Source organism: Sarcophilus harrisii, chromosome 1, assembly GCF_902635505.1.
Source record: "Sarcophilus harrisii chromosome 1, mSarHar1.11, whole genome shotgun sequence".
In the NCBI taxonomy this organism is placed as follows: Eukaryota; Metazoa; Chordata; class Mammalia; order Dasyuromorphia; family Dasyuridae; genus Sarcophilus; species Sarcophilus harrisii.
Genome location: NC_045426.1, coordinates 491,454,716 through 491,581,333, shown reverse-complemented (window position 1 = coordinate 491,581,333; position 126,618 = coordinate 491,454,716). Strand labels below are relative to the sequence as shown.

At 36.4% G+C, this 126,618-nt stretch overlaps 3 protein-coding genes across 4 annotated transcripts; 2 read left to right on the top strand and 1 right to left on the bottom strand.

Moving 5' to 3' along the window:
- Positions 1–11,318: 11,318 nt before the first annotated feature.
- Positions 11,319–32,948, top strand: RIOK3 (RIO kinase 3). Its single transcript, XM_003760001.3, has 13 exons — positions 11,319–11,582; positions 16,504–16,622; positions 17,194–17,339; positions 17,430–17,537; positions 17,825–17,934; positions 18,569–18,712; positions 19,448–19,575; positions 23,364–23,561; positions 24,390–24,549; positions 26,800–26,880; positions 26,978–27,067; positions 27,518–27,625; positions 31,261–32,948. The coding sequence occupies exons 1-13, from the start codon at positions 11,520–11,522 to the stop codon at positions 31,366–31,368; spliced, it is 1,563 nt and encodes a 520-aa protein (XP_003760049.1). The 5' UTR covers positions 11,319–11,519; the 3' UTR covers positions 31,369–32,948.
- Positions 32,949–40,369: 7,421 nt separating this feature from the next.
- Positions 40,370–68,707, top strand: RMC1 (regulator of MON1-CCZ1). The gene is made up of 20 exons (XM_012541507.3): positions 40,370–40,611; positions 45,960–46,036; positions 49,012–49,096; positions 51,168–51,224; positions 53,448–53,534; positions 54,630–54,770; positions 55,129–55,232; positions 56,385–56,474; positions 56,577–56,682; positions 57,536–57,647; positions 60,747–60,791; positions 61,484–61,537; positions 62,171–62,299; positions 63,304–63,410; positions 66,197–66,316; positions 66,809–66,886; positions 67,068–67,172; positions 67,285–67,353; positions 67,451–67,676; positions 68,404–68,707. The coding sequence occupies exons 1-20, from the start codon at positions 40,504–40,506 to the stop codon at positions 68,481–68,483; spliced, it is 1,980 nt and encodes a 659-aa protein (XP_012396961.1). The 5' UTR covers positions 40,370–40,503; the 3' UTR covers positions 68,484–68,707.
- NPC1 (NPC intracellular cholesterol transporter 1) lies at positions 68,231–116,850 on the bottom strand. 2 transcript variants are annotated; one of them, XM_031946528.1, is made up of 25 exons: positions 115,865–116,850; positions 105,438–105,560; positions 104,623–104,729; positions 95,777–95,952; positions 94,784–94,951; positions 91,074–91,323; positions 90,395–90,468; positions 89,548–89,969; positions 87,498–87,724; positions 86,697–86,797; positions 85,773–85,875; positions 84,581–84,770; positions 83,979–84,161; positions 82,783–82,897; positions 81,769–81,896; positions 81,531–81,671; positions 81,017–81,106; positions 80,095–80,285; positions 79,420–79,535; positions 77,100–77,229; positions 75,644–75,844; positions 73,461–73,692; positions 72,311–72,424; positions 70,164–70,326; positions 68,231–69,164 (listed from the first exon to the last, which is right to left on the bottom strand). In XM_031946528.1, exons 1-25 carry the CDS (start codon positions 115,931–115,933, stop codon positions 69,082–69,084), a joined length of 3,897 nt encoding a protein of 1,298 aa, XP_031802388.1. In that variant the 5' UTR covers positions 115,934–116,850; the 3' UTR covers positions 68,231–69,081. The 2 variants fall into 2 exon arrangements, with proteins under 2 accessions (XP_031802388.1, XP_031802389.1); XM_031946529.1 differs by having other exon boundaries at positions 89,548–89,918; positions 115,865–116,849.
- Between the last annotated feature and the right edge of the window lie 9,768 nt (positions 116,851–126,618).

The following is a 126,618-nucleotide window of genomic DNA, read 5'->3' as shown; positions in this document are numbered from 1 at the left end:
CTACTGGGCTTATACCCCAAGGAGATACTAAAGAAGGGAAAGGGACCAGTATGTGCCAAAATGTTTGTGGCAGCCCTGTTTGTAGTGGCTAGAAGCTGGAAACTGAGTGGCTGCCCATCAATTGGAGAATGGTTGGGTAAATTGTGGTATATGAATGTTATAGAATATCATTGTTCTGTAAGAAATGACCAGCAAGATGAATACAGAGAAGCTTGGAGAGAATTACATGAACTGATGCTAAGTGAAATGAGCAGAACCAAGAGATCACTATATACGTCAACAACGATACTGTATGAAGATGTAATTTGATGGAAGCGGATTTCTTTGACAAAGAGACCTAATTCAGTTTCAATTGATCAACGATGGACAGAAGCAGCTACACCCAAAGGGAAAAAAAAAAAAACACTGGGAAATGAATGTAAACTGTTTGCATTTTTGTTTTTCTTCCCAGGTTATTTCTACCTTCTGAATTCAATTCTCCCTGTGCAACAAGAAAACTGTTTGGATTTGCACACATACATTGTATCTAAGATATACTAGGACATATTCAACATATATAGGACTGCTTGCCATCTAGGAGAGGGGTGGAGGATGGGAGGGAAAAATCGGAACAGAAGTGAGTGCAAGGGATAATGTTGTAAAAAAAATACCCTGGCATGGATTCTGTCAATAAAAAGTTACTATAAAAAAAAAAAAGAGTAGAGGAAAGGAGGGGAAAAATATATCTTGTAAATAAAAGTTATAATAAAAAAAGATTTAAAAAAATAAATAAACTGAGATTATAAGTGACAATTTAAATTTAAAACCTACATAGCACACCATGTGATTTTTTTAAAAACAAAAATTAAAGCTATAGCTTAGAACTTTATAAAGCAATATAACAGAGACATTACGAAAACTTTCCAAAGACCTCCTTAAATCTTTCATCATCCATGTCCTCACCAAAATGTTTGATGTAAACACTGGTGAACTCTTTTACTCTACCTCCAAGTTCTGCTCCTCTTTTTTTAACGGGTCTTAAAGACAAAGCTAACAGAAACATAAAGACCAATATTAGTTTTTGAGGGGATTAGTTCAGAAGAAAGCTAGCTTGATTTTATAATAGTTTTTGACAATCTTTTTTTTTTTTTTTTAACTTTTATTGTAGTCTAGAGAGTGCTAGGAGATGCAATGGATAAAGCCTAGAGAGTTAGGAAGACTCATTTTCCCAAGTTCAAATCTAGCTTCAGGCACTTGCTAGCTGTGTGACCTTGGGCAGGTCACTTAACCTTATATGCCTTAGTTTCCTCATCTGTAAAATAAGATGGAGAAAGAATTGGCAGAATACTCCAGTATCTCTGTCAAGGAAACCCCAAATAGGGTCAAACATGATTGAACAAAAAAATAAAGTTTGAGGCAAACTAGTGCAAAGTGTGTTCCTTGGAAAGAGGAGGGAAAACAAATCAATTTGTTACTCTACCTGGTTAATCCCATCCTGTGGTGTAGCTGAAATAATCTCTTCATTAGAACATAAAATACATCACTGGATTGCATTGGAACTGAGGGAGAATTGGGTATTTGTGGCCTTGTAGGCTGGGTTCTAGTCTTGAGTCTACCACTAATTAGATGGCTGACTGCAGACAAATCACTTAATGTCTTTGGGCCTCTATATACTCATCTGCTAAATGAACATTTTGATCTTTGAGATCTCTTCCAGTTCTAACATGGTATTATCCAATATAACTGTAGTCCAGGAAACACAGTTATCACCTTTCATGATTTAAAAATATGAAGTAAGAATTTACATCCATAAAGTGGTTTGAGATAATTAAATAAAAGAAATAATTTTAAAAAATAAATTCCCATAAAGTATTATTTGCCACAGACTAATTTTTAAGTTTTCTGTCTAGACAGACAAAGGCAATGTATTCTGTCCTAGGTCCTTGTAATGTTCGGGCTAGCTTTTTGGAGGCCCTCTGGAAGGGCCTTGGTCTCAGCAGGAAAGACACCATGAGAATGATCAAGAAGAGAGTCTAGAGTCTTTATTCTGGCCCAGTCTTGAGTGCAGGAGGCATAAGAGCCATCATGAGGCTGATCAAAAATGGAATGTCTATTTTCCAGTCCTTGTTAGCCCTTATATACCTTATTGTAATTACATCATTACAGCATACTGATTATGTGTGAACTTAGAGAACCATTACATCACCATGCTAAGTACTAAGTATATATGTGGACTAGAGAACGATCATCTCATCAATTCAACTGAGTTAACACTGTGTTTCAAGTATACTTCTCCAAAGTTCTGCCCTCTTCAGATCCTGCCCTTCTCTCTTCACCATAAATAATACTCTCTTGGTAACTCATAGGTGGATTTAATTACCATCTCTAAGCAGATGACTCACAGATCTATATATTTGTGGTTTCTTTAAATTTCTTCAAAAAATTTTCTAGTTATCAGATCTGGAGTGTGCAATTCTACAAATTGGTAGATAAAAGCAGGATTTTAGGAATGGAGTCTTATTAATAAAGAAGTCAAAAAATTCAAACCTGTTTAAAAAATACATTCCCTAAGTAGATTCTTTCTTTATTTTCTCTTGGAAGATGATTTAAAGAAACCAAAATCCAACTACCTTGAAATTCCTTGGAACCCGGAACTGAATTGTACCCTTTCCAACATTTAGCACAGTGCCTGGCACACATTAGGCATTTCATAAATGTTTATTGATTGATGAATGATTATAAATGAAGTATCATGTTCCTCTACTTACAACTAAAGTTATGTCTAGATGCAGAGAGCTTTCTAAGCCCTCTTCTCCCTACTCTTTACACCACTTTCTCTAGGTAACCTCATCAGCAGCTATGAATTTCCTTATCCTGTCTATGCAGGTGATTCACAAATCTATATATTTACTTCCTTTAAAGTCTGAGTGTGACTTACCTTGGTGTTAGATAGGTGTTTTACAACCTCAGAAAATTTCTAAAGTATGTCCACAACAGACCATCGATATTCACCTGAGATTTCTTTCAGTCCCTTTGATTAATTGACGAGCAGAAGTCAGACCTAGTAATTTTCTCCAGTCTTTCCTGCTATTTTCTTTGGTAGAATTTACTTAGAAAACCAGCACAACTGGAAAATTGAAATATCTAGTCTAGAAAACAGAAGTCAATTTCAGAGGTAAAGGTGCTGATTCATCCAACCAGAATTCTGTCTTGTCCTGTTTTAACTTCCCAGAGTTTCCTGTTTCACAAAGCGAGTTTAGCACTGAAGTGGGAGCCAAACCAGCAGGTTTATCATTGCAGCATAGCCATTCTTACTCACATTTGGGGTTCTTTTCTTTATCATGTACAAAAAATGAAAACAGAAAAGCAAGCCTCCATTGTAGAATAGCTATTTTCAAGAACAAATCAACAGTTGTTTTAATTCTTTCTTTTTGAATGGTAAAAGAGGAAATTTTGATTGAAGTAACACTTTGGGAATTTTCACTAATGTTTTACTCATGTGTATTTTTTAAGCCCCATATAACAAAGTACCCCATCCTGAAAACAAACCACTAGTATTTGAGTAATCAGGCTGAAATAATTTTAGGTGCTTACAAATTTCATTTTGGAAAAAATATTTAAGAGAATGATTACAACATGAAAAATTATTATTCGTGTTATATAAAGTATTCAGCAGTGTTTCTAACCCAGTTTTCTACCTCCAGCACAATCCATTTTACAAAAGTTAGATTAATTTTAAAGCATAATTAATTGCTAGAAAAATAAGATATTTTAACATCACACTAACTGACCCATACATTGTGAAATTGCTTTTTACTTCATGTTTTTGAAAAGCAAGTATTAGTACTCTATTATCATAGCATAAAGAATCACTAATTTGGGTTAAATGTAAAAGGGAGGAAAAAAGGATATATTGCTAAGTATATTCCAGTTTGATTAAACCAACTTACCCAATTCTTGACATTTATTTTACATTTTTATTTTTTTCTTATTTTTATTTGTCCTGTTTTTCCATTATCAAAGTCTATAGAAACTGAAAAAAATCTAGGACAAAGATACAAGTGATTTCTTTAAGTTATATATAATAGGAAATGGACACTAGGGGGCTATGTGCCTGGAGTATGCTCAGGATACTCTGCAGGCCCTCATGGAAGGCTTGGTGAGCATGCATAATGGAAGGCTGGGACCCCCACTTTGGGGCATGAATACATTTGTGACTATTTCCTGGATTCTTAGTATAGGGCGAAGAAAAATCTTTTAGTTGGCTGCTGAGCAGGAACTGGGCTTGAATAACCTAGGTTCCCATGAAGAAATTCAACCTCTATCTTACACTAGTGATTTTCCAGTGATTTGGTCTCCCAATTATAGAGGAATCTCATCTCCCTGGTCACTATGAAGCTGGAGGGGTTTTTTTTGTCTCTAGTGTCTTATTCTTATACTAAGTAGAGAAAACGTTGCCCATGACTCATGAACTTTAAATAGTCAGAAGAGCAGCCAGAGGTCCAGGAACTGCAAAATTAAGGGCTGGCCTAAGGAGTGAAATGAGCAGAACCAGGAGATTATTATACACTTCAACAACGATACTGTATGAGGATGTATTCTGATGGAAGTGGATTTTTTTGACAAAGAGAAGACTTAACTCAGTTTCAATTGATCAGTGATGGACAGAAGCAGCTACACCCAAAGAAAGAAGACTGGGAAATGAATGTAAACTGTTTGCATTTTTGTTTTTCTTCCCAGGTTATTTTTTACCTTCTGAATCCAATTCTTCCTGTGAAACAAGAGAATTGTTTGGTTTTGCATACATATATTGTATCTAGGATATACTGTGACATATTTAACATGTATAGGACTGCTTGCCATCTGGGGGAGAGGGTGGAAGGAGGGAGGGGAAAAGTCGGAACAGAAGTGAGTGCAAGAGATAATGTTGTAGAAAATTACCCAGGCATGGGTTCTGTCAATAATTATTTTTTAAAAAATCTAAGTTTTGTACTGTTATCTAATATTTATGGATTTATATATTGTTTCTCCAATAACGTTTTTTTTTAAGGTTTTGAATTCCAAATTCTATCTTTCCTTTCCCCTTCCTAAGATGGTAAGCAATCAAATATAGGTTACGAATATATTTCCATATCAGTCAATTTGTACAAAAAGACTAGAATAAAAGAAAAAAATGAAAGAAAATGAAAAAATAGCATTATTTAGTCTATATTCAATCCATATCAGTTCTTTTTCTGGAGATGGATAGTATACGTCATCATTAGTCCTTTGAAATTGTCTTGGATCACTGTATTGCTGAGAATAACTAAGTCATTCAGAGTTCTTAAAAAAATATTGCTGTTACTATGAATGTTCTCCTGGTTCTGTTCCCTTCACTATGCATCAGTTTATGTAAGTATTTCCAGGTTTTTCTGAAATCATCCTGCTTATCATTTCTTATAGCACAGTAATATTTCATTACAATCATATATCACAGCTTGTTTAGCCATTCCCCAATTGATGGGCATCCCTTGGATTTCCAATTTCTAGCCACCACAAAAAGAGCTACTATAAGTATTTTTGTATATATAGATCCTTCCCTCTTTTTGGAGGTCTCTGGATTATAGACCTGGAGTAATATTGCTGGATCAAAGAATATGCAGAGTTTGATTGTCCTTTGGGCATAGTTCCAAATTTCTATCCCAAATGTTGGAACAATTTATACAAATCTCCAAACAGTGCTTTTAGTGTCCCAATTTCTTCATATCCCCTTCAACACCCAATATTTTCCTTTTCTGTCATATTAGCCACTCTGATAGGTATGAGGTGATACCTCAGAGTTGTTTTAATTTGCATCTCTCTAATAATGATTTAAAGCATTTTTATATGACTATAGATAGCTTTGTCTGAAAGCTTCCTGTTCATATCCTTTGACCATTAATCAACTGAGCAATTATTTGTATTTTTATAAATTTGATTTCATTCTTTATATATTGGAGAAATGAGGCCTTTATCAGGGATATTTGTTGCAAAAATTTACTCCCAATTTCTGCTTTATCATTTTGATTGCATTGGTTTTGTTTATGCAAAAACTTAATTGTATATAATCAAAATTATATATTTTACATTTTATTATGTTCTCTACATCTTCTTTGGTCCTAAATTCTTCTCTCATCCATAAGACTGACAGATTAATTATTCCATGCTTTATTAATTTGCTTATGGTATCACCTTTTTTGTATAAAATCATATACTCATTTTGACCTTATTTTGGTATATAGTGTGACATATTGGTTTATACCTAATTTTTTCCATATTGTTTTCTAGTTTTCCCCAGCAGTTTTTGTCAAATAATGAATTTTTGTTCCAAAAACTTTATTTGAGGGTTTATAATATACTAGGTTACTATGGTCATTTACTATAATGTAATTTGTACCTAATCTATTCTACTTATCCATCATTCTATTTCTTATTCAGTACCAGATCATTTTGATAATTACTGCTTTATAATATAATTTGAGATCTGCTACAGCAAGATCATTAAGCGTTTTTCCATTGATTCCCTAATCATCATCTATGAGCTTTTGTTCTTCCAGATGAATTTTGTTATTTTTCTAATACTGCAATTTTTTGATAATTTAATTGGTATGGAACTGAATAATTTATGTAGAATTTTCATTTTTAATGCATATTTTCCCAGGTGTTCAGATCTGATTTTATTTTTGTGAAAAGTGTTAGATAGTTGTGTTCATATAGTTCCTAAATCTGCCTTGGCAGACTATAGACAAATATTTTATATTGTCTATAATTATTTTAAATGGAATTTCTCTATCTCTTGTTGTTGGACTTTGTTGGTAATATATGGAAATGTTATTTATGTAGGAGTATTTTGTATCCTGTAACTTTGCTAAAGTTATAAATAATTTCATATAATTTTTTAGTTGATTCTCTGGGATTTTTAAAATATAATATATCATCTGCAAAGAGTGATAGTTTTGTTTCCTCACTGCCTATTCTAATTTTTCTTCTCTTATTGCTATAACTAACAAGTATAGTACTATATTAAATAATAGAGTTCCTAATGGGCATCCTAGCTTTATCCCTGATTATACTGGAAGGCTACTGGTTTTTCCCCATTGCAAATAATGCTTGCTAATGGTTTTAGATAAATATTACAAGTCATTTTAAGCTAAGCTCCATTTATTTCTATTCTTGATAGTGTTTTTAATAGGACAAGATGCTGTATTTAGTCAAAGGCTTTTTCTGCATCTGTTGAGATAATCTCATGATTTCTGTTGATTTTGTTATTGATAGCTAGTTATGCTGATAGTTTTCCAAATATTAAACTAGCCTTGTATTCCTAATATAGATCCCAATATGACCATAGGGTCATAATATGTGATTTTTATGATATATTGATGTAATCTTTTAGCTATTATTTTATTTACATTTTTTTGCATCAATATTCATTAGAGAAATTGGTCTATAATTTTCTTTCCAAGTTTTGATTCTTTCTGGTTTGGGTATCAGCACTACATAAAAGGAATTTGATAGGACTTCTTCTTTACCTATTTTTCTAAATTAATTTATATACGTTGGGAGTAATTTTTTTTTTACATGTTTGGAAGAATGTGATTGTGAATCCATCTGGTCCTGGGGATTTTTTCTTAAGAAGTCAATTGATGGCTTGTTCAATTTCTTTTTCTAATACTGGGTTATTTAAATACTTTGTTTCTTCTAATGTTAATCTGGATAATTTATATTTTGCATTTAGATTGTAAAGTTTATTGGCATATAATTGGGCAAAATGGCTTGTCTTCATTAGTGATTAATTCACCTCTTCCATTTTTGGTTTTTCCTCCCCTTTCTTTGTAAATAAAATTAATCAATGGTTTATCTATTTTATTATTTTTTTTCATAAAACCAGATTCTAGTTTTATTTGTTCAATGATTTTCTTGCTTTCAATTTTGTTAATCTCTCTTTTGATTTTCAGAATTTTCAATTTGATGTTTAATTGGGGATTCTTAATTTGCTCTTTTTCTAGATGATTTTTTTTTTTAGTTTCATGTCCAATTCAGCGATCTTTTTCTCTAATTGTAGTAGTTCTTTCATGCCTCTATTATGTGGCATAATTTACCCTATTCAATCTTCCCCTACCTTCTTCCAGTGCAGTTTTCTGTCTCACCCCTTTCTTTTCTTTTTTGGAGTATCTGTTTATATTTACTCCTTATAATTGTATTAATAAAGTTGTTGAGTTACACATATTTTCTTGTAGAAATTTAAACAGTTTAACTTTATTAAATTTCTTGTGTTTTCTCTTTTCCTTCCTCTCCCCTCTCCCCCTTTTAAAAAATGTTTTTAAGTTTCTTGTAAGTCTTGTATTTGGAGGTCAGATCTTTTATTCAGCTCTGCTCTTTTAATTAGAAATGCTTGAAAGTCTCTCAGTTAATATCTATTCCCCCAGCCCCTGAAAGATTATGTACAATTTTGCTGAGTAGGTGATTCCTCCTTATAACCCTAATATATTCCAAGCCATCTAGTTCTTTAATGTGGAAGTCGCCAAATTCTGTGTAATTCTGACTGCAGTTCCACAATATCCAAATTGTTTCTCATTGCTTGCTTGCAATATCTTCTCCTTGATCTGTGAGCTCTAGATTTGGCTGTTAAATGCCTGAGAGTTCTTATTTTGGGAGCTTTTTCATGTAGTGATTAGTGGATTCTTTCAAATTCTATTTTGTCCTCTGGTTTTTAATATATCAAGGAAGTTACTTTGATAATTTATTGAAAGATGTTATCCAAGTTTTTGTTTTGTTTTGGGTTTTTTGATCATGGAGTTCAGGTAGTCCAATAATTCTTTTTTCCCCCCCTGAGGTAACTGGGTCAAGTCACTTGCCTAGGATCACACAGCTAGGAAGTATTAAGTGTATGAGATGTGATTTGAACTCGTTGCCCTGATTTCAGGGCTGGTGGTTTATCCACTGTGCCACCTAGATGCCCCCAATAATTCTTCTCTTTCTTGGATCTATTTTTCTTTTTCCAGCCTCCGACAGTTAATTTTATTTTTTATAAAATGGAATGGTTTTTACCAAGTTCTGCTGTTTAGTTCTATCACTTTAGATACTTACTGTGGAGTCATAGGACAAAATTTTCATCTTAAATTACTTTTGTTGTCATCATGGATTATTGGCCATACTGCAATGTCTTTCTGAATTTAATTGCCTGGATTTATTTTCTAGGTCAGTTGTTTTTCCAGTGACAAATTTCATATTTTCTTCTGTTTCTTTAATTTTTTGATTTTGCTTTATTATATCATGAGGACATTAGTTTTCACTTGCTCAATTCTAATTTTTAAGGAATTGTTTTCTTCACTGAATTTCTGTACTTCCTTTTCCATTTGCTAATTCTATTTTTTAGGGAGTTATTTTCCTCTGTAAATTTTTTGAGAGAAGAGTTTGTACATAGTAGCCCAATCAGGAGAATATTTTAATATTCCAGGTAAGAGTTGAGAGTATGGCTTGAATTGGGGATTATGGAAGGACCTGTTCCAAGAGATATTTTAGAGGTAGAACAAAGACTTGGCAACTGATTGGTATTGAGACAAGAGAAATTTCCATGGTTTCACCAACAGTGGGGACTTTAAGGATCATTCAGCAATCCCCTATTTTTTATCATTATTATTATTATTTTGATTTAATAGCCTTTTATTTACAGGATATATGCATGGGTAACTTTACAGCATTAACAATTACCAAACCTCTTGTTCCAATTTTTCACCTCTTACCCCCCAACCCCCTCCCCCAGATGGCAGGATGACCAGTAGATGTTAAATATATTAAAATATAAATTAGATACACAATAAGTATACATGACCAAACTGTTATTTTGCTGTACAAAAAGAATCAGACTCTGAAATATTGTACAATTAGCTTGTGAAGGAAATAAAAAATGCAGGTGGGCGTAAATATAGGGATTGGGAATTCAATGTAATGGTTTTTAGTCATCACCCAGAGTTCTTTCTCTGGGCGTAGCTAGTTCAGTTCATTACTGCTCCATTGGAAATTATTTGGTTGATCTCCTTGCTGAGGATGGCCAAGTCCATCAGAACTGGTCATCATAGAGTATTGTTGTTGAAGTATATAATGATCTCCTGGTCCTGCTCGTTTCACTCAGCATCAGTTCGTGTAAGTTTCTCTGAAATTATCCTGTTGGTCATTTCTTACAGAACAGTAATATTCCATAATATTCATATACCACAATTTATTCAGCCATTCTCCAACTGATGGACATCCATTCAGTTTCCAGTTTCTAGCCACTACAAAAAGGGCTGCCACAAACATTCGTGCACATACAGGTCCCTTTCCCTTCTTTATAATCTCTTTGGGATATAATCCCAGTAGTAACACTGCTGGATCAAAGGGTATGCACAGTTTGATAACTTTTTGAGCATAGTTCCAAACTACTCTCCAGAATGGTTGGATTCGTTCACAACTCCACCAACGATGCATCAATGTCCCAGTTTTCCCGCATCCCCTCCAGCAATCTGCATCATCTTTCCCTGCCATTCTAGCCAGTCTGAGAGGTGTGTAGTGATCCCCTATTTAGTATATGAAGAAATTTTAGTCCGCAGAAGTTGACTGACTCAAAGTCACACTGAGGACAAGTGAAAGAACTTGGCTTTATAATCAAATGATTTGAGCGCAGGGCTTCTGACTCCAACATCACCGTTGTTTTTTACTGGGAAGGACAAGGGATGACTTTTAAGTCCAACACCTGGATACCGTGGGAGTGGTGCTTTTAAGCAATATATCTGGAGGTGGGGGGAGGGGAGGAGGAGGTGGGGGGGGGGGGGGGGGGGGGGGGGGTTGGATTTAGCCAGGAAGTGAAGGAATTCCGTTTAGGCAATGCTAAAAGTCCAATGGTTAGCGCCGTCCCCTCTAGTCCCCCTGAATATTTGTTAAAAGAATCCCACCATCGCCTCCAAAGCTCCCCATTTCTCACAAATCATGGCTGAGCTATTTAATGAGACGCCGGTAAGCCCCAGAGCAAGTTCAGGGGGTGACCTCGCCAGGTCCAGTGGTGTCGCTAACATCCCTTCCCCAGGTACCCGTAGAGAGAACGAATGCAAAAACATCAGGCACAAGGGCCGAGCGTAGACACGTCCTCCCCTCCCCCCCTCCCTCAGTACCCGTTTCCCCTCCTCCTAATCTGTCCCAGAGACTCCAAAACAACCACGAGAAAACGCCCACATGAGCTTCAGGGCGGAGTCTGAGCCGGAAGTAAAGTCACGCTCCTGAGTGGGTGGAGCGGGGGGGGGGGGTGAGCTGACGAAAGCGGAAGCGCTGTAAAGGAGAGCCAATGGGAAGAGATCGTCGCCGGGGTGAGGGCGGAAGAGAAGAGGTTCAGTTCCGGACGCCGCGCCGTCGCCATCTGTCACCTCCGCCTCCGCCTCCCGCTGCCACCGTCTGGACCGGGTCTCACGGCCGTCTCCGCCTCCCCGTCCTAAACCTCGACGGTGCTCCTCTCTTATTCTGCCGCTCGCTTCTCTGTGTCTCCCCTGCAGATGGATCTAGTCGGTGTCACCACTCCTGAGCCCAGGCCAGGGTCGGCGTGGGGGCCCAACAAGGTGAGGAGTGGGGAGAGGGGAGGAGGCCTGGGGGCGGCAGGAACGACCTTTCCAGAAACAGCAATCTCTTCTCCGAGGTTCTGAGAGCCTGACTAGAAAGTATTCCATCGAGTGGAGGAAGGGGAGGGGGTCCTTGATCCTTAAGAAAGGAGTGGCTAACGGAGAAGGGGCTTTTCCTTCGCGGGGCGGGGGGGGGGGGGGGGGGGGGGCGCGAAGATGAGCTCGAGAACACCGCGATTCCTCGGGGTCCTAGTGTGCTGTGGGGGGAGGCTTCTGGTACTTTGCCTACTTTGCCAGTTTTGAAGCTCTCGGTGGTCGGCACGTTGCTTCCTGGTGATGTCTTTTTGAAAAAGAAGTTGGAAACGTTAGTTTGTTGTGGGCCAATTCTGCCGAGGGGTTAGCTGACGGTTTGACTTTTGTAGCAAATGGCCAAATGGTTGCTAGAATTCTTTCTTCTCTTAGCAAATGCTAGGGACCTCTCACAATTCTTTTTGAACGTCAAAGTGGTATGGGTAGAACTAGGCTTTCCCCAGCCGGCGCTGAAGAAGTACTGAAGTTTTCTTCACATAGTTATCAATATTATATATATATATATATATATATATATTATATAATATTAATATTATCAATATTAGTTGAAAAAAGTCTTTTCTTAGAATCTTGACATTACACATTTTCACGATCCGTTGTCGGAAATGTTTATAAGTCAGAATGAGTCATCGTATATGAAAATGAATCCCCCATTTCTTTCAGGCCTCATATTGGTTGTGATAAATGTATTTTTGTTTGCTGGGATTTGCTCTTGTTCCAAGATTTTGTTGCAAACAAGTTGTGGTTCTGAATAGATAAAATAAAAATTCAGGTTTCAGAAGTTGCTTCCCCCTTCATCCCCCCCAGTCATTTAGAGGATCTTATATGGATCTTTACATTACATATCTTCCCCCTTTAAAAAAAATTAGATGAATTTAAAGAAAATGAAGTTATATTCATTAAAATGCTTATTCTTTAAATTCTTTAAAGTAATAAAAATCACCTTAGCTTCATCTGAACTATGTTAAGTGAGATTAAAACATTGAGTTTTAGGTATCTGGACTAATAAGTCAAGGCCTCTAGAAGTAATACTAGATGGCGTTTTTTTAGTGTCTGTCATGACTTGACATTTTTCAGGAAAGTACTTATTAAGGTCATTTAAGAAATGCAAAGAAAAACGCTTAATCCTTTCACATACTGTTTTTTTTTTGTTTGTTTTTTTTTTATTTTATTTTATTTTTTTATTTAATAGCCTTTTATTTACAGGATATATACATGGGTAACTTTGCAGCATTAACAATTGTCAAACCTCTTGTTCCAATTTTTCACCTCTTACCCCCCCCCCACCCCCTCCCCTAGATGGCAGGATGACCAGTAGATGTTAAATATATTAAAATATAACTTAGATACACAATAAGTATACATGACCAAAACATTATTTTGCTGTACAAAAAGAATCAGGCTCTGAATTATTGTACAATTAGCTTGTGAAGGAAATCAAAAATGCATGTGTGCATAAATATAGGGATTGGGAATTTAATGTAATGGTTTTTAGTCATCACCCAGAGTTCTTTTTCTGGGTATAGCTAGTTCAGTTTATTACTGCTCCATTAGAAATGATTTGGTTGATCTCGTTGCTGAGGATGGCCTGATCCATCAGAACTGGTCATCATCTAGCACATACTGTTTTATATAAAGAATTCTTAACTATGTCTGGAAGATAAAGTATTATTCCATTGCATTGTGGATGAGATTAAATGAATGATGGAAAAAGTTAAAAAAAAAAAAAATCTACTTATCAAGCACTCCATTGCTTTATGCTAAGCATTATGTTAAGCAATTGGGATACAAAGTAAAAACAGGATTCCTGCTTTTCAAAGGGAAGCATTATGTTGCTAGATAATTATTGGTTCCCTCATTCTTAAGGGGTAAGGGTGAACAAAACAGCTAGAGAGGTAAGAGTCCAGAAAAAGAGCACTGTGGTCCAAAAGTTACAGGGATGGAGAATTGAGTCATAGAGTGTATGTTGACAAATCCCAATCCAAAAAACTCTGGCATAATTGATTTATAATTCCAGGCCTGTTGAGGTAGAGGAAGGGAAGGAATGTGGTTAGTAAGGTTGTGGAAGAGATAGTCACTAGTAAGAAATTTAAAAAAAAAAACAAAAAACAACAAAGGAACATTTGATCACTGACCCCTGCTTTTTTGAATCAATTTCAGGATAAACATTTGATCTCTGACCCCTGCTTTTTTGAATCAATTTCAGGATAACCCCCATTATAGTTTTTTACTTACTTTTTTTCTTTTCTTTTTTTTTTTTGCTTCTTTATGCTTAAGGGTAGGAATGTTTTTTTTTTAAAAAAAAAAAAAAACACTGAAGCAGTAAATTAGGCTGTTCAGAGGATTTTGGAGAATATTCACTAAATCAGATTTATTTAAATGACTATTATGGACCAGCCACTAGGAACACAGAGGCAAATATGAAATAGCCCTTGGTCTCACGCTTATATCCCTTTTTGGAGGGAGGGGGCAAAGCAATTGGGGTTATGTGAATTGTCTAAGGTCACACAGCTTGTAAATGTTGTGTCGAGCCAGATTTGAATTCTTGTCTTCCTAACTTTAGGGCTGTTGCTGTATTATCTAGATGCCCTTCAAGCTTACATTCTATTGTGAGAAACAACATATACATTTCTATGAGTCTGTGCAAAGTTATTTTGAGGAGGAGATCTGGAAAGGCCTTCTGCAAGTGAGGTTGTGTTTGAGCTGAATTTTGAAGAAAGTGAGGGAATAGCACATTCTGGACATTGATATAATTAGATAAACTTGGGAGAAGAAGGAGGAAATCAGTTTGTGGATAACTTTGAATGCTAGTTTTGAGTTTAAATTTGATCCCAAAGGCCTACTCCTGGCCTATGGTGATATGCCAAGTCCCCTTAAAAATGTTACCTCTTTTATGGTATATAAGCTGGTGTTTTGTTTCACAATGTTATTATTTATCTGAACCAGCTATGCCCAGAAAAAGAACTCTGGGAGATGACTAAAACTCATTACATTGAATTCCCAATCCCTATATTTATGCCCATATGCATTTTTGATTTCCTTCACAAGCTAATTGTACAATATTTCAGAGTCTGATTCTTTTTGTACAGCAAAATAACGTTTTGGTCATGTATACTTATTGTGTATCTAATTTATATTTTTATGTACTTAACATCTACTGGTCATCCTGCCATCTGGGGGGAGGGGGTTGGGGGGTAAGAGGTGAAAAATTGGAACAAGAGGTTTGGCAATTGTTAATGCTGTAAAGTTAACCATGCATATATCCTGTAAATAAAAGGCTATTAAATAAGTAAAAAAAAAAAAAAAAAAAAAAACCAATGTTATTGTTTATTATTGTTATTGTTTGTTGGTGTTATTGTTTCACAATAATATTCCATTACAATCATATACCACAAGAGCTGTTCTCCAATTGAGGGAATAGAATTCTCCTAAAACAAGATGGAAGTTAAGAAAATGCCTATGTCAAGTCACTTTGTTCTGTATTTTGCTCTAATCACACTCTATCTGGAGTGTTCTGTTCAGTTATGACTGTATGCCACATTTTAGGAAAGACTTTGATGAGCTGGAAAGTGGCCAGAGAAAGGTGACTATAAGAGAGTAAAGAGCTCAAAATCATGCTGTAAAGAGGAGACTAGCACTAAACTTAGTCTAGAGAGGACTTAAAAGTAGGGGGACAGGTAATGGTTGATGATGAGAGCTTTTTTAAATGTTTGAAGGAATGAGTATTAGACTTGCTCTATTTGGCCTCAAAAAGTAGATTTAAGAATAATCAGTAGAAATTGCAGAGGTTAGATAAGGGAAAATTTACTGAGTGCCCGGTATGTGCCAAACACTATACTAAGTGCTAGGGGATGTAAATATGGAGGAGGAAAAAGGTAGTTTCTGTCCTCAAGCTTACAGTTTGATAGGGTAGGCAACATGTGAAAGGACCCAAAAATTGAGGTTGAAGAAGAAAGGTACCAGTTTTGAGAGGGGGACGTGGGGAGGCAGGGCAGGGATAGGAAGTCCAGAGCAGCAGACCCTGGTGGGTGGAAGAGAACTCAAGCTCTCTTCTTTAATAAGGAGGTTTGGAGAGGAGCTCTTTACCCAATCAGAAAGGGAGGAGGTATTAAGGGTACTGGTGAGGTGATAAACTCTTGTGGGTATATGAAATTCCTCCTAATAACATACCTGGGAGCATAGTGAAGTCCACAGGAGTGCAAGTAAGTGGGAAATGAGAGCTTTACAATTTATATTGATGGCACAGCCCTCAATAACTACAAATGTCCCATTATTGAAAAGCTCTTTCTATATAGTGTACATTTATTTACCATATTTAGCATTCTTCCTTTCCTAAATATTATAACTGATTTGAAACTGGGTCTTCCTGTTTTACCCAATCTGGAAGTACATCTGGCCACTCAGAGAAGCCAATACCTATTCTTGTTGACTCAGAAACTTTGACCTATTTTATTTCCAATCTGAGCTACTTCAGCCTTGGTTTAGGGAATCAGGTGATCCACCCTGTTCATCATATTGATGATGGACTTGGTGAAAACTCAATTGGCATAATCCATTGAAGCTCAGAACTCTGGGATTAAGAAGCCTCCCCAGCAGCAGGGATTACATTATGTTCTACCATTCCTACCATGTAATTTATTTTCAAGATTTTTTAAGAGATGGTATTTATTTTTTGAACTTGTGTTCAATTTCATCAATTATCTTATTAAATATTAATGTTCTTACAAATCTACATTTGGTGTTGCTTGGTAAAACTTTGCTAGGATATAGAAACAAAAAAACCCTAAATTACAAATTATAAAATATAATTAAATTTTTATTTGTCTTATAGTGTCCTTGGGGTACCCCTCAGAATACAATATCATGTTCCTTGGCTGATGTAATGAGTGAACAATTAGCTAAAGAGCTACAATTAGAAGATGAAGCCGCTGCTTTTCCAGAAGTTGTTGCGTAAGTATAATTTGCTGAGAACACTAATTTCTGGTGGTATAATTGTTAAAGGACCTATCATATTCTTGTTCTATTCTTCTACCTGTGTAAATTTAGAAAAGCAAGAATTTATTATACGCTTTCTAGGCACTGAGCGAAGCCACTTTGATTGGCATAAGAAATTAAATGGGAATTGGGGGATGGGGGGGAGGTTGCCACAGCCACAGGCAACATATGAAGGCTAACAGATGACAAAAAAACTTAAGAAAAAACTCAGAAATGTGTAAAACATGTATAGTGTTGGATAATATCAATCCAAATTTTATGATAAAGAATTGTAAATACCCCATAAAAGAAAAAGAAAAAAATCAGACTTCTCTTGTAGGAAGGGAAGGCCAAAAAACTTTGGCTTTTCTAGATCATAGGGGTTTCATACTTCTAATTCCCATGATGATGAAGATATAACTATATAAATAGTTATATTTACCCCTTCACTGTTGCTAACTATTTCCTGGAAATGATGGTCCTGTGAACAATGAACCATCTCTGTCCCTAAAGGATTTTGAGTTTTACATTTTGTTATTTTGGATAGTGTTGCTGAAGGACCATTTGTTACTGGAGAAAACATTGACACTTCTAGTGATCTCATGCTGGCTCAGATGTTGCAGATGGAGTTTGACAGAGAATATGATGCCCAACTTCGGCGTGAAGAAAAGAAGTTCAATGGAGATAGCAAAGGTACTAAACTATTGTATGAACTTCGTTGGCTGGTAGAAAATGCATACAGTATTTTATTTAAAATATTTTCAAATGTTTTATGTCTTTAAGTTTCCATTTCCTTTGAAAATTATCGAATGGTACATCCTTATGAGGACAGTGATAGCTCTGAAGATGAAGTTGACTGGCAGGACACTCGCCATGATCCATACAGAGCAGGTATCACGTCTATATTCATTTTGCATATACCGAGGGTGATAGACATCTGTGAAGAGTGAGGAAGAAAAGACCTCCTTTCTGCTTCTTTCATTTTTTTTTTCCTCCCTCCCTCCCTCACTACCCCCTCTGCAATTGATTTTTCAATTAATGTTTTGTCATTGAATTCATGAACCAGAAATGAGTAACTGAATATTTACCATTTAGTTTGCCTGTTTTTTTAGCTTTAAAATATTGACTATAACAGGTTATTGCTCATTATTTGTTTCCCTTGCCTTGGTCACCTATAGCTAAACCTGTTCCTACTCCCAAAAAGGGTTTTATTGGAAAAGGAAAAGATATTACCACCAAACATGATGAAGTCGTATGTGGAAGAAAGAACACAGCACGAATGGAAAATGTAAGTTGTGCAATATGTGTCTGCCATCTAGAATAGAGGTCATAAACCTATGGCTTTCAGGCCAATTGTATTTAAAAACACAAAAGCCATTTTTAGCTCTCAAGCCATCAAAAAACAAAAACAGGTGTCATGTTTTTAGAAGTATGTTTGATTGAATAAGAAGAAAAGTTTAAGTTTCACTTTAAAAACACTTCATTGACAGAAGAAACTTTTGTAAAATTTTGAGTGGAAATAAAAATTTCAGGTAACTTGATCAAAATTATACATTTATTGCTTAAAATAAGGAATCCAAAGTATCTTGATAAATGATTCTATACCTTAAGCTTTTTAATTTGAAAACTAGTTTCATCTTGGATTGAAAAATGCCACGCTTGGTCACTTTGGTCTTCTGAAAAGAATTTTTATAGTTGGTAATATGTTGATATTAGTTAATTTATGTGTAACATTTATGGGTTCTAATGTTTTGTAAACCCTAGTATCAAGCAAATATTGGAAAACCTACAATTTTAAAAAGTAAGAAATGTTTGCATTATTTAGGTCTTTTTAAACCCTTAGTAATAGTTAGGGTTGAACCTTTAGTAGTGTTTATGTATTGTAGCATAACCATAATAATGTCTCAAATTTCTATTGGTAGTTTGCGCCTGGATTCCAGGTAGGAGATGGAATTGGGATGGATTTAAAACTACCAAATCAGGTCTTTAATGCTTTAAAACAACATGCCTACTCTGAAGAACGTCGGAGTGCCCGTGTCCATGAGAAAAAGGAACATTCTACAGCAGTAAGTGTTCTTAAATTTTTGTATCTTGAATGATATGACATAGCCTAAATACTTCACTTTGCTATTAATTTTTTTTTTTTTGGGGGGGGGTAGTATCTCTTAACAGGATAGGCAGCATATTTAAGTGGGTAGAGCTGATCTGAGTTAGGAAGACCTGGTTTTGCTTGTGAACCCAGTCACATCACTTCTCAATACCTCAGGCAACTCTTTAGACTCTGGGTTGAAGAGCTGATGCAGATTTGAATTGATAAAGGGAGTTTGCTTGCTAGTGCTTCCTGTAGGAATGAAATCAAAGAACTAGACCAGTTTTTTTTTTTTTTAAACAAAATTGGGCCTTTTAAATCAAAACTGCAAATAATTTTTAAAAATCACATAACTTTCTAGATTATTAGTTGCTAATTTGCTATAATTTTTACATGTTAATTAAAGCAAAATATATAGTCTATATATACTGATGAATATTTCAAGATTTTTCATTCAAAAAAAGATTGATTTTATTTGAGTAACACTTTTTATATTTATAATCAAACATTAGTAGCACATATTAGTTACATTAGAGATACATTTAAGTAGCAAGAAAATTAAATAACCAGATCTGTTGCCAGAATGTGAGAAAGAAAACCGTCTAACCACATTTAAAAGAGTATGAAAATAGTTTCACTTTTTGGACATGTGTATATGTTTGTGTGTGTAGTTGAGTCATCTTTTTGCATGTATAATTTCTTATTTTTACAGGAAAAAGCAGTAGATCCTAAAACACGTTTACTTATGTACAAGATGGTCAATTCTGGAATGCTGGAGACAATCACTGGCTGTATTAGTACAGGAAAGGAATCAGTTGTTTTTCATGCATATGGAGGGAGGTAAGCAAGCAAAATGTTCTAATTCAAAGAAAACAGCATGGGTCAAAGACACCTTTTTCTCCCTTATAGTGTTATTTACATAGCTTTAATCTTTTTTAATACTTCTATTTATTCAATGTGGCAGGGCCTTTGAAGATCCTTGGATCACTTTCATGCTATGATAAGGCATTGAAGAAGCATTTAAAATTAGAGGAATCCTTTTTTAAATGAAATATTTATAAGAAACGATCTTTTTTAATTGAAGGAGAGAAAAATGTTTGAAGCCTCTGTTACATATAAAAATCTTTTAGTTCATAGTACCTTTTGCTAGAAAAATTTTTTTATTTCATTGTGCTTTATGTTCATAAAAATATGCCCCAAAACTTCACATGAACCAAAAATAAAGCTACAGAGAGATGTGCAAATCTGACAAATCTTGGTCAAAATATTTTCGCTCCATTCCAGGAAAATGATGTTGAGGCTCTTAAGAGACAGAAAAAAGTACTAATATTGACCCATTTGATATTTGTGGATCAGTTTTCAGTACCTATAATGTGGTAATCTTCATTTTAAGATGGCATTGACTTAGAGCAGCCTTTTGCCTCACAGTGTGAGAAAGATTGGGTGGCTTTAGAAGAGTAAAGTTGACTGTAAATTATATAGCACCCAGAAGAAGCAATTAAAACTTAGGTGATAGTGATAGACTCAGGAGAGTTAATTAATCTTCACATTATGAAGGGGTAAAGAAAATTATTAAGTCCTTGGCAATATGGCAAGCACTGTGCTAAGTATACAAAAATGAGGTAGCCTCTCACCTCAGTAAGCTTACATCCTATTGAGAAAGAAAACCCAGAGGAGAGTGGTAACTAGGAAAAGAAGTTTTGAAAATAAAGATGGTAGGGTGGGGAAAGGGAGCTGTCCATAAAGTCCCTTTCTTGATGAATTGGTGCATTGATCTGATTACTGTTATTAGAGCAAGAGGGAAAGAGGCTACATGAGGATTCTATTATCCAGCTGCTCTTTTCCTTTTTTCACCGCCAACAGAAATGGGGAACAGAAATAATTTTCATGTTTAAAAGAAGAAAATAATTAAAATACAAGGAGTTATTCCCAGGTTGGCCAATCAATATTTTTTAAAGCAATTACTTCAGTAGGTGCTTTTGAGGATAGAAAAGAGATCAGATATGAGCCTAGCACTTGAAATTTATTTTTTTTATTTTTTTATTTTTTTATTTAATAGCCTTTAATTTACAGGATATATACATGGGTAACTTTACAGCATTAACAATTGCCAAACCTCTTGTTCCAATTTTTCACCTCTTACCCCCCACCCCTCCCTAAATGGCAGGATGACCAGTAGATGTTAAATATATTAAAATATAACTTAGATACACAATAAGTATACATGACCAAAACATTATTTTGCTGTACAAAAAGAATCAGACTCTGAATTATTGTACAATTAGCTTGTGAAGGAAATCAAAGATGCAGGTGTGCATAAATATAGGGACTGGGAATTCAATGTAATGGTTTTTAGTCATCTCCCAGAGTTCTTTTTCTGGGTATAGTTAGTTCAGTTCATTACTGCTCCATTAGAAATGATTTGGTTGATCTTGTTGCTGAGGATGGCCTGATCCATCAGGACTAGTCATCATCTAGTATTGTTGTTGAAGTATATAATGATCTCCTGGTCCTGCTCATTTCACTTAGCATCAGTTCGTGTAAGTCTCTCCAGGCCTTTCTGAAATCATCCTGTTGGTCATTTCTTACAGAACAGTAATATTCCATAATTTTCATATACCACAATTTATTCAGCCATTCTCCAACTGATGGACATCCATTCAGTTTCCAGTTTCTAGCCACTACAAAAAGGGCTGCCACAAACATTCGTAGCACTTGAAATTTAATTATGAAAATACTACTACTGAGGCAACCTTTTAGAAGATTATATATAATAAAGCTTAATTGGGTGATAAATTCAGGTATCTACAATCTAGTGGCAATGAGGAGCTAATAGGCTTGCAAGAAATGTTTTGTAGAGTCTTTTTGTTTTTAACAGTTGGCTGTAATTACCATAACAATTGTTAAGAGAGACTAGTGTAGTGTAATAAAGTGAAGGATAAAAATCAGTGATATCAAACTCAAATAGAGATCTCTATAGGTTTTGCATATTGATTTAGAAAACCACAAGTTAACAATGTGTATTTTATTTTATTAAGCATTTTCCAAATACATTTTAATCTGTTTGAAGGAAAAGGGTTTGAGGCCCAGTATAAACTAAAAACCTTTGAATCCAATGATACAGAGTTTTTAATTATTGTGGGACTTGAGGAAGAAGAGTTGATGGAAGAAGAGAGGGAATTTGACCTCAAAACTAAAAAATGAACAGGAGAAAAACAGAAGTGTTGGGCCTTCCAGGTAAGGGAATAGCAGTAGTGAAGCATGAAGGTGATAATTAGTATTTCTCCCTTCTAGATGCCCCTAGGGTAAGTTTATCCATGTTACACATGCATACACATACACGCAGCAGTTATCATGCTGTGTACTTGTGGCATTACTTCAATCTAAACTTTTCCAATGCCTTGGTTCTCTGGTGACATTCTCATGTAGTACTCAGAGTGCTTCTGGCAAGAGAGTGATGGGTTTCTTCCTTTGAGAGGGAAGGCAAGTTGAAAAAGTTTTTTTGGCAGCTGTGTCACTATGAGCTCATACTGATCTGGTAATTCATTAAGTTCTTTTTAATGGGAACTATTTTCATGATTCCTCAAGCCAGATTATTAACTATCATTATCAATTTTAAGTGCAAGTTTTATTTTAGGCCATTGTTACATGCCGCATTTTGTCTTTATGTAAGTAGTTGATAAGCTTGGGGATTTCTAGCACATCATTGGGAAATCCTTTCTGGTTGACGTTGCTCATCATTCTTTTGATTATAACTGTTCAGTCATTAATGGATTTTTAAAAGCTTTATTATAAGAGTTTTCTGTGTGTCAAGCCAGTATGGTGCTAAGGTCTTGAAATAAAAATTCTACAAGTAAATCTTGATCCTCAACTTCAAGGAGATTATATCCTAATGGGGATAGATAATAAGAGGAGAGATAACTAAGGGGTGTTTTTCATCAGAGGACTCACAGAGAATGAGGGTTTTTTTCACCTGGCAGTTACTCAGTTGAATTTTCCTTTAACCTATCATATGATTGGACTGTTAGCCAACCCACTTGCAAAGATATCATGAGAAACTTTGCTAAAGGCCATTCTCAAATCCAAGATACATATGTTTGCAACATCTTCCACTCTAATGATAATATGAGGGTCTTTGCTGACAGTTCTTGTGTTCTACTCTGCTCTTTCTCAGAGCAACTTACAAATTAGAATAGATCTCAAGTTATTGTAATATGCTTCATGATGACGTCTCATCATGTTATTATGACATTTACTTAACTGTAAAAATTCCATCAATCTAATGATAATATGAAGAAAGATTTTGAGAGGCCCAGATTATTAGCTAAATAATAATAAACTAAAATAAAAAATTAGCTAAATAATAATAAATAAAAACCCTAAATAATAAGTTGCTCATATAATCAGAGACCTGGAAAGTACTTCAAAAGATCATTTTATCTTCCATCATGGTTTTTAATGATTCAAGATTTGTGGAGAAAAAGGATAGTTTCTCAAAATATGAATGTATTTTTGAAGTTCCATTCTGCTCAAAAACCGTGTATTTTAGAATAGTCGTTAGAAAGGGCCTTTCTCAGGGTCTGGAAATGTGCACTGATTTGACTTTTTTTCCCCCCTTTATATATCAGCATGGAAGATGGGAAGGAAGATGCTAAAGTTATACCAGCAGAATGTGCCCTAAAGGTATTTAAAACAACTCTTAATGAATTCAAGAATCGTGACAAATACATTAAGGATGATTTCAGGTTTAAAGATCGCTTCAGTAAATTGAATCCACGAAAGATCATCCGTATGTGGGCAGAAAAAGAAATGCACAATCTAACAAGGTACAAAAATCAGATGGTCAAAAGGAATCTTGAGTGTCTGTCACCATTATTTAGGCATCCTAAATGCCAGGTTAAAGACTACAAGATAGGAAACTTCTTTATCTCTATTCATAACAAGAATTTTTAGATACCACAATGAAATGTTTTCCTCTTTATTAAAAAAAAAATTACTAAAACTAAAATGAAAAATATTTTCTTTCTTTGTCTAGAGAAAATGCAAACAAACTGGGCATTTTCCCTGATATAATTCTTTTATATCACTGAGCTATTTTAAAAGTATTCGCTTGCTTTTCTATAGGCTATATGATGTTTTCAATTACATTGATACCAGATTAGATTATTAAAGATTTTCTTAAACTTTTATATTGTATGTAATGCAGTATGTTTGTAAACTTTTATGACAATATTTTTGTCATAAATACTCTTTATAATTCAGATTCATGTTTCAGTGAACAATTTAGAGGTAGATGAAATCTTGGAGATCATGAATCCAGAACCCCCTTATTTTATAGCTAAGACTCTTAGGGATCCTTTGAGAGGCTCAGTGGCCTGCACCTGGGTCATACAGCAAGTACCAGAGTTGGGATGAGGGTCTTTGTCTGCTGACAGTTCTTTCTGTTCCTCTTTGCTCCTTCTCAGGACAGCTTATAAGTTAGAATTAGATCTCAAGTAATATGCTTCATGATGACTTCTCGTCATGTTTTTGTGACATGTTTACTTAACTGTAAAAGTTCCAAGAAAAAAATTTATAAATACATTTTTGTTGAGACAAAATTGTCTTTTTTAAAAAAATAATACTCTCCTCAATGGTTTTTATCTCATATCCAGAATGCAAAAGGCTGGTATCTCTTGCCCAGAAGTTGTAATGCTTAAGAAACACATTTTGGTCATGTCTTTTATTGGTAATGATCAAATCCCAGCTCCCAAATTGAAGGAAGTAAAACTCAGCAGTGAAGACATGAAAGAGGCCTACTATCAAACCCTCCATGTAAGTTGAAATTTTCTTTTATATTTTTGTGGAAATTTTCTACATTTTCAAGTTTTGAGATGATACATTGATGTCAGTATTGTAGTCTTGAAGTTTTTTGCAGTAGAGAGCAGTGTGTTTTTCCAGATAATTGGATAAAGGAATACTAGGAATGGTTTTATATTTCCTTTCTTTCAGTAAAATATGAAAATTTGATAATTTGGTATTCTGTCTCCCAAACTTAACCAAATAAAATTTTATATTACTATATATGAATAAAAATAGTTAATCATTCTTTTGTTTATACTAATAGTACTGCAACTTATAGATATATAGATTTTTTTTTTTTTTTACTTTGGAGTTTTTTTTTTTTAAGGACACTTTAAATGTTTTTGTAAAACCAAACATTTTTTCCCCCTTAGTATTTATATATAGTTAAAAACGGCTAGCTAGAGAATAAATGAAAAAAAAAAATTAGAATAGTGAGGAGAAGCATTTTTTCTTTTTACATTTTACATTTCCTATGGTGGTGTGGTATGGGCTTAATTCAGGCCAGTCATCTGTTACATCAAGTTCAGTATTGGAACAAAATGAAACACTAAGAGATCATTCAAGAGTTAATACATTTAACCCTAACAGAAGGATATTCAATAGAAAACAGCCTTGAGAATATCCTGAATTGGTTCAGCTGAAATTCCCTTGCCTGAGTTGTCCTTAAGGGATCCACCAGCCAAGTGTCAAGAGAGAGAATTCTTGAAACTCTTTGGTTATTTTGTATTCAGGGAACCAGGAGGAATATCCACAGCTTGAACCATTGGACCACTAAGCCAATCAAGATATGAGGATGGTCTTAATACTGTTAAAAAGAAAAATTAGCCTAACTTTTATGGGGTGGAGGTAGAGGTTAGAATATTATATCTAAAGGATTTCATATTATAATAGGAGGTACTGGGACTGAAGCCAGCAAGACTTATCTTCCTAAGTTCAAATCTGTCCTCAGATACTTACTAGTTGTGTGATCCTGTTTTTGCATCCTGTTTACCTCAGTTTTCTCATCTGTAAAATGAGCGTTAGAAGGAAATGGCAAATATTCTGGGAGCTTTTCCAAGAACACCCTAAATGGGGGCCAACGAGTTGGACATGACTGAAAAACAACTGAACAATAAGATGATAGATTTTTTTCCCCCTTCATTTAGTTAAAGAATTTATTGTACACATTTCCCTATAGCAGAAAGTTGAAAAAAAATATTTTTGATCTAATGGCATAAAACAGAAAAGGGATCTCACAACTATTTGAATTAGATCCCTGCATTTGTATCTTGGCTTGAGATTACATGATATCAAATTGCTCAATCTTCTAAGCCTCATTTTCCTCATCTGTAAATTGGGGGACCAGATAAACTTCAAAGTCCTATTATGAATTTTTAATTCATTATATTATTCTCTTTTATTAGAACTTACAAGAGATGGTTTACTGATGGGAGATAGAGCAAGGAGTATAAATATAAATATATTCAAAAATGAATGGTTCATAAGAAGAAAAACAGTTTAAAAACAAAAAATTATAGAACTCAGAACTAACATTAGTAGTAAAGGCATCAACATGCTTCTGTCTAGCAGCGTGTTTAAGTCCCAGAATAGAATCATTGTAGAATTGCCTGCAGTCTGCAGAAGGTTCATTGTGATCCTACAATCAAAGTATGTTTTTTTCCTATTTTGTGTTGGACTTCTTGAACTTTTTGCTCAGAGCCTGAATTCTCTCAAAATTATCCAGATTTTACAAATCTGAATCATACCTCTTCCTATTCAGCCCCATAGAGATGTATTATGTAAAATACAATGTAAGAGAGGAAAAAAATGAAGCTCTTTTCTTTGTATTTGAAGTTGATAACTGTTAAACCGTTATTATGGTTAGGTTTTTGTTGTTTTTTCCCCCAATAGCAACCTTGTATCTGTGCTTATTTCTGCACCCTCTTGTGGGTCAGTGACCTGCATTTGTGAGATTAGAGATTGGAAATAAAATAAGTTTGAGATAATGAAATAGTGAAATTACCTGGCTCAAGAGGATAGCTGATTCATTCCCTAGACTGATGAGAAAACCACAGTCATCATTTCCTTTCCTTTCTTTTCTCTATCTTTTTTGTAGTTTGCTAACTTCTCAAAAAAAAAAAAAAAGTCAACTTTTTGACTCCAACTTGAATTGTCAGTCCCCGTGCTTAATAATGTGCTGGTTTAGGTATAATTCACTAAGTGCTTGTCTTTTCCCCACAGATGATGCAGCAGTTGTATAAGGAATGCAATCTCGTCCATGCTGATTTGAGTGAGTACAACATGCTATGGCATGCTGGAAAGGTGAGAAGTTCATAGTCCATTAATGTCATTTACACAGTTATCATAGAAACTTCCTATATAGATGAGTAAATCAGTTTGTGTCTTGGCTTTGAACTAGGTCTGGTTGATTGATGTTAGTCAGTCTGTGGAGCCAACCCATCCTCATGGTCTGGACTTCTTGTTTCGAGATTGCAGGAATGTATCACAAGTAAGTGATGGGATAGGGTTAAAGGAGAATGCAATTCATGACTAAAATTGTAAGGCGTTTTAAATGTATTCCTCACAGTCCTAGAAATGAAGTTACTTACTGTAAGGGTTTTTGCCCAGTTCTGATACAAACTCAGTTGGTGAATAAGTCAATTCAATCACAGTCATGCTATTTAAGGGAGCAGTTTTGATTCAAGCAAGGAGTGGGGAAAGCAAAGCTTTCTTACATATTAATCTTCATAGTTTATGGAAAGAGATAATATGTGTTAAGTTAATTATTTTAGAAATGGAGAAATAAAAAAAATTTAAAGAAAATTAAATTTTGGAGGATATTATAACTTGGAATAATACACCGCTATTACAGTCATAGTCTGAAGATATCCCAACTTGTTCATCTTGAAAAAATTATTTTAATATAGCTCAATGATTGATCTTGTACTTTATCTGCCAGTTTTTTCAGAAAGGGGGAGTAAGTGAAGCCCTTGGTGAACGAGACCTCTTCAATGCTGTGTCAGGCTTAAACATAACAGCAGATAATGAAGCTGATTTCCTGGCTGAGGTGAGTGAGACGGGGGAGAACAGATATTTAAAAGCCCTAAATAATTTAAAATCTTCACTTCAACCTTGAATTTCAACTTTGTCTCCATTTGAAATTTAATTTCTTCCTGAGGGTATCTGAGTAGATGTTTTTGAAATCTACAGTTTTGTTTCTAAATCTCCTTTTCCACATGTTCTCTTGAGGAACTAAAATGATTAAAACATAGGTAGCAGTGATATTTGATGCTGGTAAATATTCTTTCCTTGAAACTCTTTTCCCTTAAAGCTTCTAGGATAACATATTTTACCTCCCCCCATACACTCCTACTTCCTTTTGTATTTTTTTATAAATTATATATCTTCCTTAGTTTTCAGCCCCACTATTCTTTGTTCAATAAATATTTGTGTGCCTACAATGGTGCTTAGCATTCTAAAGGTTGAATCAAACTATAATCCATGGTCCTTTACCTTTGCTGCATCTATTACTTTTATGCTGTTGATTCAAATGGACATATCCAATCCTGCCCTGGACCCTAATTTTCAGTATTTCTAGCTGTCTACTAAATCATTTCCTTGGTTCACTGACATTTTAAAGTTTATATGTCTAAGACTTAAGTTTCCTTAGAAACCAGCTACCCATCTAGATTCTCCCAGTAGAAATAATTGTTCTAATTATGTTGTAATCCAATAAACATTTAGTGCATATTATATGCCTGGTGTGATGCTAAGTGCAAGGGATATAGTTAGTAAAAAGAAAGACAGTCCCTGCTTCAAAGAACTTATAGTCTATGTGAAGACAACAGACAAAAGGAGGCAGGAAATCAGAGACTGGAGAACGAAGATTGGAGGTACCCAGCATTGGGGCATCTCATTCCATGGAACTGAAACCTCAGAGCAGCAAATGCAGTAGAATAAGCCAAAGCAAAACAAAAACACAACCTAGTTACTGCCTTCTGTAAAGAAAAACATAGGAACTAATTTCTTATTCCATTAGTTCGACTGACCAGTCACAGTTTCCAAACCTTCAAAAGAATCTTTGGCTCCACCTTCTCTCTTACCACTCATTTTTCCTTCACCATCCATTAATATCTTTAACAAACAGGAAGTTCTAACACAATTTTTCCTTTATAGTACTGGTTTTCAAGTCTGTCTCTTTCTACTGCTGATGGCATCATCTTAGTTTAGGCTTTCTTCAGTTATTCATAGGTTTCATAGGATTCAGAACTAGAAGAAGCTTTAGACATTATTTATAGGAAGGTGCTTCATTTATTTTGGAGGGGACTGGGTAGTCAGATGTTTTTGTTGCTATTTATTTGAAAACAAGATAATAAATTTACATGTGTAAGTATTTTATAGTTTCAAACTTTATAGCCATGTCAAATGATTTCATACTTTTAAATATTAAAACAACAAGCATTTAATCTCACCTACCACGTCAAGCAGTGTGCTGAGTTCTGGAAATAGAGAGAGCAAAAACAATCTCCATCTTTAAGGAGTTCCCAGTCAAATAGGGAAGACAGCATGCAAACAACCATATACAAATGAGATGTACAAAATAAATGGAGATCTTGATGCAACATTAGCTTTACAGTGGATCAGAAAAGAATATTTTTTCCTTAATTGTATTTTATTTTTCTAATTACATGTAAAGATAGTTTTCGGCATCATTTATTCATTTTTGTAAAACTCTTGTTCTAGATTTTTTTCCTTCTCTCCCCAAGACAGCAAGCAATCTGATATAGGTTATTACACATGTACGGTCATTTTAAATGTATTTTGACGAATCATGTTGTAAAAGAAAAATTAGAACAAAAAGGAAAAACTGAGAGAATAACCAAACAAAAAAGATGAAAATAGTCAGTTTTAATCCTCATTCAATCTCTGAAATTTTCTTTCTCTGGATGTGAATGGCATTTTCCATCCCGATTCTATTGGAATTGTCCCGCATCACGACATGTTGAGAAGAGTTAAGTCTACAATAGTCAATCATCACATAATCTTGATGTTACTGTGTACAATGTTTTTCAGGAAAGGCTTCTTGAAGAGATGAGATTCTGAGACTTAGAGAAAGCCAGGGTAGCCAGAAGGCAGAGATGAGAATGGAGAGAATTTTAGGCATGAGAGACAGCCAATGAAAATGTAGGGGGTAGGAAGATGGATTGTCATGTGGGAAGAACCTAGTCCCAAGTTCTCTGCCAAAAAATGATCAGCTTTAAGTTAGGAACTATATCTTAATATTTCTAGTTTTAAGTCCTCAACTACTTGAATGAATACAAACTGTTTAGTCAACTCCTAGATAATCTTAAGGGGAAAACTTAATTAGCCATTTATTTTTGGTGAAATTCCATAAGTCATGATGTAGATATGTTTAAAAAAAAATCACATAGCATTAGCTATTTCTTTATTTGGTAAAATAGCATTAGTTATTTCTTTATTGGAAGACAGATTCTGAGTATTCAAAAAGAGAAATCTGGTGAACTCGAGTGCAGAGTGAAGCATGTTTTTTTACTTTATTTTTCTAGGTGTTTTTATTTGTTTTTTTTTTTATGCAGGGATAGTGTGGAATATGTTTTGCATGATTTCATATGCATAATGGGTAATATTTCTTGCCTTCTCAGTGAGTGGGGAGGAAGAGAATTTGGTACTGAAAATAAAAATAAATATAAATAAATAAATAATAAAAATAAAAAATCAGCTTCTTGTTTTAGTAATAACTTTTTAAAAAGGGTCAGCATAGTTTGGGGGAAAGAATCCTGATGAGTCCAAGGACTTGGTTTCAAATCCCACTCTGAAGCTTAACTGTTTTGATGACTTTGGGCAAGACACTTAACCTCTGCCTAATCTCAGCTTCCACATAACCTCTGAGATCCCCCCTACCAAAAGAATTAAGATCTTTAGAAAGTTGTTTTCTTTGATTGACTATATTGGAGAGATTGATTACAAAGGAATATATATTGATTTGTTTATGCTCAAGTCCACCTAGTTTCTACACTGAACAAATAATACTTTACCCCTTCAATTTCCAATGTCCACAGCTGTGACATAATCTCTAATAATACAATTTTAAAAAAAAATAGCTTATTTTCAAAAATATATACAAAGACAGTTTTCAACATTCACCCCTGCAAAACTTTGTTACAAATTTTTCTTTTCCCACATCCCTTCCCCTAGATAGCAAGTAATCCAATAAATGTTAAAACATGTGCAATTCTTCTATTCTAGTATTATAATAAACCAAGCCATTTCATTCATAAACCAGTTTTAATTAGTCTTTTAAGTCTATAATTAAGCACATCTCTTGTCATGGGGTGGGAGGGGTTTAGTGAGGTATGATGGTCTGGACCTCTGAGTCTTCCTGATTAAGATCAGTAACTTGTGTAGCTATGCAGTTTTAGAGAGGTGCTTAGAGCACAGAGAGGTGGTCTCTTGCTTGAGGTCACAGCCATCACATGTTAGGGGCAGGATTTGTTTGAGGTCTTGTAGACTGTGCGCAGTTATTCACTCTACCCTCACTACCTTTACTATTTTATAATTAGGCATGAGTTGGAATTGGCCCTACATAAAAGCTGGTTTGTCTGGAGTGCTTGTAGTTTTGAATTGTAACACCAAATGTAGTGTCTTAGCAATTCTTTTTTAATTTGAAATTTAATTTTATAGATAGAAGCTTTGGAGAAGATGAATGAAGATCATGTACAGAAGAATGGAAGGAAGGCTGCTTCGTTTTTAAAAGATGACGGAGGTCCACCGATAATATGTGATGAATAACATCAACACTAACTGCCTCTAACTATGTTGGTGCAGTGGTGATTGTCACCTGCCAGTGGCAAGTGGAATTGTGGGTAACTTAAAATACCAAAAAAGGAAACACGAGGAGTGTACCATGGTGCTTCTGTGTTTTTTTTCCTTGTGACCCATGTGCCAGATGTGTGGAATTTTTAGCTTGGCACTGTAAGAATAGAATGTCACTACCTCTTATTATATGATTGGGCTAATTTAATTCTTCAGCTGCACTAGGTTATTGTAGCTGAAGTAGACATGATTTTTGCATGATTCAGGTCAAAGTGTTTTGGTGCATATTTTTTAAAATTTAGGTAAACATTTCTATGTGTGTGAAGAAAGGACAGCTATATTTGGAAAAGAGAATTTTAGTAGAATTTCTTCCCTTACTCTAACATGTTGGATATCTTCCTTTCTAAAACATTTTATGGAAGTCAGTATTTCTCAATTTTTCTTCCCCAAATGAAGTACTTAACCATAGTTCTAAAGAAGAATATGGGTATTCCTTGGCGAAAGTGATGAATGAAAAATTGTTTTGGAAAGACTTGAGTGAAAGGCATTAGCTCTGTGTCCTTTATTGGTGCATTTGAAAATCTGAATTCAGGCCTACAGCTATTCAAGGCAAAGTTTCATAGGTTCCTGAATAGTTCTGATTTAAATTATATCCAAGAGGTTTAATTTGAATGTTTTACAAATTTCTTAATTTCTGGTTTTTCTATTTTTAGGCTTAATTTGTTAAGTAAGGATGATGTACCCCCAGTTTACACTTAGAATTAAAATTTAAATTACTTGGGATGACAGGATTTGAGATTTAACCATGTTTTACATATTTTGATGAAATTTTTATTTTAAAAATAGTACATTTTACACTTTGCTAAATTGTTACTGTGTGAAATTATAAGGCAGCCACTTATTTTAAGTGGCTCTAAGCAAGTTAGCTGGAAGACAATTGGAAGCAATCATATAATGAAACTCAGGGGTACCAGATATACATAAACTAAGACAGACTATTGACTTCAGTTTTAATAGAACATTCAGCACTAACTGACTAATTTCAGATTGTATACCTGAGCTAACCGAAGTTCATCATCTGCATCTTTGCTATTTTCTCAGAAGTTAGGTAAAATTGGAACACTTTCTAAAAACCCATATTGGTTCTGTGTTAAGATAAATTACATTTTTCTAGAAATAAAAAGTAAAAATTTAAATATTGAGACTTGAAAAAACTCCTTTACTACATTTGAAAAATTAATGATTACTTTTTTCTTCTTAGTTAAAAGAAATCTTTTTCATTACTTTTTGCTGAATTCTAGAGAGATGGAATCTTTGATAATTCATTACTTTTGAAACATGTTCTTACTACTCTGACAAGGGTTTTAAGATGCCTGGTTATTTAATGCATTGTTATATTAAGAGAGCAATCTAATTTTGAAAACCTAACATTTAAAAAATTTTGGTTTTATAACATCCCTGTTTTACAAAGAGCAGCAAACCATTGCTGTGTGACATTCTTGCAGTGTGTGTGGAAAGTGCTCTTTTTTAAAAATTAAAAAAAGAAATTCACTCAATGATGGTTCTTTTGTGTGGGTCCTTCTTACAACTTTTAAGTCAATTCTCCATTGGCCAGTTGTTCTCTCTGCAAAAATTGGAGGGAAAGAGGGATTATTGACAATCTCATCTCTTCAGATTTGTATTCCACTACTAACGATGTAATTTAGCTCATATTAAATTGCAAGCAGATTTTTCCCTTCTCTATAGAGAAAAGAAGTATTTTTGCAAAGAAGACAGGTAATAATTCCTAATGGACTCACCCAAACCAAGGAGATGTATAATAACCTGAAACTCAAGTGAACATGCTATAAAAATGCAAACTTTTTACCTCACTTTAATAGAGAACATTATAGAAAAAATCTTCAATGTTCAGCAAGGAATAACTAGTTGCTGAAGTAGTAAGTAGAAACTTTGGGGACAGATCAAGCTGGTGTCTAACAAACCAGTCTTCATTTCGGTAAGAGTAGCTTTCAAAGGGCTCAGAGAATGAGAGAGGTAATCCTACTCCCTAAAAATGGATAGGGGAATCCAGTCCCCAAAAGGATGGGAAGCCCTCAAAAAGTAAAATCTCAAAATATAAAAAGAAGTTGTTCCTAGGAGGCAACTGGAACTGTCTGAAAAGATCAGTATGGATTCACAGGGGGCTTTCTGACTAATCCATTAAGAAGATAAAAAGGCCAGGTAACAAATGCCAAGGAATAGCAAGATTCTATAATAAGATGCAAGAATACAAAGTATGGAAGGCTGATGATGAACGAATCCCCAAAACACCAAAAAAGACTGGGTCACAGAAGAGTGTGGTTTGTATCTGAGAGGTTCAGTGACTTAACCAAGTTCACAAAGTGTAAAGGGGAATAAAGTGCAAGTACTTTGCATATGAAAATACCCATTTTGTTGTTTAACTTCAAAATAAAAGTAAATTAGTTTTTTTCCCTATGTTTTCTGAAAAAACAAATATATATGAAGTTTTCAACATACACCCTTGCAAAATCTTGTGTTCCAAATTTTTTCCCTCCCTCCTTCCTCCTCTAGACAGTAATCCAATTATGTTAAATATGTACATTTCCATATTTGTCATGCTGCACAAGAAAAGAAATGGAAAAAAATGAAAAAGCAAACAAAAAATGTGAGAAAAATGTTATCCACATACAGTCTTGACAGTCCTCTTTCTGGATGTAGATGGTTCTTTCCATCACAAGTCTATGGGAATGGGAATTGGCCCGAGTCATCTGGCTATTGAAATTGATCATTGTATAATCTTGCTGTTCCTGTATATGATATTCTTCTGGTTCTACTCATTTCATTTAGCATCAGTTCATGCAAGTCTCTCCAGGCCTCTCTGAAATCATCTTGCTGATCATTTCTTATAGAACAATAACATTCCATAACACTCATATGCTATAACTTATTTAGCCATTTCCCAAATAATGGGCATCCACTAAATTTCCAATTTATTGGTACTACAAAAAGGGCTGTCACAAACGTTTTTGTACATGTGGGTTCTTTTTCCTTTTGTTATGATCTCTTTGGAATACGGACTCGTAGACATACTGCTGAATCAAAGGGCACGTACAGTGTGATAGCCCTTTCGGTATAGTTCTATATTGCTCTTCAGAGTGGTTGGATCAGTTCACAACTCCAGTGAGCCAGTTTTTCCACATTCCCTCCCAACATTCATCATCTTTTCCTGGCATCTCAGCCAGTCTGAGAGGTGTAGTGGTAGCCTTGATTTATCTTAATTTGCATTTCTCTGATCAATAGTGATTTTAGAACATTTATTTATAACTAGAAAGAATAGTTTTAATTTCTTCATCTGAAATTTGTTCATATCTTTTGACCATTTATCAATTGGAGAATTCTTTTCTTGTCTGTAATTTCTTTTGTAAACATGAATGGTTTGGAAATATGTTTTTCATGACTGCTTATGAATAACCTATAAAGGGAGAAAATTTGAAATTAAACAATTTTATTTTTTCTAGTTCTATAAAATTTCTTGGCAGTCTGATTCACATAGCATTGAATAAGTAATTCCATATTAATCATGTGGTAAAAGAAAAAAACAACAAAGATATCAAAAAGAAGTATTCTTAATTCTGTATTCAGAGTTCTGGAGGTGGAGATATCACTTTAGCAGCTGAAAAAAAATGGCCTGGAGTTTTGACAAGGTAACTAGCAGATCAGGAAAGTGTTGTAAGCATGTATATACATGAGAAAATCTCATTCTGTCATTAGTGATGAGATAACAGATTTTATAATGGTACAAATTAGATGAATTCAGAACTGGCTGAATGACCTGACCCAAAGCATAGTAACTCACTTAGAGTTATCAATATGTTCCATTTCACCTAATGTTTACTGCAGCAATAAGGTTGATGAGGGGCCTGGAAAGAAAGATTTTTATACGAAAAATACTTTTTCTCCCTTTTTTCCTTGATTCAGAAGATAAAAATTAGGGAAAATGAAGTTACAATTTTTTTTTAAACAATTGCTCAGTTTTTTAGTCATGTCAACTCTTTGTGACCCCACATTGGGGTTTTCTTGACAAGGATTCTATGGTTTATCATTTCCTTTCTCAACTCATGTTACAAATGAGGAAACTGAGGCAAATAGGGTTAAATGATTTGTCCAGTCACACAGAAAGTATGTCTTCCTGACTCTAAACCTCGGACTACATAGCAGTGGTTCCCTTTTGGCCTTTAAAATCAAATACAAACTCTTTTATTTGGCTTTTAAAAGTCCATCTCATCCTGGCCCCAACCTACTTTTCCAGCCTTGATGGACATTACTCTTCCTGTAAGTTCTGTTCAATACACACACAAACTACATCACTGGACTTTTGCACTGGCTCCCCATGCCTAGAATACTTGCACAACTCTCCTTTACATGGGAATCTATACCATGTTCTCATCATATGTATATATGTCCCCAACACCAAGCACAGCTCCAGGAACACAATCAAGACTTAATGAATATGCTGATTGAATGATTGGACCTCAGAAGTTAGAGAAAATTGACAGAAAAGGTTGACTAGAAGTACAGGTGAAGGTGACTAGGATAATAGTTCCTTCAATAGAAATGGGGAAGTCAGGAGAGGGAATGGGAGGAATGACAACATTCTGTTTGGGGCACCGAGTTTGAGATGGGGTTGTGGCATGTAGATGGCAATGTCTCATTGTTAGAAGGAGATGGAATGCTTTGTTCAAGAAAGAAATTATGGGTTCACATTTCAGTTTTCAAGTCATCTGAATAGAGGTTAAATTGAACTCAGAATCAGTCACCAGAGTTGAAAACAGAGATTAATAGATATGGTTCAGAACCTCAGAGAATAATCCTTAGCCAATGGGTATAGGAATGATGATCAGCAAAAGAAACAGAAGAATTAGTCAAAGGAGTAGATGATGAGTGTGCAGAGAGCCAAGGGAGAAGAAAGTAAACGGCATGAGATGATATTTGGAAAGCACTTTGCAAACCATGTATGGTGTTATTCACATAACTCAGAAGTGGATGTGGTTAGCATTATTATGCAGCTTTCTCTAGTAGGGTGGGTGTATTGGAGTCGGATGGTGAGGAAAATTAATAGTTGTGGGGTACTAGGGAGTTTGGCAGGAAGGGAAGGGAACAAGTTAAATAGGAGACAGTGAATGACCAGATCTTGGTACGGCCAAGACAGTGAAGAAAGAAAATGAATTGGGAACAGCCTACTCAACTTAAGAAAACAAGGAGGGATGAATGGTTAAAGAAAAAAAAGGAAGAGGGAGACAAATGTATCTGAACTAAAGGGAACTGCCCTAGACTAGTGGCAAGAATCCTGAACTGGAAATCGAGGACTAGGTCTGAGTGCTGCCTCTGCGCTAATTGTCTGAAAGCTTGAGCAAGACTCATGTCCCTCAGCCTGAGTTTCTTCATCTGTTAAAAAGAAACTGAACTTACATAAACTGATACTAAGTGAAGCAAGCAGAACCAAGAAAACATTGTACAGAGTAACAATGAAATTATGTGAGGATCAACTGTGATTGATGTGGGCCTTCTCAACAATGAGATGATTCAGGGCAATTCCAATACCCTGTGATGGGAGAGCCACCTGTATCCAGAGAGAGAATTATAGAAACTAAAGGTGGATCATCGCATAGCAGTTTCACCTTTTTGTTGTTTTGTTTGCTTGTTTATTTTTTGTGTTTTTTTCCCTCGATATGATTTTTTTTTGTATAGCATGACAAATATGGAAATATGTTTAGAAGAATTGCAATGTTTAACCTCTATCTGATTGCTTATTGTTGTGAGGAGGGAGGAGCAGGGAAGGAGAAACATTTGGAACACAAGGCTTTGCAAAGGTAAATGATGAAAACCATCTTTGCATATATTCAAAACAATAAAATATTCTTTTTTAAAAAAGGAAACTTTGAAAGGCTGAAGGATTCAGATCAACTCAATAACTAATCATTATTACAGATTATGATTAAGCATGTTATACCTGCTTCCTCACAGGTGATGGACTGCATGTGCTACATGAGACAGATTTTTGGACCCTGCCAATGTAGAAATTTGTTTTGTTTGACTATGCATATTTTCTACAAGACTTTTTCTTTTCTTTTTCAGTAGTGGGGTGGAGAGAAAATTGACTTTTGTTCATTGAAAAAAAATTTAATTTAAAAATATTTTCTATATAAACCTAAATTCTAAATTGGTGTTGCCTTGGCTATTACAACTAACTCTGTGTCAAAAATATTAGCTACTTTATGGCTAAAGTAGTTTCTAGGCTCTTTGTCCGATCTGACACATTTGATTCAACAACAGAAAAACTTCTTCAGAAAATTCCAAAAGTGCCATTGGCTATTCTTAATCTATTTCTAATTTTCCGGCATTAATAACTTGTTTAACTAGACCAGGTTTAAATTGCCATTATTTTCTCATTTTTCTTTCATTTTAGTATTGATGCTAGTTTTTAACCTAATAATCCAGTGGTCTGAATTTACAAAAATGGCTGTTTCCTAAATGATTCTCACATCAGTAACAAGTCAATCCTTTCCGTTTCTGCTAAAATATACTCAGTTTAACATTGTGTATGTGAAGTTATTTGATATGTCATTTCAGGTACTTTATAGTTCTCTTCTTAAAGGAAGTATTCATAAGAGTCTATATTTGGTCTCTTTTAGTTTCTTAATCCTGAACAATTTTTCCAACATTTTTGTCATCCTCCCCTGTTCCTACATTTTCATTAAAGTCTTTGAGTATTAATGATAATTGAATTTGGAAAATCTTTTACAGCTCATTGCATAATTCCTCTATCTCTTCATCCTCTGCACCAAATGTTGGCATAAAGCTGCTATTTTCATGGTGGTCTTTTGGCAAATGCTTATCATGAGCTTTCTGCAATAAGTAAATGTCCTATGAAATGAGGTTGCATGTTGCCCTTGAACACAATAGAAAAGCAACTCCTTTATTTGCCTTTCCAAATAGCACCAGGGAACCAATCTGTCCATTAAGCATTTTTCAGGATGACTAAACATGCAGTGTATTGAATAGGGAATCAAACAGTCGGATCTTCACTTAAGAAAAAATAACACTGGAACAGATTGGGATAGTGGGAGACCAAAAAAAAGCGAGAAGTCAATTAAGAGACTGTTGTAACATCCTAGACAAGAGGTGATGAGGGGTCTCAACTAAGTAAAGAGGGAGAGTCAGGTGCTGTGGCAGTAGAAAAAGCATGCCTTTGCAACAGATTGAGTATGTGGGGCAAAAGAGGGCAAGGAATCAGGATTAACATCTACTCAAGATTAGAAGAATGGTCCCTTTGACAGAAATAGGGAAGTCTAAAATAGGGGAATGGATTTGGTTTTGGATGTGTTGAGTTATGAAATGTTTATTGGAATGTTCAATAGACAACTTTTGATTCAGGACTGGAATTTGGAGAAGAATAGGTGCTAAAATTTAAGCCTATGAATTAACTTCTATTAATTATTCATTATGTGCCAGACACTATGCTGAGTATTTTACAAATATTATCTTATTTGATCTTCACAACAACCCTTTCAGCTTCAGTTTACTCAGCTATAAAATGGGGATAACATTAGCAAATACCTCCCAGGATTGTTGTGAGGATCAAATGAGATAACATACTATGTAAACTTTACAGTTATATGTAAATGTTAGCTACTATTAAGTGCAGGCCTGACCATATCACCTCCGTTTTATTTAATAAATGTCAATCCAGGATTAAATTTTTTTAAAAAATCATGTTATGGCTTTTAAAGCCTTTTATAATGGATCTCTTCCAACCTTTCCAGTCTTCTTATACCTTGTTTTCTTCTCCCCTCCTTCCTCCCCAATACTTTGTGACCTGTAATACCAAGCTCCCGGTTGTTCCTTGCACAAGAAAACATTACTCTTTTACTCTCTCTCTTTGCCTATTGGGCCAGCGACAATCTTGTCACTGAATTCTGGATAACTTCGGCGGACAGAGTGAGGCTGATAATGGGCAGTTCTGCTTCACTTAAACCCAATTCACTTGCAAGTCAATCATTTTTTGCAAGTTTCATCCATCTTTCGATGCCATTGGTCCTCTTAGAGAATAAAGCAATCGCTTTGCTTGGGCCACTCTCCAGTCTCTGCCTCCTGGCATCCCTCAAATCCCCACCTTCTAAAAAGAAGCCTTTCCCAGTCCTCCTTGATGTTAGGACCTTCGGTTATTTTCCTATCTCATGCATGCGTGAATATATGTGTGTGTAGATATAATATATAGACACAAACACATGTGCATGCTTACCTACCTGCATATATACACCCATATACATCTAAACATTAATACAGATATCATTTGTACCTAGTTTGCAGTGGACTCCCATCCACCATTAGACAGTAAGCCCGTTGAGAACAAGGGCTGTCTTTTGCCACTCTTTGTATCTCCAATGTTTAGCACAATACCTGGCCCATCAGGCACTTAATAAATCTGTTGTCTTTATTGTTAATCAAGGAATGGGTTGTTGCTTGTTCATTGTTGCTGTGCTATTGTTATTGATCATTGCATTATGACTGACATCATTCGCTGTACTATTGCCGCTATTGTTAATTGTTGTAATGGTATTAATCAGATTATTGCCGAAGGTTGTACTATTGCTATTGCTATTAGGTGTGTTATTGATTATATTTATTGTTATTTGTTGTAGTAGCAGTTTCGTTGTTAATTGTTCTTCCTGTTCCTCGGAGATCCCTCCTTTCCGAGGGCTGTATATCCTTCCATCGCACCCTGGCATTCCCGTTCTTGGACGCACCAGGAGGCCGGAGGCCCCGTCGCACGTCATCATGCGACGTCATCGGGGGCGTTCGGTGGGCCCCGCTACCGATCGAGAGCCAGGCCCTCGCCCTTTTAAGAGCGGAGGCGGTCAGGGTCACGTGGCACAAAGGGGTGGGGCCGAGGCACCAGGAAGCGGCCTCCTGCTCCCGGAGCTGTAACCGGGGCCGCCGCTGCCACTGCCTTCCCTGCAGCCCCTTACGTATAGCCCCGTGTGCTCCGCTGCGCTCGAGGATCGGCCCGGCTCCCCCGCGGGGGTCCGAGCGGAGCTGCCGCCCGCCGAGATGAGCGAGGAGGAGGAGGACTATTACCTGGAGCTGTGCGAGCGGCCGGTGCACTTCGAGAAGGCGAATCCCGTCAACTGCGTCTTTTTCGATGAGGCCAACAAGCAGGTCCGGGCGGGCGAGGGGGGAGGGGCGCGGGAGGGGGCGGAGTCAGGGGCGGGGCCGGGGGCGATGCTCGCGCCCTGCGGGGCGGGGGAGGGGAGCAGGGTAAAGGGTGAAAACTCCTCTAGTTATCTTGGATTTTCTTTGCACGCTCTCCACCCGAACCCTGGAAGGCGTTCGGGGGACTTAAGGTGGGGAAACGGAGGTTCAGAGAGGCTAGTCGGTTGGCCCATGCTCCCGCAGCTAAATGAATGGCCCGCGGAGGCAATGGCCCTGGGCCTCGGCCGGAGTCCTCACGTCGGCGTGTCTCCGTGCCGCTTCTGCTTGAAGCCTTTAGGGGACGGGGAGCTCCCCGCCTCCCGAAGACAGATCGCGCTGCTTCGCGATACCTCGGAAGTCTTTCCTCCCTGGAACTTGCGCCTGTTCCTCGTCCCGCATGGGGCTAAGAGGAGCGAGCTAATCAGTTTTCCAAAGGATAGTCCTAAAAAGACTCCAAAACGGGCCGTGAGATCCTAAACTTAAAGCAAAAGCCACTTTTTAATGCAGCAAAAGCTGCGCGTTACGGAGGAGGAAACTGAGGCTGAGAGAGGTTAAGTGGTCAGCCTAGGGTCACACAACCACCAGGCATCCAAGGCGGCATTTGCATTCATTTCTCAATGACCTCACTCACTTCTGTCTATTCATCAACCCACCTGTCTCCCAAAATAAAAGCAGTCTGGCTCCTTCTCCGAGGTAAATGTCTCCTTTCCTCAGCTAGACACAATCCGGCTTATCACTTACTCCTGAAATCGGACTGAACAAAATATTTCCAGAGACTGTCTGACTAGGTGTGAATGAATGGGATAATAGCCCCATATACCAGACTCCTCCTAAGGAAGTTTAAAATTGCCTCATTGTCTTGCTTGTCAACTCAAAATTTGGTTCATTTTGAATTTAAAAGTCCGTATCCTTCTTCCCTCCCCCCCCAAAAAAAAAAAAAAAAAAAAACCTCTCCCATCATGTACTTTGTAAGGTCGAATATTTGAACTGAAATATAAAAATTTACATTTTTATCTTAGTAGATTTGATTCAGCATCCTAGTTGCTTTTGTCTGACTCTTGACTTTTACCCTGTGTGCAGGCCCATCCTTTCTACCTCTCTTTTTTTTTTTAATTTTTATTTAATAGCCTTTTATTTACAGGTTATTTGCATGGGTAACTTTACAGCATTAACAATTGCCAAACCTCTTGTTCCAATTTTTCACCTCTTACCCCCCACCCCCTCCCCTAGATGGCAGGATGACCAGTAGATGTTAAATATATTAAAATATAAATTAGATACACAATAAGTATACATGACCAAAACGTTATTTTGCTGTACAAAAAGAATCAGACTCTGAAATATTGTACAATTAGCTTGTGAAGGAAATCAAAAATGCAGGTGTGCATAAATATAGGGATTGGGAATTCAATGTAATGGTTTTTAGTCATCTCCCAGAGTTCTTTTTCTGGGTATAGCTAGTTCAGTTCATTACTGCTCCATTAGAAATGATTTGGTTGATCTCGTTGCTGAGGATGGCCAGGTCCATCAGAACTGGTCATCATATAGTATTGTTGTTGAAGTATATAATGATCTCCTGGTCCTGCTCATTTCACTCAGCATCAGTTCGTGTAAGTCTCTCCAGGCCTTTCTGAAATCATCCTGTTGGTCATTTCTTACAGAACAGTAATATTCCATAATTTTCATATACCACAATTTATTCAGCCATTCTCCAACTGATGGACATCCATTCAGTTTCCAGTTTCTAGCCACTACAAAAAGGGCTGCCACAAACATTCGTGCACATACAGGTCCCTTTCCCTTCTTTATAATCTCTTTGGGATATAATCCCAGTAGTAACACTGCTGGATCAAAGGGTATGCACAGTTTGATAACTTTTTGAGCATAGTTCCAAACTACTCTCCAAAATGGTTGGATTCGTTCACAACTCCACCAACAATGAATCAATGTCCCAGTTTTCCCACATCCCCTCCAACAATCATCATTATTTTTTCCTGTCATCTTAGCCAATCTGACAGGTGTGTAGTGGTATCTTAGAGTTGTCTTAATTTGCATTTCTCTGATTAATAATGACTTGGAGCATCTTTTCATATGACTAGAAATAGTTTCAATTTCTTCATCTGAGAATTGTCTGTTCATATCCTTTGACCATTTTTCAATTGGAGAATGGCTTGATTTTTTATAAATTAGAGTTAATTCTCTATATATTTTGGAAATGAGGCCTTTATCAGAACCTTTGACTGTAAAAATATTTTCCCAGTTTATTGCTTCCCTTCTAATCTTGTCTGCATTAGTTTTGTTTGTACAAAAACTTTTCAGTTTGGTATAATCGAAAATTTTCTATTTTGTGATCAGTAATGATCTCTAGTTCTGCTTTGGTCATAAAGACCTTCCCCTTCCACAGGTCTGAGAGGTAAACTATCCTATGTTCCTCTAATTTATTAATAATTTCATTCTTTATGCCCTAGGTCATGAACCCATTTTGACCTTATCTTGGTGTACGGCGTTAAGTATGGATCAATGCCTAGTTTCTGCCATATTAGTTTCCAATTTTCCCAGCAATTTTTATCAAACAGTACTTTCTACCTCTCTTATGTCAGCAAAACTGGTAATACGTCATCTCCTATTTTATCCTAGTCACTGATACAGTTATCAAACGTGGAAGGAATAAGCAGAGATTCTTAGGGCACTCAACTAAAGCCAACCTTTCAAGCCTGTCTACTGCTACTACTATTTGGGTTGGGCCATTCATTCAATTCTAAATTCACCTAAATATACTTTAAATCTCTCTCACAACTCTATCTTTTCTACAAGAATAGCATGAGTGACTTTATGAAGAGATTTGTTCACATTTAGGCCAAGTTTAAAGCTTTTCCTTGCCTGGCAGATTAGTGACCCTGACAAAAATGGGAATGAGTCCAAAGACCAATAATGGTTTGACAATCTTATCTGCCAGTTCTTTTGATGCTCCAGCACATAGCTGATCTAGGCCTAATGAACACATCAAGAGTAGTTTCTTGCTTAGATTGAGCATCATTTTATTGGCCACTTTTGTGCATGTCCTTTAGGGTGCTCTAGGCTTAACATTTCCTGCCCACCAGAAGCTCACATTCTTTGTGGAAAAACAACATGTACATAGAAAGTTAAATAATTTTACTGGATTTGATTTTGTGCATTCAGACTTTTTTTTTTTTTTTTTAAATTTAATAGCCTTTTATTTACAGGTTATATGCATGGGTAACTTTACAGCATTAACAATTGCCAAACCTCTTGTTCCAATTTTTCACCTCTTACCCCCCCACCTCCTCCCCTAGATGGCAGGATGACCAGTAGATGTTAAATATATTAAAATATAAATTAGATACACAGTAAGTATACATGACCAAAACGTTATTTTGCTGTACAAAAAGAATCAGACTTTGAAATATTGTACAATTAGCTTGTGAAGGAAATCAAAAATGCAGGTGGGCATAGATATAGGGATTGGGAATTCAATGTAATGGTTTTTCAGACTTTTATTCTTGAGAGGTTCCCATTCCCGTGAACTGAAATATCCCCTATAGAATTTCAGCCAGTGGGATCCAACTGATTTTTTTAACCCTGGGAAATCTGCTTTCCTGAAATTTGTGGTACATATTAGACTATTTTGAGTTTCATCTCTCTTACAAACTATTAAGATGGAATAGTTACCTCCTCTTAAAGATTCCCATCAGTTCCACTCTTGCAGTAAAATTCAGGTTTCTTTACAAGTCTAGAATTGTTTCTACTATATATGATATTCTGAGCTTTGCAGAGTGATTGTGTGGGTTATGAATGTAGAGCTCAGTGGGTTTACTGACCTAAATTTGGAAGGAAGTTGAGGAGTCTGGGAAGTCTGTAAAAGTGGGGAAAGATCACGGATCTGACCTGGGCAAGAATGAAAATAAGTAAAAAGGACAGCATCAGAATAGGTTTGTAGAAGTTCTATAGAGGAAGATTTGGGACTATACTGGAGTACCCATGATAGTTGGGTGCTAGGATCTTAGACAAATACTATGAAAAGAATTGGGGCTACATCCCCCTAAGTCATACCCTTTAAATTTCACCTGCTCTTTTCTTGATAAGGCTGCCCTGGTTTGGGTCTAATTAATAGAATGTGCTGAAAGGGATCTTAAAGATCATGTAATAACCAGTTACTCATTTTACAAATGAAACTGCATTGTCAGTACCATTTCTTATCCTCTTATTCTTCACAAAGCCTTCAAATTCCTCTACTCCCACTGGAGGAGAAAAAATCTGACCATCACAACTGCCAGAAGGAGGTCTGAAGAAGACAGTATGAGAAGAAACCTGTGGTTAAATATACCTAGTTTCCTATATGCTGATCCTGAAGGACACCATACTTTCCATAGTCATTTGTTTCTTCTAGTACGCAACTGGGGAGGGAAATAATTTTCTATTCTAAGAGATTTAATTTCATCATTGTCCAAACTAAGCCAGTACTATAGACGTAACTCAAAACTTTTGTGTGTGTGTGTGTGAAGGCATTGTTTTCATAGACGTTAGAGGACTTCAAGTCATTTTTAGTCATGTTTTGTTAATAATGATTTTTTTTTATTAGTTGAGTCCTACTTTCGTGTTTTTCATGGTTCTAATGTGACTATGGTCTCAGGGCATATACCAGCGGAGAGCAAGCTCTCTGCCAGATCCTATCAAACTTGAAATATTCCAAGTACTGGCCCTGTGATGGCCAAGGACCAATCAAGTTAAGAACAAAAAAGCTTAACACCAAGTTGACCCCAGAATAATGATTTTTTTCAACCACAACTTTTGAAGACCAACAGTTGTGTCATCAAAGTGTTTCAACCAGAACCATGGAGGGAGGATTCATACCCATGATATCATAGGTATCTGAAGTACTAATGGCTTTTGGTTAAAATTTGAATTAAGGAATTTAAAAATTCAAGCTTGTTCTACCATCATTTTTACAAAGAGAAAAACAGTAGAGAAATGTGCTGTGTTCAAATTTGCAGAAGGAACCAGTAATGGATCATCCTTGATTCCTTATCATCTTGTGTGAGATGTTAGCATTATGGTTGTGATATTTTGAGTTGATGTATTCGTTTCTCAGAACACGTTTAAATCTCCCAATCATCTGTAGGTACGGTTTGAATGATTAGAAGCATTTTAGGTTAACTCTATATCAGAAGCCTCAAACTGGGTAAAAATAGACACCTAAGAGTACTACTACAAAATAAAACTTAATTAGCATTTTTAAACTATGAAATATCCTTTGAAAGTTCAGACTACTAAAATTAACTTCAAACCTTTTTCAGGTGTTTGCTGTTCGATCTGGTGGGGCTACTGGAGTGGTTGTTAAAGGACCAGAGGATAGGAGTCCCATCTCATTTAGGTAACAGTATTAACTGTGTTATGGCCTCTTCAAAATATTTTCAACACTTAAGCAAATGTGGTAACTACCAACTATCCTCTGCTCTCAGTAATATAGTTCAGATTTTCTGAACCTATTTGTCTTTTCTTCTTGACTAGAACAATCTATTGTTAGGTTTGCAGCAGTCGTTGAGACAAGTCATTGAGAGTAGGATGGGAAATTTGGGACTAAGGTCCTACCATTTCAGGTGCTTGCTTAGTAATACTGTATATTGTGGGGACACCCATTGGTAGGTTTGCTGACCTCCCAAGACCTCTTTATTTCTGCTTCCTTATCTGGCTTATGTCTTTCCATGTATTTTGTCTGTGAAGAATATTGGATGACTTTTATATAGCAATTTAAATTTCACAAAGTGTTTTACATACATTATCTCCTCTGATTCTCACAGCAGTCCTGTGATGTAGGTATGACAATTGTTACCCCACTTTTACAGGATTAGGAACTGTGAAGGAGTTTCTGTGCCATGTTTCTCATGAAACAGTATTGTAAGAGAAAAGTGTTTCTTCCCTCTGACAAAAAGAGAAACTGATTGTGATTATTGTGGGATTATATGTGTGATTTATTGTGGGATTATTGTGGGAAAAAAGTATTTTAATGCCACCCACTTTGGATCCTCAGTCTATCTCCTTAGGTTAAAGATGGGAGACTTGGATCTAGGAGTGGATTGTATAGATTAAAAACTTGAAGGCTGGGGCAGGTGGGTGGTGGTGCAGTGGGTAGAGCAGCAGCCCTGAAGTCAGGACTTGAGTTCAAATCTGGCCTCAGACATTTAACACTTCCTACCTCGGTGACTCTGGGCAAGTTACTTAACCCCAGTTGCCTCAGCAAAAAACAACAATAAACTTGAAGGCAGTAATCTTGTCTTACTCGTTTATTTGACAATGTTAAGATATAGGACAACTTTGAATGTAGCTTCTATCTCTGAAAGGAATACCTCACCTTTTATTTTAGTAAGATATCCAAGCAACTATTCAAAAACACTCATCAAGCATCTATTGTGTGTCAGACACTGTGCTAACTGCTTAGGGTACAGATAAAAAGTGATCTTGATCACAAGCTTGACTTGGGCTTTTACAAATGAAAAAGTTGTGCCTTAAATCTTATATTGTGTGTTGTTAATAGGAAATAGCTTTTGAATTAGATAGAAAACTTAGTTTTCCCTTTTGTTACTCAGGTTCTGCTAATCCACAAAGATATTGGCAAGAAATGTAGTTATCAAAAAAATATAATCTCAAATATGATTTGGTATAGTTAGTTTTTGAGTTATGTTGATGCCTTTTGTTTTTATACCCTAGTCTTCCTGATAATAGTCCTCTACCTCAAAAGAAGTTTCTCTTGTAACAATAAAAATCACTTTAGCAAAACCAACTGATGTAGCAGCCATGACAGTATATTCAACTTTTCCAAACCCATTAATTCCCAATTTCTCAGTAGAATAGAGTATGTTCCATACTATGCCTTTTTGAACCAAAATTGTTCACTACATTTCATCTATGTGTATTTGCATTTTAGTATTAATTTTACTTGAATTTGTAAATGGTGTATATTGTTTTCATGCCCCTTCTCCCCCTGTATAATGACTCATTTAGCTTTCCAACATTTTCCTGAATTGCTTATGTTTCTCATTTCACACAGTATAATGATGACATTACATTTATTTACTATAATTACATATAATTTACTATAATACTATAATTATAGTATAATTTATCTTAAACTGATTGATACCTACCTTGTTTCCAGGTTTTTTGCAACCACAAAAAGTGTTGCCACATATATTTTAATGTATGTGGTACCCTTCTTTCTGTCTTTGATCTTCTTTGTGTTTATTAACAGTAAGAAGATCTCTGGAAGATAAGGAGTAGACAGTTTGGTATTTTTGTATAATTTTTAATTGTTTTCCAGAACAATTAGGCTAATTAACAGGTCCGCCAATAGTGTGTTGATATGCCAATCTTTGATATTGACTATTACCATCTTTTATTACCTTGTTTAACTTGAGGGGCATACAGTAAAACCTGAAAGTCATTTTTATTTGCATGTATTTTATAGAGATTTGAAGCATTTCTTCTTATAATTATTGATAATTTTTTCATTTTTTAAGAAATTCTGTATCTATATCCTTTGACCACTTTCCTATTGGGGAATTGCTCTTAATCTAATAGGTTTGTGATAATTCCCTATATTTACATGGGATAATAAATTTTTATTGGAGATGCATGTTGCAAAGATTTGTCCCCACTCAGCTGCTTCATTTCTATCTTAGCGCATTAATTTTGTTAACACACAAGTTCTAACTTTATTATGTTTTATTCTTTGTGATTTCTCCTATCTGGTTATGAATTCCACCTATGCTTAGTTCTAAAAAGTATTACCTTAATTTCTTTTCTAATTTTTATAATGATGTGACCTTATATTTAGGCTGCTTATCCATTTGTAGCTTACTGTGGTATTTTGGTTCAACTGTGAAGTTGCTTTTCAGAAGTTCTTGTAGTTTATACACAAATATACAAACTCCTAAGAGTTTATATTTTGGGGCTTATTGAATACGAAGCTAAAGGGACCTTTTGCTTCTATTGGTATTGATATTGGTTTGTCTGATCTCTTCCATTGGTCTACCCTTTCTATTCTTTTAATTATTAATATTTTATTTCATATTAATTTTATTGTTTATATAATTTTCATGTTACATATAATACAGTATTCATGTAAAATAGAATATTTTTCACTTGGTTGCCAATTAAATTGTTTGAAAAATGGTTCTACTGTGAATCCATAAAAAACATAATTTTAATGATTAAGAAGATTAATTAACAAATCAGTTAATTAATTAATTGAATGATTTTCCTGAATATCTCTCATGTGTACTGGAACAATGATAATTTCAAGAATTCTTTGCTTCCACTGAAGTCTTACTGTATTCTTTCCTTTCAAAGGATGGAAGACAAAGGGGAAGTGAAATGTATCAAGTTTTCCTTGGGAAATAAGATATTGGCTGTTCAGAGAACCGCAAAGACTGTGGTAAGAATCCCTCATGAATTCTACATGAAGTAAAATGCATTAGTAACATTTTGGAAAAGGATGAATTGTAAAAATCGAATGTTGAGGGAACTTATACTTTTTTGGTGAAATGCATATGTTTATGTTGCATGTTTTGGGGTCCTATGAATCTTTTGGAGATTAGATTTGGAGATTGCCATAACCAAGGCATTTGGTTAAACAGAAGTCTATGGCTTAAGTAATTTGTCATGTTGTGACTTCTAGGCATTACATTTTAGTGACCTAGACTTAATATATTTTGTATTGCTAGCCTAATAACCAACACAGATGTCACATATGAAATTTTTTCTTTTGGATCAATTTATGTGAGTTACTCTAAACTACTCTTTCTGACTAGAAGCTGACTTTAACCAAGATAGGGGATTCAAGTTAAGGGTACCTAATGACACACCTTGAATGGGGTAAAAATTTTACGATTTGGAATAATAGAAAGAACTTTCCATTGATTTATAAATGTTAATTCATTAACTTTGTTGCCTATGGCAGTATATCACCTCAGCTGGAAGAAACTACTTTTTAAAACTAGGTTGTTCCAGATAGCAATGGGATGATTATATGAACATTATTTTGTGGATTGGATGTTTGGGAATATAATTTTCTATATTATCTTTTCTATATATGAGTCCTCAGAATTGAATGGGGTCCACATAGTAATTAATAAATGTACATGGTAGTTTTTTCAAAGTGAAAATATAAGTTCCTTAAAAATTGAATGGATGCCCATCGATTGGAGAATGGCTGAGTTAATTATGGTATATGAATGTTAGGGAATATTATTGTTCTGTAAGAAATGACCAGCAGGATGAATACAGAGAGACTTGGAGAGACTTACATGAACTGATGCTCAGTGAAATGAGCAGAACCAGGAGATCATTATACACTTCAACAACAATACTATATGAGGATCAATTCTGATGGAAGTTATCTTCGGCAATGAGAGGATCCAATTCAGTTCCAATTGATCAGTGATGAACAGAACCAGCTACACCCAGCAAAAGAACACTGGGAAACGAGTGTGGGCTACTTACATTTTTGTTTTTCTTCCCAGGTTATTTTTATCTTTCTAAATCCAAATTTTCTTGTGTAATAAGAGAACTGTATAAATATATACACATATATTATAGTATTTAAGATATAGTTTAACATTTTTTAACATGTATGAGACTGCCTGCTATCTAGGGGAGGGGGTGGAGGTAAGAAAGGGAAAAGTTGGAACAGAAGTATTTGCAAGGGTCAGTGTTGAAAAATTACCCATACATATGTTCTGTCAATAAAAAGCTATAATAAAAAAAAAAAAGAAAGAAAGAAAATATAAGTTCCTTCCATCTCTAAAAAAAAAAAAAAGATCAATAATTTATTAAACATTTTCCATTAATGTAAATGCTTTAGAATTAAAGAATACATATGATTTTCTCTTAAATTTTATCTGGAAAGAATGGATCTGTACTTTTGTCAAAATCTTATAGCAATTATAAGCCCATAACATTATGACTTAAACAAACATTGAACAACGTGCTAAAGCTACACTGGCCCGTGAGAAGTCATTGACCCTGGTATCAGAGGCCTTGGATTCATATGCTGCCTCTGTTACTTGCTGCTCTTGTGGCCTTAGGAATAGCAATCTGTTTCTGACCTTAGTTTCTACATCTGTGAAATGAGGGGGTGGCCCAGATAAGTTCTACAGGCCTTTTCAAACCTAAATTTGGGATTTTTTAAAATGAACCCACTGTGTAAAAAGCTGTATGATGAGGAAAATTCGAACAGAAAGACACAATTTCTGTCACGGAGCTTTACATACTTACAGAATGGAGAATCTTATCACTCAGATTTTTGCTTTGTTTGCAAAGCATACTATCATACTCATTCAGTTGCTGAGTATTGTCAAAATTTTTAGGTAATCTGAATTTATTATCAATGTTATCATAATGTCTTTTTCTCCAGTAAGGGAGTAAGAATACTTTTGACTTCAGTCTTATAGCTGGTATTCCCAAGAGCTTACTTTGAGCATTAATTGCATTTTGTTTTCTTTCAGGATTTTTTGAACTTTCTCCCTGATTGTCCTCATCTGGAATATACACAAGAATGCAAGGTACATGCATATGTTGTCAATTTGGTAGCCTTGGGCATGGCAGTTTCTTGAATCTGTGTTTTTTTAGAGTGATCTATGATAAAATGTTCTTTATAACATAATCAGGTAGAGATTTTAGAAGTTATTTTTCACCTATGTCTGTACTCCTACCTTCTAGTTAAAGCTCCGGAAATTTAACTTTTATTTTCTTTTTCTTCTTCCTTTAGTTTTTGTTCCTTGATTAGTTTCACTTATTGGTCGTTGATTTTAGTGATAGAAAACTTGTAAGATCCTTAGCCAGCAGTGGTAGTGTGGCATGCTGGAATGCTTTTTGGGGTGGGGGAAGGATGGAAATTCCATCTTCACTCAGTCAGAGTAGGCTTTCCCCACAGGAAGGGAGCATTTTACTTAATGAGTGGATCTCCCCAGCCAAGATCCTCTATAGAGAACCAATGGCTTTTTTTTCCTTTTTTTTTTTTTTTTTTAAAGAATAGAGTCATTTAGCCATATTGCTCCTATGGCCTCTTTCTTAACCTTAGTATGATTCTGACTGACTATTTACTTTAATTTCCTTCCTTTATTTTTTTTAATGAGTTGCTAGGCTAGTAGATTAAAGAAATGTCATTGTGTGAATTTTTATTTTAAGAAAACATTTGATAGAATCTTTCTCTAAATCCTGTTAACAAGAAAAATGTGTTTTAGCTGGTTATAGGTTTAGGAAAAAATCAAAACTAGTCGAGTGGATCCCAAAAGAATATGGATTGTTATTTCTAGTATGCAGTGACAGGGCTTTGCCATCAGTCCTGACCTACTCTTGTTTATTTTTACATAAAGAATTAAATCTTGGCAAAATATTTGATGCCTTTTACTGTTGCCAAATTCTTTGTAACCCCCACATTCAGTTACAGTTTAAGAAGTTTTGGTGTAGAGCAAAGACATTGGTGTTGAAAAAAATCAGGGCATTCTAGGGAGTTTAGGTGAGCCATAGGGCAGGGAGTGTCAGCCTCAAATGCTGCATATTGACTTAGAAAACCACAAATTGACATTATATTGCCTTTTAATTATTTTATTAAACACCTTATAATTACATTTTAATCTCCTTCAGGGAGTATGATGTTTATTCTGCTGTCAGGTGCATGAAGGGACTGTACTTAGGAGGGAAGGATTAAAGCCTCACTGAACCAGGCTCCTTGCCTCACTAAAAGGCATTTGCATATCAAAGAATCACTGTGGAAAGTCTGTCCCGCAAATTTGGATACTGTTATGATTAATTTGGTCGAGGTGTGAAGCATAATTGAAAGAAGGGATGGGCCTAGCCGTGGAAATGAAGGAGGGAAGAGGCAGAGGATTTGAAGGGAGAAAGGAAATATCAAGGATGAAACCTAGGTTTTGGCCTGGGTAACTTGGACAGTAGTGGCACAGTTAACCAAAATAGGGAAGTCAAAAGGAGTAACTTTAAGAGGAGAAATGAGTTGAAATATAAATTTTTTGAAGATAAAACCTTTTTTATCTTTGTATCCCTAGTGGTTAGCATAGCACTTTGTACATAGGAAATACTTAATAAATGCTGAAATATTGAGTTCCAATATGGCCACAAATATGGTAAGAGAACTCTTTCTTGTGCTTTAGCAGGGAACATATGAAGCAGAGGTATCAATCATGGGACCCTCTACACTTCTCAATGTGGTCCGATTTAATGTTTAATATTTAATATTTAATAAATATTTTATAAAATAAATAAAAATACAATAAAATATAATTTTACATTTTATAACTAAGATTATATGTCATGTAGCCTGTGGGGATTTCAATGTGTGGTTCTAGTGGCCTCCTTTTCTATTAGAGTTTGCTCCCATTGCTCTGACGCTTATTAGAGTTAGCCAAGGTGATATTTGTAGTGGAAATCTAGGATGTTGCATTCTGCTTAGTCATACAAAGTGAAGCTTATACCTGTCCATGGTTATTATCATAGACTACAAGATTCTGATTTTGATGAGGTATTTTGGGTGAAAAAAATTTTTATTACAAATAAGTACAGTATTTATATTCAATTCAAGATATTTTCATTACATTATAGTACTACTTTACTAAAGATCTAGTGATAAACTCTACAGTGTTTTAAGCCTTTGATAAATCATAAGTTAATTTCTAGCTTAATCATTTCCTTTTATGGGAAATTTTAAAATAAAATGTATTTAAATTTATTTTTAATTATTTAAATTTTAAATCTATAATTTTATTAAGACGAAGAATGCCAACATATTAGGATTCTGCTGGACCAGTTCCACTGAAATAGTCTTCATAACAGATCAAGGAATTGAATTTTATCAGGTAATAATGACTGTGAAAGAATAATTTTGGCAGCTTTGTTAAACTGAATAATGGATATGTTAAAATTCCAAAGTTACAATATTAGCAATAAATCTGTTGCTTAATCTTTAATTCCAGTTGAATGTCTTAAACCTTCCTGATGCTGTGCATTCTAATCATTTTTTAAAATGAGTTTTTATTGGTGTCTTTTGGTTTTTTACATCAACCATAATTCTCCCCAGCATTTTTCCCTTTCCTTTTTCTAGAAAACCATCCCATATAACAAATCTTATTTTTAGTGACAAAAAAAGAAGAAAATTATCAACATAGTTAATCAGTATATGGAAAGAAATCTGAAAATGTGTGCAGTGTACAGCATTTGTAGACTTTTCACCTTTACAGAGAGTTAAAATAAGATGACCTTCTCACATGTCTTCTTTGGAGACATGTTTGTTATTAATAATTCAGCCAGTGTTTTACTTTTGATTATTTGCAGTTCTTTCTAATGATTTTCAAAGTCCTATCTTTATCAGATGGAGAGGAGGGAATAAGATTTTGTATAATTCCTACTATTGCCAGGCACCATGCTAAATGGCTTTTACAAATATTATTTGATCCTCACAATAACCTTGAGAGGCAGGAGCTGTTATTATCCCCATTTTACAGTTGCAGAAATTGAGACAAACTAAGCTGATAAATGTTTGAGGCTGGTTTAGAACTCTTGTCTTCTGACTCCACTGCACCACCAGCTGCTTCAGAAAGGAAAAAATCAATTTTTTTAAAATTTGTGTGTGTGTTGTGTAGAATTAGGACTCAAAAGCTCCAGATTGAATACTGATTCAGCACTTTTTAGCTATATGGCCCTGAACAAATCATTTAATCTCTGCTTTTCCCTGTGTTGGGGCCAATCAGATTTATGCTATATACTTTATAGGTTGTTGTGGGGATCTAATAAGATAATGTATATGTGGGTATGTGTATGTATGTATAACTACACAGTACTATGGTTAAGTTTTTTATTATGTATGTTTAACTTCCTGGTCTTTTATCAATCTAGTAAATCAATCTTCTAAGAATACTTTAAAGGCAACTTTCATCCTTGAATTTTTGTTTCAGGTCTTACCAGAGAAACGAAGCTTGAAACTCCTGAAAAGTCAGAATATCAATGTAAATTGGTATATGTATTGTCCTGAGAGTTCAGTCATTTTGCTGTCTACCACTGTTCTTGGGAATGTTCTCCAACCTTTTTATTTCCGAGTAAGTATGGCATTGTGTCTTAATTCAAAAGAAAAAAAGTTATGATTTCTCCCCATCCCCAAATCATGTTGTCATAATCAGGAAGCCCTTGGTTTCAGAAGGTGTTTGTAGTCCTATAAGAGCATGACCTTCTGCCTCTAGAGGGCCTTATTCCAGCTGTGATTTCTAGGAAAGCTTTCAATAATAAATATTTACATTCTTTTGTGAACACAGCACGTATCAGGTGCTCTAGGGAGTTGCAAAATAAGTGGAAAACACAATTAGTTATCTATCCTTGAGAATCTTAAAATATGAGTGTTAAGATATAGGAGGTTAAAAAAAAACTTTTCTAAAAATTATTTGTGTTTTTCTAAAATAGGCTGGAACTATGTCGAAGCTATCCAAGTTTGAAATTGAATTGCCAGCAGCACCTAAGTCAACTAAACTCAGCCTTTCTGAAAGAGATATTGCAATGGCTACAATGTATGTCTGTCTGATGAGAATTCCTTTTTATAATTGTTTCTGGTGATTTAAATTATGAAAAAAGTATTCCCCAGATGCAGAGCACTCAAGTCATTTTCAGATTCCAGCCCTGTCACTTAGCTAGTTTCTGAGGATTAGCATGCCCAGGATCTATGACCATAACTGTCACTTAACCTCTTGGAATTTTAGTTTCTATATCTCTAAAATGGATATATTAAACTGTCACTACCTACCTCACAGGGTTGTTGTGAGGATCAGTTGAAAAGATGTTTATAAAGTACTCTTCAGACTTCAGAGTGCTAGGTACAATGTCATCTATGCTCCATCACCATGGCATAGTAGGAGCACCCCAGGACCTGGGAGTAATGAGAATCGAGCTTAGAGTAAATAAATAATGTTTTAAAAAAAGATGTGATCTCCACCAAAGTCTGATTCTACTGCCTTACTGTGTTAAGGAAGTAACCCTGTGTTCTCAAAGGCCATGACAGGTTCTTTCAAACTGGAAAAAATTTAATAAGAGGCAGACTTAGATGTCTTGCCTGAGGACTGAGCTCTAAATGCAAAATCTCCTCACCAAGTTAGCCACAGGTGACCTTTTTTATGGCCCACAGAAATTTTTGAAGATCATCTTTTAAGTTGAAGGGGGGTGCAGATGCTCCCACGCTGGGAAAATTACAGTCTTTAACATTTTGTGATGATTACCTATAATCATCATCTTGATCATCATAAACACTTTGGGTGTTCCTTATTCCTTGTAAATATTACTTGTCTTTTATAAATATGGAAAATTTTATTGTCTTTTTTAAATTTTTTGCTAGTCTCAGAGATTTTTAGAAAAAATGTCCAAGGACATGGGATAATTGTTCTTTTCATGATAAAAAAATAAGTGTTCCTATTATTCTTTTGAGTCTAAATGTCATGCTTAATTTTCATAAATAAGAAAGTGAGCTCAATTCTGTTATGAACAAAATTATACTGTTTTTTAAAAGTTCCTATATTCATTTGGAAAATCACCTATCATTTAGCTGATTTCTGTTTTTTCTTCAATTTCTTACTGTATCAAATACTCAATAATCTCAAGGAAACTTTGTGAAATGGTATATTCCTAAAGTATGAGTTGTGACTGACAATTGTCTGTTCTTCCCTGACCAGATATGGGCAGCTTCATGTGCTCTTCCTGAGGCATCACTCCCGGACCTCAAATAGCGCTGGTGCAGAGGTTGTGCTGTATCACCTGCCACGGTGAGGCACTGACATCTCCTGTCTTTTTCACTGCTTTGGTTTTTAAACTATGAGAAGGAAAAACTGTTCATCTGATTTTTTTGTCTTTTTGTTGTTCCATAGAGAAGGTGTCTGTAAAAAGACCCACATATTGAAGCTGAATAGAACGGGAAAGTTTGCATTGAATGTAGTAGATAACTTGGTGGTGGTCCATCATCAGGATACTGAGGTATGATGTGGATGCCATGGATACTTGAATTTAACTTGGGCTCTCATTAGCTAGTGCTGGATTTTTTGTGCTTGAAAAAGTTCTAAACATCTGTGGTAAGTGGTGCTCATTTAAAAAAAAAAAGGTTCTTTTGCTTACGTGCTCTAAAATTATGTTCAAAATGTTGAATTTACAGGTGCAAATTTGGGATAAGTGTGGTCTGATTTCCCACTGTGGAGCAGAAGGAAATAATGATATCATAAAATGATATATGAACTTTAATATATAAGCTATTGTAATACAGCTCTTCAGTTCAAGTTGTTAATTAGCATAACTGGTCATATGAGGCAAGTGGTGTAGGTGCTGGACTTGGAATCAAGAAGACCTGAACTCAAATTCTGCCAGCTTTATAACACTGGATAAAGCACTTAACTTCTTTCAGCCTCATTTTCCTTATTTGTAAAATCCTCACTTTACATAATTATAGCACTTCCCAAGGTTGTGTGGACCAAATGAATAATATTTTCAAAGTGCTTTGCAAACTCTAAAGTGCCATATAAATGTTAACTACTATTACAATGATGAAGGTCACTATATTTCTAGCATATTAAATTGTGTCTCATTATGAAGTAATAGATTGAATGTACATCTGTAGGTTGTAATGATTATGAAGCAGTGCTAAGCAGGTTTAGCACATTGATCATGAATGCCAAGTCATATTTGGTCATTAACTGATTTGGGTTTTTTTTTAAGTCTAAATATACCATTATAATGGTATTCATTGAAGTGTGTCTAGGTGCTATAGATTAATACAGGCAGCTTTCATCTATTTTTTGATGTCAGCAATCTTCTTTTTTTTTCCTTCCCACTTTAGACATCTGTAATATTTGACATCAAGTTAAGAGGAGAATTTGATGGCACAATTACCCTCCATCACCCTGTACTTCCAGCTCGATCAATCCAGCCCTATCAGATTCCTATGGCAGGTAAAATTGTTTAAACTCTATAAAAAAGCACTTCATATAACTAACTTTTGTGTATAATTGTATTAATAGCAGATGTTATACGTTTGCTGTGACCCTTTGAGGTGCTTATTCAAGGTAATAATGAATATATATGTATACATGTTAATCTTCTTATTAGATTTGTATGAAAACATTTTTTAATCCTCCTTTAGAAATAGAAGTTGGGGATTTGCCAGAATGTAGTATCTGGAATGAAGCAGGCGACAGTCTTATTGTATTTATACTATTTATCCTCAAATCCCAAATGCTTTGTTATTTCTTAGTGCTGCATTTAAGAGAAATATTGTCAAAGCCTGAAGGGGACCTGAAACCATTTTTCATGAAGAACAATGTGGAAGGAAATGGGCTTTTTAGTTGGAGAAGATAGAACTGAAAATTTTTTTAAATTTATTTTTATACAGTTCATTAAATATTTATTGCCCAATTACATGTAAAAAAATTTTTTTTAACTTTCTTTCATATTAAACTTAAAATGGAGTATTTTTTTGGTCAGTATATATTTATTTATTTAATTTTTACCTCCTAGTTACACGTAAAACAATTTTTTAACATTTGTTTTTTTAAACTTTGAATTCCAGATTCCTTCCCTTCCTCTCTACTCATCTCCCTCCATTATTGAGAAAACACATTGGAAGTCACACAAAATATTTCTGTAAAAGTCATGTTGTGAAAGAAAATAAAGATTTCCCTCCCCCCCGCCCCCCAAAAAAAAAATCTCAGACAAATAAAGTTAGGGAAAAAGCATTCTTCAGTTTTTATTCAGACACTATCAGTTCTTCGAGTGTGGGTAGCATTTTTCATCCTAAGTCACTCAAAGATGTCTTGGATCATTGTACTGCTGAGCATAGCAAAGTCATCTGTGAATCCCACAACATTGCCATTACTTTGAACACAGTACATTCCACTTTCTAACCATTCATGGAAGTCTTTTCAGGTTTTTCTGAGTGTCCTGCTTGTCGTTTCTTATAGCATATAATATTCCATTGCAATTACATATGACAATTTATTCAACCACTCTTCAGTCACTGTCTATCCCCTCAATTTCCAATTCTTTGCTCTCAGAAACAAGCTGCTATAGATATTTTTTGTACATGTAGGTCCTTTTCCTTTTTGGTTTTTTAATCTCTTTTGGGATATAGACTTAGTAGTGGTATTACTAGTAACATTCATTAAAAAAAAACAACTTTAAGTTCTAAATTCTCTTTCCCTCTGATCCTTCATCCACCGAGAAGACTAGCAAAATGTGAATCATACATGTGAAATTATGCAGAATGTTTTCATATTAAAAAGAAGACAATCTCTCCCATTCCTTTATCCCCAATAAAGAAAATTTTAAAAGTATGCTTCAGTCTGCACTTAGAGTTCATCAGTTCTCTCTGAAAGTGGATAGCATTTTGCTTCATTATCCTTTTGAATGGGAAGCAGATCAGCTTACTTCAAATATCAAAAGAATTGATATGTAAAAGGATTCAGCTTATTTTCTCCCTTGTGCAAGCAGATTAAATCTCAGGATAGGAAATAACTTCCACCTCATTTCTAAAATATATAGAGATTCAAATTTACAAGAATTCAAGCCATTCTCCAATTGATAAGTGTTTAAAGAACATGAACAGACAGTTTTCAGATTAAGAAAATAAAACTATTTATAGTCTTGAAAAAATACTCTAAATCACTATTGATCAGAGAAATGCAAATTAAAACAACTCTGAGTTACTACTACACAGCTCTCAGACTGACTAAAATGACAGGAAAAGATAATGACAGATGTTAGAGAGGATGTGGGAAAATTGGGATACTGATACATTGTTGGTGGAACTGTGAAATGATCCAACTATTCTGGAAAGCAATTTGGAACTATGCCCAAAGGGCTATAACACTGCATACCCTTTGATCAAGCAATGTCTCTAGTATGTCTGCATCCCAAAAAAATCATAAAAAGAGGAAAATGCTGCAAAAATGTTTGTATTGGCCTTTTTCATAATGGCAAGGACCTGCAAACTCAGTGGCTGCCCATCAGTTGGAGAATAGCTGAATAAGTTATGGTATATGAATGTTATAGAATATTATTGTTCTATAAGAAACTACCAATAGGATGATTTCAGAAAGGTCTGCAGAGACTTACATGAACTGATGCTAAGTGAAATGAGCAGAAACAGATCATTATACATGGAAACAACAAGATTATATGATGATCAATTTTGATGGATGTGGCTCTCTTCAATAATGAGATGATTTAGGCCAATTCCAATAATCTTGTGATAGAGAGAGCCATCTACAGGGACTGAGTGTGGATCACAACATAGTATTTTCACTCTTTTTGTTTTTGTTTGCTTGCATTTTGTTTTCGTTCTCATTTTTTTCCCTTTTTGATTTGATTTTTTCTTGTGCAGCATGATAATTGTGGAGATATATATAGAGGAATTGCACATATTTAACATATTACTTGCCATCTGGGGAGGGAGAAAAAATTTGGAACACAAGGTTTTACAAGAGTGAATGTTGAAAACTTTTTGTATGTATTTTGAAAATAAAAAGCTATTATTTAAAAAAGAAGAAGAAAGAACTTCCTAGTAGCTAGAGCTATCCACAAACTATAACAGAATGTCTCACTGGACAAAGTCCTCATTGCTGGAGGTGTCCACAAGGGGATCAAACTTGGTGGGTCTCGAAAGTCTTTTTGCTGTCTCTGAGATCTTATGATTCTTCATGACATGGAGTGTCAGATCTTTGTCGACCAAGCTGTCCACTGTCTTCAGTGCAGCTGACTTGGGTCCCCACAGCTTCTCGGTTTTCTAAAATACATTTATTCTTCTACTTGATTGCATCTTTGGGTAACATCAAAGAATTTGACTATCTGCCCAGTTGGACTGGAAATGGAGGTGGGGAGAGAAGGGTTCTACTTTCAGGAACTCTCTCAAGTCATAGAGATCTGTATTTGTACCTGGTAAAATTGATGTTGTGGATTCTTTGGCACATAAGTGAGATGTGGTAAGTAGGTGAAATTGTGTATTTAAGAACCACGTTTTCAGCTTTTCCATAATTTTTCTTTCAAAAACATAGGTCCTGCTTCTGTGACCAGCCAATCTCCTGTTCCCTGTAAGCTCTGTATCCTTTGAGAAGAGCAGATGACAAAGTGATCATGGAAATGAAGTATCTATCTCTTTTGGTGTCTAACATTCAACCTCTTAAAATGAGTTGAATCTTTGTAAAACAAAATTTTAAAAACTACCATTTTCTAAAAAGCCATTATTAAGATAAGGAACTCTCTTAGCTCTCTCAAACATTTGTGGTAGGAGCCTATTTTAAAATATGCACATGGGGTAGATGTGTTTAGTGCTTACCATGTATGCAGTGTGCTAGATCCTTTAGACATAGATAATAATTCAAAACAATCCCTGTCCTGAAGGAGCTCCCATTCTGAATGGAAGAGTCGATGTATAAGGGAATGTTCTTTAAGATCAGTGAAAAGGTCCAGAGGTCCAAGAGTCCAGTACATGGCAAGTAGAAAGATCTAAGTCTTCTTAAGGTATATTAGTAGGTCAGATAGCAGTGCCTGGGGTTCTGGAGTGTGTATAGTGACAGGGCAGATAATACAGTCCAGAAGACTTTAGGATGCACTTGTAAAACAGACAATAAGGCCTAGTGGCCATCCTACTCAGTGATTTTAGTGATTGAAGCACTGTGGGTCTCCACATTGTGGCAATGTTTCTAGAAGGATCTGGTCCACTACTGTTGGAGAGGAGGGTTAAAAATACATATGTATTCCTTCACTTTTTGGAACTTCCCTTGACATTCAGATTCATCATCCTGGATCGTCTTTCAGCCTGACATCATCATCAGTGCAAGTCAGGGTAGGTCAGAAGGCACAGTCATCTGTTATAATGTGTGTGAATTTTAAAAGGCAGTTATTAGTAAGGTAAAACGTCTAATGGAATTTTGTCCAGTTAAATTTTAAGAAATGTCTAGATCAATCTGTTTATTTCATTGTGAAATCTTAGTGAGGTTTTTACAGAGCTATCTCATTAGAGTAATAGTAATAGAAGAGATAACAAAGAATATTACTTGATATTAGTGGTATTTGTTAAGCACCTTTTCATCTCTCCAGGTTTCTCTCTGGAAAGTGTTCCATATGTGATGGGAAATCAAGTCTATGACTGAGTGCTGCCCAGCTCCCTGGGTTGGAAAAAAGGCACCACTAATAATACAGAGTGTAGAGGTGTTCAATCCTGTTTAATCTTTATCTAGGCACTGAGGTTGGGTTTTGGTTGTGTAGTTTTAGGAGTTGTCAGAACATTCAGAAGTTAGTCATGTATGATAATAGTTAAGCCTTGGATACCTGAGATTGCTCTTTCAATAGAAAATGAAATAATTACCATTGTTATTTTGAGGTTTTGCCCAAAGAATTGAATCAGATGTGGTTATGTATTTGTTCTGTTGGCTCTGGTTCAGATCAAATTGTTAAACCTACTGCTTTTAAAATCTAGGTTATCTCTGGACTCTTCAAGTAAAACTTCAGCCTGTAGTAAATCTCTTACTTGATAAAGGAAGACTGATGGACTTTCTTCTCCAGAGAAGAGACTGCAAGATGGTCATTTTGTCTGTGTGTTCACAGAGTAAGTTTGTGTTTGCTAATTTCTTTTAAATCTTTAAATTGAAGAATGTACTCCTGCCTACTGTGTAGAAGGAATTGTGTTATGCAGCAGTAGGTGTACATTAGAATTTCTATTTCTGTGCATATGACATCTGTATAAATAGAAATTAATATTATTAAGTACATTGGAGAGTCAGATAGATTGACATAAGATATTCAAGGATAGGAAAATAATTTGTCTTAGGAGTTTCAAAAGCCAGCAATATGGAGAGTAGACTGTTTTGCACATGGCAAACAACCTGAATAAATGCCAGAGGCTGTAGGCTAAGATGAGGTTGGGGAACAAGAGCAAATAGTTCTATTTCTTAACACAGACAAGGAAAACTAGTCAGAATATAAGAAGGGCCTGCAGGTGATAGGGAATCCTTATAAGGGAGTAGAAAAATTGGAAAAGATGATCAATTCAGATTTGAATATGGGGTGTGTAAGATGTTGGCAGGACATCCATTAGTATTCATTCTTTTTTTCCCAAAACTGAGGTTTCAACTACCTGCTATGTCTACTTGATTGGGTCATATTTTTGTTGCTCGTCAACTCTTGACGGTAAAGGAACAGAAGAGACTCCACGTGTTTCTTGGTTTTAGAGTAGTTAATAAGGGACTAATTAATTAGTATGGTTCCAAAATCAGAAGAATAGAAGAAACCTGAATCTGGGCATCTGCTTATAATGAATATTGTTTTTTACTCAGCTCTAAAGCAGCATGACTATTTTTAAGGCATCTTGAATGAAGATAAATATATTTAGTAGAGCCACTCCTGGTATATGATTGAATAGATTTTATTGGAGAATTTTCTTTCATTTTTATATTTTAGCTATTCACGCTTTGTCATGAGAGGATTAAGGAATTTAAAAATATATCATGAGTGTGGCTAGTCTCTTAAGAGTAGATTTTTATTTGTTTAGTTTATAGAATTTGCATTCTGAAGAATATTTTTATCTGTGCATGAATGTTGCATCTCTTTTAGTGTTAAGCGAATCAGACAGAGGAACATTACCTGTGATTGCTACTGTTTTTGATAAACTCAATCATGAATATAAAAAGTACTTGGAAGCTGAGCAGAATTATACAATGGTAAGTTATTTATACCATGGTGAAGAGACTTCCTCTATTAAATATGGCTGTGGCTAATTTAAATAAAATTCACATGAATTAATCCTTTAAAAATATAATATGTAATCAAATTTAATGAAAAGCATACAATTATATTGACTTTTCTTATGTGAATCTTACAATTGGATATTGGACTACATGCCAAATTACTTTATATAAAAATATTTGATTCTATAAAGTCATTTCTAAACCAAAGGAGAAAACTACTATTCATAACAATAAATTGGGAAGGCTGAAACACCCAAGTATTGAAATTAGTTCAGTTCATTTTATTTTAGATACATTTATAATTTTATGTATATCATCTTCCACCAAATAAAAGCTATAACTAAAACTAAACTATTATTCTTGTCAAACCGGAGAGTTATGAGCCTGGTGTATCTGAAATATTGAAGTGGATCTCATTTTATTTAGTGACCTCTCTACTTCTAGATGAACATTTGATAAATTAGAAAGTAAATGACCACATTTCCCCTCACTCTTATTCTCAGTTGATAATCAAAATAAAGGATCTGCCATAAAATTTAATAACTTTTATGAGCAATAATAGCTGAAGGATATCTCTTTCCAGTTACTTGTTAATTTAAGAGAAACATCCTAACAAATTTACTTCAATAGCACAATTTATATGGGGCATTTTTTTATATCAGCTTTCACTGATGGTCCTCCATCAGCTCTAAAGTTCTGTCTTTGTAGAAATTGAGTTTGTTATGTGTATATTTTTATCTTTTGTATTTTTAAGGTAAATATTCTCTTATTTAACCCTTTTAAAATACAACTTTATAGAAGTTTACTTTCTGTGTAGACAGAATTATTTGCTGTAAAGACTACTCATTTATAAAGTACTTCAAAGAATATAACAATCCTTTGGGATTAATAATCCAAGTGTCCCATCCCCTTTTACAGTGAAGAAATTAAGGCACAGAGAGGTTAAATAAGTCGCTTACAAAGTCACATGAAATTAGACAGTATCAGAGAGCACACGGGGAAAGGACTAGTAGGAACCCACAGGGGGCGCCAGAAGGCCAGTGCAGAAGGTTCCTCCTCCCACTCCCCCCCTTGCATAAAAGGCCTATGACACCAGGGTGTGATGAAGTCTCTGTGATCCAGAAAAATCAGCCCAGGGATTGAGGGCCACAATGTCTTGTTTCTTATGGTCATTAAAGACAAAAACAGGGTGTCGTTTGAAGGTGGTTTCTGTGTTTCTTCACACAGCTTATATCAGGCTCCCTGTTTTTGGTCACAGAAATCTTAGCCTATTGAGGGAATAAATTTATTCTTCCTACAGGAGATGTTAAAGAAATCCTGGAAAGCTTTATTATGGTATAACTGACCCTCACAAAAGGTTTTTTCTCTGAGGTGAATTTAGATCTATCCCATATGTTTTTTTTGTTTTTGTTTTTTTTTAAATCATACCTTTCTATTGTTTTATTTTCCCTCCTTCATATGTCCTCCAAAAGACTGGAAACCTTTTAAGTTTCTTTTACTTTTTTTTTTTTTTTTTTTTTTTTTTTTTTTTTGCTCTATATCCACGCTTTTTTTTTTTTTTAACTAAAGCTTTTTATTTTCAAAACGTATGCATGGATAAATTTTCAACATTAACCCTTGCAAAATCTTGTGTTCCAGTTCCCCTCCTTTCCCTCCAACCCTCTCCCCTAGATAGCAAGTAATCCAATACCATATGATCTTGAATGGTTGTTCCAGTTTCTCCTTTTTAAAAAACAATACAATTATTTCTTTACAAAAATTTATCTTTTCTTTCTCCCACCACCCCCATGTCCATTGGAAAATGGAAAAAACTCTTGTAATACACAGTAGTAATAGTTAAGCAAAACAAGTCCCTGCATTTGCCATGTCCAAAAAATATCTCATTATGCACCAAGTCAGTCACCTCTCTATCAAGAGGTAGGATCCATTTTCCAAGTCCTGACATGTATATCCTTTGGGGAAAGAACTGTTTTTTCTCTCTCCCCATTGCTTAGCACAATGCCTAGCACATAGTATTGTGCTTATTGACTAACCAACCCTTTCTAATTAGCCATTTGTCTAGTACTATGGGCTAAGCTTTCTTTTTTGGTTTCAGAGCTAGCTTGTATCTTCCACCAACTTTCCTCTTCTTGTGGCCATTAAGACTCAAGTCTACAGAGCCAAAACGGCCCTTGGGTCTAATTGACAGGAGAAAAGACTAGTACACTAGATTGGGATAGACCTTGATGCTCTTCACTTTTAACATTGACTTAATGTCCATAAGTGATGTAGGTCAGCTATTCATCTGCAAAATGAGTAGATCAGAATAGATACCTATAAGATCTCTTCTTTCTATGATAATTTATGATCACCTTTCCAGCTGGATTTGATGGCCATCCTCCACAAAGCTTTCAGGTGTCCAGTCACTATTGAATGGACCTTCCACTGTCCCCACAGTATTTTTATGATAGTCCTCACCATATTGTGAGTGACTTTGTTGAGGGCAAGAATGCTTATCTACACTCTGGGCTTAAGGAGATGCTGCTAGTATTGCTTTACACCTTCACCCAGCTACACAGATCTAGAGCTGGAAGGGACCTTAGCAGTCAACTACTTAAACCTTCTCATGATGAGAAAGCAGCGTCAGGGAGGCTCCATGATACACAGAGCCAGCAAGTATTGACTGGAAGGAAGATGCAAGGCCGTTGGGGCTTGAGCTTATGGGTAAGATCTCTTGCTCTAAAAGCTGGTTATCAACTGTTCTTTTCCGTCTAATCTAGGTGGTGGAAACGGGGCAAAGCCGCAGCAATCCCCTTCTCAAAAGACCTGTTAGGACCCAAGCTGTCATTGATCAGTCTGATATGTACACTCATGTTCTATCAGTATTCACAGAGAAGAAGGTTGGTAAATAAAATGTTTCATTTAGTTTATCCTTTGTTCAGGAAATAATATTCTAGAAAATAAAAAAATTCAAGAAAGCTAAATTGCTTTTATTATTGCTTATATATTGCTTTATATTATTAATAACATAATAAAAATAACTTGGTGCTATAACTGTTTCTAATACCTTGACTTAAATTCTCAGAGAAACTAGAATGGTTTCCCTATACAGGGTGATTTATCAGGACCCATGTCCTGATAAAGTGATTCCCAGACAAAAGAGTCCCCCTATATTATCTATTCTTTGAAGGCTAAGTGGAATAGAGCCAGGGGGTCATGATCAATATAACCTTCAATAGCAAAACCAGATTGGAATTGATGGAGCCCAAGGAACAACTTCCTTATTGTGATCCAGACCTGTAATTTTATAGGTCTCCCTTTGTTCTGTTAACATGAAATCCATTCTAGTAAAAATATTTTTATTAATTTAATTATTTATTTTTCCTTTACAGGAGATACCTCATAAGTTTGTGATAGCAGTCCTAATGGAATATATTCGCTCTCTTAACCAGTTTCAGATCCCTGTTCAGGTATTTTTAACTATTTACTTTAACATTTAACATACTTTAACATAAAACTAACTTTAACATTTAAAATTAAAAGTGTCCAACAAACATGTCTCTGGGATGCTAAGATCACTTTTAAGGCCCCTGGCATGGCCTAGCGCCCCCAGAATGACGGCACCTACCCTAACCTACCTCTCTTCCTCAGCATTACCTACATGAACTTGTTATCAAGACTCTGGTTCAGCACAACCTCTTCTACATGCTTCATCAGTTCCTGCAGTACCATGTCCTCAGTGACTCAAAGCCTTTGGTAGGTGTCAGTAAACACAATGACATAATGTGAGCTTTGGATTTCAAGTATTTCTTAGTCACATTTGTTTTTCTCTTTGAAGTTTTAAATTATCTGGAAAACTTTCTTCCAGGCCTGTCTGTTGCTGTCCCTAGAAAGTATTTATCCCCCTGCTCATCAATTGTCTCTGGACATGCTGAAGGTAAAGGGTGATTAATAAATATACTCTTGAAATTTCTGGCCAGGAATTAAGATCTGTTGTTTGCATTTCTGCCACCTCTTCTCTTTTCTCTTTTCAGAGGCTTTCCACAGCTAATGATGAAATAGTAGAAGTTCTTCTTTCTAAGCACCAAGTGTTAGCTGCCCTAAGATTTATCCGAGGCATTGGGGGACATGACAACATCTCTGCTCGAAAATTTCTGGATGCTGCAAAACAAACTGAAGATAATATGCTTTTCTATACTATATTCCGCTTTTTTGAACAACGAAATCAACGTTTACGAGGGAACCCAAATTTCACACCAGGTAACCAAGTGTCTTTGGTAACTCTTGTTAGCTATTTGAGAAGTTTCAAAAAAAAAAAAAAAAAAAAAAGATGACCTTGAAAATTAGTTCCCAAGTTTTAGTCTCATTCTCTTATGAGAATAGTCTCCATCTAAAAATCTATCCAAGACCTAGCCAGTGGTTCACAAACAAAAAAAAAAAATTCTATTCTAATAAAGACCTTATGGAATCAGTTACAAAAATTGAATTGAATGGTGGAGGGTTTTTTTTTATGACACCTAGATATAAACAACTTCATGAAAATTATTTAGCAGTTTCAGAATACTTTTTCAGAATCTTAGTTTTTGCCTAAGTTCACAGGTTTGTCAGACAAAAGCAGAAAGTTAAAAGCAAGTGTGCTTTTTGTGATGGTGACAGATTAGTCTTGCATTTCTCCTTTCCTCTTCAAGTGGAAAAGAAAGGTTCTTTCTTGTCGTCTAATTGTTTCCCTTTACTGACAGATGGTTTTTATACCAAGTAGTTGTGAAGTTACATTAAATATACTAGAGTCTTGTAGAGAAAAGGAAGTTCAAAGCTTAAGAAAAATATAGCATTTTATTAAAGAAGATAAGTTAAAACCCCTCATACATAGGTACCAACTGCAAGTGTTTGCTGTAGTTTCATTTCCCCTCCCCCCCCCAATCTATTTTTAATCTGAAGTTCCTCTGAATAGTGATCTAAACAGTCTTTATTTTATTTTCCTTTACAGGAGAACACTGTGATGAACATGTTGCTTTTTTCAAACAGGTTTTTGGAGACCAAGCTCTAATGAAGCCTACAACTTTTTGAAGTCATTTGCTAGTTTTTACAAAAATTGAACAAAGTTAATTTATTGCATTAATAAAGCTCTTTGAACTACAAAATGTTAGAAAGTATGTGTGTGTATATATGTATATATGTGTATGTGTATATGAAAACTTACACTGGCACATACATGCATATATACATGATATTCTGTAAAGTTACTAAAAATATGGTGCAGAACCTGTATGAATGGGTATTTCCCCTAAAAGTAGAGGGAGAAAAAATTGCATTGATTTGTTTTTTTTTTTTTCTTTACCAAAAAAAAAAAAAAAAAAAAGTGGCAGTGAGCAGTCTATTCTCATACCCACCAATATTGGCCATCACTTTTGGCTTTCTGAGATAATAGATTTATTTCTTCTAGCTTCTCCAAAATGTCTCAGTGTCCTCTTGATGCATTCAGATTTAGTAATGTTTTTTCGCACAAGTCTAAGCTGAACATTCCTGAGTTTTTTAAAAACCATGTCTGAAGCTGGTGGTGTTCTTTGATGTCCAGTGCACAAGTTAATAGTGCCAACCCCACCATTCCCAGGACAACCAGACTGTCCCACCCTAAACCACATGACTTTTCAGCTCCCCTAGAGGACTAGAAGTTGAGGAGTCGTTCTCGTTCAGTGCCCCTGTTTCGTTCTTGAGCAGCACGGCTTTTAGCTTTATTCACTGATGGCCCTAAAGGAGGAGGAAAATAATTACTGGTTTTTTCTCCACAGTACTGTCATCTGAGGCTGTTTCTTACCAGAACCACTTTAATAATATAAGAATAATAGGTGCTATTATCCCATTTAACAGATGAGGAAAGTAAAACCAAAAAGAGGTAAAGTGACTTGTCCAGGAGCACAGTTATTAAGTGTTTTGAAGGCAAATTTGAACTTAGGTCTGCCCGAGTGTAGGCTAGGTGTCCTCCTCTGTATGACAGGTATTGTATTCTGAGATGACCAGTTTCATCCCTTGTTCTCCCTGTTCACTAGGCAGTTAAACATAACTACATAGAAGATGAAGGGCATGTCAGCTCCATTTCAGTCTTTAAGAAAATGCCATCAAGTAAAGCTAGTAATCTATCTTTCACTTTGCTCAGGCTAGTTCACACGTGGAATTGGTCCAAACTCAGATGACTCTCACTAGGGAAACAACTGACTCAGTTTAAGCCCCTGTACCTAAAAACAGTTAAATGCAGGGCTGGGAATCTACTTTACCATTTTTATTCTCATTCCCAAAAAATTAGAGGGAAAAAAAAGTGGGGAGGGAGGGTGAGAAACTAAATGTCATTATAGGATTCAACATTATAAATGATCTGGCAGCATATTTATTTTTACCCAGTCCTTTACTCAATAACATTAAATGTTTGTTTAGTAGAGACTAGTTGGTATTAAGTCACATTTAACCAGAATTTGATAAATGCCTCATATAGGATTCCTTCTTCGCAGAGGACCAGTTAGTATTAGGAAAATTAATAGAAATTTCTGCTTTAAGATCACATAATCACTGGGGTCAGCACTTTAACAAGTAACAGTTGTGGCAACAAATCCTTCATGTAATAATGAGAATTCCTTAGAATGAATACTCAAAGTCAAAAGTCACTAGTAAAAAGTTTGAATAAATTCTTAAATGCTTCTGTAGCATCATGTCCTTCCAATTTTATACCCATAAAAACAACTTAATAATCCTTACCTATATAACTAAGTAATACTGGGAGGAATATTAAGCCATGGGTGGCACCCAACAAGACCATAGCCAAATACATCCGAAAGTAAAATATCTGGAAAATTTGAGATCTGGCAAAGGCCAAGACCACAATCCCTCCAAATTTTGTTAGTGTAATTCCACTGAAAACCTAAGAGGAAATAGAGAAACATTAGAAGAAATTTATATTACATCAGTGTAAACAATTAAGTACTCTTTCTCCAACCACTGATAATCTCAACTCTTAAATCCCAACTACCCTCAGTCCAAACTACTAAGTAATATTTGTTATAGGCTGAAGACAAATACTGATTTATTTACTATATGACTGGCATTAGTACATTTAACGAGCACTAGAATAGATGGCAACATGACAAGAATTGAAAGTCATGAGAAACATCAAATTGATGAGGCACAATTTATATTGGGTATACAAAGAACAGTCTTTAGTAAAACCAAAAACAAAATCTAATGCTTTGTACTTAGGGGGTGCAGAAGAAAATAGCATGCGATACAATAATACAAATCATAATAAAGTACACAGTGTCAGAATAGTAAAAAGAATCAAGAAAGGAGAGACCACTTAAAGATGGTGGAAGAATTCAGGGAATATTTTATGGAGAAAGGGACATCATATGAAATCTTTCCTTCCTCCAACTCAGTGGGCAGTGATACAAAGGTGACCATCCAAGCATGAAAAATGGTATTCACAACACAAAGGCATTTAGATGGGGAAAGGCAAAATGAAAACCACCACCACATTGGATTGGCTGGGTTTTGAATGTGTTAAAGAGAGATGCAGAAAGAATGAAAAAGTAGGCCCATGAGATAGACATAAACCTATACGGAATCTTAAGAGATTGTCTGTTCTCTAACCTCAACATTTTATAGCTGAGGAAAACTGAAGGCCAGAGATAACTGTGATTTGCCCAAGATCACACAAGGTATTTAAATAGCAGGGATGGAATTTGAATCAAAATCCAATGACTTAGATTGTGGCCTGACCTTCAGTGCCCAGCTAAAGAGGAAGGGTGGGGTGAGAAATGGGAAATCACCTAAAGTTTTAGAGCAGGATGTGTTGCTGACAACAGTGGGGTGCACGGAATGGACAAGACCAACTTGAAGCAGGCAAACCAATCAGAAAGTTATAAAAAGTAATGAACGAGGCAATGGGGTTTGATGAAGAACATGGTACTGAGTCAAAAAGATAAGTTTGGCTCTCCAGGCCACAGGATTTCTCACCTGTTAAGAGAGCTTTTTAAGGACCCTTCTATTTATATTTATGGTCTTGTGCCAGAACTGAGAGCAGTGACAAGTGTTAGAGATGTCACTCTATCCAGTGGCTTTTTCTGTGTAGCATCTGACATCACAGACATCACCCTGCCCCAACTTCTGAGATATTCAGCCTTATACTTTGACCATGCCTCCTCTTTTCTCATCTTCTCTACTTCCTTAAACATGGAAGTTCCAAGGTTCTGTCTAGTCCCTCTTTGCTCTACATTTTCCCCTTGGTGATCACCCTTACACCCATGACTTGGTGTAATGGTTACTTTTATATAACTAACTTCCAAATCAAAAGGGAGTGATCTTTTTGCTGTTTGTTTGAAAATGTCTATTTTATGCTCAAATCAATTATGTTCACATTTTATCCAGACTCTAAATAGAAAATAATTGATCCATCAACAAAATATCTGTTGGGCACTTAAAGAGCTTAGCCCCATCACCTGAAAAATAACTTGTAACTTATATTTTCTAGTCACAGGAGGAATTCCAAAGTTTGAATACTGAATTATGAATTAGTTTTTTTCAGCTATGCTGTGATGTCTTATTAATCATGTTAGACAAAATGAACCATCTACTAACTGTAAATTAGCACTGAAATTTTTATCAATCAAAAAACATTTATTAAAAACAATATGTGCTAGGACTGTGCTATGTATTGTAGATATAAAGAAAGATAAAACCAATCCCTAACTTTAAGGAACACAGAAAGTAACATGTAAATAACTAGGTACAAAACCAAACATATATACACTAAACGTAAGGTAATCTGAGAAGACACTAGCAGGTGCTGTAGTTGCCCTATTTTGTTGAAATTTCAACCAGTTATCCAAAGGGCTAATTAGAATACTTACACAACTGCCCATGTGAGACAGTGCCTCCTCAGCACGTGCTACCCGACTCCCCTTTGTGCTCATAGTAAATGCTCTGGTTATGTGACTACAGAACTCCACAGAGATACCACAACTCTGAAATGAAAAACAACTTTAATGATGAGTAGCTTGAAAATGGACTTATGTACATATATACTTATCCATTCCTCAAACTGAAGCTGAATGAGGTTTCCAGAGCATTGGGGTGGCAAATTTTTCCTAAGTGTTCCCCTTAACTCTTTTTCTCTTCCTTCTTCTTCATCATCTTTATTTTTCACACTCAAACACGTCACTATATCATCACTACCAGAAATCATATCATTACTTTGGGAAAAATCACCAAGTCCAATTTGGCATTAGATTTGCCTTTGCTAAAAGGCCACTGAAGACTCCACAAGAAAATCACCGAGAGCCACCAAAAATGGTTTACTCTAGGATTAAGCCTATATATATATTTTTTACCAACTACTAGAAGCATAGAAAATGTCTAAAAAAAGTAAAAAAAAAAAAAAAAAAAAAAGTGCTAGTAAAAATGCTTAGGTACTTTTCCCATTCTTTCTTTAATCCATTTCTGAATGATGATGTATTTGCAATATCTTAATCTTATTGTGAGATGGGAAGTGTGGAATGAGTCCTTTCCTAAACCTTATTTTATTTATATTATGTAAGTTGGAACTATTAAGGAAGAATCTCAAATCCCTCCCCTACACTAAACTCTGATTTTCTAAAGAGCATATAAAACTGTCAAGCTAGAACAAACAGGCTAATACATTTATTGTTTTATGCTGAAAGGTTTGACAATGTTAAAAATAATTCATAAATATAGCCACAGAACAGACTGGATGTGTATAACTATTCATCAATTTACTGTGGCTACAAATTAAAACTTCAGCAACACCTTTACAGGGAGAAATAAAAGGAGAAAAAAAAAATCAAGTGGTTCTTTCCAACAACAACTCTATTGGCCAATGCTAATGACGCAATTAATCTTCTATGATTATTATTAACTATTATTAATTATTTATTATGATTAATTATTTATTATTTATTATTATTAATCTTCCCAGAGCTTTCTGCTCTTACCTATTTTAATATTTGTGGATACCAAAGTACAGAGGGACATAAAACTCACCATCACCAAGTTGACCAAGGAAACGGCATTCAGACTGATGCCCCAAAGCCACATAACTCCAAACATATTGACCAAAATCATAGCAATTGTAACACACATGATCACTGAAGACCACAGGTCACAGCCCAGGAGTATTGTAGTCACCAAGAATATTGCTCCCAGGGATACACCAAGGTTAAAGATTGTGTCATCCACGATAGTCAGGTATTGCTCATAGAAGACGTAAAACACACTGTGAAGAAAACATGGAAGTATTTTGTTCAGTCATTCTTGGTTGACTACCTTAAATACTACAAAAGTATAATGAAGAAAAAACTTTACATTTAAATTTTTTTGGCCTTTTTTGATAGATTGTTTTGACATAACCTCCTTATTCCTCTACAAAATACATTTCAGAGGAAGTAAACAAAACATGCTAAAGAGTAACAAGTTCAAGGTTGAAACTTTCTTTTTTTAAGAGGATGATCTGGCATCCATAGAAAAGTTTAAGAGTTATCTAGCAACTAAAGCTTAGTCTTGGGGTCAGCAAGGCCTGAGCTGTCCTGCCACTGACTGAGTCAGTGTGATTCTGGGCAGCCTCTCTGAAACCTGATAGCTCTCCAAGAAGAAGTGACAGAATAGTCACCTATCTGCATAGGAGTAAGAAATTTCCTGCTTAATAAGAGGTTTGCAAACTCCTTTCCCCACACACACCTGAAAAAGCCCCACATCATCATCATCATCATCTTTTTTTTTTTGCTGAGTAAATTGGGGTTAAGTGACTTGCCCAGGGTCACACAGCTAAAGTCCAGATTTGAACTCAGGTCCTCCTGATTTCAGGGCTGATACTCTATCCACTGCACCACCTGGCTGCTCCTCCCAATATTCTTGAAAAAGGCCATCTCTATGATGCTTCTCCTGACACACTACTGTCATTCTGGAGCCCACCTAAAGCACCCTGGCAAATACTGAACTGGTTACCAAAGTTTCCCAAAATGTCATTTTTCCTCCCAAATCACCCACCAGAAATGAGTAATTTAAAGGATGCTAAAGGAGGCTGATCTGTTGTCAGAAAGGAACCCAAGCAAGAAATGTGAGCATAGTTTGCCAGTGAAGGAAGGTCTGTGGCCCATGGGGTAATGGACTGAGGAGCTGAGGGGGGGAGGCTGGTGTTCCTTCTCTGATACAAAGCGGATGACTCTGGGTATCTCACCTCTGGGGGCCTTTGTCTCTTTATCTGCATAACATGGTTAATTCGCTACTTTATGGGGCTGCTGCCCAAATGCATTCTGGAAATCTTAAAGCCCCAGCTACTAGTGCGGTTGTAGGTGAGGAGTTTGGTCACTCCTACCACTACCTCCAAGAGTCATAGGATCGCAGAGTGACCCAAGGCACCCCCTAGACCAAGCCTCTTATTTTATACAGGAGAGGTGAAGCAATTTTCTCATGCAGCATGAGATCTGAACCCAGCTGAGAAACCTGGACAGAGAAGTGCTGTCTGTTTTCCTTGCTGAGAAAGGCCTCCCTTGAGGGATCAAATAAGATCAAACCCAAACAAAACCCAAGGCCCCACCCCTGTATAACACGACACTTTCCCAAACCCCTTCTCCATGCATCATTTTATTGGGTACTTGCAATAACCTTGACCCAGGGGGCAATGAGGTGGCGCAGTGGATAGAGCACTGGCGCTAGAGTCAGGAGGAGCTGAGTTCAAATGTGGTCCCAGATATGACACTTATTAGCTGTGTGACCCTGGCAGGTCACTTAACCCCAATTGCCTTGCAAACTATTAAATAGCCTAGGCCGGGCAGATAAAGTGAATATTAATACACACTTTCCATTTGCCGTTCAAAAGCTGGAACGTGGCAGAACTCCTACTCCTCTGCACTTTGCGGCCTGTCATTCAGACTGAGCAAACTAGTCACAACCCCCACAGCAGACCTTGTAGAGCAACCCTTGCAGACCACCAAGCCCAATCCCTACCCTTCCTCTTCTACAAAAGGGGAAACGGAGACCCCGGAAGGTGCAGGGCCCAACCGTCACGACCCAAGGGCAGCACAACGGTCACCAAAGCCAGGCCCCAGCTCTCCAGCCCACACCATCCCGACACCCCAGGCACAGGGCCCATCCCAAATGGAACATGATTTAAGGAACAGAAAGTGGGGGTGCACGCACACAAGGGTGGGGCACAAGTCCACCCTTACCTGTAGGGGAAGACCCGGTAGTTTTTGTCCTGGAGGCCCATGGTGTCGGTGATATTAGCGGCCACCATCCTTGCTTTTCTCATGGCGTCAATATAGTCAGAGGAAGTATGGAGCACAGTGTGGTAAGTCATAAAGTACGTGGCTCCGATCTCGGTATAATTGTTTTTGAAGTGAACAGCAGCACTATATGATGCATGGCCTCTGGGAGAGAAAGAGCACAGGTCATGTTGGGGGCAGACAAGCATCATTCACTGCATCTTGGACAGAGAACTATCCTGGTCTAAACCTATCTGTATAATGTGGTTAATTCGCTACTTTGTGGGGCTGCTTAGTCACAGACGGTGAATTCTAAGGGACAGAAATCTTATGGAGGGAGAAATAAATGGGGGGTTAAGCATATATTTCTACCACAAACCAGCTTTTCGTTGTTATTATGGGGTTTCACACAAGTGTGTGTATGGGTAAACATATGAGCATTAAAATACTATCTTAGAATCTGGCGCAGCTCATGATATCATTTTTCTGTACCTGCAAAAAACAGTAAAAGGAGAAAAGACCTATCTTTCCTGATAATTTAGAACACACAAATATACATTGTGGGGAGCTAGAGCACACATGGACGTACAGCACATACATATGCATACACACATGCATACTTTGAAAGGCAATATGTAAAAGTGTAAAGTTTTAGCAATGGTTCTCAAACTAACAATAAGCCCTTGTTAAACTTACACTATTAATGACAAAAATGATGATGACAACAATGATGATGATGATAATGATAGTAGTGCAAGGAATTTTACAATTATCTCTTTTCATATGATCTATCAGCTAGGTGCTATTGTTATTCCAAGAATAGTACAGTGAATGCCAGGCATGGAACCACTAAGACTTGAGCTTAAATCCACCATCAGACACATATTATTTATGTGGGCCAGTACAACTCATTTAGCCTCCGTTTGCCTCCGTTTTCTCCTCTGTAAAAATGGGCATAATAATAATAGCATGGGCTTCCCCAAACTGTGTAAGGATAAAATGATATAAGATTTGTAAACCTTATAGCAATAAATAAATGTTGGCTATTATTATTTCTAGACAAACAGGTTTAATTTTAACTTTCTATCTTTTATCTCATCTTCACAGAGAACAGCATAGGAGTGTCAGAGGGAAGAGGAAAACAACCATCACAAAGCTGTCCAGATTAAAATGCTAATATTCTGAATTTTCTATTAAAATCGGAGTAGGAACAGACCAGTGGAGATATCCAAGATTCTTTCAAGAGGCCCATGAGGTCAAACCTAATTTTTTAGTCATACTTAGATTCTTATATTTCTGAGATTGTAATTAATGATAGATACAGCAAAACAAAAGAACTAGTTTTTAAGAGTGTAAAGGAATCTTGAAACAACAACAAAAAAAAAGTTAAGACTCACTGAAAAAGATGAATGGCACTCACCCTTTGCCACATTTAGGATTAGGGTTGTCAGAAAGAAACATAGGCAGAAATTTCATGAAATCTTCACCCTGAGGCCTCCTTTTGCCGTCTGGAGTCAAAGGCCGGCAATGAATACAGGAAGGATCCACAACTAGAACCAAGATGAAATAAAGCAAGGTTTTGCAGGTTTTACAGTAAAACATGTTCATAAACCACATAATCCTCTCTATATAAACACATGTATATAGTGTGTATACACACAAACACACACACACACACACACACACACAAAAAGCATTTATGTAGTTCTTGTTTTTTGTTGTATCCAACCCTTTGTGACCCCATTTGGAATTTTCTTGGCAGAGATACGGGAATGTTTTCCATTTCTTTCTCCAGCTCATTTTACAGATGGGGAAACTAAGGCAAAGAGATTATGGGATTTGCCCAGGGTCACACAGCTAGGAAGTGTATGAGGTTGGATTTGAACTCAGATCTTCTTGACTTCAGGCCAGGAACGCTCTACTCCCTGTACCACCTAGCTGCCTGCTCCTCAAACGTACACAAAAGATACAAATATGTATACACACACACAGTAGGCTGTCATTAGCAGTAACTGTAATTATAGATGGTTTGCTAGGAGAAAACACCAGAGTGAACAGACAGTGCTAGATGCTGCAGAAGGTAGAGCATTAGACCTAATTGGGAAGAGTTCCAATCCTGTCTCAGACAGGAGGTTGTATTGATAGCTGTATGATCCTGGGCAAGCCACTTAACCTCTCTAAATGTGGAAAATAAGAGCACTCCCTCCCACAGTAGTTGTGGAGATCAAATCAAATAGTACCAAAAGGGCTTTGCAAGCCTTACAGCACTATAAAAATGCTTATTATTTGTATCAATAATTCTTTAACCTCTCTAAGCATTAATGGCCATATCTGCAATATTAAGAGGATGGGGTACACAAGTTCTTTCTCTCTCTAAAATGTCCGTAGATTTCTATCTTTCAAAATATGGCCTATCTGCTACTGGAAAAGACCTCTAATGGCAATTTTCAGAATCTCATCTCTAGTGTTTAAAAAAACAAACTATGGGTCTCGAGTAGTGAGTGCTCAATTAGTTAATGAAACAAATATAAAGGGAATGGTGAAAAGAAAACAAAAAGCAATCCAGAGAGAGACTCCCCAAAGCAAAGTAATCACCCGGGCCCTGGATAGTCCTGCCGCCATGAGCCCTGCACTCACTAAGCCTTCAGACTGGACACTGCCCTCTGTGACTTGCCAACTCAGTTCTGGATCCTGCCCTCTGGGGTACCCACATTGTCCTGACTGACCAGTGCCCCTAGGCCCAAGTGGCCCAACCACATGCCACATTACTCCCGTCATGCTCTTGCCCCCTGCTCTGGTGCTCTAGGTAGCTCCTTCAAACCTTCCCTTTCCTTGCCCATTCTAGCTCTAATTAGCAACAGCAACTGGGCCTTTGATTTCCAGGACTTGTAATTCCTACTGGAATAGAGCACTAAATGAGCACAGTCGTTTCCCAATCAGTGCCTGAAATGTAGGGTCTATATTCACACCAACACTTAAGTTATACTGCCGAGGATCATAGAGGATCTGGATCAATAATCTGATCTAAGTAATACCCTCCTAGTTCCAGAAAGAGGAGCCAATTTACCTGTGGGCTGTTCCCCTCTCTGTATCACCTTCCCCACTACAATGTAAGCTCCTTGAAGGTAGGCAGTGTTTCGCTTTTACATCTAGCACTAAACACTTCTCAGAGTGCTTACCATTACACTTAATAAATGCTTATTCATTCATTCATAAGGTCTTAGAGTTAGAGTTAGAGTTAACTTCAAAGTATTTTAGATTAACCTTCCTTATACCACATACAGCTAAGGAAGCAAGTCAAGAGAGATCTGACTTTTCCAAAAATCACACAAAGAGTAAAAGTGGCAGAACCGGGCCCTGACTCCACATTCTCTGAATCCAAAATATGTAACCTCTTGCTAATATAATGCCTCCCAGTAAGGTAAGCAACATTCCAAAGAATAAGGAATTTATATTTCTTATTTCAAAACAATGGGATGAATCAGTAGTTTTTAAAGAGTCTATTTGGCCTATGACATACTGAAGCTGTTTAGCATAGTAGTCAAGAAATAACAGTCCAATTTTAACCCGTGAATACTCAAAATATCTCCAAAGAAATGACACAGGAAACTATAAATGGACAGAAAGCAGTCACTCTAAATTAATTAAGTTTCAATGGGTTATGCAAAACTTTTCACTTAATAAAAAAGCAAAATTTAAAAGATGCTCAAAGAAAAGGGAAGACTTTGAGAGGGTCTTACCTGAAGCATTACAAAACCGTTCTGTCATATTATAAATTCGGCAGCAGGAAGACTGGGGTTTAATCCAGTCAAAATAATCATCAATCCAGGAAGAAGGGGCAAATCCTATCTTTGTGCTATGGGACATAAGACAAATAAATGTGTAGGATGACAACACCAACTCTTTGATATTATTTTAACTTAAAATAAAAATCACTTTTTGTGGCGACTGAGCTAGCCCCTACGACACCCCAGAATCAGCCGGAGTCAGGATAAGCAAAAGTCCTTAGTCTTTAGGGATAGAAGTGAAGGAGTGGAAGTAGGATCTAGGCAATCTCCTTCTTCCTTGTCCACCGGAAAAAGTGACTCTAGCTAGTCTTACTCCACCTTCTAGTCCCCCCCTACAATTCTCTGTATACACCAATCATTGAGCCAGCACAGGATAGTGGGAAGGACCATTTTCCAAGCATATGCGCATAGAGCATTGTCCCATCAGTAATTTGCCGTAAGTACTTGAACCCACCTCAGTGCAACGACTCAAGAGTTTCAGCCCTCTACAACTTTTGGGCTAAATCAACTCCTGAAAGTTCTGGTCCATGACAGCTGAAACTGAGGACACATTTTGCTTTCTAATTACCAAAGCAAATGTAAAAAGAGTTTCAAGTTTGCAGAGACAAAGAGGAATGCAGTACTTACTAATTCTCTAGTTCTGCAGCATTAAAAATTTGCTGCACAAGTGAATTATTGTTACATCCCATTCCACCACACACCATGTTCTGCCCTTCTAAAGAGGTATAGTTATGTCCTTCTTCTAGCACAAAATACACAGGGGGACCTGCATGTAGGTACTGGTTCAGGGACTTGAAATAATCCAATACATAAGAGTCCTTAAAAAAAAAAAAAGATCATACAACAGATTAGAGAAAAGGGAAGGTAAAACTCAGGCAAGAAAAATCATTAAAAGATCATAGTAATGCTACAAAACCATAATTATCAAATTTGATACCAAGAGATGAGATCTAACTGCGCTCCCAAATTTTTTTTGCAGACATAGTGAACTGTGGGTGTGGGGAACACTGCATATATTACACTTTTTTTAAATAGATTGGTTAGCTTTGCTGAACTGTTTCCCATTTTCTATTCTTTATCATAAGGATGACTCTCAGAGAAGGAAAGGGGAAAGGATAAACTGGGAAATATAGGTGATATGAAATAATCTAGAATTTTTTGTTTCCAAGAAGTATCAATAAAAATGTATTTTACAAAAAGAAAATTTTTTCTTTAAGAAAGTCATTAGAAAACTGTTGAATGAATGAATATTCCTTTGGCAAAGATGCTTGAGAAAAATGGGAAGTAAATCTTATCCACATTCAAGTTATATGCAACTCCTTTAAATCCAGCTACAAACTGACAAACTGGTTGTTCATGTTATGATTCTGGCTCTAAAGAAGGCACAGTGAACAATGGGGTAACTCAAGTTTGCAATTTTGCAGAGTAACACCTTTAACATCAGTAAAGATGTATTTATCAGTTGACATTTCCCCTTTACACCTTTATTACCTATATAAATTTTCTTGGTTAATCAAGTCAAATGAAATCAAAATAAAACAAATCTTACATCTGGCATTGAAAGAGACTGATCCAAGCCAATTTCCACTTTGTTGAGAACTGCTATACTGAATGACAGAATACCCACAAATACAGATATCTGGAAGAGAAAAAAGAAGTGGTAAGGACTTGAGGCTTCTGCACAATATCTGCACAATTACAAAAACTTAAAAAAAAAAAAAAAAAAAAAAGATTTGAATCCCTGAAGAACTTGGACTTTTCTACAGGAGTGGCCAACTGGCCCAAAGATTATTGCAATGATGATGCATTTCTGTTTAATGTTCAGGGCAGTCACAAATCCATCACTGTCATCAGACAGGATAGAACTCTAACAATTTATACCTGTGGAAAGCACTAACTAGCTAAGAACTGGAGAGATAGGCTTAACATTAGCCACTTATCTTCCTAAGTGTCCAGTTTCTTACAAGGTACTTTTTCTGATTACCCAGTGACAAGTATCCATTAGAAAAGAGAAAAGGAAAAACAAATTTGCAAAAGGCCACATACCACAATAGGCCACATACCACAATAGGCCGCATCCAGTCTTTCAGCAAAAATGGAGAGAAGGCATTTTTGAAAAACTGAAACAAATAGCTCTCTGATGGCTGGGAATCGGTTCTATCTTCAGCAATTCTGACACAACACAGAATATCCAATTTATTCTTCTGATTGGGTGAAAAGAAAGATGTCATTGTAAGAACATTATCACTGTCACTTAGACAAAGATAGATGAGTATCATCTGCCACAATTAGATACCTTACCTCCTGACGCTTAATGTCCAGGCCTAAAAGACTCACAAAACAAGTAATTTGAAGGAGGAAGTCAATGAAAACAGCCATTCCAGCAAACAGAGAAAAAGTTCGCACAGCTGGCATGGTTGACAAAGCCCCTATCGGATAAAAGGAAAGGAGACTGGTCACTTTTGTCCCACGTGAAGTACCAGCTTTATAATTAATCATTTCTGTGGGACTGTGGGAAAGGAAGCCGACATAGCAATAAGAAAGTTCACCCAAGAAGATGTGCTGGGGGTATGAGAGGTATATGTTACTAAACTCATTGTGCCGATATTTCAATTGAAAGAGGGCTTGTCTTTACTACCTTGTACTAACTCAATTTTATTCCAATATAGTCATAGCAAGAAATATTTTTCAAAACTCAGATTCTATTTGAATGCTCCTACGCCAAGAATGCCACATAAAAATGACTGGGGAAGTTTCATTTACATTCAGGGACTCAGGCAGAAAACTATGGAAGAAACATGTTTAAAGTTTTCCTATTGCTAGAGACTCAGATAATGTTTCAACACAAATTTGATCTGTTTATCTCCCTGTATACTTTCAGTAGCAATGACTGAGAAAGTTTGTTTCAAGGGAGAAAAAAAAGTAGCATAAATATAAACATGTGATCAATGGACTACTTCCTTTATTTTATTTATTTATTTAAGTTCTGAAATGTCTGTATAAGGCTCAATGACGAACACACTTTGTAAATGTAAAAACGCCACAGAAATCTAAGTATGTATTCCAAGTGGAAGAAGGGTATGCTTCATAGACAATATACTTCCCAAAATTCACACTCACGATGTGATGCTTAAATGCAAGAAAAGACAGATAGCAATTCTTTTAAAACATCCCACCTCCACCCCCACTCCAATAAAATATTCTGATCACATTGTAAGTGTTAAAAGGAGGCAAAAAGAAGGGCATTCAGATGTTCATTCGTATACTACACAGGCTCAATGAAAGCAAGTACAGAGTTGTGTGAGGAGTAATTACCTAAGAAGAAGGCTATAGTCTCTGAAAATGATGACAGGAACATGCTCGGAGCCACTTCCCCCAGGATCCTGCCCAGTTGTTTATCTAGTGTTTCCCCCTGAAGGCGTTCATCTCTCTGAAAGATGAAAAAAAGATCTTTTCCATCCAATTGATTATATTTCCTTCCTCTAAAGAGACATGACTGACTTTAAAAAGAATAAAAAAAAATCCTTAATTTTCATTTACAATGAGGATTTAAATCTAAATTTCCTAGTCCCTCTCCAAAGTAGACTATTAATAGTAAATTAATCCAAGGGATTCCTAGTGCTCCTTCCCCCCCATCTGACAAAAGAAACCAAAGCCCAGAAAAAAATGAAACAACCAAAGGTCACAGCACTGATGGGATCTGAGTCCACCACTGAATCCAATCTGGTTTTATTTAATTTCTTCTTGTCCAGATCCTAAGTCCACAGCCCCAAGAGCAAGAACTCTTCTCTCTCTCCTGTGCCCAGGCTGGTACTGACTTTCCTTCTTCAGATCATATAGCCTACATATCTCACATTTAGGTATTATTTTACTTTATTATCAGCTAGGCATATGTAATATGCCTAATTTCAAGAGGGCAAGCAAAGGCTTTTAAGCTAAACATTTATCTTAAGTGTGAGTGCTTAATCAAACCTATGATAATGCATCTTTATACCTCAAGCTTCTTTAACTAGAGATTTAGGGCAAAGGGAACTTGTGGCATATTAGTCACTGGGTAGAAAACAATCTTTGTATTAAAGGTTTATTTTATATGAAGGCAGAGGCAGTATGGTAAATTTAGGTAGGAAAATCTGAAGTCAAGAAGATCTGATTTCAAAACCTACCTCTGACAGTTATGATCTCACTGACCAAGGGAAAGCTATAATTCACATCTGAGCCTTGTTTCTTGTAATAAAATGGGACTATCACCTACAGTTATCTATTTCACATTATATGGAATGAGATGTGTAAAATCCTTGCAAAGTCTAAATTATATTGTTATTACTACTGAACCCTTTCCCTGGTGCTAATGAATCCACACTAGTAATCATTAAAATATCCAGATAGAGTAAATTAAAAGACATATAATGAAAATACAATGTTTCAACTAAGGCATTTTTCTTCTTTTTGATTTGCTTTCAAATAACTTAAAAAATGGAAACAAATGGCAAGATTGGTAAGTATGAGTATACCTGAAAGGTCTGAACTAAAATAAAGATGTTGTCTACTCCAACTGCAAGCACCAAGAACGGGATGACTTCAATGACAATTAAGGTGAGGGGTATTCCAATGTAGCTGAAGAGACCTAGAGAACACACTACTGAACTGAGTACCATCAGGATACCTGCAATTCCCAGGGAGATTTTAGAATCTACCTGAAAACATTAATAAGAAAAATGGTTAGTTTAGATTCTGCTGTCAGACTGGACAACTCTAAGTAAGGAAGATTTCAGTGAAGACACTAGTCCTCTACCAGTGGTAGATGGCAAATATATTTGATCTTCCCTAGTAAGTTATAATTTATATCAGTATAAGCCAGGGTGGTAAAGAGACATGTCTACACATTTCCTAATTTATAAATGCATTCTTCACACATATCCCAATTGAAAAAAAAACAAACCACTAAAATGAAAACAGAGAAGTGATGTGCCAAAAAACTTTGTTCTTTACAAATTTGAAACTAAATTCATCTCTTTTAAATATAAAGATTAATGCATAAGAAATACTTTAGGAATATAAAAAAAAAGTCTCAATAATACTGAAAACTAAAAGAAAACTCAATGATATTACATACCAGGAATCTATGAAAGCTTTTGATGTGTCCTAAGGCGATGGAAATATATAAAAACATGACAGCATAGCTAATTAGAACAGTGACAACATCACCATTACTTTCACGATTTATCTCATCTTCAATACTTCGTTCGGCAGAGAAAGAAATAGTCAGGTTTGGATTTTTGTAGTTTTTTACAAAGCTGATAAATCTAAAAAGTAAATAAAATGCATGTCAGAGAGAAAAACCCAGCAAAGCAAAGACTCTAAGGATTAATGATTTAGAAGTAGGTCATCTACCAAATCAGTTCCGATAGAGCAATAATGAATTGAACCAGCTACACCCAGCAAAAGAACTCTGGGAAATGAGTATGAACCACTACACAGAATTCCTCTATTTCTGTCTGCTTGCATTTCTGATTTCCTTCACAGGGTAATTGTACACTATTTCAAAGTCCAATTTTTTTTGCACAGCAAAATAACTGTATGGACATGTATACATATATTGTATTTAACATATACTTTAACATATTTAACATGTATTGTTCTACCTGCCATCTAGGGGGTGGGGAGAAGAAGGGGGAAAAATGGACAAAGGGTTTTGCAATCGTCAATGCTAAAAAATTACCCATGCATATATCTTGTAAATAAAAAGCTATTAAAAAAAAAAAAAAGTAGGTCATCTAATCTAACCCTTCAATTGACAGATCAAGAATCTTACTATTTTATGGGCCGTAATAAGTAACAGGGCTAAGATTTAAAAACAGATTCTAGGGATTTCAAATCTAGCCCTCTTTCCACTATTTCAACACAATGTCTAAACCTGTTTTCTATACTGGGTTGAGGGTTAAATGAGTTATTTTCAAAACCTGGTCAATTTCTGGTCATTTAAAAAACAAATGTATTCAAAACAAGCTCAATCAGATTGTTCTTAAAAGCTCCCTTTCCCTTCTACAATTTGGTAAAAGATGGAATTTTAAACTCTGCTATGTTGAAAAAAAAAAATTATAAATGATTGTGAAATGGGTCATCATTTTCCAACAAGAATTTAGGCATTTAAGTATAGATTTTTTTCCCCAGTCTACCTACTAGTACCAAATAAGGGAAAAAACATGACCTAAAGTTATCTGGTCACTGACTAAAAAATACTGAGAGTAAAATATCAAACTCATTATCCAAATATAGAAGTTTACTTAAACATCTAAGAAACTTACTCTTTTTCCCAGGCTTGGGCTTTCTGTAGCTTTTCAGTGTTGTTATAGTAATTATTGACAGGAAGGGTAATCACAAGGGCAGTAGCATTATTATAATTTTGATCTGTAAAGGAAAAATACAATAACAATAACTAAATTGAAACCGAGGAGATTCCTAACAAGAGAGCTTATAACCTAATGACATAGCAATAATTCCTCTATAGAAAAAATGGGACAATTTACTATACAAGTCTACAGTTCAGCTTATAATTAAGACTTATCTACCCAAAAGGAACCTAATTCTCATTTAGCAGATAAGTAACTTAAACTATAGGTCAGTCTCTCCTCACCCACACAGACAATGCCCAAGAACCATCATTGGCTGCCTTCCTCTGCAGAGGAAAATCTTGTCAAACCTCTTGTAATTAAACCTCAGGTGCCAAAGATGCTATAACCTTCATTTACCATTGCACCCTGGGCAATCTGTTGTGATGTGCTATCGGAATTAGCAAAGAGAAATTAAAACTATAGTTTCCATATTTAAAAGCCTTGAGTGACATACATATGGCTGAATTTCTTAATTAGCCCAACTTCAGGAAAAAAATAACTTGTTTCAGCACCATACCTTCTTTAAAGAGACTATTGATAATAAAGACTAAACTCATACTTTATCTGGTCTTCTAAATATGTTAAGTTTAAAAATAATTTAATTCATAAAAGGAAAAAAAAATGAGGCAAAATGGACAAAGATGGAAAAATTATAATGAAATTAATATTTATTCAAGTAAACATAAATAACTGCAAACTGTTAATAATAACTCATTAAATGAAAAAGAGGGGTTAGAGGAGAACAAGAGAAAGAGAGACACACACACAAAGACAGAAAGAGAGCAAGAGTGAAAGACAGACAGACAGATAGATAGAGACAGAGAGAAAAGGACTTACCATCATAGCCTCCTAAGACAAGCCAAGGGAAAATAGGCCCACCAAATGTTCCCAAACACGAATCATGAAGCAGACTTGTATCATTCAAAGAGGCAGGAGCCCTGCCAAAAAGATCCAAAAATAATTTTTAACACAGAGAAACACAGAGAAGGATCAGAATGATCCTTAAAATATGGATAATTAGGTGGTCTTCCCAGACTTCACACTTTAGGGAAGGTTACAGGAAACACCTATGTTGAGCTATGAATTAAATAGGCCCAAGTAAGACATGTGTCCTCAACTTCATAAATGTAACCAATTCAAATCCTGCAAATAAGCTGGGGAATGTCCCATTGTTAAGCCTTTGCAGAACGGCCTCTACTGAAACATTTGGTAAATACTGGTGCCATGAATTCGAGGTGTTTCTTTGTGGGGGGCAAAAGCTGCCAAGGAGCTTCCTGGAGCATTCACACTCCAGCTCCAACTCTAGTGGAGGCTCTCAGTCACCAAGTAATCTGAAGCAAATAATTTCAAAGGGCAGCAACAGGAGAGTAGTAAGATTTACCAAGCGCTTTACATGCATGAGATTTTTCATATGTATTTTACAGAGGCACGAAAAAAATGAGGAGTTCACTTAGTTGGGAGCAGGATACAGACCTTGGGCTCTCCTAAAAGTGCTCCCTCTCCTTACACAGGGACGACTGTCTGCTACTTTGTGATACTGTATAAAAGCGTGAACATGCACAGCACCAGTGCCTATACTGGGCCAGATTTCTTAAGACACATTTTCTCAGAGATTTCTTCATCCCCACTTGTGCTTACCTTGTGCAGTATAAGAAGTGGGTGTGATAATCTGCATAGACAAAGAATTCGTCTCCTTTTTGGTGGTCCAAAACAGAATGGCTGTTCTGAAAGTAATTTAGTACACTCAGGATAGTGCAGTTGTTGTTATAAGGAGATAAGGGAGCCAAACAGATGTCCTCAAGTGTCACTGTTTCATTGTTATAAGAAGCAGTAATGTTCTCAATAGCCGTCTGCAAGTCTAGCACCTGGAAGAACAGAGCCACAATTACATTAGATAGTTAATTAACAGGTGACTAATGTTTTGAATATTTGCTAGGGTGAGAAGGTGGGATGCATAAGTTCATCTAGTCTTGGGGGGGCTCTTAATCTTTTTGATAACGGGTAACTTTAGTAGTCTGGTGAAATTTATGCACCATCTTCTCACAAAATGTTTTTTGAATGCATTTAATATATAGAATTAAAAAAGGAAACAGATTATATTGAAATATTGTTATCAAGAGAAAAAAAAGTTTCACAGAAACCCTGTCCTAATCTATAAGTGGAGGATCGTAGCTGAAACAGAATTCTCTTAAGTATACAAAACAAGGCTCAGAATGATCCTTAAAATTCGGATAATTAGGTGGTCTTCCCAGACTTCACACTTTAGGGAACCTTGAGTGGCTATCAAAAGGGCCAAATGGCTGAAGCTAAACAATTTCTCGGAGAAGCAGAAAGCTGGAGAAGACAGCCATCAGTATAAATAAAGTAATCCTCAGAAGCCTTTAAAAAAACCTCTTCTGATACCCCCAAAATTTCCAAAACTACCTGGGACAAGCAAGTGTGAAACTGTTACCTATACCCTATTTTTCAGGGTCTTTGTCCTTGTTAATGCAGAAAGGAAGAGTATGTACATACACAATTTGCTTTCAACAAGATAGGAAAGGGAGATGCAGAAGACTAAACATTCTTCTTTCTGAAATAAAGCTTTAGATATTTTTGTTGCCATCTCCTTGAAGCTTTATAAAACATCCCAAGAAGTCAGACTTGCTAGTACCCTCCCACGCCTAATTATTTAATATTTCCTTTGTATTCGTATCTACTTCTATATATTGTTTTCTCCTGTCCCCTTAAGAGGGGAGAGGAACACAACTGTTATCTCATATTCCCAATCCCTAGAAAGGTGCTTAGAACACAGCATTATGCTACAAAAATGTTGATTTAATCCAATGGTATTTATAATCAAAAATTATGTTTGAGAAGATTAAAAAAAATATGGAACTGTGTAAAATACCAAATATGATTTGTTGGGCGATTTATCCACAGACATAGTGTAGTATGGGATGGTTTTAAAAACCCTCCAGTAAAGTTGAGTGACATCTCTCATTAAATACAGTAGAAGCCAAAATAGACCAATTTCAGGATAATTTCTGCCAACATGATCATCATGAAATAAGCTTCCTTCCCAACCAGCCAAACATTAAATCTTAGAAGGCTGGCTCATCATTCTGGGAAGCTATTTAATTAATGACCAAAAAAAGAGAATTTGCCAGTTTGAAAAAATTCACAATGTAAAATTTTAGTAAATAAATTCTTGATGGGGAAGGAATTACTGGTAAAGCCTTCCCTTTGTTTAGACACATTTTTCCATCCAACCTTTAAAAGAAAGAAAGTGGCAAGTTTTAACCCAAGAGGTACCTAAGAATAGGAGTCGCTATAAAAGTCTATTGGCTTTTTGAAGCTTCTAGGAGAAAGGATGTATGTTTGCTCAAAAATGTGGAAAGTCAATAATGTCTTTGCTTAGGCATGATCTGCCATGCTCTCAGGTAAAGCCCCTTCAGAGAAAGGGCCTCCAGACCATGAAGAACCTGGGTTCAAGTCCAATCTCAGACATGTAATGGTTCTATGGTCCTGGGCAAGTCCCTTAACTTCTTAATGTTCCAAGCAACTCTATTTGCAGGACAGGTGCTGTGGGAATTATTCACTAGGAACTGATGAAATTACAAGTTCAGCCTGTTCCCACTCCCTCTAAATGATATACCACAAATATACTATGTACCTCCAGTATAGATGATAGCAAATGGCAGATTACCTGGTGCAGAATCCCTTTGTCCAGGGGGGGCCCAAAAGGAACATCAGCTCCGGAAGGATATGGCTGGTAAATGTGCCCTTTGGTGTGTGGAGCCTGGATTATAAGCTGTTCAGTACGGAAGAAAGGTCCAAAGTGGGTGTCAAAGTATTCTTTCTCCAAGTGAGCTTGGCTGTTGGGGGCAGACCAAAGATCGACTGGATTGGTAGCGAGTCTCATGAACACCAGACCTGAACTGCAGACTGCGATGAAGAACAGGGAGCAGATAATGACAGGCACTGGGTTTCTCACGCAGAAAGACCCCCATCTTGTAAACCCCTGGGTCAAGCAGCTCTCAAACACTGCCCCAAGGCGATCACCACAGGAAGCCTCCCCTGGAAGAGCAGGAGAGGAAGGGAGGTTGGAGGTTAAGAGCCAAGCCATTCCTGAAATTTGTAACAGGAAAGAAGTTAACAAACTTCATAGATCAGTGACGGAGTAAGGGATAAGGGGGGTGGGAAAAGTCTTTGCCCAGATTAAGGTTAGTGATGATGCATATAAAATCCATGCCCTCCCTCCCAGAGATGGATGATTCATACCCTCATCCAGGAGAATGAACTTAGCACATGAGTCCCTCCCCACAGAGTAAAAAAATTTTTTTTATAATTATGATGCCCTCCTGCCATTTAGGGGAGGGGGTGGAGGGGGGGGTAAGAGGTGAAAAATTGGAACAAGAGGTTTGGCAATTGTTAATGCTGTAAAGTTACCCATGTATATATCCTGTAAATAAAAGGCTATTAAATTAAAAAAAAAAAAAAAAAATTATGATGCCCATCCCCACCTTTATTTCTCAAATTCCAAATAAGCATACCTCGATCACTGGCATTAACAGAAAAGGCTATATTGCCATCAATCGGTGTGTATTCAGAGACAAAATACCGTTTCCTGGGGAGAAGAGCATAAGCAATATTAATAAACGTTTAATCATTCTGTGACTGAAAAGATCATTCTGAAATCACTATAATCCCACAGAAAGCTTCTCCCCCGTTTCTTCTTTGTTCAAGAGCATTCATCTTTTCTTAACACTCTTCCTACAAAAAAAAGTGGGTTTTTTTTGCATATGTTCTTTAAACAGTTAATAAAGAGTTTCTTTTCAAAGTCTTTGTTTTGAAATCTGTATCTCACAAATTTTAGGCTCTCAGAAAGTACTATTTCAGATTAATAACAAAGTAAACATTTATTCAGAAACTCAGACATTTGAATTGATTTAATTTTGATGATCATCATGTTAGTTTTAACAAATAGTAGCCAAACAGAAAACTGACATTCCTATGAATTATAAGTAATTCAGAAAAAATTAGCTAAGTGCTTCATCAGGTCCCAGAATGTCTACTTGCTTAAAATTCATATTCTCTAATTATAACTCAGAAAACTGTTTCCTAAATTACTATAACTGATACTTAATAGCCAAAAGAAAATGAACAATGCAACATACAAGTTTGCTTTCCACCCCCCTCTCCAATGAAATAAAAACCATATTAAATCCTTACCTGTAGCACCATACTATAAAAAACATTCCAAAAAACACAAGCAAGAATCCCATGTAGAAGATCCACATAATGACGTACATGGCATCCAAGCCAAATATCAGCCAAGGAACAGGAGGTGGTGGGGGCTGGGGTTTGGGCCCACAAGTAATAGAACAATCCTGACAGCTACAAGGCCCAGTTACATCATCCACTGACTCATTACAGCCTTTGGTAGCATTGTTCATTGGTTCCATTTTATAAAGAGAGTTATCTAAGGGATTAAATAACACTAAATTAATAGTTTAACAAATTCATTCATAGATTAACAAATCAACAATATATCTTTAAAAAATTTTATTAATGCTTTTGATTTTCAAAACAAATGCATGAAGAATTTTCAACATTCTCCCTTACAAGACCTTGTGTTCCAAATTTCCCCCCCCTTATTCCCTCCCCTAGATGGCAAGTAATTCAATATATATTAAACATGTGCAATTCTTATATACATATTTCCACAATTATTGTGTTGCACAAGAAATATCAGATCAAAAAGAAAAAAAAGAAAGAAAACAAAATGTAAGCAAACAATACACTGTCCTCTCTCCAGGTATAGATGGCTCTCTTCATCACAACATCATTGGAACTGGCCTGAATCATCTCATTGCTGAAGAGAGCCATGCCCATCAGAATTGATCATCATATAATCTTCTTGTTGCCATGTACAATGATCTCCTGGTTCTGCACATTTCACTGAGCATCAGTTCATGTAAGTCTCTCCAAGTCTCTCTGAAATCATCCTGCTAATCGTTTCTTACAGAACAATAATATTCCATAACATTCATATACCACAATTTATTCAGCCATTCTCCAACTGATGGGCATCCACTCAGTTTCCAGGTTCTTGCCACTACACACAGGGCTGCCACAAACATTTTGCACATGTGGGTCCTCTTACCTTTTTCATTATCTCTTTGGGATACAGGCCCAATAGAGACACTGCTGGATCAACGGGGTTTACACAGTCTGATAGCCCTTTGGGCATAGATTAACAACATATTTTAACAATAAGAATTTGATTTTATTTGAGAAGTAGAAAGAGTTAAATGACAACACAGAAAAGAACCATTTGTAATTTATGTGGGTCTGTGTGTGTACATACATATATATATCTATTTTAAAACCACTACTGTCTGTCAATAAAAAGTTATTATAATAAATAAAAAAATTATATATATATATTAAAAAAAAACTACTGAATAATCATATAACAAAAACAAAGAAACCCCAAAATCTCCCCCCTCTTCAATTTGATTTATCACTATTACCATCTCCTCCCTGTCTTCCTCTCACCCATCCATAACTTCTGATTTTACAAATACAGGCAATTCCCAGTGAGGAGATTTCCTTCTACTATAGCAGAGACCAGAAACCTAAGACACATACTGACTATAGGATTCCTACTAGACAGTTTTCTATTTTTTCTATCAATAAGCACTCATCAAAAATCTATTATGTATGTGCACTCATTCTGGAAAGTTATCTGAAACAGTACTGCAAAAATTCCTAACAGTACACACCCCCTTTGAGTGAGGGGTCACCACTATGAAGACTATACACCAAAGAAATCAAAGTCTCCATATTTACAAAAATATTTATAGCAGCAATTTTCACTGTGGCAAAGAATAGGAAATTAAGGAAGTATTCACCAAATTGTGAGTTATTGAACTGGTATATGAATGTTTAAAAAAAGAACAATTTCACACAAACTTGGGAAAATTTGTATTAGCTGATGCAAAATGAAGTGAGCAAAACCAGTTGGACAAATTATACAATAGCCACAATAAAGTAAAAACAAACAACTCTGAAAAATTTAAGAACTCTATTCAGTTAAGTGATTGATTACAATTCCAGAAGTCCAATGATGAACACAGGCAACTAACTAGGTGATACAGTAGGTAAGGTGCCCAGCCTGGAATTATTAAGATTCATCTTTCAGAGTTTAAATCCTGCTTCAGACACTTCGAAACTTTGTGATCCCGGGCAAGTCATTTAATTGTTTGCCTCAGTTTCCTCATCTGTAAAATGGACTAGAGAAGGCAAAGGCAAACCACTCCAATATCTTTGCCATGAAATGGGCTCACAAAGAGTGGGACACAGCTGAAATATGACTAAACAAATGATGATGAATACAACCCACCTTCTAAAACAGAGAGTTGACATACTCGAGCAAAATGAGATACAGATTTTTGGACATGGCCAATGTGAGAATGTTTTGTTTCACCATGGTTATCTGTTAAAAAAGGTTTTTGTTTTTCTTTCTCAATGGGAGGAAGAGGAAAGAAAATAAATACTTACTAATTGAAAAAACAATTAATTTTAAAAAGTTACAGCACTATAGAAAAACAAGCAGCTCCTTTTTAAAAATTAGAAATGGACAATTCTTTAATTTGGTTTTCTCTTATTTGAGGGTTATTGAATAGTATGATTTCTGACACACAGGTCAAGGAAGAAAGGAAAAAGCCTCCTATGTGTAAAACACATGGTGGCACTGAGGACACAAAGAAAAAAAATGAAAACAGTGCCTGCCATTAAGAACTTACATTCTAACAGATAAAACACCATACACAAGGCAAATATGTAATAAATGCAAAGTAATGTTATGAGGGGAGGCATCAGCAATTGGGGAGGAGGGAGAAGAGAGACAGGAGACCAGAAAAGACATTCTACAGAACATGGAATTAAATCTGAGTCCTGAAAAAAGCCAGATGAGACTTCAAGTCAGAGATGAGGAAGGAAAGCATTTTAGGCATGGAGGTAGGACAGAGCCAGCCAAGAGAAGACAAAGAATTGTGTGAAAAACAGCAAGAGGGCCGGTATGACTGAGCCATAGAGAATATGGAAAGGAATAATTTTCCCTATAGGTGTTCCTCATGCCTGGAATCCTTCCCCTCCTCATCGCCACCTCCTGACTTCTCTGGCTTCCTTCAAGTCACAGATGAAATCCTACCTTCTCCAAGAAGTCTTTCCTGATTCACCTTAATTCTATCTTCCCTCTACTGATTATTTCCTATTTATCCTGTAAAAAATTTGTTAGTACATAATTCATTGCATGTTCCCCCATTAGACTGTAAACTCATTGAGAGCCAATATTCCCAAGACTTAACATACTACATGGCACATGGAAGACAGTCAATAAATGTATGACTAAGAATAACTGTACAACTGATATATTTTTAAAACGTTTTCTGAATCAGTTTTGTGAAGAACAAAACCAATTAATGCTTTCTTATTTTACTTCTAAGGAGTTAGTGCAGAGGCCAACTGGAGTGGCAACACTTAGCAATGTATCCCTCTTTTGTGTATTAGTAGCAAACTATTTTTACTTGTAGTCTTCAATTTCATTTTAACTGCATGCCTTTTGTCCCCAAATCAAAAACACTCCATTGTCCACATGATCATAACTTCAGAATGAGAAAGGCCCTTAAAGGTCATCAGCTCCCTCTTTCAGAGCCTGAAGGCCTGGCCGACCTACCACAGCACGACTCGGAGCTGGCATGCTTGTCACTTCACCACTAACAGAATTTGATACGTTTCTCATATAGAATAAAAGTATGAGGTACTAAATTCATATGATGTCAATCTCTCTCCCCTTTGCCCCATCCATTCTGTTTATTCTTTGTCAATAAAATAACAGATTTTCAATGTAAGTGACAAATAACAAGTTCCCCTACCTGAAAAAATAGGTATGATGTTGAAAGGTGCTTGTCCATTATTTTTATTGAACATGTATTCAATCCAGTTGGTAGCATTACAGTCTTTTGCATCTTTCCCACAGAGAAGGCCCAGGGCCTTGTCATTACTGGAGGGGGACTCAACATCCCGGCAGGCATTATACATGGCTAAAAAACAACAATGGCAAGTAAGGTGAAATGCTTCTTATAATGATGCCTTCCCACCACCCCAAAGAGGCGCTCCAAGGTACCCAGCTCCTAGAATTCTAGAGCTTGTGAGAAAAGGGCACGTGAGAGAGGTGAGCATCTAGTGTTCAGACACTGTCCCCAGCTCAGAGCCAAAGCAGAATGGCAAGAACTAGGTAGGATGTTCTGTGTATAAACTCTTCCCCTGACTTGCTCTGTGCTCCAAATACCAAGAAGAAAGTCAAAGAAAAGCAGAGCTCACTGTGAACCAGAGGTGGAAGAGAAATATGCTGGCACACGGGTGCATCAGTCTCCTCTTCAAGGCCCACGGGCTCAGAGTGAGCAGAGAAAGGCCCCAGGGCAATTTCAGGGAGAGTCTCCTGACAATGCCAGCATACAGCCTCCTGTACAGCCAACTCTTGTTTCTGTGCCATCATATAATAAGGAGCCGCTTCCTTTCCACCATGACTTTCTCTGAGAAGTGGCTAGGCAGTCCGGTGCAGTGCTGGGCCTGCAGGAGCCTGCCCCAGATACTAGCTGTGAGGCCCTGTGCCTCAGGTTCTCCTGCTACAAACAGGGGATAATAACGGTTCCTACTGCACTGGGTTGTTCTAAGCATCAAATGAAATGCAAACTTTGAAGCTCTAAGTGCACTAGTTTTACTATTACTGTGCTGCTGGTAGGGTCCTGGTTTTCTTACAATACTCCTTTAACTCAAAAGACAAAAGTAGTAAACAATCCAGATCGTGCGTAAGCGGAGGTCTTCCAGCTCATCAGTGCCACACTGTCTTCTCTGCATTAACTTACCATCAGCAAAGCTCTGTCCAATGTAGTACTGGAGTTCTTCTACATTTGTTTTGGTCTCATTTGTGGTGGGATCAATATAACTTTTGGTAGCTGTAACATTCAGAAACTGGCTTTGTCGAGGGCTGCAGGTTAGCTCACAAAAGAGGTTCATCAGGTTGTAAAAACAGGATGGACACCTAAAGGAAAAGCCAAGAGGAAGTCATGCTAACTTAATTATATGACATATAGGTGATCACAAATGGAGGTGTGATGGAGAATGCAGCAGATTCCAAAGCCCTACAGGTTTTTGAACAGTTAGTTTCATGGAAAGAAAAATACTTCTCTGTACTCATCAATTCATCTAGAGATGCAGTCTATCTTAAAACCAGAGGGACTTAGAATTACCTTACTGGTATATGTCAACAAAGAACATAAAGACCTAAAAGAGATTTAATCTAAATAAATATATATATATGTGTGTGTGTGTGTGTGTATATATATATGTATGTGTATATATATAATATTATCAAATATCATATATTTAATATATATAGGTCTAATCCTGAAACACCTAATGGCACTAATAATCTTGGCTTCCCGTGTCCCACCTTCACCTAAGCCTCCCTCAAAGTGTGGTAGGTCTTCTAAGTGGCTTAAATTAAAAAAAAAAAAAAAAAAGAGAGAGAGAGAGAGAGAGAGAGAGAGAGAGAGACAGACAGACACACACACTTTGGTTTCTCCTCAGGTCATATAAATCATATTGTACTAAAGATTTTCATACAGCTAAGAATTTTTAACTAATTTTTTGAGGTCTCTTTATGTAAGCCTCTTCCCACCCCTTCCCTTAAACAGTAAAACCAGACTTGCTTTACTTCTCTCAATTTATTAATAATTGGATTTTTAGAAGACTGCCATCTTTCCTGTTGGACAATGAGGCTATGCAGCTATCTTGCCGTACATAAAAACCCACGCACAGTAAAGAGGCTTTTTTACACTGTGCACATGACACTCCTTTAGTTTACTGCCACTGCAAACTCAGACACTTGAATTGTCCCAATGCACTGAGTTCACAGAAATGACCACCACTCTGGATTCTGGAGTTCACCTCATAATATGAATACATTATTCTCCAAGATTTATGAACTCATCCCTGTCCCACCCCCACTCTGGGCTTCCTCTACTCTCTTTCTCTTGTTCCCTGGTCAGGGAGCTTGTTGTCATCTCCATTCACTCATTTAAACTATGTGTCTAAAGCATTGTTTTGGTTTCTAATTCAGAATCTTTAAAAAAAAATTTCAACATTTATCAAATGCTTTTAAGGGTACAGAATACTGTACAAGGTACTCGGGCCCAAAATCTATACAGAAAGCAATTCTTATGCAAAGAAAATGTTTTAATAGCAGGCAAAGCATAACAAAATATGAGGCAAATAGGGGAAGGAAGTAGGAAGTCCAGTAATGACTGGGACAATGAAGAAAGGCTTTATGCAGAAGTGGGCATCTGAACCATGCTTTGAAAGGATGAGTACAAACTCAAGTGGAAGAGGAAAGACATCCTAACCAGAGGAAGCAATCAGTCAACAAGCATTTATTCATGCTTATTAATGCCTTATTATACACCAGGCACTGTGGTAAGTACTGGAAAAACAAAGATAAACAAAAAACAATTCATGCCCAGAGAGGAGGAATTATGTGAATTATTATAGGATACATCATGGGGTAGATGACATGTACACCTGGGTAATGTTGGTGTTTACATGTACAAATATACATATAAACACAAGCACATGAAGGGAGAAATCTAAAAGGGAAGACAGAACCTAAGGCCACAAAGAAAGGGCTGCTTCAGAGAGTGAGCACTGAGGTTCCTCATGAAAGAAGACATGGGTTCTAAAAGAGGTGAGGAGGGAAAGCACTCCAGCTACAGGGGACAATCGGTGCAAACGCTCAGGAAGGAAACAAAAAGTCATCTGTGATGAACAGCCAGCAGGCTGGCATAACTGACCAGAAAGAGTGTTTATTGTGGGGTTCAAAAAGAATCATCCACATGGACTAGGAAGTCTTCTGTGTGGAAAAAATGAATAGAAGATACGGCTAAATGAGCAAAAAGGGAGGTGCCTTAATATCCCACAAAGAAGCTGTGACTTAATCAACAGGGAACCAGTAACAATCTTTATCAGAGGCCTGATGAAGGAAGAGTAGGCCAAAAGTAACAGGAAGGGTAGAAAAAGCTGGACTGGGAGAGAGAATGGAGACAGACTCCATTTCACCAGGAGGTGAAAATGATCTTACTAGAGTGGCAGCGGTGACAATACTGAGGAAGGTACAGGCCCAAGCAGTTACAAGGACAACAGAGACAGGTCCCAGGTAACCTACTACATGACAGAGATGAGAGGAAAAAACACTACAAGACAACTTTCCAGACTGAATAACATCAGCGAGTAGACGATAACCACAATAACAAATGGTGAAATAAGAAAGAAAAGCCTGTCTGGAGTGGGGTAAAGAATAACTTCACTTGAACAACTTGGTTTTAAAAAACAATTCTGACTCAAAAACTCTGAGAAATGACCAACCATAATTCTAGAAGACTCCTGATAAAACATGTTACACTCTTCCTGCCAGTGATGATGGGCTCAAGGTGCAGAAACCTTTTTTGGGGAAGTAGCTAATGTAGAAATTTGGTGTTTGACTTTACATATTTGTTACCCAGGATTTTTTCCCTTTATTAAGGGAATTTCTTTAATTCAGTAGGAAAAGGTGGGAGAGAGATGATTTTCATTAGTTGAAAAGAAAATTTTAATTAAAACAACCATAATCCTTTTTTTAAAAAAGTGCTTAATTTGGAAGCTCTCCTGATTTTCAACTGCTTCCTTGTCTCCACCCCATTTCAGGTGGGCCTATGGAGCTGTGCTAGGTGACTCAGTAATTAGTGCCAGGCCTGGAATTCAAATTTAGCCTTAGACATTTACTGAGACTGGTCAAGTTATTTGATTTCGGGTTGCTTCAGTTTCTTTATCTGTAAAATGGGGATGGTGAACACCTAAGTAAAACACTTGGCACAGGACCTGACAAACATTAAGCACTACATAAACATGAGGTAGACCTTATTGTTTATTCACCAGCTGCCTCAAACTAATTGCCTGCTCCACTCCAATCTAGAAGCAGGGTTAATTTAACTCTGCCAGTGCTTCTGGGAGGGATGTGTCTGTAACTCTTCTAAGCACCTGCTCCTCTTTTTGTGAATCTCCCACTATTAGGATCCAAGTTTCTTGAGGACAGGGACTGTTTTTTCATTTGTGATTCATAGGAAGCACTTAATAAATCCTCTGTCCTTGATTCACTTTGAGTGTGAGCTGCCAAAAGGAGATCCAGGTCAAAGGCAAGCTGTGGGACAAGACAGAACTGGAAGATCCAGCAAAGGAGCGAAAGCAGGAGGGAGGGAGAAGAGAGTGTCAGCGGGCCCATCAGCAGTGTCCGTGGCTGCAGGACTAGGAGGGAGGAGAGGGAGGCAGAGACAGAAGGCTCACAGTCAGGAGGAGCAGGCCAGGAGGGCCACCACGTGGGGACGCAGAGTGAGCCATGGGGGTAGGGGGGAGAGGAGGGAGGTTAGGAAGAGTTGCTGCGGAGACTGGGTCGGTGGGACTTCACTCAGCAGCAGTCACTTAAGTTAAATAAACATCTAAGTGTCCATATGGACCAAAAGCCTGAGATTCAAAGACTAAAATAACCCTGCCCTCAAGGAGTTGAGTCTATAAAGAGGGGAGAGTTAAAGCTCTTCAAAGCAGATGCAGAGCAGCAAGGAGGAGTCAAAGGGAATGAAGGGGAAATGAATATAGAAGAAAATTCAGGGAAGTGACTTCAGATGCCAAAGGGCACATTGGGGAAGAGGGACCAAAGCCACTGGATTCAACAACGAGATTAACCATGACCTTGGAAGTAGTTTCAATAGAATGGTAGATACAGAAACAAGATTAAAAGGGATTAATAAAGAGTGAATGGTGAAAAAGCAGCTTTTGCTTCAGTCAGTCTTTACAACTTAATCAAGGCGATTGTGACTGGGGGCACAGAAATGGGAGGCTAGGAAAATGAAGCAGAAGGGCCAAGTTCAGGGTGTTTGGACTAGAAAGACCCCATTTGTAAACAGATGAGAAAGAGCTGATGGACAGAGACTGAAGACTAGCTATGCCGAGGGAAATGATGACTGACACAAAGGCCCACGAGAGTCTGACATACTGGCCTATTGGCAAATCCTCAAACCTGAAACCCTTGTCCTCCCATCTCTGGGTCTTTGCTCTGATCCCCTCAACTCTAACTCTTTCCTTTTCTTTATGACTTGGGTTAAAATTCTACTTTTCTGCAGTAAATCTTTCTAGGTTCCTCAAGCTGTTTAGGCTTTCTTTTGGATTACTCTGTATATCCTACATGTACTTAGACATGCTTCCAATCCTCCCCCATTTCAATATATGGACTTTTGAGGGATTGTCTATTTGAGGCTCTTTGTATACCCAGGGCTCAGCACAGTGCATTTAATAAATATTTGCATTAGAATTGCTATTAGTCTTATCTTAAAGTAGGAATTCCTCCACTAGTCCTAGGTGGATTAATGAGCTAAGAATGGATAGCAAGGATGAGATTAGAGGGAACCACTTAGAATGGCCTCCATCATTTCAGAAAAGTTAACTCATCCCTAATAAGTGAGAAGTATAAAAATTTGATTGAAGGCCTTGGCAGAAAAGAAATTTTCAATAGTTGCTATTATTGGGAAATGATACAGGGAACTAATAAGAAAAGTATGATCAACAAACAGCAGTGAGGACAGAACAAAATTAAAATCAACAATTATTCCTTGCAATTCTCAAAATAAATAAGTAAAAATTTAAGCAAATTAATTAGTTACTATTTGTTGAGTATGTGTTAGGTGTTGTGTGTGTGTGTGTATACCTATGTATACATTTATACATATGTATATACATACACACATAAAGCACTAGTGATCTAAGTACAAAGTTCAAAACAATCCTTACAATGAACTAACTTTCTATTGGGAGAGACAAAAAATATATGCAAAATATATACAATACACATATAAACATATATCTATATAAAATCTATATGGAATACATATACAAGTATGTAGAGTTAATACAAAGTAGTTTGAGAGGAAAGCTATTAGCAGTTGATGGCTAAGGGAGGACATCAAGAAAGGCCTCATTCAGAAAGTGTTATCTAAGGGGCATCTTAAAGGAAAAGAAGCAGAAGAAAGGAATACATTCTGGAAATGGGGGATGACAAAAGAGAGAATAGTTTGACTGGATCTCTGAGTATACTAATGCCCAATGAGCTTAAAAGGTAGGTTAGGGACAGGATGTGTAAGACTTTAAAAGATAAACTAAGGAATTTATATTTGAGTATAGAAGCAATAGGAATCCAGAAGAAAAGGCTGAATAGAAGAATCATAAGGCACTTAAAATTATTTTGGCAGAAATATGTGGAAGGATATATATATATATATATATATATATATATATATATATATATATATATATATATATATAGGAGACTGTTGCTGTTATCAAGATGAGAGGTTATAAAACAGTTTGTGTGAATAAAGAGATGGGATTCTGTGCAAAGAAAGATGTGAAGTTTGTATAAAGGTCAAGATTATCCCATCTGTTTGGAAATGTGGAGTGAGGGAGAATAAGGAGCTCAGAATGAGGCAAAAGATTATGAATCTAAGAAACCAAGACTGGTAGTGTCCTTGATAAGAATGGGGAGGTTTGGAAGAAAGATGTTAAATATATCATGTTATATAACATGTGTGTGTATGTATGTATGTATGTATGTATATGTTAGATATATTTGAAATGCCCAATAGATAATGACTGGGGACCAAAGGTGGGCAGGAGGACTGCAGGAAACTAAGGCTGGATACATACATTGGAGAATCTTTTGCAGAGAGAAGATACTTAAACCCACTGGAGCCAAAGCAATTAGAAAATACAATGTGGATGAAATGAATGACAATGGCTTGAGGAGATAGTGGGATTTAACTAAATGAATTTCATTTCAGAAACATGGAAAGAATACGCCTATTTTATATGACAAAAAACAATATTCAGACACAGTAGTTAAAATACGCAATATTGTGAACATTAAGAATAAGAAGTAATGCCCAAGGAGAAAAGAAAATGGCTTAATGGGGTGGGAAGACATGTAATACCTTGTCACTATGTTAGTAGAATGTGTATAATTATTTTTCTTTGTTATAAAAATAATGTTCTGGGTAGGTTGGGGGAGGGACAAAGTGCTAGGCTGACCAGAGAGACAAGAGAGAAATGATTGTAGTACTAAATAAAACAAAAATTCATATTAATAAAATATTTAAAATTCAGTAAGATATTTTTTTAAAGTGGGTTTGTAATGCCTTGTTTTTCTCTCCTTGTGGGCAGTGGGACACCTTTGTTATCTCCCACTTACTTCGTTCAACCCATGCACTGAACAATCTCAAAACAATCTCAAACTCTGTCAACATCTCTGACTGATCTGTTGATAAGAGCTCTGTGATGGTTTAAAGACAAAAACCAAAAAAAAAAAAAAAAAAAACCCTAGTAAAATGAACAGTGAATATAGATTCAAAGGCCTTGGATTCAATTACCTGTTCTGGTAATAACTATGTGATTGTTTTGACCATGGACCAGTCACTCTGTGTCCCAGTGTCTAGATTACATGACCTCACAGATTCCTTTGAGGGCTGAGATGATCCAAAAGCTGAACTTTAGAAGCTGATTAAGAGCTCTAACAAGATATCAGGCTTCCCTGATGCAGCAGAAAAATTTGTCTGGTTTTGCATCTTCAAAGAATGAACTACAAATGATCCTAGATCAAATGATCCTAGATCTTGGGAAGAAATTATTAAATGCTACCATTACAATTATACTAGTATACAGAAGCCACTTTATGATAAGTTTGAGGATGTTCATGTTGCTACTAGTTTGCTGCACTCAAAGAATAATATTAGTTTCCATATACACTGATGCATATTTTATTGGTTAAAACAGACTGAATCCTGAAACGCCACTTTACATGCTGAGTCAAAGGAACAAGTCGATCAACCTTTTGGAGAACCTTTAGTTCTCACATGACCCAACTACTACACATCAATATCACAACCTATGGGATCTTAGCAAAAATTCCAAGCAAAATTGCTTTGAACTGTCAAAGTTCAACTTTCCTCTGGGATTAGGAACACAGAAGAGTTCAAAATCTAAAAGGAAATGAAGGAGAACAATGAGTTCTTAAGGAGAAGAAAGCAGGTGAGCACAAAAGAAAAACAAGTCATGGCTACAAGGAGAAAATATCTAATGTGATTATTTATTAAAGGTTCAAGAACTGCCAGGAGGCCGTCCTTTTGCCCCTCAAGGAGATACAACTACTAGTTTGAAATTCAACAATTCCTAAATTGTCATGGGCAAAGTAAAGCTAATATTTATTCAACAAGCATTTATAAATTGCTTATACTGTACCCTGCCTTCAAGAAGCTCATTTTCTCCTATGAATAGCTAGATGGCACAGTGGAAAGAATGCTAGGCTTGGAGTCAGAAACATCCAAGTTCAGACATTTATTAGCTATGTGACCTGAACAAGTAATTTAAATCTCTTCCTGTCTCAGTTTCAGTATCTGAAAAAAAAAATCTAAATGATAATAATAATAGCATTTGTTTTCCACACTGTTGGAAAAATAAAATGGTATATTTATAAGATGTTCCACAAATCTTAAAGCACTATATAAATGCCAGCTGTTATGGTATTAAAAACTTAGACAAAAAGTAAAATATAATATATATTTAAAGCAGAGACATAGTTATTGTGGAGAGGGGGTTCTAAAAATTGATGGAATTCAGATTTGTAGAGGAAGTGGCAACTGAGTTAAGGGAGATACCAAGATTTCAAGAGGAAAAGGTGAGGAAGGGTTGGGGAATAAGAGTAAGCCAACTTGACTGAAATTCAGGAGACATTGGGAGAATTATACAAAAAACACCTTAGAAGCCAGGCTGGAGCCAGCTCATAATGTAAGGTTTTAAATGCTAAGGCAATAGGAAACCGCTGAAAATTCTTGAGCAGGTGAGTGACACTGTTAGACATGGGCTTATGGAATATTAAAACTGGCAGCCATGTGGAAGATGGATTGGAAAGGACAATGACAGAAAAGGAGATCAATTAAGAGGCTATTTCAACAGTCCAGATGAAACATAATGAGGGTCTGCTGAAAGAAAGGAAAGGATGCAACTACCAAGGTGAAGAATCTCCAAGACTTGGCAACTATTTAGGTAGGAAGAAGGAAGAGGACAAGTGAATATAATGAATGATTAAGTGGAAGGAGAATGAGGATGCTCTTAATACAAATGGCAAAGTTTGGGGAGAAAGTTTTTTACTTTACTTAAACTTTACACATTATGTTCAAGAAATCTGTGGAACATTCAGGTAGGAATGTCTAATAAGCAGTTAGCAATGCAAAACTTGATTTCAGGGTTGGTATTAGATTAGAAAGACTTAGAATTCATCTGTTTAGAGGTGATAGCTAAATGCATGGAAGCTGGTGAAATAACCAAAGAGAAAAATGTAGAGAAAGTAAAAAACAAAAACAAAGTTGGAGCAAACTAGAGAACCCAAAATTTAAATTCTCTCAAATAAACCTCAAAAACACTAGATCATCTTTCTTTCCAATTAATCATGACATAAATTACTTTCCAAAATGTTCTCTGTGACATGCCATTTTTTCAAATGGATCCAAATGACAGTTTAACGGTTCACAGAAATCCTATTATAAGGTTTTGTTTTTCCTTCTTGCCAGGGTCATCCACTTACCTGGACAGGAATTGTAGAGGCAGTTGCAAATTATCTTTCAATGTCTGAAGTTGCTGTGTGTCACAACAAAGACTGACATTCCCAAAGAAGAAGCCTGGACAGAGTTCCTTTTAGAAGAGAGGAAGCAAACAAAGGCATGTAAATTAGAACAATTAAAGCAGAGGTATCAAATGATAATTCTAAAAAAGGCTATTTCATAAATTATTCTCGATAGGGTAAAAACATATCAATTAAACATTTTTTTAAAGCTAATACCTTTTTTTAAAATGAGTCAGAATTTCTAAAGAGTTTCAGGGAGGGAATCTGTTACAAAGCAGAGGACTAAGGATGCTGGATGTGGAGTCAGCAGGTCTGGGTTCAAATCCTGGTTCTGATAATCTTTGTGAACTTGGACACTTAAATTAAGTGCCTTGGCCTCAGATTGCTATCTAATGAAAAGCATTCCTATCTTCCATTAAAATATTTGTTCATACTCACACATAATATAGTATATAGTACAACCTATGCTCTGAATATCCACAACAATGTTGATGTTGATAACAACTATCATTTAAAAGAGCACTTTAAAGTCTACAAAATATTATCCTCACAACAACCCTGTAAGGTAAGTGCTATTATAATTCCCATTTTACTGATGACCAAACTGAAGGAGGCAGACCTTTAGTGACTGACTCGTCCAGGATCACAGAGAGTATCGGAGCCTGGATCTGACTTCAGGTTTTCCGGACTCCCAATTCCTGTACTCTATCCACTGCATCACCAAGCTGCTTCCTATTTCATTGTAAAAAAGATAATATGATAAATAATGAACTCACCTGCACTAAGTCATATCCATCCTTTGGCAATGGTTTTGGTGGACCTGAATATTCACAGTTGTATCTCTTGCCTTCAGATGCCTCACCACACTCTCCATACCAAACACATGACTGTGAAAATACCTAAACAAAAGAACCCAAAATTCTGTAATCAAAACAAATATCAACAGACTTAATACCAAAAAACACTTCAACAATAAGATGTTTTTCTATGATCTGAAGCAGAGGTTCTTAATCTAGGTTCTATGAACTTGTTTGTAAAAATGTTTCAATAAATATATTTCAATACAAGTGGTTTTCTTTGTAATCCTATGTATTTACTTTTAGCATTTATAAACATTACTCTGAGAAGGGGTCCATGACATAAAAGGATTAAGAACCTCTGTTCCAAAGGTTGCCTGTGCTCTAAGCAAGACATCTCTCCTCCCCTTCCCTTCCTCCCTTTCTCTCCTTTCTTTTCCCTCCTTTTCCCTCTCTCTTTCTCCCACTCCCTTTCTTTTCTCCCCTCCCTTCCTCTCATGCCACCCTCTCTCCTCAGATTAGAGGGACAGTGGGGAAGTTTTGTTTAAGCTCTTAACCTGAAGTATTCATTTTGAACAATTTGAAGGAAGAGGTATTTAACAACTTTTCTATTTAGGGCTTTCTTAAGTACTAATATGGGGAATAAGTAGGTATTTTCAGATGTAAAGAGATTTGTTAGTAGGAATAAACTACCAGGAATGGGAAGATGAAGACAAGAAATTAAATCTCTTACCCACAGGCTAAGGACATAATAGTACCCAATCTTTCAATTCCTCATCACAGAAGGAACTAAAGAATGTTTTAGATCTATTTGGGTTAGTTGAAGCAAATAAACCAAGAGGAGGAAAACGACAAGAGTGCTAGGTTAAGGGACTTAAAATCAGAGAAAACAAAGATTATGTTAATGTCAGCAGCCTCAAGGGTATCACTTAATCATTCAAGGCAACAAATCTTTTAAAAATTTCTCAAGAGCCACTCACTTTTATCATGTGACAATCACAAGATTATTAAAAAAAAAAAAAAAAAAAAACAAGGAAGAGTGCATAATTTGAAATAATTCTGTAAAGTTTCAATTCTAGGTTATGGTGGCAGCACCCTGAAATCAGAAAGTGAGAACCCTAAATCAAAGAAAAGGGAAAACACTACTTATTCTTAGAGAGATGATTTTTTTGGAAGGTAACTGAAGAAAAACAATCTATTTGAGCTAACTTCAGGGAAGTACAATCTACTAGTTTCTTCATCCTACATATATTAATAGGCAGAAGATTGTGCTGGATGGTAGGAGAAACAAAAGTCCCTGTACTAATTATGTTCACAATCAAAGGGATATAATATATCTAAATTTACTATGAGTATGAAAGAATACACATTGAGTGAGGCATGAAATGACTAATACTGAAAAATTTTATATAATTGCACATGTGTAACCACTATTGGACTGCTTATCATCCTGGGTACAGGGAGGAGGAGAGGGATAGAATTTGGAACTCAAAAACAAACAAACCCCAAACCACATATTAAAAATTTTTACATGGAATGGGGAGGAAGAATATTATTTTTAAAGTATATAAAAATAATATGTAAGTGCATTACCATAACACATTTTTCAGACTTTTTCAATGTATTAATCAGTTTTGCTGGTTTCATTTCTTTTATTATCTTTAAAATGTTACATGTCATATGAAATGGTCTTTGGAGGAAATTTTGGTAACGTATAAAAAAATGAGACACATTAACCAAAATTTATTTTAAAATGTGTTTTTTATATAGCTATGTATGTTTGTATACATACACACAGGTGTATAAGTATATACAAAGTGAAAGCCTAGCCTCCAAGGAATGATACCAAGCTCAGTCCTAAAGGAAGCCAAGGACCCTACCAGACAGAGGTCAGGAGGGAGGGCTTTTCAGGCAGCATCTATCTGCATGCATGAAGAACAACATGTAGCCCTCTACGGCTCAGTTCAGTTCAGTCACTTTTCAGCTATGCCCAATTCTTTGTGGCCCCATTTGAAATTTTCTTGGCAGAGACATAGGACTGGTTGGCCATTTCCTTTTCCAACTCATTTTACAGAGGAGGAACTGAGGCAAACAGGAGGAAGTGACTTGCCCAGGGTCACCAAGCCAGGAAATGCTCAAGGCTGCATTTGAACTCAGGCATTCCCGACTCCAGGCCTGGTGCTCTATCCACCATGTCACACCTAGTTACCTGCTATAGATTGTGTGAAAGGGAACAATGTATAAAAATGGAAAGATATTGATGAGGAAAGCCTGAAACTCTCCTAACAGGGACCCATGCCTGGGGACAGTTAAGTGGTTTCATTAAGATTGGCCCAGGACCACTCCTTACTTAGCTCAAACTTAAGTGATCTTATTTAGCTGGAGATCTGATTTGATATTTCTATCAACCTCTATTGTACTGAAAACTGGCTCAGGACCACTCCCAGTAAGTAGTCTCATACAACCAGAAATCTAGGCTTGGGGACAACATTGAAGTAATCTCATTCAATTGTAACTTCAGCCTCGGATTTCCTATTTAAAGGGCAATTTGGGGATTCAGTTCTTGGAAGAGGCCCAAAGGAGGACCATGTCTTGTCTAGGAAACCCTCTTTCCTTGGCATGTCTACCTGCCAGAACTGCCTGCTGAGAAGAGACACGCCCCACCCCAGTGTTAACATACCTCTGTTTATCACTCTGACAGGATTTCTCTCCAGCCCTTGTTTATCTCTCAGCTAGGACTTTGTCACTTGGAAGTCAGCCTTCTAGCAAAAGCTGATTTCTCAGTGCCAATAAACTTCTTTTTGCCAGTCTAATTTTTCGGGTTCATGAATCTTTCACCTGCGCCGACCAAAAAGAAGGAGTTCCCACTACTCTCTGCCCTGTGCCAAACCTCGTCAATATGAAGGGGTCACATTATGAGAAGCTCTGTGACAGAGGGATTTTTATTTGATCTTGGAGAAGACAGGGAGCTTCTGGGATTTGGAAACTAATAGGATGAGTTTAGCAAATTCAATTTCTTCCTTTAGTCTGTAAAACAGATCTGACAAACTGTCTTCAAATATCTAAAGGGCTGCCATGAGGAAGAGAAACAAACCAGACTTACTCAGCCTGGCTCCACAAAAGAGGAAAAAAGAGGGGAAAAAAATCACTGGGTAAAAATTATATAAAGCAAATTCTGAGTGGAAGCAAAGAATTTTCAGAAAACAAGAATGGTCTAAAAGTAGAACCGTGATTCACTTTTCAAGTAGTGAATTCTCTACTACCATAAAGGCTACCATAATGGGGGTACTTAAGAGCCATGGTGACTCCTGCTTAAGGTAAAAGGTTGAGCGCAGAATTCTCTTCCTATTCTCAGTTACCAGAAGCCCAAAGTATATCTCTCCTTCTCTGACATCTTAAATTCACAACTCCCCTTTCAATGGTTCACACAACTACACTCAGCCCTCCTATGCTCCCCCCAACCCCAAGCAAGGGGCCCCTGAGCACAACAATCTTCCCGAGATGCTGGGGCCTGTGGCTTTACAGGAAAAGAACTCTCCTATGGTGCTTTCCATGTAGTACATACACACCAAGCATCACTGAAGGTAAGGAGAGTAAGACATAGTCCTAGAGCTTCCATTCCAATGACACCCAGAGCTATGATATTTCAGAGGAACAGATTATTTCTAAACCTATTCTAGAAAGTCTTTTTAGCTGTTGTTTTAAACTAGAATGAGCCTTGCTGACTACATAAATGCAATACTCAGCAGACAAAAGTCTATCATTCTGTACAAGGCCCACTCTCCAGTCTCTCAAGATTCACAATCTCTATCTCCCCTAATCCCCACTCCTCATGTTCAATCAACTGTCAAATCATGTGATTCTGCCTTCAGTTTTCTTTCATATCCACCTCATAATTCAGTTCAGGTTTTTATTACCTCTTGTTGGGACTTTTTTTTTTTTATAAGGGATGTAGCTGTTGGTACCCCAATATCCAAATTGTAATTCTTTTTCTCTTCTTCCCTCTCCATTATTATCACTAACATCCATATAGCACTTAACTATATGCCAAGCACTGTGCTAAATACTTTATTTGATCCTCATTACAATCCTAGAGGTAGGTGCTATTATTATCCCCCTTTTTACAGATGAGGAAACTGAGAAAAACAATCATTTGTGTCCCCAGTGCTTAGCACAATTCCTGGTACATAGTAGATGTTCAATAAATGCTCATTGACTGAATAACTTGAATAGGACCTGATAGCCAGAGCTGCAATTTAGATATAGATAATGAATTGAAGCAATGGAACCTTGGGAGACTGGAGAGTCTATAAGCCTCCATTGCTATTAAATACAGGTTTATGAAAATAAATGGGAAAAGAGCACCTTACAAAAATCAAATCAGTCAATTTCCAATTACTACATCACACCAAGTCATCTGTAATGTTGCTGAATTTAAATTAAAATAATCTAAAAATGAAGGTTTGAATATTTTTTTAAATTTCAAATGCTATTTTCATTTTTTCATCAATACCATGAAGCTATTTTAATTTTGTAACAAAATAACCTAGGGCTACCACTAAAGTTAAAATCTTTTTCAAGTAGAGACTTTGTGCCTTGATCAACCCCAAGAATGCCTTAATACACTACTCTCAATATGTGAAGGTCCTGAGAGGGAGGGGAAAAAACTGGAATGAAGGAATAAAAGCCTAAGAATAGAGGACTGTGGGACTCTGAGACTTCTAAGTTTTAATATTTATAAGATTATTGTGGCAATGTTTTTGAGATTGTCTTAGAGCAAGCTTTACAAGTCTTTATGAGAGCAACAATTTTTTTTTCTGAGTTTAAGTGAAAAAGTGCTTCAAATTAGCAAAATTATTCCCTCATTTCATTCTACATTTGGATTAACATACAACCATGCACTGAAATGTACACTGTACTGTACCTTTAGGAGTTTAAATATATTTCCAAATTCCCATTCTAATGAGACACAATGAATGGATTAGCAAATAAGACTCACAAAAACTTAACAATGACTATTTACCTCCAACTATGTCAACATTTTAACTGATATCTCAGTTTTCCTCTCAAAAGCCGATTCCTCTCTCATATAATGGTATTCACAAGGGATTGGTCAAAAGAGTCACCAAAATAAACCTGACGTGTGTGTGTGTGTGTGTGTGTGTGTGTGTGTGTGTGTGTGTGTGTGTGTGTGTATAGTGCAGAGATTTGGATTTTTAAAGATATAGTTCAGTGTTTAAATGCCTACTCTATACAAAGTATTATGCTAAACACTGAGAGATAAAAAGACATATAAAACAGGATGCCACCCTCAAAGAGCTTATACTCTAATATGGGAGATAAACATTATATAATCTCATTAAATAGCCATGAGATTTTAGGCAAATCACTTAATTTGTTTCTCTTAATTTCCTCCTGGAAAATAGAGATAATTAGAGTATAAATAGAGAACCTTCCAAGGTTCTGGTGAGGATCAAATGAGTTAACAATTATAAAACGCCTAGCACAGTGCCTGGCACATAGTAGGTACTATGTAAACACTAGTTATTATTAAATTCTACTTCTGATACTACTGTGTGAATGTAGACAATTTATTGTTTAAAATTTAGCTGACCTTTGGCTTAATAGGGATATGATTTAAAGGATAAGGCATGTATCTAGGGGAGGGGGTGAGGGGGTAAGAGGTAAAAATTGGAACAAGAGGTTTGGCAATTGTTAATGCTGTAAAGTTACCCATGCATATATCCTGTAAATAAAAGGCTATTAAATTTAAAAAAAAAAAAAAGGATAAGGCATGTACATAAAGTGCTTTGCACAATTTAAATTGCTACAGAAACATCAATTATTACTATGACTAGGGAGGGTGGAGAAAACTCCATGGAGAAATCCTATCATTAGTCTGAACAGTCTTGAACAGGGAGGATTTCAAAAGAGGCTAAATAGGGAAGAGAAACACTCCAGGAATGATGGAGGACTAGAGTCAGGCTAGAAGTCAGTAAAAAGAACTGGGAAGTACAGCTGAAATTCAAGAAATTTGGGGGAAATAAGATTATAAAATAGGCTGGAGACACATGGATTCTGTTTCTAAACATGAATCAGTAGGTACTGATTTTCTTGCAAGTGACACCTATCCTACTTTTACAAGTAACAAAAAAATTCTGACAAATATCCCTAAAATTTAAATAGGGCAAAGCCTCAGAAACAGAGATCATGTTGTTTGGATTATAATGAGGGATTCTTTGTTCTGTGGAATACAACAGTTGAGTATCACAAAGATCTATTCAGCATGATTCTATCCATCTGCATCTAAGACATTTTTTTTAATCACTAGTATGATACTCATTAAAATTTAAATTCTTCCTCTTCCCACCAAAAAGAAAATAAGGTACATCTATCAAAGAATCAACTAAGAAAAAAATGGTGCCCTATTTCAGTGTTTCCTCACATTCCACCTTTCCAAATCAAAAGGTTTCAATTTCTCCCCAATACCTATTTAGCTGGCTCAAACTTTCAACTTTGCTAAATCTTATTTTCTTAAAGAAAGACCTCATGAAAACAATCTGGAATGATGTTCAAAGTTACTCAATTTTGAATATCCTTGACCCTTCAATATCAATACAGGGCTTATAGCCCCCAAAGATATTAAAAAGGAAAGCAGCCATGTGTGCATAGCTAAAATATTTTTTAAAAAAAATTTTAGCAACTCTTTTCCTTGGGGTGGTAGGGGGGAATATTTTGGGGAGTAGTTAGATATTACAGGATAGAGTGCTTAGCCTGGACTTCCAGTATATCTGAGTTCAAATCCTGTCTCAGATCCTTACTAGTTGTGTGATCTGGACAAGTTACTCATACTATTTGCCTCAATGTTTTCTCACTGAAAAATATGGATAATAATAGGATCTATCTCCCAGGATTGTTGTGAGGATCAAATGAAATAATATTTATAAAGCACCTGACACATACTATGAACTATATAAATATTAACTATTGCTTTTGTAGTAGCAAAGAATTGAAAACTAAGAAGTACCCATCAACTTTGGGATTGATTGAACAAACCAAGGTTACTTACATAAATGTAATGAAATATTATTGTCCCACAAAAAATTAAGAAAGAGGCAGTTTCCATGAAACTTAGTAAGAGTTGTAATAAGAATAGAAGAACCAAGAAAGCAATGTATTAAATAATACTGTTAAAAATATCAACTTAACATCACAGACAACTATGATGAAGCATACTATCCATGTCTTGTCAAAGCAGAAAGATTCAGGGTGCAGAATAAAACATTTATTTGGACAAGAATGTAAGAATCATCATGTTACAAAAATCTTATACTACATTTTGTAGGTTTGGAGGGATAGTCAATGGAAGAGAGAGAATGGATTTTTGTTCATGGAAATTTTTATGGTCAATGAAAGAGAGAAAATTGATTTTTGTTAATGGAAATTTTTTTGGAATTAAAAAAAGGGGGTTCATGGTCATTTACAGACAGGAAAACAGGGATTCCTCAACTAAGATTGTTTTCCAAAATGTCCTAAAAGTATTTACTCCAATGGCTCCAGGTACTAATGTACTGTTGGAGACTTGGAGGAATCTAACCCTTCAGGAAAAAACTTCAAAATATGTCCAAAAGGCTAAAAAAACAAAACACAAAAAATTTTTGAACCAGCAATACTATTACATCAAAGAAAAAGGGAAAAAAAAGACCAATTTGTACCAAAAAATATTCATAGCAATTCTTTTGGTGATGGCAAAGAATTGGAAATTGAGGGGATGCCCATCATTTGGGGAATGGCTCAAGTTGTGGTTTATTGATTGTGGTGTAATGGTACTGTCCTAAAAGAAATGACAAACAGAATGGTTTCAGAAAAACCTGAGAAGTCTTACATAAGCTGAAGCAAAGTGAAGTGAGCAGAACCAGGGGAGCACTGTACATAGTAACAGCAATATCAAGACCGTCAACTATGAATGACTTGGCTATTCTGATCAATATGATCCAAGACAATTTTGAAGGATTTCATGTGTAAACTGCTATCTACCTCTAGAGAAAGAAGTGATAGAGTCTCAATATTAATTGAAGCATAATGTTTTCACTTTCTTAATTTCCCTTAATTGCACAGGTCTAACTGATAACACTTTTGCTTTCACAATGGGTAGAGGAAGGGTGGGAGGGAGAGAATTCAGAACTCAACTTTTTTTAAAAAAATGAATGTTAAAAAAAAATGGCTTCAGGTCTAATGTATTGTTTTGTTCGACTTGTCAGCTGTTAAAAAAAAAAATAACTTGAGCAAGATCAGCTTCTTTCCCTCTCCCCCTCACCTTCCAAAGCTAAGGACAGATTTTATTGCTAAGGAAATTAACTTGCCATTCCTAAAAATGTCACATACCATTTCCAAACAGAAAAGCCGCTTTGTCTGTGCAGCTAACAATACTAACAATAGCTACTGAACTTTCTTAATTTAATTAGCAAGCCATTCCACTGGACTAAAAAGAATATTGTACTGATTATCATTATGTTAGGATTTAAAGACCTCAGGAAAAGCTTCAAGGCAATTTTCAATAACTAGTTTTGATTAATAACCTTCTTCTCTGAATGTTTTAAAGAAGTAAGTACATAGAGGTGAAATTGATGGCACAGGGTTATCAAGAATGGAAATCACCTTTTAAAAAAATGATCATAGCAGGAGCACTACTGGCACATAATGCTACTTTTTGAGATAAATAATAGGCAAACATCTCTCCTCCCTCTTAGATCTTTACTAGAATATTTGGCCCTTTGGAGATTCTAAGCAAGGAAAAAACCCAGAAAGCTTTCATTTTTCTTGAGTATTATTTACTAAAAACCCGATTTAAAAAAAAGACCAAACCCTCTTAATCAGGTATAGTAGCAAATGGGTACTAAGGGTTGGGTATCCAACACCTGGGCGCACTGAAATATACAAGTATATTTCATTCTCAAGAAGGAGCAAACCACAACACTCAGAAGTTACACATACACCTGCTATGAGGAAACTCCCACTTGACTCTCCAGTTTTTCAGCTTTTGTAGAGGCTGAAATCAACCCCAATCTTCTAGGGGAAAAAACAGTCCACAAACAAGGCAACAGTGGGGATACTTCATAAGTTTTCTTCTAATACTTCAGCTGTCTTTAACCTTATAAATGGCATTTTTATTAAAAAGTATGTGTACTTGGTTTTAATTGTCACCTTGAACATAGGTCATTCAGAAATTGTCTAGGCAACTCTCAAATTGCTTTTTATTACCCTTCTGAGGAAGTTGTGACTCAAGGATTGTTCCTCTCCCCCCCCCATCCCTTAAGAGGTCAGAAAAATCATTAAACGTATAATAGAGGTTTCACAACAAGCCCTAGGCATGATGATGCTTAAATAACATTTGAGAAATCCAAGGCAATGCCTCAGGTTAACTATAGGTTAACACCAGAAAGAGCAGCGAGTGGCTCTGAGAATCAAAAGAATAAGAATCCCATTCATTACCCCCAAGTCTTGGCAAGTCACTTCTCTTGGGCCCTTAATTTTCCGGCCTGTAAAATAGGTGAGTAGGCTAGATTAAGGGTTATTAAACTTTTAGGGGAGTCAAGGAGACAGTGTCTATGAATAGATTTCAAGCGTCAAAAAAAAATTACAAGTTCATTTTCACATGTTAGCATTTAGCATTTTCTTCAGTTATTTAAAACACATTCTGACAAGGGGTCCTTAGGCTTCATTCACCTTTCCCCTCAAAAAAGATTTAAGTGGCACCTCTGTGTTTTTCAAAGCTAGTTACTTTGGAGAATACATTTAAAAAAAATAAGCTAAGAACTTGGTGAGGACCCACCTGGCAAGGGTAACTCTCCCTTTTAATTTGACTTTGCTTTTCAACTTTCCCTGGGCCTTTTGGCCTCTAAATCTCAGTAATTTCCTACTGTCCCACAGGAGGGTGAAAGAAAAGGAAAAAAAAAAAGGAGAGGAAGACACAGAGAGAGGGGGAGGGAGAGGAGAGGTTAAGTAAAAATAAGGGAAAAAATGGGGAGAGAGAAGAGAATGGAGAAACGCTAGAGGGAGGGAAGAGAACCGGAGGGGGAAACGGAGGGAGAGGAAGGAAATAGGGAGAAGAGAAAGGAGATTGGGAAGGGAGAGGGCAGGAGGTATAGAGAGAAGGGAAAGTTGTCAGGCGCGGGATCCCTCCTAGTCGCTACCAGACGCAGCGGCCAAGGTGCAGGGGGGCTCCGAGAAGCCGCGCGCCGCTTCCCGAGCCCGAGGCTGCTGGGGTCTGAAGCCGCACAGGGAGAAAGGGACGCCGCACGCTTCGGCTGCGGGGGACACACGTCCGTCTGCGGCCGCTCCCTCCCGGCAGCCATCCGCGGGCCCCTTCCCTCCCGCCCCACGTGGGTGACAGGTAGGGAGCTCACCTGCACGGGACAAAGCAGCGCCAGGCCGACGGCCAGCAGCAGTCGGGGGCAGGGACCGAGCGCCTTCATGGTCCGTCGTCGCAGCCGCCGCCGCCGCCGGCTTTCAGTGGGCCCGCGGGGGGAGACGGTGGCCTGCGCTCTCTGAGGCCCGCGCGGGGGGAGACGAGCCGAACGGAGCTCCTAAGGGAGCCCCAGCCGTCCAGCCCAGGGTCCCCGCGACGCAGCCTCAGCCCGCACCGGTCTCCTTTCGTAATCCGGCGCAAAACGAGGGAGAGAGCTTAACGCGCAGGTCAGGAAGGAGGAAGGGGGAGGGGGAGCAGGGGAGGTGTCGTGGCTCCTCCCCCAGGGCGGGGCCACGCGTGCGATCCTCCCCTTGTGTTGCCGCAGTAGCTGCTGAGGGGCCCGGGAAGAGGGTGTGTAACTCTCAAGCCCCGCCCAGCGGGGGGGGGCCTGCCGGGAGGGGGCAGTTCTGGCAGCCGCTGCCCAAAGCGGCCGCGCTGCCCCTTTTCTCCCCTGCTCCGTCCTTTACCAGAAGTTAAAAACGGTCTTCCTTTCCGTCAGCGCCCTTGTAACCCCTTACGCGTCTCCCCCCCATCACTCCTCCCTCCTCGCGTTATGGTTCTCTGCGCCGGCGGCGTCCTCTGGGCCGCTCGTTGCTCGCGCGTCTTAGCTGACTGAACCCTCCTCACTCACCCCTCCATCCCCCTAGCGGTTCCACACAAACTCCCACCCGGCCCCTCCCTTTCTTCCAGCACGATTTAGGAGAGGAAACTTCCGGCGCTTATCCTGGGAAGGAGAGAGGGAGATGGTATGAAAAGGGGGAAGAGACAGAGACCGAGAGAGAGAGAGAGAGAGAGAGGAGAAAAATAACTAAATGATCCCTAAGCGACGGTCCCACTAGGAAGGGGCCTCGGATCCCGGTCACACCCCTCAGTTTTTTTATTGGTGAAGCAGCGACGCAAACAGACGGAACGCTCAGTGCGGCCGAGCACGACGCGCGGTGGCCTGACCGTGATGCGGCGCTATCGGACAAACCCCGAGCCAGAAAGTTAGTCCTGGGCGGAAGGGCGGGGGAGGGGCGGCGCGGAGAGAGCGGCCTAACTTCCCGAGACCTCGAGACACGCCCCATCTTTGGGCAACAGTTTGCATTGCTGTCTGCAAGTACCCACAGCCCAGGCGGGCTTGGAAAAACTAAACTTTTGGCTTGGTGGGCCGTTCTGGTTGGGGGGCCAAAGATTATCATCTGTCGCTGAATCATTGGGTTAGAAAATAAGGATTCCTCGCTGTCATTTAGCCCAATCCTCTTTTTATTTTTTAATTAAAAATTCTGATTTTAAAAATTGAACTTTAAACACCAAATAAAACGGGCACTATCGATATAAATAGAATTGCCTGTTAATGCTGTAAAGTTACCCATGTATATATCCTGTAAATAAAAGGCTATTAAATTTAAAAAAAAAAAAAGCTTTAATAAAATAAATAAATAAATAGAATTGCCAATGAAACTGAATTTTTTCTAAATAAATGATTGTTTAACGAACTGATGCTGAGTGAAATGAGCAGGACCAGGAGATCGTTATATACTTCAACAACAATACTATATGATGATCAATTCTGATGGACCAGGCCATCTTCAGCAATGAGATGAACCAAATCATTTCCAATGGAGCAGTAATGAACTGAACCAGCTACGCCCAGAAAAAGAACTCTGGGAGATGACTAAAAACCATTACATTGAATTCCCAATCCCTATATTTATGCCCACATGCATTTTTGATTTCCTTCACAAGCTAATTGTACAATATTTCAGAGTCTGATTCTTTTTGTACAGCAAAATAACGTTTTGGTCATGTATACTTATTGTGTATCTAATTTATATTTTAATGTATTTAACATCTACTGGTCATCCTGCCATCTGGGGGAGGGGGTGGGGGATGGAGGGGAAAAATTGGAACAAGAGGTTTGGCAATTGTTAATGCTGTAAAGTTACCCATGCATATATCCTGTAAATAAAAGGCTATTAAATATAATTTTAAAAAAATAATGATTGTTTAAAATTTTTAATTCAGTGATCACGAGACAAAACACTATATGCTATGTAATAGGGATACAAAAAAAAAAAAAAAAGAAATGGCAGCCTCTGCCCTCAAGAAAGTTACATTCTATTGGAGGCAAAGGTAAGGATAATATATTGTGAGTTAAATTATAAATTTATAGAGAAATGCAAATCAAAACAATTCTGAGATATCACCCCACAGGTATCAGGTTGACTAATATGACAAAAAAGGAAAATGATAAATATTGGAGAATACTGGGAAAATTGAGACACTGATGCATTGTTGGTAGAGTTATGAATTGATCTAATCATTCTGAAGAGTAATATGGAACTATTACCGAAGGACTATAAAACTGTGCATACCCTTTGGTCCAGCCATATCACTACTAGGACTATATCACAAAGAGATCACAAAAGAAGGAAAAGGACCTACATGTACAAAAATGTTTGTAACAGCTCTTTTTGTGGTCTCAAAGAATTCAAAATTGTGACATATGAATGTAATGGGATACTATTGTGCTAGAAGAAATGATGGTCAGTCAGATTTCAGAAAAAAAAAACTGGAAAGACATGAATTAATGCTCAAGTGAAGTAAGCAGAATCAGGAGAACATTGTACATAATAACAGCAACATTGTACAATGATCAATTTTGATAGATTTAGCTCTTCTCATCAATACAGTGATCTAAGACAACTTCAAGAGACTCATGATGGAAAAAGCTCTCTAGATCCAGAGAAAGAATGGAGTCTGAATGCAGATTGAAGCATACTATTTTCACTTTTATTGTTTTTTTCTTTCTCATAGTTTTTCCCTTTTTTCCTGATTCTTCTTTCACAACATGACTAATGTGGAAATATGTTTAATATGATGGTACATGTATAACCTAAAAAAAAACCTTATAAATTTACTTGACTGTAAACTATATGATGGTAGGAACCATGGGATCAAAGATTTAGAGCAGGAAAGGACACTGATGAAACTGGACACACAGGATCCATTTCCAATATTATATTAAACAAAGTGAAAAGAGGTCACTAAAGCTTTTTTATTTTTATTTTAATTAATTTTTATTTTTAAAATTGTTATTTTATTAAAATTTAATTTTTAAAAGAGAATAATTGCAATAAAGTGTTAGGGGCCAGAGAGTGGATTGAAATATATAAGTAATAATTGGTGAGAAGATAAAGAAGCAACTGTTTAAAAAATCCAATAGAAGTATTAGACCATGAAATTAATGACGGAAATCAGGACAAGAACTTCACAGATGTAGTAAGTATCAGAATGATCCCTATAAATTATAAGTTTAGATACAAATGAATTTTTGGTATAGACTACTTTCTGAAAGAACTTTGAGTTAAGAAAACTCACTTTGTAAATAAATAGAGCTTTGTATATATATACGTATATATATATATATATATATATATATATATATATATACGTATATATATATGCATCACTTAAGAAATATCTTAAACATTGATTCATTGGGTTTACTATCAAGAATAGTTAGTACAAAACATTGCCTGCCAAAGCCCTGGGTTTGGTTTACCTTCCTCCAATCTTTTCCCCACTCCAATCCATCCTCCTCTTCGCTTTAGGAAGATTAAAATTGATCTTCCTAAAGAGCACATTTGACCATTTCATTTACCTATTGATTCTGAATTACCTAATGTCTCAGTACAGATCTTCCCACCCCTTCTACTAGGCTCTCTGAAATGGCTGCTCCATAATGAACAAACTTCCTTTCATCTTAAAACTCTTCCATTCTCTTTCCATCCTCTGATTCTCCTTGAGACATAGCTTCCTCCTAATGATGTTACTTCCCTCATTGATTTTATAGTACAAGCTATTTTCTCTCCTATCCCTGATTCACTAACTGGTAATGCTGGGGAAATCAGAATATTCCTTGCTTCCCATTAATACTTCCAGTTTTCCCTTCTGCCAGCTTCATTAAACAACCTCTCCTTCTTTAAGGCTCACACTATCTGAATTTACCACCCTAACTGGATTTTGGTGGCTAATATCTATCAACCTACAAAGCATTCTCCTTCCTTCCTCAATGAAGTCAGTGCCTGGCTTACATTCTTCCTCTCCTCTCCATCTCTCGCACTCACACTAGAGCCCAACTTTTTAAATTGTGGTTTTCAATCCAATAAAGGGTCTTATAACTGAATTGAGAGAGTCATGAAATTTTTATTTATTATTTAATTTGTTTATCTATTTTAATATGTTTAATTTGTATATCAATTTTATATCTCTGTTTAATGTTTATATCTGCTTAATTTATATATCTATTTTATGTTTATGGTAAGTTTAATTTGTTTATCTATTTTATATCCCTATATACCTGGGGTCACGTGAAAATTTCTCAGGCAAAAAAGGGTTGCAAGTAGACTAAGTTTAAGAAACCCTGAAGTAGAAGAGCTCAACGTATATATTGAAATATACAAATATTCTAAACCCCAATTCATCAAATAGGCCATTCCTATGGCCTATTCGTTATTACTATTGGCACAATAATACCTTTTATCTTGCCAACATCCACAAGTGTTCCATTGCCATGTTCGTGTTTTCTGGGATTCCTTTGTCTGATATTCTTTTATCATTCCCTCTTTCCCCTTGCCTTATTAACTCTCATCCCATTCTTTACTGTCATTTCCAATCTCTCCATCCTTTAGTTTTCTCCTTCCTTCTCAATCTCTACCCACTGGCGAACCAGTTCAACTACACTACATTCTTGAATATTTTGCTCCCTGGTCTGTTGCAAAATCCTTGTCAAATACTATTGCTAATACCTAGCCAAACCTACCATCTGGCTCTGTTCAAATTCACATGATACTGAATGGAGTTGGAAGAAATAATAAAACTGCTCACCAGATGAATCACAAATTTAAATGTTCTAATCTCAACTGGACCCTTACTCTGGAGCAAGGCAATTTTTCTACTTCTTCCTAATCAATTCTCTATTTCATTTATCACAGTGCTAGTTCCAATAATTTTTTTTTGTCCCTATTCACTCCCTCCACAATCCTCTTAGCTAAACTTGACCTCTTATTTCACTAAAACAAAGAAAAAAAATACTATTTGCTGAAAACCCCCTCTTCCCTCTTCCTCTTCCTCCTTATGTCTCATTATTTATATCTCTTCCCCCATTTTGTCTTCTTTTTGACTCAATCCCTATTGAAGAAGTGATCCTTCTCCTTCCCAATTTCTTTCTTTAGAAAATTGTTCCTAATATCCTCTTCATTTTCTCTTACTTTCAAATTATTTCTTTACATTGGCTCCTTTTCTGATGCCTATAAATGCCTCCAGCATTCTTGAGAAACCCACATTTTAGCCTACTATCCTCGCTAGTTATTGGCCTATAACTCTCTTTCATGAATTTCCTTAGAAAAGCCATTTGCCCTCCATTCCTTCTGTTATTCTCTTTTAAATCTTCTCTGATTTGACTTCCAATCTCATCATTCTGTTGAAACTGCCTTCTTAACAATTACCTATGACCTTTTTTTTTTTTTTTCTTTTCCCACAGACGTAATAAAAATGTTTTGAGAATTCCTGGGACAGCTGCTATCTCCTCTCAGCCTTGAAACCAGCTTGACAGGAAATCATTGAGAAATTTCATAGTCCTTCTACTCCAGGCCTCCAGAAAAACAAGGAGAGGGAGGGAGGGAGGAGGGAAAACACTATGGGTCAGTCTCCATTTATGCAATGAGATTAGGGAGGAGGATGGTTATTGTTGGTGGTGAGGTAGAGAAGATAAACTCATTAGGTGGCTCCTCCAAAATTGTCACTCAGTGGCAAGAGTGGAAACTAAGTGGATGCCCATCAGCTGGAGAATGACTGAATAAGTTATGGTATGTGAATGCTGTGGAATATTACTGTTCTATAAGAAACAATCAGCAGAATGATTTCAGAGAGACCTGGAGAACTGATTTTGCTAAGTGAAATGAGCAGAAGCAGGAGAACAATGTACCTATCAGTTCTGATGGACGTGGCTCTTTTCAATAATGAGGTGATTCAGGCCAATTCCAATGGTCTAGTGATGGAGAGAGCTATCTGCACCCAGAGAGAGGGTGTTGGGAACTGTGTGGATCACAATATAGCATTTTCACTCTTTTTGTTGTTGTTTGCTTGCATTTTGTTTTCTTTTTTTTTTTTTTTTCCCTTTTTGATCTGATTTTTCTTGTGCAGTACAATAATTGTAGAAATATGTTTAGAAGAAGTGCACATATTTAACATATATTGGATTACTTGCCATCTGGGGAGGAAAGAGAGGGGAAAAAATCTGAAGCACAAGGGTGAATGTTGAAAATTATCCATGCATATATTTTTAAAATAAAAAGCTTTAATACAAATATAAATTTAAAAAAAATTGTCACAGGGAGGAACACATCAGCTTTATCTTGAAGTCAGGAAGGGGTTCAATGTTTCTTGCCCTGATAACTGTCACTTTCCTGGGTGAAAGCTCAGCTCAAAATTGTCAGCACTGAGATAGATAGTTGTGAGATAGGGCAATAGTTCTGGAGATGCTCTGGATGGCTCAGATCTTCCTAAATGTGATGTAGCCAGGTTGATGGTACCTGGATGCTCAGTGGTTCCCAAGCATTTTGGCAGTCTAGGTTTCACCCTGGTTTTATACAGTTTTTTTTACCATTTCTCCTGCTTTGGACTATCCATCAGGAATAGAATCTGTTGGGCATATTGGATTGGAATCTCGAAGGGAAATGTTTATCTCATAAAAGTCCTTGTGGGAAAATGATCTTGGAGCGTCACTGATTATCATAGATGATGTACAGCTTAAACAAGGAGATACTGAAGCGGAGGCCCTCTGTAAGTATAGTGTCCTTGTACACCCTCAGGAAAATAACTCTCTGATGACCTTCCACTGCGAACACAGATTTTGTAGGCTCTTGCCTAAGCTGAGCAGCAGGTGCCCTCATGTCTCAGACCTGGCAGGTAGCCACCCAGAAATGTCCTTCAGGTTCTGGGCCAAATCCACTCCCTGGTGCCTCTGTGATGGTGAGGAATTAGATTGGGATACTAATCTCTTCTTCCCTTCCCCAAAGTGGGGCTGGTCCTGCCTTTCTCAAGGTCCCTGCACTACTACCCCCATAGCTCCTCCCAGGAGAAAGACACCAGAGAAGCCCCGAAGATCTCTTGATTGCCAAATCCAACCTTTTCCTCCCCAATCATTTTTGACTTCTCTGTAACATTTGACACTATTGATCATCTTTATTCTCATGAACTTTTGGCAACTTCATATCATCCTCAATTCTTCATTTTCAACCTCAATATCCAATCAATCTCCAATTCCTGTCATTTCAATGTTCACAACATCTCTCACTTTCTCTCTGCTGACACTGCTACCAACTCTGGCACAGGGCCTTATCACCATTAACCTACAAGTTTTTTCTTGTTCCAATCCATCCTCCACTCACCTATTAAATCAATTTGCCTAAAGTACAGGTTACCTTGCTATTTAATCAATTACAGTGGTTTCCTAGTACAGAGAATCAAATACAAAATCCTTTGCTTGACTTTAAAACCCTTTACAACATTGCCTCTTCTTACCTTTCCAGTCTTTTCCCACCTTATATCCCTTCCACCTATAAACACCCACTTACATCCCAACTCCCTCAGACATACTCTGCAATACTGTTACCATGGCCTCCTTGCTTTTTCTCAAAAGAGACACTACATTTTCCAAGTGCACAAATTTTCAGTATCAAAGTTATCTTTATCCTTCTAGTCGCCCATACTAACAATTTAGATGTCATCACTTTATGTATGGCATTATGGTTTTTAACAGGTCCCTTTCTCAAGTCTCTATGATTCTAATCTATCCTCCACTCTGTTTCCAATGTGATTTTTTTTGTGATGTGGAGGTCTGACCATCAATCAGCTCATCACCCCACTCAGTAAGCTCCAGTGACTCTCTACTGCTGGGATCAAATATAAATCTTTCTGTTCAGGTTTTAAACCTCTTCACAACCTGACCCCTTTCTTACCTTTCAAGTCTTCTCATACTTTGTTCCCCTTCACTCACTCTAGGATCCACCAACATTAACCTACTTGCAATTCCTTGGGGATAGCACCCCATCACCTTCCTTTCTCTGTGCATTATACCGGCTGTTCCTCATACCTAGAATTCTCCTTAATTTTGCTTCCTGGTTACTTTTATTTTTTTTTTCTTCCCCTCCTTTATTTAATTAGTTTACTATTGTTGCTTTTTAATTAACATTTTAAAAATTAAATTGTCCCTTCTTGTCTCCCCTACCCTAAGTCAATTGAACAAATTTAAAAAACAAAACCAAAAACAAAAAACCTCCAACACTTTAATACATAGCTTCAAAGTCTGCCAAACGAGTTTCTCAAATTAGTCACATTCAATAATGTGTGTTTCTTTCTGCATTTTAAATTCATTACCTTTGTGTCGGGATGTGAATAACATGTTTCATCTTCAATCTTTTGGACTCTTGGTTTACCATTGTGCTTATCAGTGTTCTAAGGGCTTTCAAAGTTGTTTTTTCTCTATTATGTTATAATTTTGCATATATAAATTGCTATCTAAGTTCTACTCACTTCTCTTTGCATTTCCTTTGAAACTATCCAGTTGTTTCATATGGCACAATAATATTACATTACATTTATATATCACAATGTGTTTGGTCACTTCTCAGTAGGAAGATATCCTCTTATTTTCCATTTTTTTGGGTTGTCATGAAAAGAGTTGCTATAAATATTTTTTGCACCAATAGATCTTTTTTCCTCTTTTTAAAGGAGTAAGCTGATGTCAAATCTGTCTTCCCTTCCTAGGCTGAGTCATCTCCATTGGACTCTGTTACCATGCCATAGAAAACTCTTTACTCTAGAAGTTCACTATATCCCTGGGCTAATTCTTACACTGGAAATAACCCTCCATCTCTAAGGCTTCATCTTCTGATTGGCTGGATCTTCCTTGAAGCTCTAATTTAAGGAGGAAGCACAGGCTCAAGATCACTTCATCCCATTCCAAGTTACACTGCTGATTCTTTTCCCATTCCTTGCTTTTCCTTCCCTTTTATGTGTTGCCTCTTCCCATTAGAATGAAGTAGAAACTGTCTTTCTGTTTCTTTTATTTTCATTTAATATAGCTAGTGCCTGGCACATAGTATGTGCTTAATAAATGCTTTTTTTTTTTTTTTTTTTTTACTAACCGACTTTCTTTGATTTCTTTAGTATATGTGACTATTAGTAGTATGAAAGCACTAAAGGATGTGTACAATTGGTTAATTTTCTGACTATAGTCTAAATTGTTTTCCAGAATGAATGAATGAATTCATAGCTTTACTAACAATGCATGAGTATAAGGTACAGTTAAATGATGGAGTAGCAGAAAATACTATTAATTATCCTGTGAAATCTCTTCCACAAACATTAAGAAAATTAACCACACCAAATTGGGATTAAAAAATCTAACCAAATGTCACAATCAGGCATTTTTTCAGCCAAGGAAAGCCATATCCAAAAAGGGTCTAAACATCATATTTCTTTTTTTTTTTACTTAGTATTTTATTTTTTCCCCAATTACATGTAAATACAATTTTCAACATTCATTTTTATTTTTTTTTTTTACTTTTTTTTTTTTTATTCAATAGCCTTTTATTTACAGGTTATATGCATGGGTAACTTTACAGCATTAACAATTGCCAAACCTCTTGTTCCAATTTTTCACCTCTTACCCCCCCACCCCCTCCCCTAGATGGCAGGATGACCAGTAGATGTTAAATATATTAAAATATAAATTAGATACACAATAAGTATACATGACCAAAATGTTATTTTGCTGTACAAAAAGAATCAGACTCTGAAATATTGTACAATTAGCTTGTGAAGGAAATCAAAAATGCAGGTGTGCATAAATATAGGGATTGGGAATTCAATGTAATGGTTTTTAGTCATCTCCCAGAGTTCTTTCTCTGGGCATAGCTAGTTCAGTTCATTACTGCTCCATTAGAAATGATTTGGTTGATCTCGTTGCTGAGGATGGCCAGGTCCATCAGAACTGGTCATCATATAGTATTGTTGTTGAAGTATATAATGATCTCCTGGTCCTGCTCATTTTACTCAGCATCAGTTCATGTAAGTCTCTCCAGGCCTTTCTGAAATTATCCTTCAACATTCATTTTTAAATATGAATTCCAAATTCTCTCATTCCCCCTCCATTCCCCATTCAGAAGGCAAGCAATTTGATACAGATTATATAAAGACGTCATTTTTTTTTAAAAAAAAAAATCATAAAACTGCCCAGATCAGATCTCTTATAATCAGAGGGAAAAAGTAGAAATTAAAAGAATACCTCTTTGAAAGTCACCTCCTGAAAGAACCCCCCTAATTTACTCAGAAAAAAAAAATGTAATAAAATCCTACAGGAAGGAAGGAAATAGACCTTTATTGAAACAGAAGACTTCCTAGTACTCCAATGAAAAAACCAGAACTGAATAGAAAATTTGACATACAAACACATAAGTAAAGAGGACACAAGAATAAACTTGAGTAAACAATCCTATGTGTCTAGACAATGTTAAACTATTTACATTTTTAAATTGGGAGATGCTACACAAAACTTCTCAGAACTCTTTCATAATCGGGGACTAAGAATCTAATTAAACAGAAGACCTGGGAGTGATTCTATTATGCTTCCATGATCTTAGA

Coding starts and splice junctions, on each gene's coding strand:
- RIOK3 (XM_003760001.3), top strand. CDS start 11,520: ATGGATCTAGTCGGTGTCACCACTCCTGAGCCCAGGCCAGGGTCGGCG. Junction 23,562..24,389: donor GAAATGCACAATCTAACAAG/GTACAAAAATCA, acceptor TCTCATATCCAG/AATGCAAAAGGCTGGTATCT. Junction 27,068..27,517: donor ATTGCAGGAATGTATCACAA/GTAAGTGATGGG, acceptor TTTATCTGCCAG/TTTTTTCAGAAAGGGGGAGT.
- RMC1 (XM_012541507.3), top strand. CDS start 40,504: ATGAGCGAGGAGGAGGAGGACTATTACCTGGAGCTGTGCGAGCGGCCG. Junction 49,097..51,167: donor AGAGAACCGCAAAGACTGTG/GTAAGAATCCCT, acceptor GTTTTCTTTCAG/GATTTTTTGAACTTTCTCCC. Junction 53,535..54,629: donor AAGGAATTGAATTTTATCAG/GTAATAATGACT, acceptor TTTTTGTTTCAG/GTCTTACCAGAGAAACGAAG.
- NPC1 (XM_031946528.1), bottom strand. CDS start 115,933: ATGAAGGCGCTCGGTCCCTGCCCCCGACTGCTGCTGGCCGTCGGCCTG. Junction 91,324..94,783: donor CATCATACCTATTTTTTCAG/GTAGGGGAACTT, acceptor TTAATCCCTTAG/ATAACTCTCTTTATAAAATG. Junction 84,771..85,772: donor GCCCAAGCCTGGGAAAAAGA/GTAAGTTTCTTA, acceptor TTTACTTTTTAG/ATTTATCAGCTTTGTAAAAA.